The sequence below is a fragment of the Pelodiscus sinensis genome, chromosome 7, assembly GCF_052426305.1.
Source record: "Pelodiscus sinensis isolate ZL-2025 chromosome 7, ASM5242630v1, whole genome shotgun sequence".
In the NCBI taxonomy this organism is placed as follows: Eukaryota; Metazoa; Chordata; order Testudines; family Trionychidae; genus Pelodiscus; species Pelodiscus sinensis.
The window spans coordinates 54,290,000-54,400,454 of NC_143058.1; the positions used below are offsets into that span (position 1 = coordinate 54,290,000).

The 110,455-nt window shown below is 40.9% G+C and overlaps 1 protein-coding gene across 4 annotated transcripts; it reads right to left on the reverse strand.

The window, feature by feature from the left end:
• Window positions 1–3,791: 3,791 nt before the first annotated feature.
• CALCRL (calcitonin receptor like receptor) lies at window positions 3,792–101,953 on the reverse strand. Of its 4 annotated transcripts, none has more exons than XM_075933773.2 (15): window positions 101,686–101,953; window positions 49,669–49,810; window positions 48,305–48,394; window positions 46,814–46,907; window positions 46,362–46,506; window positions 44,870–44,980; window positions 43,790–43,902; window positions 41,054–41,145; window positions 29,343–29,469; window positions 26,436–26,589; window positions 24,528–24,588; window positions 24,352–24,418; window positions 11,845–12,063; window positions 11,476–11,517; window positions 3,792–7,201 (listed from the first exon to the last, which is right to left on the reverse strand). In XM_075933773.2, the coding sequence occupies exons 4-15, from the start codon at window positions 46,865–46,867 to the stop codon at window positions 6,980–6,982; spliced, it is 1,407 nt and encodes a 468-aa protein (XP_075789888.1). In that variant the 5' UTR covers window positions 46,868–46,907; window positions 48,305–48,394; window positions 49,669–49,810; window positions 101,686–101,953; the 3' UTR covers window positions 3,792–6,979. The 4 variants fall into 4 exon arrangements, with proteins under 4 accessions (XP_075789888.1, XP_075789887.1, XP_075789886.1 ...); XM_075933772.2 differs by lacking the exon at window positions 49,669–49,810 and adding an exon at window positions 62,847–63,095; XM_075933771.2 differs by lacking the exon at window positions 49,669–49,810 and adding an exon at window positions 91,022–91,073.
• Between the last annotated feature and the right edge of the window lie 8,502 nt (window positions 101,954–110,455).

Genomic DNA, 110,455 nt, shown 5'->3' on the forward strand with positions numbered 1-110,455 from the left:
TCTCTTCCGCCTCCTGCCTCTCTCTCTGTCTCTTTCTTTCTCTTCTCCACCTCCTGCCTCTCACTCTCCCTTTCGCTTCTCCTCCTCCTCCTGCCTCTCTCTCCCCTCTCTTTCCCCGCTTCCCTTCCCTCCCGCCGTGGTGCTTGGCTAAGTGCTGCCTGCTCAGCTGGGCTGCCGTGAGGGAGGGGGGAGGGGAGGTTATGTACATTGCCAGGGGGTGGGGCCGTGTATATCACCGCCCTTTTTTCCCCTCCCACCGCAGGGGAGCCCAAATGGCCCCTTGCACTGCTGGCTCCCCCGGCGGCCCTTCTGAGGGGCGCACCACTCAGCTGAGTGCCACACTGGGACGGGAAGGGGGTGGTGACATGCACGGCCCCACCCCTTAGCAGTGTATGTCACTGCTCCGCCCCCTTCCCCTCCCTCTGTGGTGGCTCAGCTGAGTGTTGCGTGCTAAACCAGGCTGCCACGGGGGAGGAGGGGTGGGGCGGTGATGTACATGGCCAGGGGGCAGGGCTGTCTATGTCACCGCCCCTCCCTCCCCTCTCCCACGGCGGCCTGGCTGAGGGGCGCACCACTGAGCGCCACGGCGGGAGGAGGAATGGGGGGGGCGGTGACGTACACGACTCCGCCCCCTGGCCATGTACATCACTGCCCCGCCCCCCTTCTTGTCCCAACCGGGCCCACCTGAGAGGCTCTCAGCTGGGCCCCCGTGGGGGAGCAAGCGGTGGTAAGCGGCCCTTTGGGGTTCGGCTGCGGCCAGTGGCTGCCCCCCTGGCCAGGTCTGCTTCCCGCCCCCCCTCTTCCCGTCCAGCCCCATGGCCCCTGATTCCCCCCCAGCTCTGCTTCCCACCCCCTCTTCCTGCTGGCCAGCCCCACAGCCCCCCGGACACCCCCCCCAGCAGCACTGCTTCACTCCCCCCTTCCTCCAGCCCCCCATCCTCCCCTACAGCCCCCGATCCTCCCCAGCTCTGCTTTCCACCCCCCTTCCGGCCAGCCCCACCCCCTTCCTCTCCCTGTGTGGCGCCCTACCCCCCCTTCCCTTCCCTTCCCCCTCCTCTGTGGCATGCTGCGCCGCACATTTGGGAGCAGCGCAGCACACCAGGCAGGGAGGGGAAGGGGGAAGGGCTGGCCAGAAGGGAGGGTGGAAAGCAGAGCTGGGGAGGGGGATTGGGAGCTGTGGGGCTGGAGGGTATGATGGGGGGGCCGGAGGAAGGGGGGAGGGAAGCAGCGCTGGCAGTGGAGGGTGTCCGGGGGGGGGAGCCCTGAGGCCGCTTGCCTCCACGGAGCAAGGGGAAGGGGGGGTGGGGCGCTGACGTACACAGCCAGGGGGCATGGCTGTGTACATCAGTGTTATAGACACACAGACACTGGGCTACTATATATATGATAAGTCAATTTTTTAAAGGTTTTGGTTAATTAACTGGTACCAAAGTAAACACATACATACTAGTTTATAATTCCCATGAACCTTGCTAGCATTTTACTCTCCAGCTCCCTGGTTCCACAGCTGATTTTAATGTGCCTATGAACCCTTTTATCCATTCAGTCTTTTTGTTCTTAAATTCCTTCAGAACTCTTGGATGGTCTTCATCTAGGCTAGGCAACTTGCCATTGTTTAATTTGCCAATTAAGTCCAGTGCCTGCTTTTTTTAAGGCCTGAATCTTTATTAGATGAAAAAGAGTAGCCATGTCTCAGATATTTTCTCATCAGCCTCGGTGCTGACAACTATTACAAAGAAATAATTTAGCTTCTTTGCAACATCCTTAGTCTAGCTCCTTTAATGGATCTCTTAGGATGGATGAATTAATCCACTGATTCTTTGGCTTACTCTCTTTTTACAACACATGCAAATAATAACTTGCTTTTTTTATTTTTGGTTAATTGTTCTTTCCCTTCCCATTAACCAATCTACTTTTCATTTTAGATTTTGCAAATAATTCCTGTTTCTTGCACTGAATCACATGATATTAAAAACCTATTCCAGGAAACAATTGTTGAAAATGTCAAGCAATTGCTTCTCTGATATTATAGTTGATTGCATTATATGAGGGTAGTTGAAGTTAACTACTATCACTGCTATAGGCTCCAATTTAGCAAGTATGGTAGTCTGGGCGGCTCTGGTACGACCATAGATGTTGCTGAACCAGAGATCCTCAGCAGCAGCGGTTACTGGTAGTTGGGAATGGAGCCAGCCAGTGAGGCATTAGAGCTTGAGGGTCCATGGGGCAGCAGAGCCCTCAGCTGGTGGGGCAGGGAAGCTGGCAGGAGTGCCAGAGGGCATGGCACTGCCAAGGCTGAGGAGCCCAGCAGGGAGGCTGGTGCCTTTTTCAAAGTCCTTGTCTGGGACTGGTCAAGTCCCAACAGTGCTGGACTAAGGAGGTCCAACCTGTACTAAACCATGTCAATAGTCACACTGGGACAGTGTCAGCTGGTGTAATTTGTCATAGCACCATTCAAGGACTTCCAGGGGACCAGCTGTGGAACTGCTTAATTTACTTCAAAGGACTATATTCATGTTTAAAGTTAACTACACGTGTCAGTACCCTGCTGAAGTGGAGTCTTTTTAGTTGCTTCTTTGATCACTCTTATCACTCTGTATTCACAAAGCCCTTTCCTAAAATTGTGGCTTAGATATGTTAACATAATCTTGCTGTGTTATAACCCACATGCCTCATCTTTGTCTAAAACAACACAGAATGCCTTAGCTTAGTTTATTTAACAAAAAAAGGGCATGGTCTTTGCTCTTCATCTGACAAAATTAAATGAGTTGTCCAAGGGAAACTATGTCCCATTAGCTCAGCAATGTCGCGCTGTCAGGAATCTCTTCAAACAGAAGCCAGATGTTCTTTAAAGTTCAAAGCCCATAATTTATCATAATTTATCATAATTAAAACATATCTGGGTTGTTATGTGATCATCAATCAAAGCTGCAAAACATTTCCCAGCTGCTTTTCTACTCATTGGCTTACAGAACGTGCTGCAAAATAATCCGGTATATTACAACAGTGAGGTTTGCTATTGCACTGTTAGTATAAAAGGAAAGTTGTTAGGCATATGCACAGATGACCCTGGACTCTGCTATGCATTATATTTAGGGAAGATGCTATGGCTTGATGTGAGGAAGCTTTCATCCCAATGGAATGAAATAGGATGAGTTTACTCCACCCCTTTCTTGCTTTCATATGTATCCTTGGAACATATATTCCAGTTGAATAATATTAGAAATTGACTATTTATATAATGCACTTACCCAAAGACAGATTAAAAAGTATGGGTGACAGGAAGACAGCCATGTACAGTGCAGCTGTAGGAAACTTGTGAATTTTGAAATCACTGAGAGTCTGTCACTCCACTGGAGTTCCATAGTGGAGGTCTGTCTGTATGGCATCAGAAGCATTAGGCGACCATAATGTGCTGAATATTAACAAAAATACTCTGGCATTATGTAACATTGCTAACCATTTTGTACCTGCAAATATAACAAGCAGTCCTTTGGCACCTTAAAAAATAACAGATTTATTGAAGCATAAGCTTTCGTGGGTAAACTGATGAAGTGGGTTTTTTTACCCCCAAAAGCTTATGCCCCAAAAAATCAGGCAGGGTTTAAAGTGCCAAAGGGGGTTCTTTTTTTTCTGCAGATGCAGTTTAACATGGCTACCCCTTTGAGATTTGTCATTTTGTACCTATTTCTCTAGATTCAGATTACTTTTCATACAAAGGAGTATAAAAGTCTAAGAATTTGCTCACTTTGATTATTATTGTAATAAATAGAAACCACGTGTAAAATATATAAGAACTAAATAAGCATAATGTTTTATTGATCAGAAAATTAATACTTAGTTTGCCAACAATTAAAATGAATGTTTCATAGGAACAGAGTGAAAATAAGACCAAAATAATTTCACATTTTTCATTTCATGTCATTCATTCTTGATAAGCAATAAATACACTGCTATAGCTTCCGTTAATCTTATTTACACAGTACAACAGATGAATGTTGTTTGATTTCCAGCATGACTGTTTTATGACATGAATTGGTAACATAAGAAGATGTGCTTTAACATGGGTTCTGCCAAATACGCTAACAGAACATTACCTTGAAAAAAAATGAATGACAAAACAATTAGTAAATTAACATTAAAAAAATGGAAACAACTCAGCAGCCAGCCGTGAGCATGACCTAACTTCTTTCATAACTGACAGCAGTAGCATAAAAGCAGACACAGATCCTCATTTGAAGTAACAAACACCCATAAATATATAAAACTAACATTTTGGTATTAGAGATACCAAATACAAAATGAACTCCTAAACATTCTTCCAACCCTCTTTGAGACTTCAAATCCTCACTGAGTAACATACTAACAGCAAACTATAGTTACAGATTAATACTTGCCTGGGAAAAAGGAACTCTTTAAAAACTCCCATAACTGTCCTTGGTTCAGACCAAAGATAGCAACTACACCAGCATTTGCCACAATCGCAGACCAAAGTATATAAGACAATGTGAGAAATCAGCATTAGGATTAGATTCAAATTTATTCTATTAAAGGCGCATTTATAACATGTTCTTGGCTGCCTGCATATGTGAGGGAGGTGTAAGAAGCGGGTGTAGGGAATTTATGCTCTGTACAACATCTGTAGGCACACAATGGCTACAAAGGATTGTTTCTCCCCTTTCCTAACAGTGTACTTGGACTACACTGGGCCAGTCCATTCTGAGCTGTTAGAATGGACCAATATGCCCCTCTGTTAAGAAGTACAAATCAACTACTTTTGAATTAAACATCTGCATAAAACTCTTTAACTCTGTAATGGCTACTTGGAGGACAAATGGACAATATGGGCCAATTCCCAAGCCAGTGAAATTCCCTTGATTTCAAGTGAACCACATGATTTACAGCCGCTCAGGCCTTGGTCCCATGCATGAAAGTCACATTGGAGCTGCTGCCAATGCACCATGTAAGTCTTCTGGGCAGTTTCAGCCAGAGTGATTTTTTTAAATTGTTCGATTGGTCAATAAACACATTGATAAGTAACCAGCATTCACAAAAGAACATGGTGACATTTGATTTCTGGCACTGGGGTAAGCACAACATCTGGCTGATGCTCAGACATTCTTTTGTCAAACTGTCATTATCAGCAGAGACTTCTTGATCTGGGCAAATGAGATTCTATCTTATTATGAGTAATATTAATCCACCAACTAATGATTTCCTTTTAAATTCAATCACCAGCCACTGGAAGTTTTAAAAACCAAAGTTGCAAACAACTGTGATTCAGACAAAAACTATTCACATTCTTATGAAATCTCAAACTGACAAGCCCTTTGATGGCTGGCTAATTAGCTGTCCACTGAAGTTATTAGAAGGGTAATGACATCAACCTGAAAGACTAAACTGATTTTTTTTCACATTCAGTAATAAGCCTTTAAAACTGAGGTGTTCTGGGAAAGTATTTTTAATCCCCTGGTGTTTGCTTTAATAAAGCAGAAATATTTTTGCGTGGCAATAATCTACCATCAGCAGCAGTACCTTTCTATCCATTTCTGTAAATTTCACTTTACTCATCCTTTAAAAAATACATCTGAATAAGACTTTCTGAGAACTGCTTATCAATCATCCCCCTTTTAGTTTTCTTCAGTTGTATTGAAAATACACTATTTGTATAAATCATAGCGTATTTATAAAAACACATAAAATGCTGTATTTAAAGACATAGTTCTCTTAAGACCTTACCAACCCTTTTATCAATTGTTTACTATGACCCCTGTTCTTGAACCCTTATTCACAATCCATAGAAAAGCCTAATCACTTGATGTGAGAAAGGAAAACTGATTCAAGCCTTGTTCACTCAAGCACTGCAAAATAATCCCGAATTTCCCAAGACAAGGAATCGTAGAAAGGCTCCAGAAGATGTTCAGAAGACAGAATTGGAAAAACCATTGGAAAATATCCCAAACCACCCTTTCTTATTATGCTAGGCCCAAGAAGCTGTCTCTAAGATAAAATTTACTTGAATGTCATGCAAGCTTGCTTGTCTTTCTGAGACAAACCTCCCACAGTATCAACAGGGTTTGTCCTGCCCGATTGATACCTAAGAAGCTAAGTATTGGCATGTGGCAAGGAAAATAATTTTCCTTACATGTATGCAATCTTGTTCCAGAAATCCTGCCCAACTTTTAATAAAGAGCTTAACCACTAGTTTAAATGTCATAAAAGTCAAATATAAGCATGGGCTTATCAGCTTTTTCAGATCAGGCCCTCACTGGTCCTGCTCCCATTAAAGTCAATAGGAAACTGCCCTTCATCAGTAGCAACGTTGGACTCTTTGAATAGTTATATAACCAAAAACCTCATGTAAAATTATACATTGCACAGCTGGAGTTTCATACCTCAGATTTGGGGAATTGGCATCTGGGCGCCTTTATAATATCGCTGGTTTAAAAGAGCCAGATAATTATCAACAGGTCAATCTCCATTATATTCAACTATCTTTCTTGACAGAGTTCGAGCTTACCCATTTACTGAGGTTGTGTGTACTGGCTGAATTTATAAAATGCATTATGATTAATACAGTATTTACAAGATCAGTTCTTGCAGGCAAATGAAATGGCCTTCAATACAATACAGTCTTTACACAAACTTACAAGAAATTAAGAAATCCTTCATTGATTCCCTTCATACAAAATAATTGCCAACTTGGTCTACACAGTAGAAACTGAAGAGGCACAGTCTGTAGCTTTATATATGTACTTATATCTATGTATGAACATATATATGTGTAGGTGTGCATACTGTAGCCACATGCACATATGCATATTTATATACACATGAGAAATACACTGTCTTAAGTTTGCATCATTCAGGAAAAAACACGTCCCAAGTCAGGTAAAAATCTTCTGGCCAAGAAGTCATTAAATCAAACTTCAAGTTCATGAACTATGAGGACTCGAATGCTGGCAACAGTCTTCTGACATCAACCGTACAACTTCTCAGTTTTTAAAACAACATGCTCCATGTCATGGTAGCTTTTCCCATTTAAATGTTCACTGGTGAAATCATGATTGTAGCTATAGCCCTGAACATCACTGATGGAGGATACCGTGTAGGAAGCTGTGCGTATAGTATCTGAGTGGGTAAAGCTGTGCTCAAACTGGATTTTGTACTGATTCCAGTGCCTTCTCAAAACAGCTTGGACCTATTCCATGAAAAGAATAAGGGAAAATAGATACATACATTACTAGGAAAAGTGCCTTATGTACTGGACTTAAAATTAGTATATAACATCAAAATCATGTCACTTGAGCTGTTATGGAAGAAATACAAATTAAATTAGACTAATTGCAAAATTACAAAACAGAGATACAAATTAAATCTGGACTAATATTTAACATTTTTAATACAGTCAGTGCCAAAGAAAGATTTTGGATTTATAGCTATGGGCTATTCTATACCATTGGCCACAAAAGTACAAGTTTCCACACACTGCTTCAACAATATGCCTTTTATCCTAATGTGGTTAACTAATGGTTCTCTCTGCTCATGATTAATATGGGTAGATTCTCACCAGTATCAGTTGATAGAGAGCTACTGAAATTCACACCAGATGAGGATCTAGGCCAAGTCTCCTTTCGTTTGTGATCAAGCACTCAGAAAACTAAGGGAAAGTTGGTTTCCCCAAACTGACTTCAGCACATGTTCTTAGACTAGTTAAAAATAAATTTAATAGAACAGCCAAAGACCTCAGCAGCCTCAGTTTGTTTACATGTTTCATTGTAAGGATGTTATGTTTTTTTCATTGGTTTCCTCTAATACAATATGGCAAAACACCTGTGCAACAGGAAGATTGGATTTACTACAGTGCTGTGTTAATGAAATTCACATGGAATTAGTTTTTAAGGGAAGGAGGCCAAGATAGGAGTGATCAGAATGCTGGAACAACTGCGTGTAAGAAAATTACATTTATGGAAAGGCTTATTTTCATTTTTGCTCAAACGTATGAATCAGGAATTATTCATTAGTCCTACCACTTAACTATATTATGGACCAAAGTGAACATACATGTAACTTCACTGAAATCAGTGGAGTTAGAGAAGGAATAAAATTTTAGCTTGACTTCCATCTCATCTACATCCTAGCTTCCTTTTTTGTACAGACAAAATACCAGGTGAATAAGTGCTAAATTGTGCCAGAGTAATTTTGAGTTGTTAATAATGGGAGTGCTAAAAGAGATACCACGTGTTACAGACCTGGTCTGCAATAGCTTAACTATTCATTTCTTGCTAGCTAAGTTTTTTCAATTATGGGTTTCCAACTTGTAATGAGCATGATTTTCATAAAATACTGAGGTGCAGTTGTCTTGTCACAGGCCATGCATGTCTCAAATTGGCACTCAAATCATGAGCCACATTGGAAAATCTCACCCTTTGTTTTTATTTTGTCAGATTTACTTGGAATATAACATACCATTTACAGATGGATCAATATCTGTTAACAAGAAAGTACTATTATGGGGCAACAACTTCTATTCAGTTTTCCTTATGTTTGGTTGGTTTACATTGTCGAACACAATAGCTTACTTTGTCCAGTTTGTCTCTGGCTTTAGTTATGATAAACAAATATAAATAGAAAAGCACAGACATAATATTTAGACTTCCTGCAGTCTGCTAGCCCCCTATGCTGGGAAAGAAAATAAATTTTGGGGAGTGGAGAATTATCAAAAGAATTAAGAAAGCAGAAAATATATATTACTTATTTACTGTTATTCCATAAACTACATAAACTACATATTCATGCTACCACTTCTTTCGGATGCTTCGCATTCTGTGAATTATAATGAGGTGTTGCTATGTCAAGTGATTTTAAAGGGACTTATTGAAGATAAGACATGTCAAATTAAAGTCCACTGTAACAGAAGTCTTTAACGATGGAAGATTATGAGTTATGCCTGCCACATTTCTGAGTTATGCCTGCCACAGTGTCATTTCTGTGACTGAATCTATTAAGAGACCAAAAGAACTCTTGATAGAGCAGATTTTTTGCATGATTGTTTAACTTTTTGCCATTATCCTCTTTGATCCATTATACCTTAAATACTATCCTTTTTTTGTAGTAAAATATAATGAAAAACCAGCTTAAAAAAGTAGACTATTGTCACTGGAAGATCTAAAGATGATGGGAGACAAAGTTTAAAACATAAGAATCTGCACAATGCACTGTAAATGGACAAAGATTGGCTAAGATTAAAGATTGTAGTCCAGACGGGTATGGCTCCTTTATGTGCTTCAAGTGATTCTAAAGAGCTGTAATCTGTCCACAAATGCCTAGCAGAAAATCACCTTGTTAAAAGGGGACTCCCTGCGTGTACATCTGCTTGTAGAGGGCAGGGCAGAGCTAAGCTTTGTTAAACTGATACGCCAACAATGTAAAGTCCATCAAAGATGCTAAATTAGTTGCATAACTGAGAGCTGTCTGACTCCCTGACACTCATTAAAGAGAGCTTTGGCTCAGGAGAGAATATAGCGAAAGAACAAATTGTATATTCATAGTATTGGAACCCAAATAGAAGAAATAATTGACTACAAATGCCAATAGAACAAGTTTTAAATTTAAAACCACGGGCAGGCTTGATTTTTGTTCATCGGTGGAAAGAAAATGTTGTTAAGAGATACCCATCAATGAAAAATAATTATAGCTGATCAAAGGATGGCAATTATATTTGAATCCATTTTGTGTTTGTTTCACAGTAGAACAAAACTAAAACCTTTCAGATGTTTGCACAGAATGGAATTCTGTCAAATTATGTTTTCAGATCAATCCCCAAGCATTTTGATTGAGGAGAGTGGTGAGGAAGGGATGGTGATTAGGGTATAGGAATGTGGGACAAGATTCAATTGGGTTCAGAATCATCTGGGATGAAAAACTCTGCTCTGTAACAGGGAGAGTAGGAGCCTGATAAGGGGTCTACTGCATACCAGAACAGAACATAAATTATTATAAGTGTGTCCTCTCATTCCCGAAGAGGAATTTCTTTCAAAACGGATATGAGTCTGCAAAATGTTTCAGATTCAGCAAAATAAATGTATTTTGTCATAACGTCATTGGGTCAAAAATGTTTTGACCCGCTCCAAAAATAATGGTGGAGAGAGGAACTTCTCCAAATGATAAGAAAGTTGCAGTTCAGGTTTTGGTTGTTTCGGATTTTCAGTGTGCATTTGAATCAGTTCTTCTCTATTAGTCAATTGATATACTTGTGTCTCATATGTTTTTAAAATGACTAATAAAAATAGCTAATGGCTCAGTCCTACTAACTCTTACTCCCACATATCTGCTTGCTTACATATACTGCAACTGAACTTGAATTATGTGTAGGAATAAGGAATTGTGTAGAAATAGGTGCGTCCTGGATCAGTAACTGTATTTGTGATAGAACTATGGGGAACGTACCAAATTATGCTCTAATTCGCTAGTAAAAACAAAACTGATGGCAAAGCTCCATGAACTTCTGTGATGTAGTGACAGGGCCTTAGTCAACTGACAATTTAGGGCACAGGCCTTTGAGTTCAGAAGGAGCATCTATGTTCCCCCCACTGTCACCTGAAGGGGAGGACTAGACTTCCAGAAGAACGGAGGTCCAACTGAAGCAAAGAAATCTTTTTGGTGGCCCAAATGTACAAAGGCTGAGCCTTGAGCACTTCTCACTTGTGCTGAAAAGGCCATTTGTAAAACATAAGCCCAGAATGCTGCCCCCCAAAATGAAAAATGTGAAATACCACCAAGAGTTGACCTATTCCTTCCATATCACATGGTGAAGTTAAGTGTTCATGAAAGGTACCATGTTAGCAGTCCTAGAGATGGATACCTCAACCTGATTACAGAGCAGTTATTCCTTAGAAAGCAACAGTACAATTTTCCCAGTCCTTTCCCATTAAATTGCCATGTTCCAGAACTGTAAGGATCAATTCAAGGCTTGTTGAGAGTAAGGCTGTTAGAGTGATGACATTTTTCTAGCTTCTCAGATGAGAATACACGCCCATAAGGAATTTATGTTTTTATTGTTCACTACTGAATTTGCTTTCATCATAGAATTGTTGATATTGTTATATATATACATACCAATCTGAAAAGTGCTGAGTACAGTTAATTACTTCTGAAGTCCAGGGAATTTTAGGCTGCTCAGTACTAATAGGTTTAAACCCTTAGGAATGTCATGAAATATTTTAGAGGGAAATCTCAAAACTAAACTGAGGTCTTGCTAGATAAGTTACTTTATCCGTAACATTTTTATTAATTTTAAAATGAAAGTAAAATGAATTAAATTAAATTAAATTAAAATTTCTATTTACAATTTTACATTTGTTATTGGGATCACAAATAGGGGGTAGTGGCGTTAAACCAAAAAAACTTTTTAAGCCTAAATGAACATTAAGAAAGTGACAAGAACAGGAAATAAATTGAAATCTGTAACTATACCTCTCCATTGAAAAAGCAGAAAATTGTAGCCACCAACAGACCCTGCAAAATAAAAGGTTTTCTTTTGAGTTTTTGCAATACATACAGATTTTTTTGAAATGCAAGAAAAAAAAATTAATTTAAAATCTAAACTCAGTGGATTATTAATATTACAGATGGTCCATTGGGCCAGCACTCTAGCATAACATTTAATTCAATTTAAATAATTAATACAAATGAAAAATATAAAGCATTAATAAGCAAAAATATTTATAAAGATCTAAAAGAAGTTTAGAAATTAATTAATTTTTCTTTGTCATTCATTTATTTGCAGTCATACTGCAAGTACTGTCTAGCTCAAGAAAATAAGTGCTACTTAAAGCATCCTACCTGGTAATGCATAAGGATATGCATCACATAGTCATATATTTCTTCAGCAATTAGGCCTTCTGGTCGCCATGGAATCAGCACAAATTCAATGCCAAGAAGCGGCACTAGAATGAGTGTAGCTCTCACAGCTTTCATATATAGATTGGATTCTGCCTGGTGTGTGACTTTGAGCTTCGTTATGAGAACTCGAACAATATTCAATAGGAAAAAGAGATTCACCTGTGAGAAAGAAAATTGCTTTTGTAACAGTCTGAAAAGAAAGACTACAATTATTTTGTACTGACTATGGAAAGTAAGAGAAACATTTACCTGTTACTACAGAAAACTCAGACTACATGTTATGTCATTATAGATCTATTCATAACAACAATAGATGGCATCTGAAACATCCTCTGTCTGGCTGAGATCTACACTCCGCATTTGAGAAGAATTAATCTCCATGACAACATCCTTCTTGTGATTCTATACCCATATTCACATGTTTAATACAAGCATCAGTCTTTGCAACTTGTACTGTCTAACAAGACAGGAACCCACCCCCAAAAGACTTGCAGTTTAGCAGTTTGATCCTACATGGCTTGCATATTCAAAATTCACATCAACATTGGTAGGCATTTTTGATGATCAGGAAATGCAGGATCGGGATGTTAATCTGAATGGGTGAAATTGTAGCCCTACTTGCCAATGGAAGTTTTACAATTGATTTCAAGGTGGCCAGTATTCCACCCAATGTTATTGGACCAATCTTGATGATGAAGAGAATATACTATAATAGTGTTTCTCAAAGTGTTCCATGAGCCCAATTTGGGAAAGCCGCTAGTGGGCCCAGGCCACTTAGTTTACATAAGGGGTCTGTAGCCATGAAGCCTTGTGGCTCCCATTGACTCCAGTTTACCTTTTCTAGCCCTGGGGAGATGTGGCAAGCAGGGTGGCATCAGAGTGGAGTTCCACCTAGCCAGCATTAGCGGGGCATCAGCAAGGCGGGGAGCCCCAACTAGAGGAGATGACAGCAGGGCATCCAGTGGAGGGTGGTATGGACCTCCCTCGGTCCAGCTAACTCTCTGGTCCAGGTCCCAAGGGTGCTGGACCAGGAAGGTCCAACCTGTATTACAGTTTAACTAAGATTCCATCCCTATTTTCTAGAGCAGATCAGAAGTTTTCCATCAAAACTTTTTTCAACATAAAATGGATGGAATTTTTCAAGAAAAAAAATCCATTTTCCTCAAACATTTTTAGGTTTTCATTGAGCACCCCCCAAAAATCTCCCCCCAGATTTCAGCTTGGACGTTTCAGCTTAGAAAAGAGGAGACTAAGGGGGGATATGATAGAGGGCTATAAGATCATGACAGGTATGGAGAAAGTGAATAAGGAAAAGTTATTTACTTCTCACCATAACATAAGAAGTTGGGGGTCACCAAATGAAATTAATAGGTAGCAGGTTTAAAACAAACAAAAGGAGGTTTTTCTTCATGCAACGCAGTCACCTGTGGAACTCCTTGCCAGAGGATGTGGTGAAGGCTAGGATTTTAACAGGGTTAGAAAAAGAGCTAGATAGATTCATTGAAGTTAGGTCCATCAATAGCTATTAGCCAGGATGGGTAGAAAGGGTGCCCCTAGCCTCTGTTTCTCTGCAGGTGGGTGACAGAGGAGGGATCATGTAAGGATTACCTGTTGTGTTCCCTCCCTCTGGGGCATCTGATATTGGCAACTGTTGGCAGACAGGATACTGGGCTGGATGGATTCTTGGTCTGACCCAGTATGGCTGTTCTTATGTCCTTATGTTGTTCATCAATTAAAAAAGTAAAAAACTAGGAGCAAATTCTGTTGTCAGTTGCAATTTTTCAATGTGTCTGCAAGATATTCCACAGTAGACCCATTGTAAATGCACTTGTAACTTTAAGGCACAGACAAAGTGGAAAATACTCAGATTGTTCAGTAATATTGCAAATAAAATGACATGTCCATTAGCTACAATGGTCTGATGGCACTCTCTCTGTTATGTTACCATAGAGCACAAGGTCGTTGAAAATCTGGTCCAAATTCCTGAAACATGCTTTTAAGGCATTTAGGTGCTTAACTCCCACAGATTTCCCATTGTCCTTTGAGGATCTAGGCCAGGGCTACACAACATGTGGCCCCCGGGCCACATGTGGCCCGCAGCCTGTTCGTTTATGTCCCATGGGTGGGAGCTAAAACAAAAGGAGTCAATATAATGGTCTTCCGTTGAGATGCATTTTAGTAGTTAAATTCCTCGACTGTTGTTGCTCATTAAAAGTGCTGACATATGGGTGGAAATTGGGTAAATATTGAATTTTATTAATATATGCAGAACTGACTTAAATGGGGCCTGTGTGTTGCATAGTCTTCCCTTAATCTTTGTATGCATGCCCATCAGCGTAAAAAGCTATTTGCATACATTTGCATATATATTTGCAGCCCTCAGCATGTGCTGTGAGTATCATCGTGGCCCTCGGAGCTTCCAACGTTAAGTAGCCCTGATCTAGGCTTTTGCTTCCTTGTTAGAGGGTGATCCCAAGTCAGCTCCTCTTTACCTCTCCCAGTAAAACACTTTGTTCCTAATATTCAGTAGGTTTCAGAGTGAATGAAACTACTTGTGGTCTAGTTCACAAGCATTTGCCCTAAATCTAATTAAAAACAATACGTGAGCTTCACAATAATAAACCACTAGAAGATGCAAGCACAACAAATATCTAGGTATTTATTGTTGTTTATTTATTTGCGGTAGTGTCACAGACATGCAGGAGGAGAAGTCACTTCCCTGAAGAGTTTACAGTGTAAGCACAGCCTGGTAGACAAGTAAAGAAGGTTGGGGGGAAGGTGATGAAATAGACCTAATTGCACTACATTTTCATGTATCATTGTACTGGTTGGACCTCCCTCATCTGGCACCCTCAGGATCTGACTGGTTCCAAATGAGGGGATTTTCTGGACCGGGGAGGTCCCTCCCATCATGTCCCATGCTGCCCTGTTACCCCCAGCTAGAGTTCCAGTCCAGCCCCATGGCTGCCTGCCTGGCCTTGGCTCCCCAGGCTGAAGCCCCCTAGCTACCACTGGGACTGGAGCTCTGTTGACAGGGCTGTAGCTCTATGGCTGGGGCCAGAGCTCTGTGGCTGCTGCTGCGACCCCCACTACCACGCGGCCACAGAGAACTCCCTGCTGCGCTGCCCACCCTCTGCGCTCCCCCTTCACCCCAACACAAGGCTCCCAGCTGCTGGACCACAGATATTGCTGGACCAGAGAGTCCTGGTTAAGGGAGGTACAACCTGTGTAATAGCTGCAGTTTAAGCTCAGACATGTTGTATGGAGCAAAGTTAATGACTCTGCTTCCAGCTTATGAGACCAGTACTTTTAAAGATAGCAGAGGGCACTTCCCTCCAAACAGTAATGTCACAGGCCAAGCCGTTGGTTAACTTTCCTTGTGTAAAAGTGTTTAGGGATGAAAGAAACTTTCCATTCTTAGTTCTCCAAATTGGTATTTTCATCCCTCAAAAGAGGCATCATATTAATCATCATCACCTAGGACTCATGGAGGATATCTGTAATGCAATCCCATGTCTCTGAACAAGAATGAGGCACAGACCGATGTAGCTTTAGAGTATAGGCTCCCATGTTTAAGAACTTGGTCTACATGTAGTTTTTAATGAGCATGGAGGAAGGTGGAAGATCTCCCAGCAGGTGGACAAATGCAAGGATTAGGGGAAGGAGCCAGTACGAGCAAATGGTCACCTTCCTAAAACAATCAGGACTTCCTCCTCTATGGCGTAGCTCTTTTCTGTCTCAACGTTCTGATCTGGTTAGTGACTTCTGTATACAACAGTATTTCTGTCACGTAAATTACTCATGATAAGAAGCTGTTCATGGTTCTAGACACATGAATTAAGTGGATGTACTATGTTACTTATATTCCACTTATGAGCTATTTAAAACAATTTAATAGGAAATTGCTTTACATAGGAAACTTCTGCATGAATTTCTGCTGGAAACTACCAACTAACTTTTAGCTTTGTTTAGACAATCAAGGTCTTCTGATTCTTTCCCAAAGGATTTATTTAAGTATCAGGCAGCCTAAAATCCCCATCTAACTTCCTATTACGCATTCCAATAATATGTCCTTCATTCACTGCTAATTTTAAGTTCTCTCACTTAGATCTATTACTTACTGGTCCTTAAACTTGTAGTTTACATATCTCTGAAGCTGTGGCAATCTGACTGAATTAGTACAAAATATTTTTAACACAGGTCTCAGCTCGAAGATTGATTAAACACCAAACTAACAAAGTTACACACAATTGGAAGGCTAATTGTAGTGGTACAAATGAATCAAAGTAGAGTGGAGACCTGAGGAAAGGAGCAGCAGAAATATGCAGCAATCTTTTTGGGCAGTAATAGAGACTTTTTCCAAAATGCTGAAGCACAGAGATTGTGATGGCCTGGTTTCTTACAAAATTAGCAAAATCGAGCCCTGATTTAGGAAATTACTTTAGCACGTACAAAACTTTAAGCATGGAATGTCACATTGTCTTCAATGGGACTGCTCAAGTTTGATTATTATATGTATTATGGTTAGTGACTACAAGACCCAACTGAGTTTGGAATCCCACTGTGCTAGATAGTACAAACATATAGGAATAGGTATCTCGGCCTCACAGAGCTTATTCAAGTCAAGTCAGATCAAGGTGGGCAGGGGAAATGGATGTACTTAGAGGGGAAATGACTTGCCCATGGTCATACAGCAGGTGAGGGGCAAAGGTTGAAACATAAGGTTGGTTTACCACATTTTAGTCCAGTGCCCTCTCGATTCCCCTATACTGCCTCTCATGATAAAGTTTTGTACCATGCTGAATCTACCTTGTAAAGTTTTGTGCCATGCTGAATCTACCTTGCCTTGTTAGCTATCTTGATGAATTGGTTCCTTGAAAAACTGCCAAGTAAAAAATATACTAAAGTACTGTAACATGAGGTTCCTACTTTTAGAACAGTAGAAATAATTTAAAAAAAAACCTTTATTTCAGTGGTAGAAATAAAAACATTACCATAGAAAAAATATTTTGTCAATATAGCTTAAGTCAAAACAGCTGTTATTTAAATTAAAAACAACTGCTTGTGGCAGGTTTGATTACAGGGACTGTCTCTGAATGTATGGAGATATACCTATCTCTTAGAACTGGAAGGGACCTTGAGACGTCATCGATTCTAGTCCTCTGCCCTCACAGCAGGACCAAGTGTGCTGATCACACCACTGAGACCACATACCTGACCTCTGGGACTCCTCACTCCCTCTGCCCTGCTGCACCATTAAACTCTGGTCTCTCATAGTCAAGCCACAAAGTTTGGGTAAAAGCCCCCCAGCAGAGCAATGCAGACACTGAACCAGCTCAGCTCTGGGAAGGTTCAGCTATCAGGCCATTGTTAGCACCCAGGAAGATAGCCCCAATGAGGTCCAGAACCCCAAATAAATCCATTTTACTTTGTATAAATGTTTTACACACAGCAAATGCTTATCGGTTCATCCTCTTATCAGTGAAAGAGAGATATGCACAGTGTTGCCCCCCTCCAACTAACAATTATTTACACTGAGCTTAATAATAAACAAAAGTACTTTTATTAAGTATAAAAAGTAAGATTTAAGTGATTGCCAGTGAAAACAGACAGATCAAAGTAAGTTACTAAGCCAAAATAAACAAACACACCAGCTAACCCTTATCCACTAGGACATTTATTACATGCACATTCTAATCCTAACTGTTGTTCTAATCATATCTTTCACAAGTTAAGCAGCTTCCTAGCTTGGGCCCAATCCTTCCCCTTGTTCGTTCTGAGAGGTTTCCTGATAAGTGGGGGTCTCCTAGTGTTTGACAACTCCCCCATTGTTTGGTTTCCCACTTTATATTCCTTTTGCCCAAGGTGGGAATTCTTTGTGTTCACTTTAAACTTTTTTCACCTTGAGTGGAAAAGTGCAAGATCCAAAATGGATACCAGCAGCAAGTGGCCTGGCCACATGTCTTTGTACTACCAACCACAGTTTGGGCTTACAGGAAAAAACAAACATATTTAAGGTGCATCTGCACAGTAGGGCTTAACTTGAAATAAGCTATGCAAATTGAGCTACATCAATTGCATAGCTTATTTCAAAAAAGCTTATTTCGAAATTGGGAGTGTCTACACCCAGCATTTATTTCAAAATAGAGCACTCTTCCTTCAACTTCCCTTACACCTCGTACTATTAGGGTTACAGGAGTCAGAATAAGAAGTCCTCCAGTTTGACAGTATTTCGACATCTGCTGTGTAGATATGGATGAAGTTATTTTGAAATAATGTTGCTGTGTAGCATACCCTTCCAGATCTTTTTCTTGAATGCCGGGCCATGATGTGTCTGAAATATAACTAATGGCCCTCATCAGCACACCTAGAATTATAAACCAATCCACACTTCATAACAAGAATGATACATGCACAGAAATAGGATATACATAATCAGTAGACTGTATTTTAAAAAATAGATCACATGATACAGTTTGTTTAAGATATATTTGAGTTATGCATAATTATATTCATAAGCATGGGGGTGACACTGATGTTCATTTTTTTCATTCTGATTAATGATTCACCTTAGCTAGAGATACTGACCTCAGCCATCATTTCCCCATTCCCCTGCAACTTCTTTATTCGTGATTCTTAAGACAATCATTTGCAACTCACTGGGCAGCTAGAGACAACTGAAGTTAAGATACAAATTACAGTTGCTCCTTTCTTGGGTCTATATCTGATCACAATTATATAATAACACATGTTTCTAAAAGTACCTTGTTTACTTCATGCAGGGTGGGACTTTGAAAGCACCTAGGGTAGTTAGGAACACAATTCTCATCGGCTTTAGTCAATTGCCATTGACGACTCCCCTGAAAAATCCCTGCAGTGGACTTTAAGATGCTGCTGCTACAAGGAGAAAAATTACTTTTCCCTAGTTATTTTGTTTATAGTTTAATATTGTTGCTTACGATTGTACTAAAGCAGGTCATTCTTATCAAAGTTTGGAACTTGGATTGGCAATCAGACTGCTTTAGCCATAAGGGTTCTGCTCACACAGCCAAATCAAATATAGTCTTCCATCTTTATCCCTGATTTGCCTTAAAAAAAATCAACCTATAACAGCTATGTTTCCCCTGGGCCTACTCAGCAAACATTCCTCAACAGCTAAGAGAATAGGCTGCAAAATGGGTTCAGAATTCCATCTTGGAAGTAGGGAAAAGAAATCCTAATTTCTTATTTTATTTGTCAGATAACTGAGATTAAATGTAGGCAGAGCAGGTAGTAATGTCTACAGGGCTTGATATAATTTCTGTTGACTTTGTGAGCATTGAATCAGGTCCACTCTTGGATCTGACATGTGGTTAAAGTGGAACCAACATTTCCATTCTAAGGGATAACTTTCAATTGTTTCTAATATTTTCAATCTTTTTCTTTCCTTGCTGAAATCCATTAGGTTTGTTCTTGATCTGGGAGAGAATGTTTTCTGGTATGTTAGAGTCAAAAAGGTTCAGTCATTTTCATGAACAAATTGCATTGTTCCAGGTTTAGGTTTTTTGCATCAGTCAATGACAGCTGGGCCAATTATCCTGGATACTAAGTTTATGTTCCATATTAGTGTCATAAAAGTAATTGTGATGTCATGCATTTGTGCAGCACCACCACTGAAGCCTGAATTCAGAGTGGCTGTAATGTCAGCACAAACAGCTTCACAACAGGCATCAAAAGGAGAGAGACTGTGATGCACGTTGAACTTCCCGCCACTTTGCATAAATATCTTTGATGATTAGCAAAAAAAGGAATAGACAAACAAACAATGCATGGAAAGTAAATGGATGAAGAGGGTGTGATTTCCAAACACACAGTCAGACTAGTGAAGTCAATGGCAAAACTCCCCTAAGCTTTGGCGGAAGCAGAGGTAGGCCAACTCTGAGGGATTTTTTTGTATTTATATACGCCAGATTTTTGTTAATTTTTCTTCCTGTATGAAAATCTCCACATTATAGAATTTGAATGAAAGTTGAACAAAAAGATCTTTGCCAATCCAGCTAACACCACAAAGAATAAGCTGACCATGATAAGCATGAATGATTCAGTCACTGGCATGCTTCATTAAGTTTATAAACTCCAACCGGCTGGAGATAACCAGTGGCCCACTAATACCACACATTGTATCTGCTGTACAAACATGACTTGCAAATAGAAGCAATTTTAGCCTCAAGGGCAACATTAAACTACCAAAATATTGTTCAATTTATTATTTTTTAAAGAAAACTGTTGTGTGCTATCTGGAAAGTGATATGAAACATTAAAGTTGGTCTGTTTTTACATGCTAATTTTGCTGAGTTCAGCCAGTCAGAGACTTCTGAAAATACAGGGAATCATTTTAATGTGTACAGTCATTGGCATATTCAGGCTAACTTATAAAATGCTATTACCTATGTGTAACAGTTTAGTTAAGTTAGATATACATTTACTTTTTTCATGGGCTAAATTCAGCTTTCATTCAAGTAGGGTACTGCATCTATTTACTTTAGAGGATTTTGTAACTATACCACAGCTTAATGTGCCTCCTGTTTATGAGCTAACAAACACTGAATTGTACACTCTGGAAGTAGGCTTTGCGCAGGTGAGTGTCAGTAGGAGTTAGAAGATAGAATCCTGTTCCCCCAGGCTGTGGACCACCAGTAGAACCAGTGGGTCCTACTGAAGAACATGAGCTACAGTATCCTTTGTGGGCAAAGCATACACCCTTACACATTGCAGGGAAAGGGGCTGGGTGATCGATCCACATACTCACAGGATTATTAGTCAGGCCCTGACTTATCTGTTTTTAACTCTGCTCATGTTGAGAAGGTGAGGTGGGCAGAAGCCCCTTATTTATAGCTGCTTGGGAATATTCTGGTGAAACAGTTCGTCCTGAAATGTTTCATGGGAACATCATGGCTACGTCTACACTGGCGCTCTTGTTGCACAAATACTTTTAACACAAGAGTTTTTGCGTTAAAGTATTTGTGCAAGAGCACATCTATATTGGTCTGGGAAACATCGTCAGAACGATGCGCTTTTGCACAAAAGAGCGTTTACATTGGCAGGACATTCTTGCGCAAAAGCAGAAGCCCGGAACCATTTTGAAAAGGGCAAAAGGGCACCGGCCCTTTCCGGGGGCAGGAGCTCCTTTGAGACACATGCTTAAAGGGCTCTCCCCGGACAGCCGTTTCTCTCCTGCTGTGTGCTTTAGGACCTCTTGCAGGGACTGACAGCTGTAGCAGTTTTTGTGGTTGCCCTCTGCCTTTTTGGACACCACTGCCTTCTGCCTTAGTGCCTTTGGCTGAATTTTTTTTTCATCCTACGCTCCTTTCTTGCGCCATGGAGCCAGGGGTGGCCTTGTGCCTGCTCTTGCCCCTTCCAGCCATGTTGGAGTGGCTGCAGCAGCTGCTCCATGCTGCTGCACTCCTCCTCCAGGACCTCGAGGCGGAGGTCGCTCTGGACTCCCTCACCAGGGAGGCCATGGCATCCCTGTGCCATCCACACCCCACTGTGGAGAAGGCCTTCTGGAGACTGGACACCAGTACCGACTGGTGGGACTGGCTGGTCCTGGGGCAATGGGATGACCAGCAATGGCTCCGGAACTTTCGCATGCGAAAGCGGATGTTCCTGGAGCTATGTGCTTGGCTCGCCCCTGCACTCCAGAGAACCACCACCCGGCTGCGGGAACCCATCCCCGTTGACAAGAGGGTCGCCATCGCGTTATGGAAGCTGGCCACCCCAGACAGCTACCGATCAGTGGCACACAAGTTCGGGGTGGGCAAATCCACCGTTGGAGCCATCGTTATGCAGGTAAGTTCCAGGAGGAGTGGGGGGGAGGGAGAAGGGGGAGAGTGCTGCACTCCATGCCCAGGAGCAGGCAAGATTCCAGGCAGGGTCAACCAGGGGTTTGGACCGTCCCTCCCTTGCACAGGCCTGCTAGGGGGGAGGGGCCCTGGTGTGTGTGGTGTGTGTGTGTGGACAGAGGGCATCACGGGGGGAGGGGCCCAAGGGAGCACGCATTCACCCTGCCTTATCTGATGTATTCCCCTGTGTTTCTCTGTAGGTCGTCCATGCCATCAATGACGTTCTGCTTCCGAGAGTCATCCGCCTGTGCAACGTGGACGCTACGGTGGCCAGCTTCACTGCCCTTGGGTTCCCCAACTGCGGGGGAGTCCTGGATGCAACCCACATCGCTGTTCATGCTCCAGACCATTGAGCGGCCCATTTCGTCAACAGAAAGGGGTACTTCTCAATTGTACTCCAGGCCCTCGTGGACCACCGTGGCCGCTTCACGACATTTATGCAGGCTGGTCCGGCAGGGCACACGACGCCCACATTCTAAGGAATTCTGGTATGTTTGTAAGGCTGGAGGCGGGCACTTTCTTCCCCCAGCGGGACTTTACTGTCGGGGACGTGCCAATGCCCACATTGTGGGGGACGCCTATCCCCTGCTGCCTATCCCCAGGCCTATCCCCTGCTGCCCTGGCTAATGCGGCCCTACACGGGGCAGCCGGACCACAACCAGGCCCAGTTCAACGACTGCCTCAACCATCCCCCCTTAATGTCCCCTTTTCTAAGCTGGAAAGTCTAAGTCATTTTAATCTCTCTTCATATGGCACCCATTCCAAACCCCTAATCATTTTTGTGGCATTTTTCTGAAGCTTTTCCAATGCCAATATATCTTTTTTGAGATGAGGTGACTACATCTGTATGCAGTATTCAAGATGTGGGTGTACCATGGATTTATATAGAGGCAATAAGATATTATCTGACCTATTCTCTGTTCCTTTTTGGGACACAACATGCGGTGTGTGGGTCACACAGGGAGCCTGGAAGCCCCAGCTGGATCCAGGGTTCTCATGACTTCTAAGCTTCCTGTTTAGCAAGAAGGTGTTGTTTAGTGCCAACATTTTTAGGTCTTGAACATTTGACGAATTTTTTCAGAAATGCCTAAGTAATTTAGGAGTAATTTTCAAAGGACATTTAGGTACCTAAGGGATTGAATCTCACTGTAAGTCAATGGGACTTGGGCCTGGTTTTCAAAGGTAATTAGAAACCTTGTATTTCAATGGGAGTTAGGTACTTATCCAGCTCAAGGGCTTCTGAAAATTCAGCATTGCACCTTTCTGCATCTTTTGGCCTTGAGTGTGGAAATCATTTTTGAAAATGGGACTTTTTTTGAAAATTTTGCCTTTTGGCTCTGAGGAACATTATATAGTGAAGGAGAACTTCTGATGTGCCTCTGAGTCTTGGTCTACGTGGGGCAGTTGCATTGGTTTTATTTCAATTGTTTTTAAATTGATAATGAATAAGTAGATGAGCTATAGTTTATCTTCAAGTTTGACACAATCAACTCTGGATTAAACAAAGGCTGTGAATGGCTTGCTAACTACAAAAGCAGCTTTTCCTCTCTTGGAATTCACACCTCCAGATCAGCTACTAGAAGTGGGCCTCATCCTCCTTGATTGGATCTACCTCGTCATCACCAGCCTGATTCTGGCCTGCATATTTATATCTGCCTCTGGAAATTTCCACTACAGGCATCTGACGAAGTGGGTCTTTGCCCACGAAAGCTTATGCTCCTACACTTCAGTTAGTCTATAAGGTGCCACAGGACTCCTCGACACTTTTATTCATTATGCTAGCACAAGTAATATCAATAACTACTACAAGTAAAATATTTGCCTTACCACAAGCATAGAAAAAGGGAGATTTATTTCCAGCTGTGAAATCATTTGATGGCAAACCTTAGCAAAACTTTGCCCAAGTTCCTCCCTGGCATGAATGCAACTACACTGACTACAGTGGAATTGAGCCTGCTTATGTGATGGTTGCAATCTTGGCTGACACGCCGGTCATTGAATCGGGGGCCTCGAGAACTAAAAGCATAAACTGCTGAAGTTTGAAAGATCTGTAGCTGATGCGGGGCTGGTGACAGACTTCTCCGGGCCCTTGGCAATGTGAAGGGAACTTGTCTCTGAGTCTTCTAGAAGGGATGGGGCTAAGGGCAGCCAGCCCTCAGTGTTGTCCGGGCCATGGTGCATCTTTCCAGCCAGCCCTCAGTGTCGCCTGGATTGTACCCTACGGTGGTGATTTAAATGGCCTGGGGCTCCAGCTGGTGCTGTTGCCACAACAGTTGTGGTGGTAGCTTGGAACTTTTAAGTTGTCTTGGCCTGGGGCAAATGTCTCTTTTGCTGCCTCTTCTGGCAGCCCTGAGCTGAGAATTGTAGCATATTCTGTCCACTGAGGTTTGAATACAGAAGGGGAGCCATAACATACATTCACTGCTGTGTTGCACTTAAACAAGTAGTGAATCTGTCCTCTTGTCTTCACATTTTGTTGTGGGAAATATTGACTCTACCAAATCTACCAAAGGAATAATCGGGAAACTGACAAGAAAAAACAAACGATTGTGCGAAAAACACTTACCAATAAAGCAGCACAAATAGGACCATGGATAATGTACAGAAGATGAGTTTCAGAACTGATCCAGCAGCTGTAGAGAACAGAAAAAAGAATAAGTGTTTTGGTTTTTTATTAATGGCCATCTCTCTTTGTAAGGAAAATGTTATAGGTTTAGGAATGGAAACTGAGATTTTACTTACTTGTCATTGAAATACAAACTTCTAGCTACTGCGTGTATGCAGGCAGGGACCAAAGGGAATCCTGAGAACAGCAAATAATGTGTTTGTTCATAAATCAGCCTAATTCAAAGATTAATTATTGTTTTATCAAAAAAGGGAACTGTTAAACTGGCAATGAGTACATTTTAAGCATAATTAATGAATACATGTAACAAATCTCATTTCATCCTGCATGCCTCACTCAGGTTAGGCCTGATGTAGCAAGCATCTGTATTGAAAAATCTAATCCTGAGTAGCAGCACAGCTCAATCCAGCAAAACACTAAAGCAAGAGAATCAACCCATTAACTTTGTAAAATGAAGCACATGCTTAAAGCTCTGCTGGATAAGGGCCTCGAGTGAGACAATAGATGGAAAATTTAAAATCAGACCGGGTAAGTTAAAGTAATGAAATTTTTCATCTATTGTTTGTGTTCTATTTGAAAATTAATGCTCACTTTTAGACATGTTTCCTTTTATTGGTGTAGTTCTGTGAAGAGGACTAGTCAACCCCCTTATAATTCATCAGGGTTTTTATACGTGCAGCAACATGAACAGCCATGCAATTATACTGGTTATGGCTTACTTGTTTTATGTGCGTTTTGCTGACTTCTAGTACAGTACATGGAAAGTAACAAGGCAACAAATATTTGCCTCATCTGTGGGAATCATATTTTTCACTTAAAGCATTTTACGTGCTGCCAAATTATATAGCAATATACACCAGAACATCATTTGCTCCAATGCTTGTTACATCATAGGGAAATGTAGCCCAGCATGTTGTACTATTAAGAAATTTGTAACTGTCTATTTGAACAGGACTTAGGTCAAATCATAAAACAAAAACATTTTAAAAAATTCCAACAGCACTGACATTTTCTGGACTGCGAGATATTTTAATGCTTAATGGGTTATAATTAAAAGTTCACAGTCTCAACAAGGTTAATTAACATGACTCTAGAATTATTTTAATTGAGCTAAGCATATATACTTGAGTATATAAAATAAATATACCTGAACACAGATTGAAAATATTTTACTGAATCCCTAAGACCCACATTTTGAAAAGTGGTTAGTGATTTTCTGTGCCCAACTTGAGACAACATAAAAGAGCCTGATTTTCAGAAACTGTTGAGCACCTATGGTCTCAAAATCAGGTCTCTTGAATGTATCTCAAGATGAACAACCAAAAATTGAAGAACACAATATCCCTAGTCACTTAAGGCATTTTTTCTTAAAAGCTTTGTGTAAATACAGTCAGAAGCCTGACTCCTAGCTTTTGTCAAAATGCTGTCCCACACTGCCTTAATCTGTCATGTTCAGGTTGTGGCCTTTGGTATTGTTTTTTTATGTAAGTTCTTTAAGTACAGTAGTTCTTTATTTGCTCTGTGAACAATTCAGGTCAAGCAGAGCTCCTGGAATAATAAATGCTTGACCTTTTCCAATTCAGTTTTGACCCTCCACACAAGGCATGGTGAGATGTCTCTGAAAATAAACATTCATTCCTGTATAAACATCTTCAAAGATGAGAAATAATGAATAATTACTTCTTCTTGTCCCATCATAATTAAACACACTATTCTCCCTGAAAAGGAGGAGCCACTTCCTGACTTCTCCTGTACATAATCTGTCTTTTAGCAAAGGCAGAAGGACACACAGAAAACTTTACTAAAGCAGTAAGGATACATTTACTTTCAGAGAAACAAAATTGATCCAATACACATTGCTGAAGTACTATCAGAAATAGTATGAGTATTACAGGTTTACTTAAAAATTATGGCTACTCTTATCCATTCCCCACCTCCAAAATCTTGATGCAGCAGTTGTTTGTTTGTTTGTTTATTTGTTTGTTTGTTTGTTTTTAAAGAGAACAACCAATGGAATTACATACCCCAGCCGAGAAGATAATACCACATCAAGTGTTGTTTCTCTGCAAAGACGGCTACCACAATGAGAGTATGCAAGTAAATGCCTTCACAGAGCATCCAGAAGTAATTGCAACCCATTAAATAAAGGTAAATGAATTGAGATATTTTGCAACTCACCTGTGAAAAAAACAGAGTACAGCTTGAATAATTAGGTTGCAATAGTTCCAGAGACATTCAGTGTCACTCTGCTTAATTAAAAATTTTACTTTGATATGTGTTAGTTATAATTCAATATTCATGGTGACATCTAGACAACCCCAAAGAGTAGACTGTAGTTTTTTAGCTGATTTGATTTTTTGGATGGATACTGAAGGCCTCCAGCACCAGGGAGATTATGGTGGACATAGGGACATCTTATAAAATGATGATGATGATTCCTCATATTACCAGCACTGATATGAATTCATTATTGCACATAAACAAAGATTCCTCAAAGCTTTTTTGAAGAGATGATGGTAAATAACATCTTTGGGAAGAAGATCCTTTAATTAGGTCACATTCTCCTCTTAGTTATACCAGCAGCACCTACATGCACTCTCCCCAGTGAAGAGATTTACCTCTTTAATAGCTCTTAGGATGTTTAGACTTTTGTCTCAGCCGTCCCTACAAAAGTTCACACTATAGTCCATAATGAAACACAGCCGGTTCAATAGGGTCTAATTTTCCTCACTTGGTTTTGCACAGGTTAAACTAAGTCATACCAATGGGCAGGGATCGACAAATAGTGCAATGTACTCACCCGGGGCAAGTAGACTGCAACCTGGAAGAGCTGGGTTTGGGCAATCTGCGCATGCGCAGATCACTGGACAGTGCGGCTGGCAAGCGGGGCTCGCCACGGTTCGGCGAGCCCTGCCAATGGATATGTCTAGACTACATGGCTCCATCGATGAAGCCATGTGGATTAGTTTACTCGACAAAGGGAAATGAAGCTTCAATTTAAATAATTTCTGCTTCATTTAAATCAAAATGGCCGCCAAGCTGTGTCGATCAGCTGTTTGTTGGCACAGCATGGCAGTCTTGATGGGGATCTGCTGACCCCAGAACCCTTTGTAGGCAGATCCTGTAAGCCTCATTCCACGAGGCATAAAGGATCTGACGACAAAGGGTTCTGGGGTCAGCAGATCCCCGTCTAGACTGCCGTGCTGTGCTGACAAACAGCTGATTGGCACAGCGTGGTGACCATTTTTATTTAAATAAAGCGGTGATTATTTAAATTGCAGCTTCATTTCCCTTTGTTGTCCTGCCTCATCTACATGGCTCCATCGATGAAGCATGTAGTCTAGATACACTCAATGTGAATGCTATAGAAAATCAGGCCCATGTACATTTATCCTGCTCTAACCTTACTTAGGTAAGTTCCCCAACACCAGTCTGAGGGTGCGTCTACACAGCAGTGTTATTTCAGAATAACAATGTGAGCATCTACACAGCAATTCCATTATTTCAAAATAAATTTCAAAATAACAAATGGCTTAATCCAACTTCTGTAAACCTCATTTCACGAGGAATAATGCCTATTCCAAAATAGCTATTTTGGAATAGCAGTTGTGTGGATGCTCCACTGCTGCTATTTTGAAATAGCTCCTCCCAGAGCTATTTAAAGTAATTACTCCCCTGTGACTGCTAGGGCTCTAAATCAAGGTAGCACATCCACATTAGGGAAGCCTGCCTCAGCCTAATGTTGAGGCTTCCCTGTGGTGTAGACGTGCTATTTTGAAATAAGCTGTTTCAGAGTATTTCTTCCAGAATAGTTTATTTCGAAATAAGTATGCAGTGTAGATGTACTCTGGATCTGGATCATTCCACTAAAGACATTGGAGTTTCCCAGTGCATGTGAGTGACAGGAAAGACAGTCACTATCTATGAAATTATTTTTATTTAGTTCTGGAGCATGACCTTAAATTCTTTTGACATAGTCAAGGCAAATTTCTAAATGTCTTAGTGACCATTACCTCTCCAGTCCACTAGAGGAAAATCCCTATCTAAGCTTGGATTTATGAGACTGATCAGAGTAATCATTCCCTTGAGAAGCTAAGCTGGCAGCAGCACATGACAAAACTATATTAGCCTTCAAGTTAATCCCAGAAATACTGTATCTAAAACCACCTAGCAGAAAAATGGTATCTACTATGTGCCAACCAGTAAATTATCTAATTGTTACTGCTAAGGCGTAAAATGCAAGGCTAAAAAATTATGTACTTATCTATATTTAAATGAAAATATTTTGGGTACTGAAAATAACCAGGACTTTTCATGTAAGTGTTCAAAAACAAACAAGTGCTCCACAGTCTAGTCCTCACTACATAAGCCTGGCTAATTGTCCTTCACTCCTCTGTGATTACGTTATTATCCAGTTTAGATAAGTGTCTAACTTTATCCAACTTTATAAAAAGGGATGCATGTGGGGGAATGAAAGCCACAAAGAAAGCAAACAACAGAGGTAAGTTTTGAACACAACTTCTTAACTCCCAACCCCAAAACAACTTAGTTCCTGGTACATCTTCATTTAAGTCATTCTTCCAGATCATACTTCTTTATTGAGATTGTTTTAGTATTGTGTAAGAATAAGAAAGAGCTATCTGCATGATACACAATACCAAACTGACACCAGAATTGTAGTTCAATACTATCTATTTAATAAAGGTCCTGGTGATTTTGAACTCCCCAGCCCTCACAAACCCTAGCTGGCTAAATTGACTGGACATATGTTGCATTATTAATAAAATGAATACGTTCTTACTGCAATTCAAAAATTGTAGCTGCAATAGACATCCTGTGATAAACTAATAATATTTAATGTATTAGTCTTTTCCATCACTAAATTTCTTTCCACACAAATCAACTGTGCAGCCAAATCCATTTTCACTTACTGGATTAGTTGCAACTAACGGCTGGTTGTTGGCAACCGCTGTCAGCCAAATTATTGTAGTGATGGAGTTACAAGTAAAAGAGAAAAACAGATTTTTGTGTAGGGTGATCCTTTGGCAACTCAAGCTCCTAGGAAAAAAAAGAGAAGAGCAAATTAATACATATGAGTCCTTAGCCTCATATTAACTCTTCTACCAATGCATTTTTAAAATAATGAATTCAATATGGTGAAAGATAAAGATTTTCTCTCTCCTTGATTTTATATTTCTGTGGTTATATAATGCAAATCAAGTGCAATAGATTTTATTATACTTATAAGAAAAGAACTTTGGAACAGTTAGCTAAAAAGGGTCTGGAAAATATGTTTACTTGTTATTGCAAGGTGATTTTTTTATTCCATGCCAAATTATTTTTAAAAGTGTACGGCCTCCAATTTTTTTCCTACACAGAAATATAACAGTCACTGAAGTATTAGTTTCTCTAATCCAGTATTCTTGTTCAAAGTCACAACAAATCCATCCTTTGGCACAGACAGGAACAGAACCTAGGCCTGCCTCTCTCTCTCTCTGTCTCTCAATCAGAACAAGGTGCTGTGTGAGGGTGAAAAGGGACAGAATCACCACAAGAAGAATCTGCACCCCTTGTACTTAGGATCTCTAATTTGAACTACCTACTCCATGCCGCGTGTAGCCACGGGCACGGAGTTTGGACTAAGGGAGATTTAAAAATGGCGGCGCCCGGGAAGATGCAAATGAAGCCCGGGATATTTAAATCCCAGGCTTCATTTGCTACTTCGAATGCCTACATTAGCTTCCCTAGTTCGAACTAGGGGGCTAGTATAGACATACCCCAAGTGTGGTAATAGAGTACAGCTGCTGCATGTTCAGTTAGCATGGGTACAAATAGCAGAGTAGACCACCGTGAGAATAATTTTTGATAAGGGGGCATTTCATGAATTCAGTGATTGCTCATAGGCCGCACTTATCTGGAATATTAATGGAGGGAGTGTGGGGTCTGAGGTGGAAGTTGGGTACAGAAGGGAGGTTGGGATAGGAGTTTGGAGTGCAGGACGGGGAGCCGTGTCTGGGAGGGCATTGGGTGTGGAAGGGGGTTGTGACCTAGGGCGGGGGTTTGATTGTGGGAGGGGATGGGTGAGGTGCCTGGTGCAGACTCTGGCAGGGAGGTACTTACCATGGGCAGCTCTGAGCTGGTTCCCTGTCTGCCATGGCCCCACAAGCTCCTCAAAGTGCCTGGTTGCTGTGGCCAGCATGTGTCTCCACGTGGCACATACCTCGGGAGAAGAGGGGACTGCCCCTGCAATTCCAATTGGCTGGTTTCTGGCCAATGGGAGTGGCAAAGTTTGTGCTGTGGGTGGAAGCTGCACATGACACCTGCCCCCCCAAGGGGTACGCTGCACAGAGGCGTAAATACTGGCCCCAGCAGTTGGCTGCTTTTAATGGCATGTGGGGCTGATGCAGACAGGGTACCTGCCCAAGGGTCCCACTGGGCCGCAACGGGCTGGATCCAGCCCATTGGCCGTATTTTGCAAATCCCTTCTGTAGACAGGGAGGCACAGTATAGGTGAATAAAATTGAGTAGAATGCCCTACATGCCTGACACCTGCGGTATATACATTACATGTCTCTCTATCATACCTCTATGTTCTATGCTGCTATTTTTAGCAGTGTAGTGGCTTGCTGCCAGGACCTTTCGCCACTGCAGGAAAAGGTTCCTTCAGTAGGAAAAGGCTCTAGGAAGGTAGAGGCAGCAGAGGAAGGCTCTGACATCTCCCTGCTGGAGGCTTTTATTACTCTCTGTGTGTTGCTACAGAGCACAGTGGGCATAGCCTGCTTTTCATTGTGGTGCGTACCTACATGCCACTTCAAGTGACCACAAAGTGTAAGTCATTAAGGACCACACCGTGGAGCCTTTGTTCAAGCTGACTACCACTGACTTCCACATGAAGTTTCAATGAAGGCAAACTGGAGGAGCAAGCAGCTAATTCACATGAGGAAGAAAGATAGAATCTGGGCCCAATGATTGTCAAACATTAATCATGTGGGGAAAAAAAGATACAACTCACAGAATGCAGTTATAAATATGAATTAAGGGGTGAATTATATTCAATTAGGCCTTGTCTAGATATAATTCTGTTTTTGTTCTGTGGTTTTAATTCATGCAGGTTTGACTATGGATGCACATAGAAATGATGCCAGACTAGTACTAATAGTTTTATGCAAAAATGAGTCATGAGCAACTCCGGGATTCTGTATCTGCTTATTGTCAAGACCTCAATGCACAGGCAAGGCAAAACACATACAACTTATGAGGCCATCTGTCAGGGTCATTCAACAGCTGTTCCTGCTGAATATTCAGCACGCCCACCCTCACATTCACTCCCACCCATGCATGAAAGGAACATAGGACAAGAAATAGGAAAGCAAGACTGATGACATTTAAAAAGGACTCTTCCAGCCATAAATAAGATTCCTTCATAGTACTCTACTCCTCCACACCCCTTCTCCACATTGCTTTGGTAACTAAATAATGGCCTTTTGCATTCCCTTTTAATAATTATTACCTAAGTGTCATTTAAGGGTTTGTTACTGAATTTGCCTTCATGAAAAAACTTAGCTCATGTTTATCTATCGCATTCCATGAAAATACATTTCCTTGATGTCTGTGGGTAAGAAACACAGGGTAACATTTTCAGAAGTCCCTACATGACATAGATTTTTAAAGGTACTTATATGCCCTAAAAAAAGCAGAAAGGTATCTCTTGAGATTATTAAAAGCATTTAAGTGAGTTGTGTGTCTAACTGCCTTTGCCTATCAAAGGGAATTGAGTGCCTATCTTCCTTAGGAGCATTTTTAAAATACCAGTAGAAATCTGAATTTTTAAGGTACCTAAATAAACTTGTAAATCTGGCCCTTTAGAGGCTAGGTTTCATTAACTTTCAGTGGGATTTATACTCTTATGCTTACAGCACCTTCCAAAATGGGTTTTAAGAATTTCTGAAATTTTACCCAAATATGCTATACAGGCAGTCCCCGGGTTACATACAAGATAGGGACTGTAGGTTTGTTCTTAAGTTGAATCTGTATGTAAGTTGGAACTGGCGTCAGCCGCTGCTGAAACTAATCAGTTTCAACCGCAGCTGAATCTGGATGCCAGTTCTGACTTACAAACAGATTCAACTTAAGAAACCCAGGCGTCCCCAAGTCAGCTGCTGCTGAAACTGATCAGCGGCTGATTCCAGGAAGCCTGGGGCAGAGCAACTCTGCCTCGGGCTTCCTGTAGTCAGCCGCTGGTCAGTTTCAGCAGCGGCTGACTTGGGGACGCCTGGGGCAGAGCAGCTGGGGTGCTGCTGGGTTGCTCCAGTAGCGCGGCTCCTCGGCGCTAATGGAGCAACCCAGCAGCACCCCAGCTGCTCTGCCCCAGGTGTCCTGATTCAGCCGCTGCTGAAACTGACCAGCAGCGGCTGAATCAGGACGCCTGGGGCAGAGCAGCTGGGGTGCTGCTGGGTTGGTCCAGAGCGGCGCTGCGGGACCAACTCGGCAGCCCCCAGCTGCTCTACCCCAGGGGTAGGCAAGAAAAGCCTGGTCTTCTGGGGGGGGCACTAGCTGTACCCCCCCAGCAGACCAGGGAGACGGGGGTGGCGGGACCGCCCAAGTCCTCCACAGCTTTGCTCTATCTCCCTGGTCTGCTGACCTGGAAGACGTGGAGCAAAGCCACAGAGCACTTGGGTGGGCGTGCTCCAAGGCTTTGCTCCTGTCCCCCTGGTCTGCTGGGGGGGTCCAGCAAAGCCGCTGGACCCCCCCAGCAGACCAGGGACACCCGAGCAAAGCTCAGGTGGCAGCTTTGCTCCCGGGCAAACGAACAAAGCCGCCCAGGCGGCGGCTTTGCTCTGGTGTCCCTAGTCTGCTGGGGGCGTCCAGCGGCTTTGCTGGACCCCCCCCCCCCCCCCCCGCAGACCAGGGAGACCGGGAGAAGCTCTTCTCGCCCCGGAGGACACGGGTGGCGACTAGCCGCCCATGAGCTCCGGGGCGAGAAAAGCCCCGTTCGTAAGTGCGGATCCGACTTATGTCGGATCCGCATAAGTCAGGGACTGCCTGTATACAGGATCAGAAAATATCTCTGAAAATAGTCTTCTTACCTCATGAAATAAGAACAAGTGGGCTTTCACTGAAATTGAAAGGTGTTAACTTCAAAGCTGATTTTAAAAAATACAATCAATAATATGGGCCTGGAAAAGTCATTGCCAAAAATTTAGCAAGAATCAAAAAGGGACTAGGCATTTATAAAGATAATAAGTCTATCCAGCGTTACAATGGCTAATACTGATTTCTTTTTGGAAGGGATGTAAACCATCTGCTTTAGGATTGAACTAATCCTTCACTAGGGGCAGATTATTCCAGATCTGACTACTGTGGGCACCTTCTGAAATATCCATTTCTGGCCACTGTTGGAGACATCATACTAGACATAAAGCACGTGTCTGTGCCAATACAGTAATTTGTATGTTTCTGTGCCTACCGGTAACTGTTTTTTTCTTTCTTGTTCCCTCCAAACCCTTTCCTTCCCCTCCCTGTGCCTGCTGGGTTTTAAAACTGTCACTTGCCCCATCCTCTTTCTGCCTTTTTATTTTAAATCTTTAAGAGCTGACTTATCAGGTAGTTTATATGATACACAAATAAGCTGTGTGTGGGTTATGTCAAGAGAATCAATGAACCCAAGCCCTCTGCTTTTCTGTCAGAGATCCGCTTCCAAAACTCCCCCAGCTGTGTGCAGCCAGTTCACAAAACACACAAATACAGTGTTGGTATGTCATCATCTTTTAGAGCCATGGGAGAACCAAAAAGTTGAACAAGTATAAGAAGTTGCAGTAGGTAGTCACAAATAGAACTTAAAATCACAAAGGGTCTAGATCAGTATTTAGAATCCAAAGTATTTCAGTAGATCTATCTATGCCATATCTTTTCATACAGAAAACAGAAAATACTTAGGGCTAGTCAAAACCTTGAAAACCATTGTTTCCCATATGATATCTGATGGATCAAAGTTCATTACAGTATTTGTAGTGCTGGTTAAGAAACACTTTTCTCCATGAAAAATGTAAGTTTTTTGTCAAAAGCTTAAAAATTGTTTTTGACAAAGTTTTTGCAGAAAGTTTCTGCTTTCTGCAAAAGGTTTGATTTTTCAGCTGAAACCCAAAAAAGCATTTTCCAATCAGCATTAAAATACTTCAATGAACTTGCAGTTCAGCAGATAATATATGGGAAACAATGTTTCAGCTCAAAGCATAAATACATAGGAAATGCAATATTCCAAACACGCTGCCAGAGAACAACAACAAAAAATCCAACTCTGCCATCTGTTAAAGCCATGAATGACCTTAATGCATATCAGCCAATACAAAACATATCCTAGAATTAGGCTAGATTTTCCAACACTTTTGTACTACTAAAAATACTATAACGGATCTACGCATGTATCCCACGAGAACATGTTGTAGAGGCCTTTCCTCAGCTCCCTTTAAATTTTGTAATTTCCTTTTTACCCCAGCAGAGCCGCAGTCTAGCAACTGTGATCTGTGGGTCTGGATTTTTTCTATGTAATTCTTTAAGAATATAGGATCTTTCTACCAGAGAAACCATTGTCTAAGAGAATTAGACTAATATAACAGTCTTACAATTTACTTCAATAGTAGCAATGCTTAGGCTGTAAACCGTGATAGTGTTGCAACAAGCTGAGATGAAAACTGACATGTATTTCATATTTTAAACAGGGAAAATCAAGCTTTAATATGACTGGGGTTTCAAATCACCTCCAAATTTGTTTAAAAATTCAACCCTAAAACATTTTTTGTGGCATTTGATTTTTAATCTGTTAAAGTACACTATGGCTTTATCTACACTGGCAGCTTCTTGTGCAAGAACTCTTTTGCGGAAGAGTTCTTGTGCAAAAACTCTTTCACAAGAGAGAGTCTACACTGCCATGTGCTTTTGCGCAAGAGATGTGCTTTTGTGCAAGAGCATCCATGGCAGTGTAGATGCTCTCTTCCGCAAGAAAGCTTTGATGGCCATTTTAACCATAGGGGCTTCTTGCACAAGAAATTCATGTTGCCTGTCTACATTGCCCTCTTCTGGAAGAGCTCTTGCACAAGAGGGATTATTCCTCCTGGGGAGAGGAATAACTCTTCCGGAAGAAGCCCTGTTTTACAACGTTATACTGTAAATTTACTTGTGGAAGAACGCTCATGCAGTGTAGACAGCTGGCAAGTTTTTGCAGAAGAACGGCTATTCTTCTGCAAGAAGCTGCCAGTGTGGACGTAGCCTATGAGTTTTGGAGCAGCAGTAAAATCCTGTCTGTGCAAAGTGAAACAACAGATAGACACTCACAGGTTCTTCACTGGTCTATTTTACTCAACAATGAACAATTTTTAAAAGTTCCAAAATATACATAGTCCTTACTGAAAAATTACAAGCCACACCTTGGTATAAATTCATAGTCTTCATGAGAAGTAGAAAAATATGGACACTGCAGTTTAAGATTTCCAAGTATCTAGTGGTTTTTGGAGCACAGCTTGAAACATCACACAAGGACCTACATTTTAAAAAGGTGCTGAACTACTACCCTCTGAAAATCATAATTTTTTATGGGAGGAGTGGGCAATAAGTAGCCTGCAGATTGTTTATTACTCATCCCCCTTTATAGTGTCTCAAATTTAGCTCACAAACATGGATGCACCCAAAACTAAGACATTTTGCAAATCTCAGTCTAAACTATGCACCTAAATTGGAGGTTTATTATATTCAATTGGACATACTTAAAAGACAGGATTGCATATAATTGCTAATCAGATACTCCCCTTATTGACCTAACCCAGACCAAATGAACTGAATAGAAGTCTTTTCAGTCCAGTGAACTGATCAGCATATTTAGGGATAAGATAATATACACCAAAAATTGAAAATATATATGGGGGGGGGGGGGTTAATCAGCCTGTTGATGTTTTGTATTTATCATTAAATAACAAATTAATAGGTGCAGTGTTTACTATCCTAATTAGCTCCATTGTCTTTGATATGTTTACTCACAGTAGGAAGTCTTTCAAGGTCTTGGAACAAATTTTGAAACAGAAAGTAGTTAAAGGTACAAAGGTAAACAATAATTGGGATAAATTACAACATAGTTTTACACAAGGTAGATTGAGCCAGAGCAATTTGATCTCCTTCATTGTGAAGTTTTAGATGAAGGAAATGCAGTAGATCCAATCTATCCATATTTCAGTGAGTCACTTGATACAGTCCCACATGGGAACTTATTAGTTACAAGTGGAGAAGATGGGTATTAATATGAGGAATGAAAAGTGGATAAGCAACTGTTTAAAGGGGAAATTACAACAGGTTATATTAAAATGTGAACTGTCAGGTTGAAAGGAGCATAGGTGCTAACTTTGTGAGGGAAAATGAGTGGGTGCAGAACAAAGCACCCACTGACGCCAAATTCCCCCTCTGCTTCTCTCTCCTCATGCCTCTTATATGTCAGCAGCCCCATGCTTAGCAACTCCTTCCCACCCTCCCAGAGCTTCTGGAGCAGCGCAACCAGCTGATTCATGACATTCAAGCTTTGAGAGGGAGGGAGAGGAATGGGCATGGGCAAATGCAAGGGAAAAGCTGGGGGAAAGGTGAGGACGGGGGTTTGGAGAAACAGGTGGAGTGGGTTTGGGTCTGGAGTAGAGGGGAGCAAGCACCCTCCATCAAGATGAGAAGTTAGCATCTATGGGAGGGAGGTTTCCTCAAAGACAAGTATTGAGACCTATCTTATGTAATATTTTTTAAATGATGTTGGCAGAAAAAGTGGGAATGTGTAATAAAAATCTGTGTACGGCACAAATTTGGGAGGTATTGCCCATATGGAAAAGAATCAGAATGTCATACAAGAAGCTCTGATGAAGGTCTTCAAAATCAGAATGGATAAAGGATAACATTTAATAGTGTGAAATGTAAGGTCATGCACTTAGGGAATAACAACAAAAAAATTTGCTATAAAATGTGGACTTATCAGTTGGATGCAACAGAAGAGAAGAAAGAAACGTGCATTTGTTGATCACAGAATCAGTATGAGCTACCAGTGATGTAGCTGTGAAAAAAAGGCTAATGGAATCCTAGGATGCATCTGTAGAGGCATTTATAATAAAAACAGAGAAGTGTTACTATTAATCAAGGCACTGGTGAGACCTCATCTGAAATACTGTGTGCAGTTCTGGTCTCAAACTGAAATTTAAACTGGAAGAGATGCAGAGAGAGGCTACTTGGATGATCCAAGGAATTGAAAATCTATCTTATGGGGGAAGATCAAAGAGCTTGGCTTGTTTAACCTAATCAAAACAAGGCTGAGAAGTGAAATGATTGTCTCTAAACGTAACTAATTTCATGTGTGAGATTGATACATTTATGCAAGGTATGACAACAATGGCAAGATGTAATCAGTCTGTGACTGCTAGTAGCAAGTATCTCCAGTGGCAGGTGATGGGGCATTTGTTGGGGAGGGCATGGAGTTACAATAGAAAATTATTTCCCAGGTGTCTAGCTTCATGGACCTTGCCATATTTGTGTTTGGGAGGAAATTTTCTTGTGGGTCATATTATCAGAAATGTGTGTGTGGGAGGGGAGGGGCGGTTGTTTTTTGTTTTTGTTTTTTTCCTTTCTCTGCAGCATGGGGCATTGGGTCACTTTCAGGTTTATATTATGGTTGTCAATTAATCACAGTTAATGCCAGTGATTAACTGAAAACAAAATCAACTCATTCATATTTTGTACATATTAATGGCATACGTTTGGGTGGGAAGGGAGCCATCATCTGCAGAGACCTGATAGTGTCTGGTTAGGAGGAGTAACCCGAGCCACATCCAGAGGGTAGGAAGAGAAGAGAAGAGAAGAGAAGAGAAGAGAAGAGAAGAGAAGAGAAGAGAAGAGAAGAGAAGAGAAGAGAAGAGAAGAGAAGAGAAGTAGCTCCCATCCCAGCTCCATCAGCAAGGTAGGGATCTTTATTCCACCATGCCTCAATGCCTCTGACTAGTCTGAGGAAGTGGGTCTGGCCCACGAAAGCTCATCATCTAATAAACCATCTTGTTAGTCTTTAAAGTGCTACATTGTCCTGCATTTTGCTTCAACTACCCCAGACTAACACGGCTACATTTCTATCACTATTCTGACTAGTCTCTCACTCTGGAGACTAGTCCCTCCTCACTGTGCTCTTGTTCCAGGGACCAATCCCCATCATGCTTTCCCCCAACACCCTCAGTCAGCTGGTATCGCATAGGGTATGTCTATACATCAAAATTAATCCAAAATAACAGCCGTTATTTCGAATTAACTTTACTAGTGTCTACATAGTCAAACAGCTATTTCAACATACATTCGAAATAGTGGAACACTTATTTCGAATTCGGTAAACCTCATTCTACGAGGAATAATGCCAAATTCAAAATAGCTAATTCGAAATAAGTGCTGTGAAGACACTTATTTCGAAATGGGGGGCCTCCAGCCTTTCCAGGGTGCCCTGGTGACCACTCCAGCCTCAAACAAGAACACTCGACTCTCTCTCCTCCCTCCCCAGAATCCTTAAAGAGGTTGACTCTGGCCACAGTGCCTGTGCCAGTTCCAAGCCTGCCAGCCCAGAGCCAGCAGTCACTGCCCCTGACCCAATGGCCCCAAAACATGAGCCAGCAAGCCACTGGCAGCCAGCCATCCACCGCTCCCCAGGAGCAGCCTGCCAGCTCCCTGGAGAAGGTAGGGTGGAGATCATGGAGCTTACTCAGGTTTGGGGGGGTGCCCCCAACATCCATGATCTCCACACTAGATGGAGGAACGTGGCAGGATAGCTGCCAGTCTGACCACCAAAGGCCATATGCAAACCCAGGAGCAGGTTCACATGAAAATCAAGTTGGTCCAAAAAGACCCCCAACCCTGAGTCCTGAGCTTCCCCTCCCACTTCTTCCCCTTGCTTCCCCCTTCCACCTCCCTCCTCCCATGTTTCTCTCTCCCACCCTCTTTCGTCCCCTCTCCCACCTTCTTTCTCCAGTCTCACCAGTTTCATCCTCCCCCCAAGTTTTGTTAAATAAAGAGAGTTTGTGTTCATGAAAATACATGTATTTTATTTGACATCAGGAAGGGGGGTTGGGAGGGTAAGTGGAACGATGTGGGGGAGGAATGAGGGCAGACCAGGGAGGCTCTTAGTGCTCCTCAGGGAGGAAGCTCTCCCGCAGGGCCTCCTGGATACTGACAGCCCCCCGATTGACCTCCTGGATGGCAGCCTGCAGAAAGTGCAGCCAGGCACACAGCAACGCGTTCACGAGAAGCACCAGAGTGCCCAGGGGCCACTCCGGCTCCATGTTGCAGCACGCTGTGTTGTTCCGAGTGAGAGTCACCAGAGCACACAAAGACACAAATGCTTTGCTGTCCCTCAGGGAGGTAGGCAAGCAAGCAGGGAAAGCTGAGAATCAGCTGCCCGGGGTGAGGGTCCCTTTAAGCATAAGCCTCAGATAGCAGCCACACATATAAACTCCTGACCTGATGCCCTGCTGGACATGGTTCCGGCCTTCAATGCAATTCAGTGTCCACTCAGTGTGGAAGCGCTATTTCAAAATAGCAAAATGCTATTTTGAAATGCATTTTGTGTGTAGATGTGCTATTTCAAAATAAGCTATTTCGAATTAACTATTTCGAAATAAGGTATTTCGAAATAACACTGTAGTGTAGACATATCCATAGAGAACAGTGCCTGGTAAGCTCAGCTCCCTGCACCGGATCTCCTCCTTGCCACAAGTGGAGTCACTAATGTAAAATCCACCTTCTCTTGCAAGCAAGGGCCTGCTCAGCTGCAAGAAGCACATCTAGCTCAGTAAAAGGAGTTTCACAGGAGTTTGAGGCTCTGCTTAAGAGACTATTAAAACCATTGTCCAGCCAGACACCATCTGAAACTTCACCATCTGAAAATCAGTGACACTTCTTCACTATAAATGATGACTGCAGCAAAAGTCAGGATGGGTGACAGGATATTTGATCTCCAAGGGGTGACTGGTAAGGGGAGACATGGGGAACCACTGGCCAAGTGACTCCTCCCAGCTTGGGGAAGGGCTAAGACAACTTCCTTCCACACCAGGCCCCATTGGCTGCTGGCCGGCACCCTGCCTCTCCCACCCATGGTATTTGGAGGCATGTGCCCCCTATGTGTCACTCCTGTGGTCCCCGATGGTAAACAAAAAATTCTGGCCAATTACTATTGATATAAATGTCATTCATAATGTTGTGTATACATTTCTATAATCAATGTCAAAAAGAAAAAGAAGGGGTAAGAATGCAGAAAATGGATTTTAAAGCCAGAGACAGGACAAATTTATTCTAGATAATTCAAAAGAATAATATCCTTAATTATTCACCGTAAATAGCTGTTGTTTCAGAAAACATTAATTAAATTATTTCTTCTTCCTGTTTATACCCTTTACCTTCTTAGGTTTCTGGGAAATTCCTATTATGATGTACCTTTGAATGCTAAGAGATTCAATTATCTAAACCCCTATATTCCAATAGGATCCCTTATTAAAACTGTAGGGTATCTGGTATTTCTAACTACCTGATTACCCAGGAGTATTGTAGCCAAAGGAATCTGGTGAAAGATTCAAAACAATTTTTTAAATATACTTACTTAAAATAAAAGAATATGCCAAGGGAAATCAAGAGTGATATAATCGAAAGACTGTGCCCAATGATGGCCAGATAGAACAAATTCACTGCGGTCTGCAATAAAGAAACAACATGTAAAAAACGCATTATGAGCAATACAAACATACCGTAGATAAAAGCACACCCCAGCAGACCTCTGTTACATAGAGAACAACTGTAAGGGTATGTCTACAATACCATCCTAGTTCGAATTAGGGTGGTAATGTAGGCAACCGGAGTTGCAAATGAAGCCCGGGATTTGAATTTTCCGTGCTTCATTTGCATCTCGCCGGGCACCGCCATTTTTAAATGTCCGCTAGTGCGGACTCCGTGCCGCACGGCTACACGCGGCACGGACTAGGTAGTTCGGACTAGGCTTCCTAGTCCGAACTACCGTTACTCCTCGTGAAGCCTAGTGAAGCACGGAGTCCACACTAGTGGACATTTAAAAATGGCGGCGCCCGGCTTTATGCAAATGAAGCCTGGGAAATTCAAATCCCGGGCTTCATTTGCAACTCCGGTTGCCTACATTACCACCCTAGTTCGAACTAGGGTGGTAGTGTAGACATACCCTAATGGATTAAAAAAATGAAAAATATTATAGATCAATTGTGAGTCAGCTCTAGAAGTCACTGTAAGAGGATTCCTTCTTCGTATAGCATGTAACATTAGTGGCAGTCATGTTTAATACTCATGTGTCAGGAATATCTATTAAAATGACATATTAACTACATCTTTTCTGTGTATTTAAGCAGTCCTAGTTATTTATGTTATTCTGCTAGGAACTTTCATGGCTAAAGGTTGATTAATCAAATAATGCTTCCCCTCCACAAAACAGAAATTAATGTGGTTTGGACATGTATTTATATAATCCTTTAATGTAGAACCCTGGTAGGAGTTGTGTTTATTTAGGCCCTTGAAAGAAATTTCCTTCTAAAACAGGCTACATTTGCCATGTTGAAACTTTAGCTTTCAATCAGTTTTTCAGGAAAAAGATGAAATAAGGAAAACTCAATAACAGCTAAGACTAAACTTGGGTCTTAAGGCTGTCTTCAGTAAGCTGAATTAAAGAACTTTGAAAAATTAGGCAGTGAGGAAAAACTCTGGGAAAACAAACAGTTATAAAGACCCTGGAAGGCAGTGGAGCAGCCTATCTTCTGTATATTTCCAGCCACATTTTACAGAGAATACAGTTATGACATTTGTTCCATTTATAATCTAAATTAGAAAAATTCAGTCTCATGATTTGAGGAAAAGCTAATGAAAGAAATGTGCTCATTAAAGCTTTTAGCTGTTCTTCAGTGTGAATGATTGTTCAGTGCCCTGAGATATGCTAGAGAGACAGATTGTTATTCTCACTTGCCTTCAATATTAGTACAAGCCACTACCAGTTTCAGCTGAGGGAATATTTTCCTTTATCTGTGATGTGGCTGTATAACACAGAATAGCGTAAATATAGAATCATAGAATCCTAAGGCTTGAAGAGACCTCAGGAGGTCATCGAGTCCAGTCCCCTGCCCAAAGAAGGACCAATCCCTACTAAATCATCCCAGCCAGGGCATTCTCAAGCCGAGCCTCAAAAAATATATGGAGAATAGATGGCATTTTAACAAGCTGTTTGTTGCTATTATTGTGTATACATATGTTGTGCTTCTCTTGTAAGATATCTAATTGACATCTCCAAATGCCTATGGATAGTCCATCTTTGAGACAAACACCGTTCAGTGTGGTCTAATTGTTCCTCCAGATCCACATATACAGATGAAGACTCCCATATACAGGTGTGGCCTTGCCTGTGTGAATAATTGAGAGATATTCATTGCTTGGACCCTGTAAATGACTCTCTGTGGGAAGAAGAACAAGTGCCTTGGGCACGGAAGGAGGTAACATGTGCCTTCCAAAGCCCCATAGTTTTGTGGGGAAGATGCACAGGAGTACAGCTCCTTCTAATTTTTCAATTTTTGAACATGTTTGATGAAAAATGGAAACTTTTTTTTTTTTTTTTTGGCTAAAACTAACCAGTTCTGCTGAGGAGTTAGTCTGAGAGGTGTACTAGCTATATGCATCTGCTGGTAGTGAAATTGTTGCAATTATGACTTCTTAGAATGGGCCAAATTATTGGCATATCCTTCTGAGATCTGCATAAATCTTGGAGATTTATAGGACCTTTTTACTTCCACAGGACCAATTCTGAAGAAATTCATAGCAAAGATTTGAAGAACATCTCTTCCAAGTTTTTGTCCCTCTTTGCACACATAATTGCACTAGCTCAAGTGGACACAATAGTGTATCCATGGTAACACAGAGAGTGGAGGCAAAGCGTAGCCATTCTAAGTATTCCCATGGTTCTGTTAGGTTTGAACTTGGCATGGCAAAGCAGTGTCTGCATTGCTTGTGACTACTCTTTGAACTTGTATTTATGTAGACCCCTAGCTTTTAGCAAAGTGATAGTCCAAGAGTAATTTAATGTACTTCAAGCTGATGTAAAATTGGTTAGGTCAGAATCCAGCCCTTTGAGTCTGATTAGCATGCATTCCTCTCTAGTTGCTTCTATAGCTTGCTGTCCTGTCCCTCTTTCTAAACACATTGTACAACAATCACAATTAAGAGGCAATGAAAAAATGAGTGCATTAATGACTGTCATATTTGCTGGGTTTTGAAGTTTCAAGACTGTTAAAAAGAAGCTTTCTACTCATGGTAACATGCATTCTTCTCCTACCTTTACTTTTTCATGCGTAAGGAGATTACACTGAGTGTAATTTGTCCACGTTCTGTTGCTTTCAGGGTGTCTAAACCAGTTTCCATTTTGGTCACAAATCTTTGTCGCTTTTTCTTTAGCCAGCCAAAATTGGAAAGAAAAAGCAAACCAACAAAATAATAGTCAATACTCAATGTCTGTTTCTCCATATCTAGTATTTTGTAGCTTATGAGAACTGGCAAAGGACAGAGATTTATTAGTGCAAAAAGAGAGCTTTCTTATATTAATGTGAATTTTGAGAACATGATGGCCATTGTGTTTGCTTGGCAATGACAAGCAAAGAAAAATATCTTTATATCCTGCAATCTAGTTATTCTAAAACTACATCATGCCAATTATTAGAAAACCAGATGGCATGTTAAGAAAATGTAAAGGTCTTATGTGACAATGAGAGATCTAAATTAAAATCTGACATTTCAGTTTCATAAATTAGATTTAGAGAGGAAAGAAAACATCACGAGAAAAATTGCTTATTATGCTGACAGTCACTGAAGGAATTTCAGTATCAGAATGCTTTCTGCCAATACTGGGCCAAACAGTAGTGAGCTAAATGCTCCCAGGCATGAAATAAAATTAGGAGACTCCAAAACACTCTGCTTGACCACATTGGCATGTTTCAATTAGGAAAATAGGTCAAGGTTGATAATTTTGGTGGGGGGAAGTAAATAACTATGAGGAGCTGAATTGAGGTAAAAATATTTTACCACATGTCTACACTAGGGAAACATTCTGGGTTAGCTAACACATGTTAATGAACCCTGAGCTTACCTCAATTTTTTATCATTTACACAGTCTCACAGGAGCATTTATCAATGTAGGAGGCACAGGAGTGAGTGTCCTGCCAGTGGATCTGTTGGATCTGGGCAAGGAGCTGGTGTCTAAACCTAGTGAGTGAGCAGTAGCTTGGGACCTTTGTTAGTATCTGGTGCTGAAGGCCTGAATCACTGATCTTTGCTTTGTGGTTAGGTCAAGAGGAAGAGTAAATCACCTGAACTACCATTTAGTTAAACAAACTGAACATACAAATTCATAGTCATTTACCTGATGGGTTAAAGTCCTGAAAGTAGTCAGGACAACGTTGTACTGATACAGATCCTGCTGCAATATCATTCCAACACAACCAACCGTCCCATGTTCTGTTGCAGTAAGAACCTACACACATGTGGACAAATCAGATGATAAAGTTTGGGTCCTGCATTCACAAAAACCTTAAAACAGTTAGATGTAAAATCTGCAAGAGAGAATTAAAACCATATAATTTCTCTATTCAGCCCAGGTCTCTTACTTGTAGCTTTAAAATCTTCAACACACGATGGAAGTATTTTATTCAAAAGCAATCTTCTGATTAAAAAACTTAAAGCAATGTTTTGGAATGAACTTTTAAAGGATAAAGTAAAATCTTAGCTAAAATGTGTTAATTAAAATTCTATCTAGTTGGATAAGAGGAAGAGAACTTTTATTTGTGCATACATTCATTTAATTAAGATGTATTTAAATTAAATCATCATAATTGTGACTACAAAGTTCAAATCTGCATATTATACATACTGCCAGGACTAGGAGTATGGCTATGCAGTGTTTTACCTAGTCACAGTCCCTAGACACAAGTGGTTGAACTAATCAGTTTAAATTAAAATAATCTTTGTCAGGGTAAAGAACAAACTTGTAAAGATATTGCTTTTATTTACTCAGCAGATCTATAAGATATGCACAGAGCCATGTTTGATAAGATCCTGGAAGACAGAAACTTGCAAGAGTTACTTTTATTTTTCAACTGCATAAATATCTGCCTTACCGATAGATGATGATTTAATCAGGAAAAAAACCTCACTCTTCTCCCACCTTCTAAGATGCATATGTTTTTTTAAAAGATTTAAACAAGTAAAGTGTATTGAACATTTTCACCAGTTCCTATAAGATGGTTGTGTCAAAAGTGGATTACTATTGAAAAGGTATAGAATATTTCTAAGACCCAGAAGTTAGAAGAAAGCAAGGATGCTCCAATATGTGAACATTTCCAATTAATTAAGTATACAATCTATTTAATATGATGAGACTTTCAATTTTCCTAGGAACATGCATCATCTGTTGTAAGGGGTAGGAGTATCTATAATAGCTATAAGAGAATAAACTTTCTTCATTTTTATCTGTGCTGGAATTTAATATTTTATTTATCAATATATATAAATAAAGCACTAAGTCTGTAGTTGGTGATGTTCAAGGCAGCTAACATTGCAGCACCTTTCCATAACAATGTTCTTCCTCATTGCTATAACAATCATACTTGTCTTCCTGAAAGTTACAGAAATGAAATTCATGTTATTGATTTAAAAAAGCTACTAAAAAGACAAGGAAGGAGGAAGTCTTTAAAGTTCCTTAGTTATACAATTCAAATCTACAGTCTAGTTCCTATATATATTGCTTCTTTCTTTCTTGTTCTGTGTTTGTACATCACCTAATATATTAGTCCCTAATCCATTAGTTGTAAGCATTATGGTAAATAGAGTAATAAATCAGAAGATAAATCATTTACCTTCTTTACTGTGAATAGGCTCTTGCATAATTTTCTGATAGCATTCATACTGTGCTGTCATTATTTTATTCCTAGTCACACTCAATTGAATGATGTCTTCTGTCACATTCCAAGACTTCTCCTTTGGTATAGCAACGGCAAAAAACTAGGAGGAAAAGGAGATTTATATATGTATTTCTGTAGTAGCTTTAGAAAAATGTACTGTGAAAATAATGGTAACTTCATATGTATATGTATATGTATATGTATATGTATATGTATATGTATATGTATGAAGTTACCATTATTTTCACAGTACTTTTTTTCTGTATCCACTACAGTGGATCTTAGATATTAGAGCAAGACAAGAATTTCTATTTTGTATTTCCATATTTACTGAGAAGTCAAGGTCTGTGCAGTGCCTCTGCAAACTGAAAGCAGAAATACATGCTAAGAAAAATGTCAAAACTCACCATAGTAACTGATAAGAGGAGCAGCAAATGTATGATCCAATTTCTCTCCATCATTAAAGCTGATGAAATATTTCAGTTCAGCAATCAGATCAAGCTGTAATGGAGAAGTTGTAAGAAAAACAAAAGTAATTAACATTATTCAAAATCTACTGAAAACTGATTAAAACAGGTGCCACTTCTCTTTATAATTCAGTATGATCAATATATCTAGATCCCAGCTGTGACCCCATTTCCATGGCTACAACTCCTGCCACACTGGTGGAGCAGAGGGGCTCTAATCCACAGCAAATCACTAGCAGACAATTCTCATGACATAGGGAAAACCCCATGCTGATGCATCTGTGTTGATCCTGCACCTCTGCCTCCACCTTCTCCCAGCATAGGGACTGTGTTGAGGTGGGGAAGAGGGTATGGCAGAGCTGTGATACATCAGGTGTGCACTGGGAGGATCTGTAAATGTCCTGACATCAATGGTGGAATTTAGATATGCCCAATAACAGCTCCATGTGGTATCCAGGATAGAGCTGGAGCTGGCTCCGTGATGGCCACACTCTGGCTAAGCAGAGCTCTGGTTCAGGAGAGAATCTGCCCTATTACACTATAGGTCATTAAACATGCAGTAAATTCTGGCTCCATGTCAGGGTTGAAACCCATATGTTAAGTAAAGCTGCAGTTCAATTTATATGAGCATTTAGCTGTCATGTTTAAAAAGGAAATTCCACTCCTTCCTTCCTTTTACTACTGCAACACAGATGGAAAAACTAATCCATAGGCACCAAGCTTAGGCTAAAGTAACAGCTTCCCAGGGATGATGGGAGTCAATGCAGAGATGAACTGTGAGCTGTAAAACAGCTTTCATATCTGCTAATAGTTGGGCAACCCCAAATATGGAAATATCTGGTCTTTGTGGAACGCCTGTAACATCTCCTCTGTAAACATAGTGATGTATTCCCATTACTCAGCAAGATAATGAATGAATAAATAATTTAATAAATTTTAAAAACCTGAGTTCTGCTCCTTGTCTGTCAGTGTAAACAGTGTGGGAACAGGATGCCACTTTACATGTAACAGATGCATTAAAAATGTATTTCTGAACACTTGTAAATTAAGTTCAGCTCTTCAAGAGGCACCTTTTTACATTGCAGTGCAGACTGCACTATGAATGAATCTTTGAACATTGAAGTACAGATCCATAAATGCCCCTAAAAAGGTACAAAATTGCTTTCAAACCACATAGACAGACATAATTGATCCTGCTATGGGAAACCCAGTGGAAACAGGTTGAAAGGACTAAATCTACAAAAAGTTCCCCCTGCAATGATTTAACTCCTTATTGTTCCATTGTAGTAGTAATCCACAGGACTGTAGAACTGAGCTTTAGGTTGTGGATAATACTACCAGAGCTTCTTTAGAACTACTTAAGCCACAAACATCATATTCCAGGTTTAACTGATGCTGATGGAATAACACTCTTGAGAGTCAATTACTTACATGCAAAACTGTGTCCAGATTCCAGCCACATTTTCCTTTAGGTAATACTCACTCTTGCCTTGGATATTTTCCTCATCCAGCAGTCATGCTCTATAAGAGATTGATAACAATAAGCAAACGATTGAGCATAGCTTAACCAAAGGGAGTCATGGCACACAAAATCCATTGCACACAAAATATTCTTATATACATAAGGATGATGGTAAACAAGCAGCCAATCATTTATATTTTTATACAATGCTGAGTACAATGGGTCCTTGAGCACTTGGAACTATTGTAATACAAATCATTCCTAAAAATTCTTACTGTGTGGGATGTAGTCTGTGTAATGTTTAGATTTTAATGAAGTCTTAAGGGGCCAAATCAGGCCAGGTATAATTTTATTCACTTATAGTTGTGCCTGTTCACATCAGACATCACCCTTTCTTTTTCCTCTTCTGCTGTTGGTATGTAACCCTCTAGCAACTCCTGCCAGAACTTGCCCTGGTAATATACTGAGATGTGGTTCAAAGATGGCTTCTTGAGAACTGTTAGACAAACAACAGACTGATTAATATGCATGGAATGCACCTGTAGTGTAGCAATGACAATTTCTGGGGGGAAACCCATATGTGAAAAGATAACTTGGTCTGCTTGCTTACTGCTCCACCAAATAATCTACAGAATGACAAATTTCTTTCTTTTTTATTAGTACAGTAGCAGCAATATTCTGTATTGCACATCATGGTAAAACACGACTTCTATGGAACTGTGTTTTAATAAAATATGGACTTGTCTTGTAATGGAAAAATCTTTCACCGCAACCACATACACAAAAGAAGCACCAAAAAGCTAATTGGTAGAAATGTGGTCACCCTTGTAGGTATACTCAGTCAGAAGGCTCCCAAGCCAGAAGCTTTATCAGATTCTTTGAATATCAACCTGATCCTGAATAAGTAATAAATATGTAATCGGCAGTATTTTAACATTTTATTGCAATTTTGCCTTAAAAGAAAGTTAAAATAAATTCTTTAAAGTGGGTCCCTGCAGTGACTTTTTTCTGACTAGGAAGAAATACAGGACTGTTGAGTTAGCTTCTAACCAGACTCTTTGTAAAAGAAGCATCTAAATAGTATCTGTGTATTGAGCAAATCATAATATGATCCTAATGATATGGCGAGTTTTGATCGTTAGAGTTGAAGAGCCAATTGCCTCTTAGGTTATACCTGTGTACCTCCATTTACTTCAGAGAAGTTGTACAGTGTAGATGAAGACAGAATTAGGCTATTCTGATTCAAGGTGAAAAACTATTGACATTTGTTAACATTGAACTCTATTAGCCACCCACTAGCCACATATTTTTTAGGTAATGCTTTTGTAAGCACCTCATATCAACTCTTCCAGTGGCCATGTTCAAACTTCAAGGTCTGAATTGCTTGAGGTAGACAAGAGATTAACTCACATCTACAATGCCGAGTGCTTCCTATCAGTGTCCCCGAAGTTGTTAATGTACACTCAAATTTATACCTAAGGAAAGAAAGTTTTTTCCTGGAGATGACTTCTTTTTGATATAATTACAAAATGTGCAGGCAAGGTTCTGGTACTATACATCTGGACTTCATTAAAGCATTTCCTATGTCATCTCATGAATTCATTAGCTCAAAGTTTATTCTATTTGGTTTGGATAGGAACACTGCTATATAGATTAAAAACTGGATGAAGGATAAATATCGGTACATAGAGTTAGGTGGCTGTTGAGATGAAATCAATGTTGAATCCTATAATCCTATTCTGTTTTAATGATCTGAAAGACATAAATGGAATTCAGAGATGATTCCAAGCTGGAAGGTGATCAAACAGAAGTAAAGAAAAAAATACTAGAGTATCTGTGGAGAGAACATTTAACTTGAGAAGGAGTCAGGTTAATACACTCAGGGGAATATAACCAAATACAAAGGTATTTGATGACAAGGAAAAACAGAAAGCATTAATGATGAAAGAAAACTATGAATAACAGCTTAAAAAATATTCCCATGGTGGAAGTCTAACTCTACAGTAAAATTGCAAACAATTAAGGATGTTCATATAGGCAGCTACTCAGCAATGTAAACTTGGCTGTTTTAGGGGGATAAGGTTTGTATTTTTTTTAAATAAATATTCTCTATTTACAGATCTAGGATAGCAACATTCCAGAGATACTTACATACTTTAAGGATATGTCTACACTACAGCATTAATTCAAACTAACTTAATTCGAATTAGTTAATTCAAAATAAGCTAATTCAAATTAGTGAATCTAGACCTAAAAACTAAAACATTTTGCTAATTCGAAATAGCATGTCCACATTGAGTAGACCCTGAACCGAAGTTAAGGCTGGCCGGAAGCAGTGCTGGTAGGGCATCAGGTTAGGACTTAGAGTGTGGAGCTGCTGCCTTAGGCTAGCCGAGGGCTGTGCTTAAAGGGACCCGACCCCCACCCCGGACAGACAGTTCTCAGGGTTCCCTGTTTGTTTGTGTCAAGGGGTACGCCCCCGTCCAGGGGCTCGGCCCCCTCCGACCGGGCCTATACGGTACTCCAGAGTCCCTAGGCCCAGGCCCCGGCCCTTCTATTAGGGTATGCACGGTAGCAGAGTCTCAACACGAAAGTCTCGGCCCTTCTATTAGGGTATGCACGGTAGCAGAGTCTCAACACAAAAGTCTCGGCCCTTCTATCAGGGCATATATGGTAGCAAAGTCCCACCACAAAAGTCTCGGCCCTTCTATCAGGGCATATACGGTAGCAAAGTCCCACCACAAAAGTCTCGGCCCTTCTATCAGGGCATATACGGTAGCAAAGGCCTAGTTGCTCTGCGAAGCCTCCCCTGGCCCGGGGTTTGTTTGTCCAGGGAAGGGGAAAACGGGTGGTAGGGGGACCCGGGCCCTCCCTCTCCACCGGGTCCCAGCCCAGGGCCCTTTAGGCTTGGCGGGGGATCCGGCCGATACACGCCGAGCCAAACTTTGTATCCCTTGCCCTGGGCTGCTTCCTACCACGTCCTGGTTCCCCCCGGGCCCCTTCGCCTCTCAGGCAGTACCTGTCGGGGTTGAGGGCGCGCTCCTGCCACTCTGGGCCGGCGGCTGCTTTCTCCGTGTCCCGGTTCAGCGCGGGCGACGACTCTGGACCCAGCAACTGCAAGAACTCCGGTCCGGCCTGGTCTCCTCCTTCTCCCTGGGGCCTCCCCGCCTGCTGGGCTCCTCCTGCCTTTATACCCGGCCGCTGTTGGGAGCATGCCCAGCAGGGTCGGAGGGGCGGGGCCTTCTCTGCCAGCTGGGCCTGAGCTATCTCCTGCTCGTTAGTGCGGGGCCTGTCCGCCCCGTCACAGTTTGTCTAACTCGATGAGGGACAACAAAGCAGTCCTGTCTTGGAGTGCCCTGAGTGCCCACACTAGGCACATCACAGCACTCAGCCATCATCTTGGCTGCACTTGCCGCAGGCTGCCATCCGGGGAGGGGGTCAATCGGGGGGCTGTCAGGATCCAGGAGGCCCTGCAGGAGAGCTTCCACCCTGAGGAGCCCACAGAGCCACCCCAGTCCTCCCTATCGGAGGCTCGTGCCCCATTCCTCCCTCACCTCCTTCCACTTACCCCTTCCTAGTCCCCCTTCCTGATGTAAAAAATAAAGGACATGTGTGTTCAAAAATAGAAACTCTCTTTATTTAACAAAACTGGGGGGGGGTTAACCTCTGGGGAGACTGGGAAAAGGAGGTGGGAGAGGGGAAGAGAAAGGGTGGGAGAGGGGAGGGGGAAACTTGGGAGGAGGGAGCTGGAAGGGGGAAGGCAGGGGAAGAAGGAGGAGGAGAAGTATAAAACTATGGTACTCCATTTCTTCAGTACTGTGTACAGATGTGGTCTCCTCACCTCACAAAAATATTTTGGCCTTGGAAAGGGTTCTGAAAAGGGAAACTACAATGATTAGGGGTTTGGAACAGGTCCCATATGAAGAGAGGCTAAAGAGACTGGGACTTTTCAGCTTAGAAAAGAGGAGACTGATGGGGGATATGATAGAGAAAATCATGAGATGTGTGGAGAGAGTGAATAAAGAAAAGTTCTTCATTAGTTCCCATAATATAAGGACTAGAGGATACCAAACAAAATGAATGGACAGCAGGTTTAAAATTAATAAGCGAAAGTTCTTCACACAGCACATAGTCAACCTGTGGAACTCCTTGCCACAGGAGGCTATGAAGGCTAGAATTATAACAGAGTTTAAAGAGAAGTTAGATAAATTCATGGAGGTTGGGTCCATGGAGTGCTATTAGCCAGGGGATAGGAATGGTATCCCTAGCCTCTGTTTGTGGAAGGCTGGAGATGGATGGCACGAGACAAATGGCTTGGTGATTGTCTTCGGTCCATCCCCTCCAGGGTACGTGGTGCTGGCCACTGTTGGCAGACAGGCTAGTAGGCTAGATGGACCTTTGGTCTGACCCAGTATGGCCATTCTTATGTTCTTATGTTCTGAGCTCAGGGCTCAGGGTCGGGGGTCTCACTGGACCAACTTGATTTTCATGCAAACCTGATCCTGGGTTCGCATGTGGCCTTTGATGGCCAGGTTGGGAGCCATGCGGCTGTAGACGGCCGCGTTCCTGTGCCTAGTGCAGAGATCATGGACGTTGGAGGCCTCCCCCCAAACCTCGATGAGGTCCACGATCTCCGCACTAGACCAGGCGGGTGCCCACCTCTTGAGGCCCTGGGCAGGCTCATGGGAGTTGCCAGCCTGGTCCTGGGAAGAGGTGGAGGGCTGGGTGGCAGCAGGTGGCTGGCTCATGCCGTGCCAGGTTTAGGGTCTGCTGGCAGGGTGCTGGAGGCTTGCAACTGGCACAAGCACTGTAGCCAGACCGTACCCCTTTAAGGGCTCTGGGCCTGGGAAGGGGAGCAGAAGAGTTTCTCTGGTTTGGCCCAGAGTGGCCACCAGGGCAACCTGGGAAGGGCTAGCCTCCAACTAGTTCGAATTAAGTGGCTACACAGCCCTTAATTCGAACTACTTAATTCGAACTAGGCGTTACTCCTCGTAGAATGAGGTTTAACTAGTTTGAATTAAGTGCTCCGCTAGTTCGATTTAAATTCGAACTAGCGGTTTGTATGTGTAGCCCCTATTAAAGTTAATTTGAACTAACAGCTGTTAGTTCAAATTAACTTTGTAGTATAGACATACCCTCAGAGATTTGAAGGCGAATAGTCTTAAAATAAATTTAAAAGAGTTTATTCCAGGCCAGAGGGCACCACTGAGATCCTCTAGTCTAATCTAACCCAAGCTATAGAACTTCCCCCAAATAATTCCCAGAGCACATCTTTTACAAGAAAAATCCAATCTTAGCTTAAAAATTGCTAATGATGGAGAATCCTTGGTTAATGATTAATTGATTAATTACACTCACAATTACACTTATTTCTAGTCTGTATTTGTCTAGCTTCAATTTTCAACCATTGGATCATGTCAGGCCTGCCGACAAGTGGGAAACAAGGGAACAGTTGCTCCAGGGCCTGGCGATGCAAAGAAGCCGGGGCTCCTGGCCACCAACAGTGCTACTGCAGGACTGAAGTGGCGTGTCATACTCCTGATGGCTTTAATGACTGGGGAGAGAGTGTGCGGCATGGCAGGCTCTGGGCAATGTGGATGGTTGGCTGACCCAGGCCCTATCCCTTACAGGAGTGAGGCACGGCACTTGCCCAGGGGTTAGTGGAGCCTTTCGGCATCCCTGGATCATGTTGTAAGTTTCTCTGCTAGACAAAAGGGTCCACTGTGAAATATCTGTTCCCCATATATGTACTTATAGACTGTGATCAGCCCATGTTTAAAGATCTTTTCGTCAAGTTAAATAAAAGGATCTGCAGCTGGACCTCATCTTGCATGAAGTGTTAAAGCCAGGTAACAACCCAGATGCACCACATCCCTTCATCAAGAAGGAAGACCTGAATGTATTATGTGAGAAAAGGTCCAACCATGGAGTCTATAGATAGAGGAGAGGGGAGTGTGAAATACCTAAACTACTTCTCCCACCAAATGGCATTTCAGAATTGAAATATTTTGGTTTTAGACCAAACTATATTGTTTTTTTCATTCTTTGCTGAAAACTGAAAATTTTCCTTGGACCTAAACCCCACTTTCTGACTTGTTGGAGTTATCACTCAATTAAGATTAAGTGGGAGACAACACACCTACATGGCTGCTACTGAATCATCTGTCTACTGGCTGTAATTGACAACTCCATAACGAAAGAGAAAGAGTATTACTTCAGGGGTTCAGCTAGGATGAGCATTTTAAAAATAAATCCATCAAAAATGCAGCTTGAAAGAAACATGGTGGAAGCTGAGGACCGGGATGAGGTCTCGTGGTGGGTAGAGGAAGCGCTACAGCGATATCCTTAAGAACACCTTGGTAAAATGCAGTATTCATGCTGACACTTGGGAGAGGCAGGTGAAGGATCTGGTAACCTCAAAGACCACCATCAAGAATGGTCCCTGACATGCTGAGATCAAGCAATGTCTCCATGAAGAAGATCAGGGAGCCCAACGTAAGGAGCGTGCCCAGGCCCGCTTCGACGTCACTGGTGTCGGTGCTGACGGAGATAGAGACCTTATGTGCATCCACTGCCAGCGAGTGTTCCTTGCCATAATTGGCTTAATTTCTCATCTACATTCTCATCAGATATAGGCACCCAAGGGGAAATATCGCTCGATCCAAGGGATCCCAGAGAGAGAGAGAGAGAGAGAGAGAGAGAGATGGAAGCTCAGACACTGAGTCCCTTCTCTTCCCTCAGACCATTAGGTGCTGGTAACAGATTCAACAATAGGGCTTCAGTGCACACTTTAGATAGGGTAGCTAAGTGTGATTTAATGTATTAATTGATATGCAGTAACAGTTCTTTCTGGCTTAAGTATGCTCTAAAATAAAGTCATTAAAATTACCATGGAGAATTTCAATAGTAAATCAGTTCTTCAAATATCACCCTTGTATTTTACTTTTATTGCCTATTGTATAGAATATGGGAAAAGTTAATCATCTGAACTGTACTTTTCTTCTCTTTACTATCTTCCTCTTAGCCAAATTATTTCAATTTTTTATTATTTTTTCTATTATTTCCATTGCCTTTGTAGCATCTGTCATTGTTAGCAGTAACATCTACTGCAGAAGGCAGAGCTCCACAACTGTAGAATGACCTGAGCCAAAAAAGTCACTCGTAAAGCTTTAACAGATGTTTGTATTCCTTCCCCTTCCTGCTTTCTCCACAAAGCCATTTTGCCTGCACCAACAGCTATTCTACTTTTACTCTTTTCCCTTCCTCTCCAGAGTAAATGCTATCCTGCTTGAACTCCAGAAAGGTGTCATTTTAGCACCAGAGCAAAGGGAGAACATAGCCAGAAATATCAGTGCCTGAACTTGTATCCTCTGGACCGGGGTGGGCAAGACAGTCTCTGGGGGCTGAATCTGACCTGCCAAGTTGGTTGATCTGGCCCATGGCTGCCCTACCGCTTTCCTGCCCCCAGGCCAGTTGAGACCTGAAGACAGGGGAGCATGCAAAGTCTCCTCCCCTTGCAAGGGGTGCATGACACCAGAGGGAACCGCCAGCTGTTCAGAACAGTGGGTGGTTCCCTCTAGGCACCGTGCATCCCTGGCAGGATGAGGGACAATGGGCAAGAGACTTTGTATGCTCTCACAATCCCAGGCCCTGATTCTTTTCCCACTGCTAGGGGCAAAGTCTCCCATTGTTGGCAGGGACGCATGGTGCCTAGAGTGAACTGACAGCTGTTTAAAACAGCTGGCAGTTCTCTCTAGCCACCGAAGGGGTGGGGGGTAAAGACTTCATGTGATCCCCTGCCCTCAGGCCAATCAGGGCTTGTGGATGGGGGAGCACAGGAAGTCTCCTGTCCCCACATCTTCCACCCGAGGCCCTGCCCCTCCTGGGGCAGCCCAGGACCACTTCAGAAATTTGTGAAGTAGCCCCACTTCAGAAATTATTGCCTATGCTTGCTCTGGACAAAAGAGGAAGCAAGCCTGGAACCTTGACATTATTTAGGCCCTAGTCTGAGAAATGCTACACGCTTTTTTGTGTTACAGACCTGGGTATCTATTATTTAAGCATTTTTACATAAATATATACTCTTTCTTTCTCTCTCTCTCACCCCCACTCACCCTCCCACAATGGCTATGTGCTACACAGCAACTTTTGATTAGATTGCAAAAGGAGAGATTTTGTAGAATGAATGATGTAAGCTCCATTTAGTGTTGGAACCATCAGGAAAATCAGCAGCACTGGATTTACAGCTGTATATTCAACCTCTTTGGTTGAGAAATTGGAGTGGATGTTTTATGACAACACTCTGTCAAAGAGAGAGAAAGAGGGGGATAAAGAGAGAGAGAGTACTTCCTGATTTTGAGTGGTTGGAATTACCCTGAGAATCACTGTTCTCACAGTATTTTGTTATTTTTGTTCCCGTTTAGAATCAGAGAGTGAGGAGGCATTTCAAACCTCAGGCAAGTGTATAGTTTGGTTCGGCTGAAGATATGGGCAAAGGACCAAGCTGGAAATTATCCAGAGTGTTTCATGTATCCCTAATTCAAATTGCCTGCTAGGATATTCTGACAGTTTCGAGGAAGTCTCAAATCAAAATCATATTCCAAAGGGAACAGCACATACCATCCCATACTTGCAAGTGCTAATCACTCTCATTTACTATCAACTTCTGGGGGGCTCTGCATCTTACAAGATGGGGAGGTCATTAATAACTCCTAATTAAACAGCTTCATTAGCAGTGGTATTAAATACATCTCAGTTTAATTGACAATGCTGAAGGTGGACTGCAAAGTGTTCAGGGCTACTGCAGAGCCAGGCAATGCATTTTGGAAATATACTTAATTTGATAAATGCCTTTTCAGACTTGGAGGGATTGGTTCTCCCTTTGCAGAGTTTGAGCAAAGGACAGCCAGATCCAATTTCAATAGCACTAACCCATCAACCAAAGGAGGTTAGCTGACAACAGTTTTCAACTGTCTGTTAGCCAGACCTCTAACAATCAAAGGGAAACCCCATTATAGCAAGCTGATAACTAATGTGTTACATCCAAAGAGCACAATTCTAGGTCACTAAAATCCCCTTTTCAACACTGCTTTGAATTAAATCATAGACAACAGCACTGTGAGAGTCCCAAGACAAGTGAGGCATTTTGCCAGCCACATCATACAACCATCTTTGCAACCCCCCTAGAACTGCTCTGATTGCACTTGTGCAGTGGCAGCGAAGCGTTAGCTTCTCATGAGCCTCAAACGCTTCCTTGCTGCATGCACTTTCTCTGGAGAAAGCAGGACATGTTACTTGGTGGGCTATGTTGCATCTCGTTATAGTTCTTGAGTGAATTGATATGAATATGTTGGATCCTCATGGTAAACATTAAGTCAGGCAATGGTTAGATTTTTTTGTACTGCACCAAATTAATCACTAGTGCAACTTAATTGGGATTTCAATGGGATTGTTGCATTCAGCATACTCATTTTACGGGTTGAACTCTCTAGTCCAGCATCCTTGGTACCTGACTGGTGCCAAACCAGAAAATATTTGCCAAACCATGGGAGATCAATATTGTCTAGCAGCATTACCAACACTTCTTCTGCTTACTGGGCTCTTAGAAGACATTTAGGGGTAAATCAGGGCTAAATAACACACAGAACACTGAGAGCCAGGACCAGCAGCTGTAAGCAAACTTTATGAAAACTTGGCCACACCCATGTTGAGTGAACATATGGCTAACTAAAATCATGCCAGGACACAGATGTTGCTGGACCAGAGAGTGCTGAACTAGAGAGATTTAAATAGCAGTTAACCTTTTCTGTTCTGCTGCGTAACTATTATCTCCCACATCTGAACAAAGCAGAAGAGAAGGAATTAAGTCACTTGGAACATATACTATTTTTCAAGTAATACTCTTAAAATCATTGGATATATTTATGGCTGGTTCTGAGGGTGTGCTAGTGGTGGGAGAGGCTCACAGAGCCATTCCCACTGCATGGCAAAAGAGGCAGCTATATTTTGATTGCTGTGGACCAGAGGAGGACAAGGCCAGAGGGCACATCCAGCAGCACTCTGAACCCTAGAAGAGTGGGATTTAGGGTTGGAGAGAGGGCCTTCCCTGGTATCTCAGTTGGTAAATACAGAGCAACATTGGAAAAGCATATTAAATAGATGAGGAATAGGAGCAGAAAGCATTGCTGGAATTACACTGATGTTAGCCACCCTGGAAGTGTTATGATACCTGCTCCTGGTTTCTGCAGGGATAATGATTTCAGAGGTCTTCACACAGCTTAGTTCTGTTTCCTCAGACTCACTGAGACTCAGCATATACCTTTGCAAATTATCTAACATAAAAACTTAAAGCTGTTCTGCCTGCAGAACCTCCAGAACCTTCAGCAAGAGTTCTACATATGAAGAGGCTGCAGCATGAGGCCTGGTGTGCTCTTCAGGGAAGCACGTGAGAAAATAAAGTACAGGTTGAACCTCTCTAGTCTGTCACACTCTGGTTCAGCAACATCTTTGATCCGGCATGATTTTAGTTAGCTGAATGTCCACTTATCATGAATGTGGCCAAATTTCCCATGGTCCTATAAAGTTTGGCTACATCTACACTGGCATCATTTTCCGAAAATGCTTTTAACGGAAAAGTTTTCCATTAAAAGCATTTTTGGAAAAGCACGTCTAGATTGGCAGGATGCTTTTCCGCAAAAGCACTTTTTGCAGAAAAGCGTCCGTGGTCAATCTAGAAGCGGTTTTCCACAAAAACGCCCCGATCGCCATTTTCGCGATTGGGGCTTTTTTGCGGAAAACAGTACTGTGCTGTTTACACTGGCCCTCTTGAACAAATAATTTGCGCAAGAGGGCTTTTGCCAGAACGGGAGCAGCACAGTATTTCCGCAAGAACACTGACGATCTTACATGAGATCATCAGTGTTCTTGCGGAAATTCAAATGGCCAGTGTAGACAGCTGGCAAGTTTTTCCGCAAAATCAAATGATTTTGCGGAAAAACTTGCCAGTCTAGAGACAGCCTTTGTGTACAGCCACCAGTCTTGGCTCTCCATGTTCTGTGCTGTTATTTAGCTCTAAGAGTCCAGGAAACGGTAGAAGTACTGGTAATGCTGCTAGACAATATTGACTCCTGTGCTTTGGCAAATTCTTTGGTTCAGCAATGGTCAGGTTCTAAGGGTGCCGAACTAGAGAGTGAGTGTACAGATTGTTTGCCAGAGTGAGTGTACAGATTACAGAACACCCGGTGGATAAGATTACAATACACTGGCTTGTGCACTTTCCCCCATTAATAGATTTTGGCTACCATCCAATTACATTTCTTTCCCATGTCCAGCAGATATTATAAGCAGTAATCAGCAATGTTCTTGGCTGTTGGCAACAATATTGTAGATCTTAAGAGAGGAATCAAGATATGCTGGTAGCACTATTTTTAAATTTTTCCCCCTCTTAGTAACACTGTCTTTTGTTTTCAGTTCCAAAGTGTAATTAGGTTGTAAATTGTTATTATGAGAGCTCATAGGACTGTCGCTCCAGGAGTAGGATTAAGAGAAAGAAATCTCTACAAGCTTCTTCTTGAAGAACTTTCTCAACAGTTGCTGCATTTGGGGCAAGGTTTTCCCTTTTCATTCAGGATAGCCCAATGTGCATACCCACAAAGGTTGTGGATCCTTCAAGATCAATGGGAGGCGAGGGCTATTCCAGTTTTCATGGTTATGGGCCACTGCATCAACTCTGTCTCAAGCAGAGCTACACTGAGGATCTACAGGTGCTTCCCCAATGTGCATATGGGAGGTTGAGGAAAGGAGGAATTGTGAAAGTCTTATATAGGTTGAGGCATGACTGACTGTGTCATTAAGGAATTTGTGGGGGGAGGGATGATGTGCTTTTTCTTTGTCCTGACTCATCTTTCTCTCTCCTAGACTAGTCTCTACTCTTTCCACCCATTATGAGGATACCCTGTAGTGAGCCTTCTCTAGACTATGGAGACAAAAGGGGGTCAGAGATGTGAGATGTAGCCTATAAAATGGGGGCAGAAGATTAATGTATAATCCTGCTGTATTTTATCATGTATCTATAAAATATCTACTGGTGCTAGATAAATAAAACCTTAATAATCATCATTATTTTTCAGAAAAGGCACTTAAGTCATTCAGAGCAGAGACAAAAAGCTACTGAGTCACTTGAAAACATTTTATAGTTCATAATATTTCCTGTCAACAGTGCTAGCTATTTTGCCTTCTAGAGGGAAGAAACAATCACAGTCGCATGGCATTGTACCATTACACCATCATTTCTACCTTAAACAAAGCAACAAAAGCTGCTAGCATTCATAAAACCACTTTCGCTGGGAGAACTGGTAAGAGATTTATGCCTATTTTGTTAAAAAATGGTTGATATCAATATAAATTAGATTTAGCTTTTAAAAACAACTGCACTTTGTACTGCTCTTGGCTTTAGACTAAAATTAAAATTAAAACGTTTCCCTTTTTGAAGGACTTCTGAATAAAACCACCAGTATGTTTAGCCACACACACATTTGTAAACAGACTGATACTGCTGCCATGCCAAAACTCCTTGCTCTGTTCATTAGGACATTATTCAAAGAAGTGAGATTTAATGTACTCTTAGTAACACTTCTGGATTACACATGAAGTTTCTCCATTTGTTGAGGAACTTGTTCCACCCAGTACTCACTATAGGTTGCACCTCTATAAACCTCTATAAGTCGGCAGGTCAACGGATAATCTAGGATCAGAAAGTCCTGGCACACTGTGGAGAGGATGGAGGAAGGGGGTGGCCCAGCATGATGCAGGGGTGGGGACGGGAGCTCAGTGCAATGCTAGGGGGAGGGGCAGGAGCCCAGCATGATGCAAGGTGTGTGTGTGTGGGGGGGGAAGGGACAGGAGCCCGGCAGTTGGGCTGTGGCTCTGCTGGGCTGGGAGGAGGAAGGCCATCATGCAGCTCAGCTGGAGTAGGTGGGGGATGTCAGAGGGACGGACAGGAAGCCTTGAGCATGACTCAACTGTGCTACCGGAGGAGCTAGGAAGCCTGGTGGGGCAGCAGGGGAGCAGTTGGGGCTGGCAGCAGGGGGGCCAGAAATGACCTTCCCTGATCTGGAAAACCTCTCATGTAGGGCCAATCAAGTCTCAAGGATGCTGTACCAGGGAAGTCCAACCTGTACAAATATTGTACTAGACGATTTACCCAGCATTCCTCAGGTCCTTAACTCAATTCTCCTTAACTCAATTCATTTTTGTTTTTCTTCACTTAAATCATTGCTCTGGGGTGGGACTGCGGAAGAGGGGTTCAGTATGTAGGCTAGCCCACTCTTCTCATACCGTAGAAGCTTGGGATCCAGTCAGAAGAGCCTCTCCATGTCCATTGCACAGCCAGAGGGGACTGGCTATGGCAAGTCCAGGTTTCTCTGCCCCCTGCACTTCCCAGGCTGAGTGAGGAATGCAACAAACTGTGCATTTTCCCCTCACTCCCTGATGAAGAGGAAAAGCCAGCGATGTTCCTGTATGAATTGAGAGGAAAAGGAATTTCAGCCTTCCGCACCCTCTCTAAAGAGGTGAGAGGCTCAAGGCTCCCTCCTTGGATGGGGAGGGAGGGGCACCCCCGGCCAGCCCCTTTTACCTGCCTGAAGATTCTATCTCTTTTTGATTTTCTGAGATGCAATCCTATACATTGCTTTGTGTTATGACAAGAGACAGCTAAATACCAAATTTGGCGGTCCTACCATTACCATTTAGGAGGTGTTCTGGAACAAACAGTCCCACAGACAGATGGACAAATTCTCTCAAATATATAGTAGATTTCAGAGAGCAGCCAACAAATTTTCTGGTTTGAACTTTAAAATGCATTTTCCAGTGTAAAAGAAATTGCACAGGCAAAAGCTCCTGGTTGCTTTGTATGGTGCTTGCATGGTGCTTTATATTGAGAATTGCTACATTAGGCCATCACATTCCCCCTAAAAAAAGGTGGCAAAGCTATTTAGTGATGCTAGCATTTGCAGAGTGCTATTATCAACCTAACTGTGTTTTTTCCTGTTTTACAAACATATTCTCAATAGACATTTAAAATAACTTTCTTTCCTGAAAAGCCTTTGTGCCAAGAGCTCCACTCACCCCCACCCTCCCTCCGCCCAGTTCTACCAACCATGTAAAATAAAGATTTGTGAAAAAAAGAAATGCACAGTCATGCTTGGCATGTTTAATGCATCATTAAAAAAAAATTCCCAAAGATACCTTATGTTCATGGATTGAAAATAACAAAAGTGGCAGCTTTCCAAATGGCCACCATTTTGTCACCAGCCCTTCTTGTTAAAAGTTTTTTTTCTATTAAAAAAGTCAGTTCCTAGCAAGGCACCAACTTTAAGAATACTTTTAAAAAATGGAAATCATAGTTATTATTTCACTCAGGCATAATTTTAAAAAGTGTTAACATCAAAACAAATAATATGTTGCATTTTTATAGAATATCCAGAAAACTTTAAAGTCTTGACAAACACCAACCAGGGAAGCTCCAAAACATCCAGGTGGATAGGATGGTTATGGATGGGTAAGGTGATGCAATGGGAGGCTAAGTCATTTTCCTAAAACAGAACAAGGATATGGTTCAGCCAGGCATAGAAGAACCAAGGACTTTTGATTTTTTTTTTCTGACACACTTCTTGATTCCTCACAATCCACAGTCTTCTTTTTTAGCATTGTGTTAGCAACAAGGAGGCTCCAATTATACACCAGGTCATATTGTGCTTGGAGCTGTACAAACAGAACAAAAAAATTGTAAGCAAGTTGGGGTAGGGACTATCTAATGTAATATCTAATTATGTGAAATTCTACATCTTTCCTGTTTAAAAACTATGTTGGGGAAAAAAAAGCACAAAAAATATGTAAAGTCCAAGAGCCTGTTCTCTTTTAAACAATTATGAACAATCCAATTAGATGCAACGACAATGATTATGATTTAGCAGAGAGCATTGATCAGGGCAAACCATTTCCAATGTCATGTCCACTGACTATTTAAAGGCTGAGGCATCTAGATTTAATCATGGGTTTTGCACATGATACTGAACATGATTTACCTTCATCCACACTGGATGCTAAGTTAAGGTTAGTGCTATGGTGTCTAGCTCCGTTGTTCACAGTCATGCTCAAGCACAATTATGTCCCAACCCAAACAGAGTACGTACTCCTCAGTCAGTCAGACACAGCATAAGATAGGAAAATGGACACTCAGTAACTTTTTTTAGAATAACGATAGATGAAACAGTACCAGGCTGCTGCGTACTTTTCAGTCTCTCTCTTTCTCTCTTGTACAATGGAGACATGAACCTTCTATAAAAGTCTGGAGAAATGACGACTTCTCTAATGGTTTGCAAAGAAATTATTTTACGTTACTTCTAGTTCTTAGGGCTCCACTACTCTTTTCTTGGTGTGACTGTGTACGCCAATGGCCTGTGCACTCTCCTAGGAGCTCCCAGGAACCACATACTGGTATAGTCTCATCCAGAAATGTTCCCAACAGTTCTCACACCACCGCTGCCTTTTTGAACCCTATGCCAACATGTACTATGCCTTTAAAAGCCATTCAGCTACAGAAAGATGACCACAAATCAGACCCATTCCAGACTGTGGCAGAAACCACTGGGACTGAGAGTGTGTTATTGGATTTACTGGGTCCCCCTGCCTGTGACCAGCCTCTGTTGTTTCCCACCCGCATATTCAGAATACTAAATGTCAATGGGATGCTTCAATTCTCTGGAAATTTCTTGTGTCATTTTGTTCCTTTAAAAACAATGTGCCCAGAGCTCTAGGATGTACTGATGCCCACCCAGCCACCCTGCCTGCCTGCCTGCCTGCCTTAATAGGGACAGGTTCACAAGTTGGAGTAAGTCATGTGAGAGTGGGAGCACAAAGCAGCTCCAGGTCAAGAGGGCCCAAAGGTGGCTTACAGCTACACTTCTGTCCCTCTCCCCATCTACAAATTCTGCACTGTGCCTCTGAGAGTGTAGCACAGAATTTTACCACAGACTTTACTTTCCAGCTTAAAGCAACACAAAAGAAAAATACTCTCCACCCTATCGGCTCATTTGCATATAAAATGCATATGCTAGCACATCCAAAAATAAAATTAATGAAGAACATGTTCCCCTTCACACTAAATCATTATTATGCTGAATTAAAACAACAGCTGGTATAAACTCATGAATGCATGAAACAGACTACATAGCACTTTCATACACATCCATAGATGTTTGATATTAATTTTTTTTCCAGAGGCTTTATCCAAGGCTGCTCAGAGAAAACTGTGCTTCTCTTTGTGTGCCTTCTCAGTTCGTGTTTTTTATTTGAATGACTCTATTTGATACTGTTTACAAAATAATGACAGGAAAAAGATCCAAGGGTTTCTCTGAGAAAATGTTTACAGCATGAAGTCATTTTCTCTACTGGCCTAGTTTTAAAAGTTTTTGTTTTTGCTTCATTGACATATGTTAATTTTACATGAACAATACAACCACGGTGCAAGACTTTCTCAGGGTCAGAGGCAAGGCAGTGTAAACGAGAGTCTTTGTTAACCAAAATACATCGGTTTCTTGTTCTTTCAGGTCTTACTGCCTTTCAGACATCTTCTGCAAGGCTCTTAATGAGATTCGTTTTCCATTTGGCTGTAGGGCACTCAAAGGATTTAAATCAGTACTTCTCCTAAATCAACACCATACTTTAGAAACATGAACACTTAATAAATGAAATGGTTACAAAAATAGAAGATATCTTGGCTAACAATGAGCAGACCTGTTTGGATCAGAGCACACACTCCAACAGCTTCAAATTTTTAAAAAATTAGTTAACTATGTCTGAGGCCTGGAAACACCGATACCTCAATCCTCAAAGGTATTTAGACACTTAATTCCATTTGAAATCAATGGGCTTTGGGCTTAACTCTCATATATGCTAAGGTCAGTTTGGCAGTGTAAAGTGGTTTTAAAATTTGGTTTAAGCTGCATTTGTTATGTATATTATTTTAAGGTCTCTTTGCACTCTCAGGCTACATCTACACTGCACAGTTATTTTGGAATAAGCTATTCTGGAATAGTTATTCAAAAGTAGCTTATATTGAAATAACACATCTACACTGCAGGGAAGACTCAAAATTAGTCCAAGGCAGGCTTCCTGAATGTAGATGTGCTACCTCGATTTAGAGCCCCAGGAGGAACAAATTAGAATGGCCCTAGTGAGGGGCTATTTCGAAATAGCAGAAGTGGAGCATCTACACATGCCTTATTTCAATATAGCTATTTCAGAATAGCCGTTATTCTTCATAGAATGAAGTTTACAGATTTCAGAAGAAGCCGTCTGTTATAATAATTTCAAAATAACGGAATGGCTGTGTAGACACTCGCATAGTTATTTTGGAATAACGGCCGTTACTCTGAAATAACTTTGCTGAGTAGACATACCCTCAGACGCAAAGTAGCTTTAATGTACAGTAGATGTGTTTGTCCTATAGGGGGCAAAGCTCAGTTCCCAGACTCTTCCAGTGTATGTGATACTATGCTATATGGAGCTTGCCATTTTGAGCCCTCGCAGCACCCAGGAGAAAGAAGCAGCTGATTCTCTGCAGGCTGGACTTGCCTTTCAGGGGGCCCCTCACTGCTTCAGGGCCCCCTGTGACTGCATGGATTACAAGCACCTACTCTGCAGCTGAATGTAAATGAGAATCAGTCTTCTAATTAACGTTCTCAGTTTTACACACTGATTTGATTGGCACTAGTCAAGAAAATAAAGATAAGCATGTGCGTAAATGTCTGTGGCTTTAATTGGCTTTAAATGGCTTTAATTACACTGCTATTTTCATTTCCTGCTTCCAAGTAAAACTAGAAGCCCAAGAAACAAAATACCCCCAGAGAAATGTCCTTGAAATGCTAGTATTTCTGGAGTGATTGGAAGTGGATGTCCAGAAATGTTGGCAGTGATACCTGTTCTCACAAGAGATTTCTAACTAGATTTACTATTGCAAAGAAGTGCGAGTATAGAGAAGCTTAAAAGAGGCAATTTTTTATGTTAATTTGAACTGAACCCCCAACTACATCTGAAGTTTTCCATTTCTTTCCAAATAGCCATATATCTCAGAAATCTAAATATTTCCTTTATAAACCTAATATTCACTGAAAAGGCAAGATCCAGTACACTTCGCCCTTTTTGTATTAGGATTTTCAAACTCATTTAAACCTAAGTATCAAAATTTCAAATCACAGCTGCAGCAGCAGCCAAAATCAACCTTTGGAATCCAACCATGTCTGAAGCTAGTGTCTGTTTCACAAAGAATGCATCATATATACCTGCCAGAATGGTGAATGGTGTAAACTTCATTTTTTGAGGAGTAAGGGTTCTTGAGCAAAAGTTTTTTTGTATGCAAAACGGACCTGTCGACGCTACTTTTTTGTGTGCAAAAACCTCTTTCACAAAAACTATTGCAAGAGACTATGCAAATGAACTGCGAGAAGTTGCTAATGAGCGCTTTGTTTGCATTGCCTCTTCTGCAAAAAAGAGGCAGCATAGATGTGCCCTCTGTTACTCATCACTTACATGTGTAATGATGTCTGTGTTTCTTGGAAAAAAGAAAAAAACAAAGCAATTTAGTTAAAATGCTCTTTGTTTAAAGTCTCTGGGGGTATGTCTACACTACCCTCCTAGTTCAAACTAGGAGGGTAATGTAGGCATACCGCACTTGCAAATGAAGCCCGGGATTTGAATTTCCCGGGCTTCATTTGCATAAGCGGGGAGCCTCGAGGTGTACCAGTAGTTCGGAATAGGAATCCTAGTCCGAACTACCTAGTTCGAGCCCCATGTAGCTGCGCTGCATGGGGTTCGAACCAGCAGGGTTTTAAAAATGGCGGCTCCCCGCTTATGCAAATGAAGCCCGGGAAATTCAAATCCCGGGCTTCATTTGCAAGTGCGGTATGCCTACATTACCCCCCTAGTTCGAACTAGCAGGGTAGTGTAGACATACCCTGGGTCCTTCTGGAACTGAGCATAGAAGATGTGAAGTATTTTTTTTTCGCAACAGTCAGATTAGCTGGAGTGACATGTTTTAAAAAGGGAATACTTCCAGGAAGAGTAAAGACCATTTTCTTTAAATTGTGCTTCAGGGCATAAGTCATTTCCCTTATTCCTTTCTCTTTCTTTTCAGGCATCTGGTACTGGTCACTGTTGGAACAGGATAGTAGACTAGAGCAGTGGTCACCAACCAGTAGATCAGGATCTACCAGTAGAACTTGGAGCCTCTGACCGGTGATCCTGACTGGTTTGGCCAAGAGGCTATCAAGTGCTGGCTCTTCAGATGCCCCAACCCTCTCCCCTCATGAAAGGGAGAGAGGATGGAGTGATCAGGGGTGGGGCCTCAGAGAAGAGACATAAAGGAGGCCGGGCAAGTGTACCTGGGTTTGAGGTAAATCCTGGATTGCATCTACATTCAAAATGTGATCTTGTGCTTCGAAAGGTTGGAGACCCCTGGACTAGAGGCACCCTATGGCTGGTTTAATACCGATTTCCTATGACTCGATTTCATATGTTGCTGTATTTTACTATGGATTACTCTACAGTTCTACACATGTCATTAGAATGGAGCTGTACTGTCATTCTCAGAAGTGCTATTATTTATGAAGATTGTAATTCCTGGGAAGGATATTAAAAAAGTGGAAGAATGCAAAAACAGTTGGGTAGATAACGGTCCATATGCAGTCTACAGGCATCTTATTTTGCCTTAGGGTACATCGAAACTAGCCCCCTAGTTTGATTAGCATATTCCCGGCCGGTCGTCATTTTGGAAACTGACTACTTAAAGTAACTGCCGGCACCTATACACGGCAGAGAAGTGGGATTCCGAGATAAATCCCTTAGTTTGAATTAACTGTTAAACCTCATTCCACGAGGAGTAACAGTTAATTCGAACTAAGGGGTTTATCTTAGAATCCCGCTTCTCTGCCGCGTATAGACGCGGGCAGTTACTTCAGGCTAGCCAGTTTCCAAAATGGCGACTGGCCGGGAATATGCTAATCAAGCGTGGGATATTTAAATCCTGTGCTTCATTAGCAATTTCAGTTGCCCTCATTAGCCTCCCTAGTTCGAACTAGGGGGCTAGTTTCGATGTACCCTTACAGTAACACTAGAATATTTACCTGGCATTGTTGAAGTTCTTACCTCAATTAATTTTGTTTTTGGAAAATAAAATGAAAATGTGCATTCTGCATTTGGATCATTGTTCTGGGTTGGGATTGCAGATGAGAGATTCAGTATGCAGGCTGCCCTAGGGAGAGATTAACCCAACCCTCTCTTTCTGCAGCAGCTTGTGGCCAGGTGAGAAGCACCCCCCAAAGGCTGCTGCAACTCCAGCAAGCACAGTGGGAAAGGGGTGCATCTCCCCCCGTTCTGGGGCAGGTCCAGGTCCATTCTCTCCCTGTATTCCCCAGCCAGAGTAAGAAATGCAGCAAATTCTGCACTTTCCCGTAGCTCCCTGACAAAAGGGAGAGCCAGCAATGTTCACATGCAAATCAGGGGTTAGGGGAAGGGTCACCCCCATCCTCCCTAATGGACACATGGTGATAGGCTCAGGGCTGGGACAGTCCTGGATGGGGATGTGCCTCCATCCAGCCCTTTTCATCTGTTTGGTCTCTTTTCTGTATGGCTACATCTACACTGGCATGATTTTCCAGAAATGCTTTTAACGGAAAAGTTTTCCATTAAAAGAGTTTTTGGAAAAGAGCGTCTAGATTGGCATGGATGCTTTTCCACAAAAGCACTTTTTGCGGAAAAGTGTCCGTGGCCAATCTAGATGCGCTTTTGCGTAAAAAAGCCCCTATCGCCATTTTTACGATTGGGGCTTTTTTGTGCAAAACAAATCTGAGATGTCTACACTGGCCCTTTTGCGCAAAAGTTTTGCCTGAACGGGAGCAGCACAGTATTTCTGCAAAAAGCACTGATTTCTTACAGTAGGAAGTCAGTGCTTTTGCAGAAATTCAAGCGGCCAGTGTAGACAGCTGGCAAGTTTTTCCGGAAAAGCGGCTGATTTTCCGGAAAAACTGGCCAGTCTAGATGCAGCCTATGGGTTTATGAGAAGGAATCCTATTCCAGGCATATCCTATTTTCCCAGCACAACCAACCCCTTACTTTCTTTAAAGTTATGATAAGAAGACGCTGTATACCAAATTTGCTCATCCTAGGTCTTACCATATAGGAGGAATTCTTGAACATCAGAGAGACAAACTCTCTCAAATATATAGTTGATTGAGGAAGAATACAACATATTGGTACATATTATTGTGTAAAATCCTTTGCTCTCTGAAGAGCACAGGAGATTTTACAGACAGTGCCAGCTGCAATCTGTAGGAAGCAGTCTGACGGTTTCCATGAATTCAATTAAAGATCATCTGCTCAGGGTGGGGCCGTGGGAAAGGTTGGTATATTTTACACTCAGCCCCTGAAGCTTAATTAGCACGCCTTTAAGTACAAACAGATTTTTCCATATCCCTCTGCACTGCTCCGCCCTGTTTTACCTGAATGTGAATCAACTTTAGCAATGCTTCACAGATCCACACAAAAATGCCACAACCTTGATAATCTATACTCTCATTTAGACAAGGGGTACTTTAAATGTAAATTAAACTCTATGTGGAACAGTAGGACAATACGAGCATTATATTAATTGTAGGACAAACCACTGATGGCTATGTTATTTCAGAAAGAATACCTGGAGAAATACAATTTTTAGTTTTGTGTGTAATATGTATACTCCTTTCAATCATTAACAAAACATCTAGGGCAAAGAAACTGGAAAGCAAACTAGAAACTTTCAGGCTTGATGATTAAGATATAAACCACTAAAAGGATTATAGTGGGAAGTACTAGGCAAGCTTAAGTATATATACACACATACACTCCTCTGGTATTTATCTTTTAGTTGAGCAATGTAGCAGTATTATCACAGTGTGTTCTTCTGTTCTACCACCTACCGCTTATGCAAGTGATGTGAGTGGACTGGGATGGTAAATTCTGAAACATGTAACAGCTACACAAGTAATGCTGAAATATATCAGGATAGCAATCCCTCAGAGTTAGCTCCGGGGCACTATCCATCAAGCAGGATCTCAGTAGATCTGTAGTGCTTGTACTTGGCTAGAACTGACACACTAACATTTTCCGTGGTCTGGGACAAAATGTAATGTGAGTGACCTCTAACTTGGAGAAGCCTGAGGGTGTTCAGACTTGAATAGAGTATCTGACCAAGAGTGCAGGACTGCTGGGGAATGACAATCACCCTACAATGGGATATTTGTGCTAACTGAAGGTTAGAATCTAGGGCCTGAGGGGCAGAGTACAGATCCAGAGAAATCTAAGCATTCAAATGGATTTTTCATTCGCGTTTGGTTCAGGGAAATAACTGAAGGATACAAAGTTCTTAAGAGCCAGTTGACTTATTCCTGGGAATATAGTCTGTCTGAAGGTGTCTCTGAAGGGTTCAGTGATGGAGCATGAAATACTAGAAAACCCAATTCTTTGACCTGGTTAATAACATATTTAAACAGTGAGACAAAGAAAAATCAAAACAAAGCTCCTTCTCTGCAGATCACATGAAAAAAAGACAGAAAAAGATGGAGGTTTGTATGCATTTTATCCATTTGAGAGGCACTACTAGAATTACAATGACAGCCATACAGGAACACAGATGGACAGAAACTTTTCACATGGAAAAAAATCACATTTCCTTCTCTATATTCACCTACCTAATTATTGCAACCAGCGAACAATGGGCAAGATTTTCAAATGTAATTTGGGGTGATTAAATTTTTGGGCACCGCTTGGAGGCACTATACAGGGGACTGGTTTTCAGAAGGTGCTGAGCTCCCAGGCTTTGAAAATTAGGCAGATATAAAGGTGTGCCAATTTGGGCACCCAAAATACTAGCCATGTGACCCAGGTTCTTCCCATTTTCCTTCTGCCCCTTAGATTTTACATGTCTTTCTCTAAAAGCTAAACCGTAAAACACAGCCATATTAAAGATCTGCTTTGATTTGAGGGTCTGGATCTGTGCCCCTTAACAGCCACTCTGCTGAGAGCTGTGTTCATGTGTCCCGTTAGCGTGTGAAATTTAAAATTCTTTTTGTTGACAAATTTATTCACAGCTGCTAGCTTGGCAGGGAATTTTGATTCCTTTTTTTCCTTTTTTTTTTTAATGAGACAATATTCCAAGCAACAGAGAAACTTTACCCCAATACTTTCATCATCTATGGCTTTGACACTGTTAAAGCCAATAGAAACAACATCACCCAAATCTTATCCCATGTGCATAAAAACTTCAACAATCCCTCCCAGAATTATTACTAGTGGGGAGCCAAACTTCCTTTGGTGAAGTGAGATTTTCTTCCATTAGCTCCTTTACTTTCTTCATACAACAGAGTATTCACTAAAGCCCAGAAGGAAATGAATTTGATGTTTCTGAATTAATCAGTGTATAAGCAGGGAAATAATATTATTTATCCGAGACAGCAACAGTGGCTATCTCAAAGATTCATTCAGATCTTCCTCCCTGCCCCCTCAACTAGGCTACCCAGTTCTTTACAGCAAAGGACATAACAGAGATAGTATCACAGATACAAAGATTCACTAGGCCTGATCCACCGGATGTAAACCTGGAAGGTGAGAGAATTACACAGGTGTGGATCTGGTTTAAATGCTACTTGCTCTAATAATGTCATAAAAGTACACTAAAAAGATTTACTCTTATGGTTGGCAGATGAATTTTAATGTTGATAAATGCAAAGTAATGCATATTGGAAAATATAATCCCAACAAAAACATAATCCTGATGATACAATAAAATGATGGAGGCTATATTAGCTATTTATTTTAGGATGGGCAGGGATGGTGTCCCTAGCCTCTGTTTCTCAGAAGCTGGGAATGCGTGTCAGGAGAAGAATCACTGGCTGATTACCTGTTCTGTTAATTTCCTCTTGGGCATCTGGCATTGGCCACTGTCAGAAGACAGATACTGGGCTAGATGGAACTTTGGTCTGACCCAGTATGGAGGTTCTTATGTTCTTATTTCCTTTTTGCACATGAATTCAGTGCTACAGGTAGGTGGGAACAATTAAATTGCCTCTCAGCTATGGTTTATTGTTTGACCTATAACACTGATGTTTTAACAGAGTTGGTGCAGTTCTTATGGAACAGGATTTTTTAGTGGCAATATAAACTTTTCACAAAGAAATTGGTTATTAGGGCTGTAGAAGTGGTCAGTCTGCAGAAACAAGAGAACATGTGAACATCTATATTAAAATATCATTTTAAAAACAGACTTCTACAGCAATCATCCTTAAAATACTGAACTAGTGTTGCTTTTCAAAGTACAGGCATAGTCTGCTTGAAGGGTTGTCACCATCTATCTGGAGTAAACCCACTGACATCAGGGACTCTGAGCTGCTCCTGATGTAACTATGATCAAAATTTGGCATATTTGTGTTTTGTGGGATACTATAGAACTATTTCATTAGAAAACTGTAGTGCATTAGAACCTCAGAGTTACAAATACTGACTGCACATCTCATTTGGAAATGGAAGTATGCAATCAGGCTGCAGCAGAGACAAAAAACAAAAACAAAACAACAACAAAAACTCACACCCACAGTACAGTACTATATTACATGGAAATTATTTTAAAAAAAGGAAAAGCAGCATTTTTTTCTGCACAGTAAAATTTCAAAGCCATATATGAGTCAATGCAAGCTTTGAAAAGAACAATATCAAAGTGTTCATAACTCTGAGGTTTTACTGCATATCTTGAAGAGGAAGTGTGTGTTATATATATTACAATTATATTAGAATAATGTAATTATTTATAAAGCCTGGCTACCAATAAGATTATTAAATAACTTTGAAAAAGAAACCTAATGCAAACTATTCACTATCGAATACAGAATGTAATGTGATCATTTCATTAATTACTTTTTACACAGAAATAAAAAATGACTGGTTATTGCTCCAGGTCTCAGATGTGTCAGCATGCATAAATTGTATTTGGCTAAACTACCTGTTCCCACACTGGATAACATGTTAATGTTCTCATTTCAACATGAGCATTCATATTACTTCTCAGAATATTTATAAAGTGTAAGACACTAGCATGTGCTATAGGTGCTCCAGTGTCATAGTGATGAGCAAAACAGGGAGAGAATAACATCAGTTACCAGTGATGGTCTAGAATAGATGGTGCTTGGTCCTGCCAGAAATTCAGGGGACTTCTAGAGGTTCTTTCCCATTCTATTATTCTATGATTCTATTTAAGAAGTTATTAGATTACTTGCAATGAACATAATGAATTTCTGTGGTGGTCTTGTTTACCTAGATGACCCCTCCCAACTCACAAAATTCGGTCTACCCTCTGCTATTCCTTGAGCACATCACCTGCTGTTTCAGAATACTTAGTCTGTATCATTAAAAGTTGCTGCAGGTTACCCCCAAGGTGGCTACATTTTAACTATGATTGAAGGAATTCCTCAATACCATATCAGTTTGTATACTGGTTAGTAAAGTATTTTGTGGTCTTTCTAGTTGAAAGCTGTAATGTGCATTAGAGATATGCTTAAAATTTGGATCTGGATCCTGCTTTTAAATGAGCACCTTAATGTGTCTGTTTTGTACACACTGGAGTAACAGATACAAATCTGACCTATTACTTAGCCCACCATGCAACAATTGCTTCAGACACTCTGAAACAAACACTTGCTTTGCCCAACAGATTTCATGTGTGTTAAGTACAATTTAATAGTTTTCTTAAAAATAGATTTTGTCATTTATTTTGCAGCTATTTATGGGTGAGGAGAAAAAAAAGCATTAAAATTGGGTGGTGCCTTCACATGAAACTAAGAAGATGTTAGGAATATTTAAAGGTAGCCTGAAAACAGTATTGTCCAGAATCATCATCAATATTCACAACTCATGATCTCAGTTCCTTAATATATCTCTTAGAGAAGACGGTGACTAAAAATTATTTTGCTAAAAAGCATATTAAAGGACTTAAAATGAGAAGGGGAGGTGATATGCTTTGGGCGGTACAGAAGGGCTAGATGGAGGAATCTAGCCTTCAGCCATGCCCCTTCCACCTGAGGCCCTGCCCCTTCCAGGAGTTCAGAATCCCCCATGGACCTGGCAAACGTTAGCCTTCCCAATCCCCAGAAATATTAAGTCTTAAAGGATAGCTAAGAAAAACTCTATATCCGAGGGATTAGGGTCTGCTAAATGACACTGGGATCTTGAGGAAAGAGGGTCTCTTTAGCCCTTGTATATTGGCGTATGACACAGCAGCATAATTTTCACATCTTACTACTAGACGCAGCCAAATGAGTTTTCTTCATCAACAACAAAGGGGCACTGGACTAGACAAGGCATAATTTGCCAAAGCTCCTGATCAGAATAATCCTGATGTTCAAAATGCTTTTCCATACAATTTAACTCATCTTTCTAGAAGCCCTTGCATGGTTCTAAAGGCATAAACATTGTTTGTGGTGACCTACTATGACCAGTTCTAAATGCCTCTCTGACAGATTATTCCTATTTCCCAGCTGATACCCATTCTGAAGATTAACCCTGAAGATCACAGAACTGCAGCCAGGCAAACAACCTAGAAAACATGTATATTATCTTGAAAATGTCCTACAAGTAAAGAATCCTTTATCACAGCCATCAAATTCATGACATATTTTTTTCTCTGCTATCTATCAATAACTTTTTTGTTGCAAAACAGTACAAGAAAACCTCAAAAAATGACACAACCAATTTTAAAAGAGTAACCCATACACATATTATTATTCACTGCCAATTCATAAGGCAGACTTTTTTCAATCTGGCTCAATAAATTGTATTTTTCCTCTCCCCACAGTTCTGCTTATTAAACACCTTGGCTGTGTCTAGACTGGCCAGTTTTTCTGGAAAATCAGCTGCTTTTCTGGAAAATCTTGCCAGCTGTCTACATTGGCCGCTTGAATTTCCACAAAAGCACTGACTTCCTACTGTAAGAAATCAGTGCTTCTTGCGGAAATACTATTCTGCTCCCATTCAAGCAAAAGTCCCTTTTGCACAAAAGGGCCAGTGTAGACATCTCAGATTTGTTTTCCACAAAAAAGCGCTGATCGCGAAAATGGTGATCGGGGCTTTTTTGCGCAAAAGCGCGTCTAGATTGGCATGGACGCTTTTCCGCAAAAAGTGCTTTTGCGGAAAAGCATCCATGCCAATCTAGATGCTCTTTTCCAAAAATGCTTTTAATGGAAAACTTTTCCATTAAAAGCATTTCCGGAAAATCATGCCAATCTAGACGCAGCCCTTTATTACAAAAAATATGCAAAGCAATGACAGCCATAAAGGACTTGTTCTTCTTTACTCTTTCAGGGACCAACATTTCTGAAAGTGGGTGCCCCAAGTAATCACCTGTAAGTGCCCTTTAGGCCTCTAAGCAGTACACTGAGGTGACCCTGCTAATGGGCTCTTTGTGCAGTAGCACAGTTCCAACGTCATTGCTGCAACACAGGACCTGTGCCTGCTCCATCAATATCTCCTCTGACTAAGCAAGCAGAAAGAGAATGATAAATGATAACAAAGACACAAGCCTGGTTTGTGTTAGGGAAACTTGTTTTATTTATATGCAATAGGTGTGCAGGACAACACATGATATAAAAGGAGAAGTCCAGTTCCATCCAATCCAATTCTTGAGTAATATCAGCCAGGATTAGATTATCTGTGTGGTGGGCTCTCTCGGGCGCTCCACTGAAATTTCATGCAATGCTAACTGGTCTCTTTGTGTTTGTTTGCTAACCTGAACCCTCTTGGGAGAGACCTACTGGAATAATATGAAGTGTTGTTGTGTAGTGAAGCACACAACAATGCTTTTGTGTAGCAAAGCACAACACACAACAGTTCATATTATTGGGTCTATTTCAGGAGTGGAGAACCTCTGGCCTGTGGGACACATGTAGTTCATCATGGCATGCCATGAGATGATTTGTTTACCTCAGCGTTCACAGGCCACTCACAGCTGCTAGTGACTGCGGTTCACTGTTCCTGGCTAATGGGACTGTGGGAAGGGGGTTCCCCACACCTGGGGTAGGTACTGGCCACTTCGCCTGGTGATAGTCACAAAAAAGAGACAAGGAAGTCTGTTTCCTAGATTAATTATAGTTGACCTTCAGAAGTCAGTGATATAATGAAATGGAGGACTTGCAAACGCAGTCCCCTCCAGCCTGTAACTATCTGCTAGCATTATTAGTTTGTGTTGTGAATAAAGCCACACTTTGACTGTTCTCTTATTGGCAGCATACTATCAGCAGCATCTGCTGAGTCATTTTGTATTCTTTATGTTTCTGTATATCATTATTTCTGACACAGGTCAGAGAAAAATAGAAGACGTTGAGCCTTACATCTCTTTATGTAAATGAGTGCCCTTCTATTCTCCTTTCAATATCTGAATTTTCCTTCCATCTATTTTAATTTATTTCTGACTGATGCCAGACAAATGGGCTGTGTTGTACTTTCCACCCTGAATAGGTAGATATAAATATGTATAGTTCAGCAATTAAATAAATTTAATTCAGGGGCTGTCAGCTGTAAATCTGTATGAATGTTACCTGACTCCTATAAAATACCAATCAACACTAAGGATGCATCTACACTGCAGGGTTTAACTCGAAATAAGCTACACAAATTGAGCTACATCAATTGCATAACTTATTTCAATATAGGGAGCGTCTACCTAGCACTTATTTAAAAATAGAGCACTCTTCCTCCGACTTCCCTTACTCCTCATACAATGAGGGTTACAGGAGTTGGAGTAAGAAGTCCTCCAGCTTGACAGTATTTTGACACTATTTCAAAATAGCTACCTGCTGTGTAGGCACGGACTAAGTTATTTTGGAATAGCTCTAGTTATTTTGAAATAGTTGCAGTGTAGATGTACCCTAAGTATGACAATAGTTCTACGTGTGACAGGCACTGCTACCAAACAAAATTCACTTATTGAAAACAAATGTACTTCTTCTACATACCCTCTATGCAGAAGTTTAAATAGAGGAGTTTTACACCATGTCCGGAAAATCAATAGGCTCAGCCTATGTTAAGCCAATGGGAGAAGTGAACTCCAGACTCAAATGGTATTTTAAAGAATGGCCTCTGCCACTGACCCACAAATGTTAAAATCAATTGACCACAATTATTACTTTAAGTTATGTGGATTTTTAGATTGGTGGGACCCACACTACAAAGGGCCTTAAAAACACCATTAATGTTTGAATTGCACTTTGAAGTAATCACACTGTCTGTTTCATCAGACAGTTTAAGCATGGCATCCCTAATGTATGAGGCTCCCTTTAATCGGCCCTGTTAAGCAAACAGAAATTCTCATTCTGTATTAGCTGTCGTTTCCAGTTAGTATTTCACCATGACTCCCCCATTTGTACAATACCCATGTAGTGAATCTGCAATGTGCCGGAGTCTATCAAGCTGATATAGCTACAGTGATCTGCTATTAACCATGTTGCAAATTCTTGAGATTTTATCCTGATTCTGACAATATCTATGGATTTACTAAAAACCCTGGCTCTTAGAAACATACAATCACATTAGACCCTCAGCTTTCATTTAAATAAATATATCCAAGTCCTTATGGCTTTGGAAAGAAGTTTGATAATGTGATCCAAATGCACCCTTAAGGTACAAACACAGAAGAAAATAAAGAGAACCCTCTGAAAGATCTAAATGGTTTAAAACCAATGCCTGAAGGCATTTGAATGATTTTTGAATGCTGAAGGTTGGGAGTATTGTGTCAACTAGAATTAGAGCCATAATCTAAATAGATGCATTGTCTCTAATTCACATAACAGTTGGGTGTCCGTGTTACTCCAGGAAAGATCCTCAGATTATTCTTTCAGGGTATGTCTCTACTAGCCCCCTATTTCGAAGTAGGGAGGCAAATGAAGCATATCGAAGTTGCAAATCAAGCGCGGGATTTAAATATCCCGCTCTTGATTGGCAAGATCCCGGCCGGTCGCCATTTTAGAAATTCACTAGCCCGAAGTAATTGCCCGTGTCTACACGCGGCAGTGAAATGGGAGTCGGATTTAAAGCCCTAACTAGAATTAGCTGTTATTCCTCCTTCAATGAGGTTTACCAGCTAATTCGAAGTAGAGGCTTTATATCGGACTCCCGTTTCACTGCCGCTTGTAGACGCGGGCAGTTAGTGAATTTTTAAAATGGCGACCGGCCAGGAACATGCAAATCAAGTGTGGGATATTTAAATCCCGGGCTTGATTTGCAACTTTGGTGTGCTTCATTTGCCTCCCTATTTCAAAGTAGGGGGCTAGCGTTGACATACCCTCATAGATATCTACAACTAGTGACCATCCAATTCTTAATCCCTGCCAACTGCATTTTAAAGTCTTCCTTTACATTTTAAAATATTCTCTGAATCAAATTGTCCAGGCCCTTTTTCTGGTTAGGGTGAAATGTTATTGTCCCAATGCACTGAGGATTTGTTAAACCTCTGTAGCCAGAATAAAACAATAGTACTGAGAGGGATGTGAACTTCAGATCCTAATTATAGCTCTTTAAATTATAGCCATTTCCAGCTTCACTGCCCAAACAATACACCAGAGAAATCTACCAAAGATGGTGGTTCAATGGAAAAGGGCCTACCTGCCATATTCTGATAATTCTTTCATTTGAAAGCATTTTATTACAATAATAAATCTCCACTATGACACACAAGCTTTTGAAAGCATTTAAAACTAATACACTTTGATTTTGAAAGAGCTCTTGCAAAATATAGAGTCTTAGGAAGCAGCTATGTTGATTCATACACACGAGTGGGTCTCAAAGGGTGGGCCACAGCCCACTAGAAGTCCATGGCCCTCAAGGCTCAGTCTCCCTCCCCCCATTCACCACACAGAAGGGAGCCTTGCATTAGTGCTACAGCCCTGCTTCACCCCCCAGCAAGGCTGAAACTCAAGTGCTGGCTTCCCTCTGCAAGGAGGAACCCTGAACTCCACTGGCTGGATCTGGTTTACGGGGGGAGCAAGCAGCTCTGTGCACAGCTGTTCCCCTCCCCCCAGCTGGGGGAATGGCAGCACATGGAAGTACTGCCTGGAGGCTTTCCACACTGCTTCCATTGGCCGTAATCACAGCCAGTGGGAGCAGCATAAGGTGGTACCTGGGATGGAGTGCCTGGAAGCAGCAGGGGTGTGAAGCGAGACCCCATCTTCATGCCCAGACCCTCATTCACTCCCCCTGCTGAGACCCCACACTCCCAGCTTGCTCCTGCATCCTCCCTCCTGCCGAGACTCCCCACCCCCAGCCTTCTCCTGCTTCCAGTGGGGCTGACATCTACGCTGGCCCCAGAGCAAGTTGGGGGGGCAGCTCTTCTCCCCCAGAGTTGTGAGCCTGAGGACAGTCAGTCCTTAGTGCCACCCAGACTGCTGGGTCTCCCCAACCCTTAAAATCATGCAGAGTGGCACTTGGGTGCTCCTGTGGCAGTTCAAATGAGCTCTGGGCCCCTTTGAATGGCCGGGCCATCCCCCCCATTGATAGGTCTGCCTACATCCTACATCCTACGCCACTACCCCCCTCATGCACTCATTTTGTCACTATGGTTGGTTGTCTGCAGAAAGGTTTATGTTGAGTGGCATGGGCTGCGGGCCAAAAAATTGAGAACCACTGATAAAAACCAGGGAGCCATTCTACACTTACCCTCGAGTAAGTTTATGTGTGTATGTTGTCAATGGACTGCTCACATGTACAAGTGTTTGCATGATTTGAGTGTACCTGCTTGAATTTTAAATTTACAAACCCTTCCTGCCTTGAGTGGTTCTATGAACCCATTTTACTGAAGCACTAATGCGGCCACACTAGAGATTACAGCTGACCTTCATGTGTTTGTCAAAATGAAATTTTTGATGAAGAAAAAATATTTCCACACAATTTTTTTATTTTATGGTTGGTTTTACTAAAGGAAGTAGAAGATCATGAAGCATAAAGAGGAGAATTTAAACAAGATGGAGTAGAAATGGAGACAAAAAGAAGGGAAAAAAATCTCATCATTGCTGTTCGAATCACAGAAAGGACCATAACATTGGAAGTTGGAACAGAGAAAGGACAAAGAAGCATGTGCAGATTTTCAGAGAAGCATCAAGGAATGCCAGAAAAAAAATTATGAAAATCCTGAGCCCAGTAAAAAGGCTGCAACAACATCACTGGGGGATTGTCAGAGCTCAGAAGACAGCTGGGAAAGCACTGGAAACATAAGTCATGTCGATTTCCAGCAACTGTAACCTATTAAAACAATTGTTAGGTCTGCATTTAATTTGTCCCATTTATAATTTTTATCATCATGTACCAAAGCCATTGTCAAATGCTAAATTAATATAGAATTATTGTGTAAAAAATAACAACGAGTGCAGCTATCTAGTGTGTAAATGACCAATCAATCCAAATTGCCATCAGCTACAGAAAAAAAGGAGGAGGACAGCATGACATCCTTTTGCAACGTACATTAGTTTTTTGCCAGAAGTATCAACTTCCCTTGAGCTTCTTGTTTGCTGCTAGGATTGCAATTGACACTGCTTGGCTTTAGCAGAGTGTCCTAAAAATAGCAGCTCTGAAATTATAATCTTGCACACTCTTCTCACCCCCACAAAAGCTTGCAAAGAGATATGCCTCCATAGATACATAATTTTACCTGCTACAAAAAAACAACAAATGTACTTTGTTGAGCTAAGCAGAAAATCAGGGTGAAATTCCAGACTAGTGCCTACACAGTTGAAGGTGCAAAACAAAAGTTGTCTAAAATAAAATGTTTCTCTTTACATAAGAATGTAAAGTGAAGGGACCAAAGGCAGACCCAGCATAAGAGAATGCATCTTCATTACTAGCCTAGGTCTAGCTCTGACCCAAGGTCTCCTCTATGTACCTCTGGTGAATGCTAAAAGTGCCAAACTAGGAAACTAGGACAAATAAAGGATGAATAGAGGCAACACGGGAATGCAGGGGCAAGATTAGAAAGGCAAAGGCACAAATTGAGATCAAACTAGCTACAGGCATAAAGGGAAACAAGAAGACCTTTTATAAATACATTAAAAGCAAGAGGAAGACCAAGGAGAGGGTAGGCCCACTGCTCAGTGAGGAGGGAGAAGCAGTAACAGGAAACTTGGAAATGGCGGAGATGCTCAATGACTTCTTTGTTTCGGTCTTCACCGAGAAGTCTGGAGGTGTGCCTAATGTAGTGAATACAAGCAGAGAGAGGGTAAGTTTAGAAGATAGGATACACAAAGAACAAGTTAAAAATCACTTGGGAAAGTTAGATGTCAGCAAGTCACCAGGTCCTGATGAAATGCATCCCAGGATACTCAAGGAGCTGATAGAAGAGGTATCTGAGTCTTTAGCTATGAACTTTGAAAAATCATGGAAGACGGGGAGATTCCAGAAGACTGGAAAAGGGCAAATATTGTGCCCATCTATAAAAAGGGGAATAAGAACAACCCAGGAAACTACAGACCGGTGAAGATAATGGAGCAGGTAATTAAGGAAATCATATGCAAACACTTGGAAGGTAATAAAGTGTATGCAAACACTTGGAAGGTAATAAAGTGATAGGGAATAGCCAGCATGGGTTTGTGAAGAACAAGTCATGCCAAGCTAATCTGATAGCTTTCTTTGATAGGATAACGAGCCTTGTGGTTAAGGGAGAAGCGGTGGATGTCATATACCTAGACTTTAGTAAGGCATTTGATACGGTCTCGCATGATATTCTTATTGATAAACTAGGCAAATTTAACTTAGATAGGGCCACGATAAGGTGGGTGCATAATTGGCTGGATAACCGTAGTCAGAGAGTTGTTGTTAACGGTGCTAAATCCTGCTGGAAAGGGATAACAAGTGGAGTTCCGCAAGGGTCTGTTTTGGAACCCGTACTGTTCAATATCTTCATCAATGATGTAGATATTGGGATAGAGAGTACGCTTATTAAGTTTGCAGATGATACCAAACTGGGTGGGGTTGCAACTTCTTTGGAGGATAGGGACATAATTCAAAATGACCTTAGCAAGTTAGAGAAATGGTCAGAGGTAAACAGGATGAAGTTTAATAAAGAGAAATGCAAAGTGCTCCACTTAGGAAGGAACAATCAGTTCCATACATACAAGATGGGAAGCGACTGACTTGGAAGGAGCATGGCGGAAAGGGATCTAGGGGTCATAGTGGACCACAAGTTGAATATGAGTCAACAGTGTGATGCTGTTGCAAAAAAAGCAAATATGATTCTAGGTTGTATCAACAGGTGTGTTGTAAGCAAAACTCGTGAAGTCATTCTGCCACTCTACTCTGCACTAGTTAGGCCTCAGCTGGAGTACTGTGTCCAGTTCTAGGCGCCACATTTCAAGAAAGATGTGGAGAAATTGGAAAGGGTACAAAGAGCGACAAGGATGATTAAAGGTCTAGAGACATGACCTATGAAGCCAGGCTTCATGAACTGGGCTTGTTTAGTTTGGAAAAAAGAAGATTAAGGGGGGACATGATAGCGGTTTTCAAATATCTAAAAGGGTGTCACAAGGAGGAAGGAGAAAATTTGTTCCTCTTGGTTTCTGAGGACAGGACAAGGAGCAATGGGCTTAAAGTGCAGCAAGGGAGGTTTAGATTGGACATTAGGAAAAAATTCCTAACTGTCAGGGTGGTCAAATATTGGAATAAATTGCCAAGGGTGATGGTGGAATCTCCCTCTCTGGAGATATTTAAGAACAGGTTAGATAGACATCTGTCAGGGATGGTGTAGACGGAGCTTGGTCCTGCCTTGAGGGCGGGGGGCTGGACTCGATGACCTCTCGAGGTCCCTTCCAGTTCTATGATTCTATGATTCTATATAAGTACTTAGCAGTAAATATCATGTCTCTGCTAAAAAATCAGAAACATTTGTTTCCATGGATTAGATTAAGCGGGTTCATGAAGCAATTTGATATGGACCCAAGATTTTTTTTTTAAAGATTAGCATGTTTTTGGGATGCCAGCCTCCATGTGCCTAAATCAGGTTCAGAAATTTGGTTTATTAGAATCTTGGGATATTTGGCTATTTTACAGTTTTACTATTTTAATATGGTATGACTGTTAGAAAACATATATAGCTTCATTGTCTTATAATGGTACAGACCAGAACTGACAGGAGACTTTAGGTACTTAAAAAAAAAAGACAAGAATATGAAGATTGTATGTTCATTGGAAGGAATTCTTTTTTAAAAATAAAATACATCAAATTATAAAAATTTAAATAGTAAATGTTTATTTTGTTATTTTGAATTCAATTCTCATTTTTAGAATGTTTACACAAATTTGTCCTTACTTTTGTACTTTACTTCTTCCTTCACAGTGCAAACGAGGATGCAGCACTTAATTGCTCATGGAAAAAACCCATTAACAAGAAGCAACCCACATCCAGTATTCATGGAATATAGGCTGCAAAGCCACTATACTACATCTACCTGGTAACCAGAATGAGGCCTACATTCCCAGTCCTGTACTGTAATAACCATGTGGGTAGACTAGTGAACTCATGTGGATCATAATGGGAGATCAGAGCCTAAGAGGGAAACACATAGTTAAGCCAATGTCTCCTCAGACATTATTTTTTCAAAAAATTACAATTGCAAGAGTGCAAGGAGTTGAAATGCATGTCTAATTCAGTATGCAAGAGTACAGGTTGCACTTAACACTGCTTATACCTTATGCTTAAGCACTGTCCACGCTGGTGCTTAGGTCAGAATAAGTTAAATTTGCATGGGGTATGGATTATTCACAGGGTTGTCCTTAAGATTTTTGGTACCCTACACAACCCAAGAACCTGCATCACCATCCCTTTTGGGGTGCAGCCGCTCCATGGGGTGGGTTGTGCTCAGAATTGTGGGGGAAGGCACTGTGGGAGGGCAAGAGGAGGGTAGGGAGACTGGTGGGGGTAGACTGGAAAATTGTGGCAGTGAGACCTGGGGTTGGGGAATTGACTCATGTGGGGCTGGGAGTTGAAGCAGGAGACAGGGCGCTGGGGGATTGGAGCTGCTGGAACTGGGGCTGCCCATGGCTGGTGGTGGCCCAAGGCATATGTAGCATAGGGCATTACTTAATTTGGAGCACCACCAATGCCCCAAATTTAATGGTGCTCTACACATTTGTGTATGTTTAAGGAAAGCCCAGATTTTTCACCCTCAAACTATGCAAGTTATACCTAGGTAATTTATAATGTAGACATACCATTACTAAAGTAAGAAAATGGGTAGTAGCCCTTTAAATTGTTTAGGAGATCCTCTATTGGGCCCTATTGTCTTCCATTGTTATGGTCATTAGAACCTTGCCAAAGCAGCAGCGTAAAATGGGAGTTAGGCCTTGAATATTGGTACACAGTTAATAAACACAATGATTTTGAATCCCACCATCCATGTGTGAGTTCTCCATATATTTGTATATAGGCCTTGTATATTTGTATATAGTTGATAAACAGTTATATGGAATCCCACTATGCATTTATGGATTCTCCGTATTGCTGTTGTGTACAGAGAAAGGATAGGACTGCTTACCTCATGATAATGTTTGCAAAGCTAAACTCATTAAAGTTTGCAAAGCATTTCAGAGGGAAGGTGCTATAAAAGTATTATTAATATTTGCAGATTCTGGAAAGATGAACATATATTCCACTCAGGACGTCAAAAACAGTTTTCACAGTATGAATGCTATGGTCATTAATCTCATTATTTGACAAAGAAATTTGCACACTACCTCTGTACACAACTTCAGATGCCAACTTTTGCACAATTGAAATATAATTCTATTGTTCCCTGTATAACAGTGTGACCAAATTATGTTAAAATATGAAAATGTAAACCAAATGAGATATTTTATATGGAAATATATGTAGATTAGCTAATTTTCTTTCTCTCTCTCTCTCCACACATAGTCCCTTTCCCCCTATCTCCGGATCATTTTAAAAGTTGTATTCACTCATTCATTCACCATCTCTAAATTCCATTTTATCCTGAGAAGCTAAGAAAAACATTTTGTTAATGAGAGAGATTAAGTTGAAAATCTAATATAACACAAGAGAGGTATAGAAGCACTATGTAAAGAAAAAGAAGGAGGAGGATGCATAATGGGCTAGAGTCTGATCTAATTTATACTGGTGTAAACCAAAGTAATATGGTTGAAGTAAATGGATTTACAATGGATTTAGACCAGTGGGAATTAACAATTAGGACCTGCATGCTTAATCTTGATCCTACTGAAATTAATGGTCAAGATTCTGTGTACTTGGAGCAAGGTTCTATTTGAGCAAGATCATGCTCTCTCACTACTCTTCTTTAAGTAACGAAGGTACTTATTAATGAACACTGACAAGATTGAGCTGGAAACCACATCTATTGTCCTTATTGCCACCACTCTTTGCTATTCAGTCATTTTTCTGCTTTTTTAGTCTTATTAATATTTCTGTGCTTCTAGGATAATTCTTAACATATTAAATTGCATACCTCAAATCCATCCAATATTCGGTAGCAACCAGAATTTGAAAGAATAACATGGCACAGACTCATTATTATTATTTACCATTTGTGTAACCATAGCACCCAGGAGGAGCCACACTCATGGACCAGAATATCACTGTATCAGACATGGTACAAACACAAAACAACAAGAGGAGTCCAACTCTAAAGAACTTATAGTCCATTATTAATTGACCAGAAATTATCCAGAGAAAAAGAATACATTCAATACAGTCTCCTAACCTCCACTTGTATAAATTCAAGATTTATTATTTCTAATTAGAGCCAAAAACTATTCTTATATTTCAGATAGAATGGTATTCCTGCATTAAGGATGTTGCTGTTTTATTCTTGTTTACTGTGGCCCTGATCCTGCAGTGAACTCTGTGCAGGTGACACTCAAAACCCGCACAATCTGCATGAGGGGGAAAAAGGCACTGCATTTTCACAACTGTTCTATTAAAAGGATAAGAGGCAGGAGCTAAGGAATATGAAAATGGAGACTTGGTTCAAAATGCCTGATATGGAAAGTGATTAGAGGAACATGGTTTATTGATTCTGCTGGGTTTGGATTAAATAACGTGTTTTTCAGGAGCTGTTCCAGATTTTTTTGGTCAGGAAATTGGGATGGAACTCTCACAATAGGTGGCTTTTTGGACACTTCCAGGTTAGAAGTATGCCAAGCAGAATGCAAGAGCTTTTCCAGTGTATTTTGGTACCTTAATTTCTAATCCCTAATTGATCATAAGAAATGTGGCAGCATGTAAGCATTTTAAAAGGAAGATGAGTAAGCGAACCTTTTCCAGTTGGCACAGGTTCTGTTTGAATTGTGAGTGACAGAGGGCGGGCTTTGATTTTATTCCAAACAAGTCACCCAAATCAACTTAAAAACCATTATCTACTGATTTGTTAAAGAAAAACTTGGCAGGAGCCAGAGTTGCATTAGGCTTATTACCGAATGGTTTTCTAACAGAGTCAAGCTCATTCTCTGTCCCTGATTAGATACTGATGCAAGGTGCAGGCAAAAACAAAACAAAAAGATTAATCTAGTTTTCAGGGTGAACTGTAACAAAAATAGTCTATTTGCACATGGTTCCCTCCTTCCTCAGAGGAAAAACAACAAAATAACTTACCAACATTGACAAAGAGGCCCTTTTACCAAATGACGAACATAATAGGCTTGACTAATGCTTGTATAGGCAGTCCCCAGGGTTACATGGATCCGACTTACATCAGATCCCTACTTACAAACGGGGTGAGGCAACCCCGCACTAGCTGCTTCCCCCCAGCAGTCAAGGGAGACGCGAAGCTAGCGTCCCCCTCCCCCCACCTGGCAGACCAGGGAGACGCAGAGCGGCTTTTCTCAGCAGACACCTCAGCTTGAGAATAAAGGACTGAGGGAAGTGAGTGTGGGAGAATAAAACTGAGCTCTGGAGAAATGTTTGGCTAGAGTTTCCCCTACAATATGTACCAGTTCCGACTTACATACAAATTCAACTTAAGAACAAACCTACAGTCCCTATCTTGTACGTAACCCGGGGACTGCCTGTACTGTTTTGAAGAAGACAGTTCCAGTTTTTCATTTGTTGTCCCTCGATACTGAACACATAAGAGAAGGTTCTGTTCTTGAAGTTAAATTGCAGAACCAATTTCTTCTTCAGAGTTACAGAGAAGTAGGAATTCAACTCCTAAAGAGCCATTAGGGATATGGCCAGCTATGGAAAGGAGGTGATAGAAATCCCATAGTCTACTGGGAGACTCAGAGACAGACCCTGGTGTACATTGGATGCTCCATTGAAGTCATGCCCATTTACACCACTAAGGAATCTGGCCACAGAATAAAGTTGGACATAAAGGATATGAGAACGAGGAAAAAACACGAGTTCTATAGTTTCTAGCTGAATATATCAAGCAAAAATAAGGTCTAGGTGCCAGCAGATACATTACAGATACATTGTTTTCCCTTTCCCTGTCTGTTCATCTGACAGCCGGGCAGGAAAGGCAGTTGAATGTCTTCAAATAACACACAGCAGTTGCTTGATAACTCCATGACCTTCCTGTTAAGTGGAAGGGCTGCAAACACACAGAATCCCTATGACCTATGACACCTTCAAAACTGGAAGTTGTTGACCAACTGTCCAGTGTCAGGAAACAACTGTCTGACTGTGACAAGCTGAATTTATCCCACCCTATGCCTTGTGGGTGCTCATTTATTAGAACTCTGCTATCTACAGGGATGTGCTTTAAATCACATACACCCCAGTTTTGTAAGTTAGCTGTGCTAGTAGATGTACCAATCATTCCTGGATTACATAAGAGGCCTACTTCTCTTTCTCTTGATAATATGAAATTAGCCTCCAAAATTAGAATTGGATTTCAGAATGGCAGTCTCAGAAATCCTTTCAATCATTCTTTGAGGTCTTAAGATGTTTCATATAGGAATGGCAACATTTTAAAAATCATTGGGCCTAATTCTCTGTGAAGATAAACATTGAATATCTATGTTGAACCCATCACGCTCCACAAGTTACATGGTCTTGTTAGCAATATTTGAGCCATGAACAGAATAAGGGTATGTCTACACTACCACCCTAGTTCGAACTAGGGTGGTAATGTAGGCAACCAGAGTTGCAAATTAAGCCTGGGATTTCAATTTCCCGGGCTTCATTTGCATCTCGCTGGGCGCCGCCATTTTTAAACGTCCGCTAGTGCGGACTCCGTGCCGCGCAGCTACACGCGGCACGGACTAGGTAGTTTGGACTAGGACTAGGAAGCCTAGTCCGAACTACAGTTACTCCTCGTGAACTACCGTTACTCCTCTTCTAACCTGAAATGAGGAGTAATGGTAGTTTGGACTAGGAAGCCTAGTCTGAACTACCTAGTCCGTGCCGCGTGTAGCCGCGTGGCAGAGTCCGCACTAGCGGACATTTAAAAATGGCGGCACCTGGCAAGATGCAAATGAAGCCCGGGAAATTCAAATCCCGGGCTTCATTTGCAACTCCGGTTACCTACATTACCACCCTAGTTCGAACTAGGGTGGTAGTGCAGACATACCCCCAGACACATAAGCAAATGCTATGAGCTCTTTCAGCCAATTGCTTTCTAAGGAAACCTATTTAATTTAAAACAAAACATCCACTTTTACCCATAGTGTGTAATATAATCTTTGCTAGGTTATATTTTGTTCTTACTTTTTTTTTCCAAATGTGCTTTTTACTCAATAAAGGACAAAATTGCTTCTTCAAAATACAGCTTGAATCATTTTTAATGTTCAGCATATAATTGCTTGCCTAGCTGCATTTCAAGATTGACATGGAAGGAATGCATAATGAGCATGCAGTGACAGAAATGTTACTGACAGCTATGAATTAGCTACTTTATTTTTAAAATTAAGTAACATTTCACTCTCCTTCTGCCACCTTCCAGTATTGTTATATTCTTTACTAAATGGATACCAAGTAACTTTGTTCTTAGTACATAAAAACTAAATTGCCCAAGTCTCATCACTTGAAATGAAACAAAAAGTGTGGCTCCATTGGTAAATGGACACACCTGGTTTCCATATATACTTTAATACTGGCTAGTTTTCTTCTCACATCCCCACAAGCTCCTTTTTTCCACCATCAAGTTCCTCTGAATTGTTGCTGATTTTGCAAGCATACTTCTGACATGTAGTGTTTAATCATGCAAGTAGCTGCACTGAAGAACATGGGATGGCTTGTTTTAGTAAACTCTATGTGCATCTTCAAAAGTTTTGCAAAATCAGACTTAAAGGTCTGATGAGGGAGATCTAGAGGGGAAAAATGTTGCTGGCACTGCCCATTCCAATAACAGACCCATGCCAAACCTTATTATAGTTAACCATTTGGAAAAGCTTTCAGTGTATGAAATTCACTCACAACTGTTTCACTGGAACTTGCCACCAGTTTAGATTTTAGTTGTCTTACTCTATAACACCCTTTAAGAAGTGGATCTACATGGATATCGTTCACTGAAAAAATTTTAAACCTCTGGATTTTTCTCTTTTTCTCTTAGATGAAGGAATAGCAACAGTGGATTCTGCAAGTTATCCAGTAAGATAAGTAAATATTAGAGAAGTGTCTCCTCACATCTCCGTTGACTTCACTTATGATATGCAACATCCTTAATTTTCCAGTCCTTGCAATCTATTACACAGAGACTACCAAGAATTCTATATTACGCTGTTTTTGTTATATAGATAAATTACCCTGTAGGGATAAGAACAAGATCACCATAATCATTTTCACATGTTAATTAAGAAGATAAATAATTTGTGCATTTCAGTGCTCACCAGCACCCAAAGTCTCACATACATGGTAATTCCCGAAATTTATCCCATAATGAAAGAGCCTGGGAATTCCAACCTGAAGAACTACCAGATACCCCCTTACTTCCACAATGTTGCCTGACTTCTTCATTTCCCATGAGCCCATAGTCAAACAGTTCTGGAAGGAATCAACGATGGCTGTCTTTGGTTCTCTCTCATGGAGAAGGAAGCTGCTCAATGCACAGAGCCCATAATTCAAATGCTAGAAGCAGCATATGGCTTCTATAGACCCTATAGTGGTTGTGAACTGGTGACTCCAACTTCTCATCTACTTCCTTTTCATTCCCAATCCTGCACCACCGATATCAACTGAAAAACTCCCATAGACTTTAGTGATGTAGGATCTATTCCGTGTGGAGCTGATGTCCAATAGAGGTCTCAATGTAAGAAGGAGAAGCATGCTACAACTATGGCAGTCCCTCTTTCTGTGCCCATTGATGCCAACTTGGATCCTTCAACAGATGATGCCCTCTAACCATGAAAGGCTGGGGAGCTTGAGACACTTTATTAAAACCTTAAGTTTTAATGACAATCTCTACTACAAATATTCATCTTTAACATCTAAGTATCCATGAGCATGAATTTGGACCAGGCCTACGGTTGCCAGGTCTCTGGTTTTCTACCAGAGCACATGGTCAAAAAGGGATGCTGGCAGCAACAATTGGTACTGCCAACTGAGTCTCTAGAAGTCCATTAGGCAGCTCAGCAAGGGGCTGGGGCTGAGACAAGCTCCTTACCTTAATTGGCTTTGCATGGCTCCTGGAAGCAGCTGCCAGGTTCTTGCGGCCCCTAGGCACAGAGAGGCTTCATTTATATGCTGCCTTCATGCTCACATGTGCCCCTCCCATAACTCCCAGTGGTCATGGTTCCTAGAAAACCTGCCTGCAGGTACAAGAGCAGCATGAAGATGGTGCCTCCGTGCACCTACAGTGCCATGTACAACTACAGAATTTTCTGCATCATTTTATTCATGTGTGCATGTACAGAAGTGGCAGCAGCTTATGAAGGGTTAGGGAGCACTTGGATCAACCAAGTGGACAGATGGCCCAAACTATATGAGCAGAGCAGAGGGTCCCTTCAAAGATTTAAACTTGTGGAGGCCAGAGACTTTCCTTTCCATTATATTGTCCTGGGAACTTTCTGCTCTTCTATGAAGACCATATTTTGAGCCTCAGATCTGTAGGTACTCCCATCACTCCATTAGTCATTATAATTTGTTTTTATCCCTCTAATTATTGATATTTTTATAAGGTGTGGTGCAGATCTCATGATTTTATTCCGAGTCTCCTGATGTTCTCACATATTCAGTGTTTTAATTAAAGACCCAGGTTCTGTAGATCCTTGAAAAAATCTTAACTTACACACAAAAAATGTTTCTAAGCCCACATAGTTGGGAAGAAAAGTTGAACAGGTAAACTCTAATGATTTAAAATGAGAGTAAATGTAGAAAACGTTTATTTTAAAATGTCATGATTTTTAAAATAATCTCATGATTTTTGGGAGCCTGACTGAGGATTTTGAAGGCATGAACAAGAGAGAGGGAGGGTTAGGAATATAGCATCCTATCCTGACAAAGTAAAGGTATGAAAGCAAATTCACCCTCCAGCTGCTGCCTATCATACTGCATTATCTTTCTGGGGTGATAGTGTTCTTAGCCTACTGTGATAAAATTAATTGGAAATGGGACCTAAAATTATTTCCTGAATCTAGAACCTCTATCTGCTAACTCCACAGCACCAGTAAAATTGCCTTCAAAATATTCAAGTCCCCGCCTCTCCCCCACAAACACACACACTGGAGTGCCTGCCAACCACAGAGAGTGCCATGTCCTTCACTGTGTTGTAATGTGACTCCTGGAAAAGCTTAGCATGCCACCAGATTGGTGTTATCTCTGTATCACTAAATTAAATGTGCCCTGCTGAACTTGATAGGCCAAATCCTGCCCTTGAATGTGTACAAACAGCTCTCATTGAGCTCTTCTTTGTTGTATGTATTTATAGTGCCTAGGAAATAATTTTAGAAAAACAAAGGGTCAGGAAGCTGACCCAGGAGCTAATGCTACAAAGTGAGAGATTCAGGGTTGCTCCTGATCAGACAGAATCTGGCAGTGTTGTAGAGGTGATCCATTCAGCATCTGGGGGAGGGAAAGAACTCCCACTACATACTGCAGTGGCCTCCTAGCCAATATAGGAATGACACTGCTGAAATTTGAAGACAGCCCTATCCACTTCTTTGGGCCAGAACTTAGGTTGTTCCAATGGGAAAAAAAGTGATAGAGTCCCGAGAGAATCCTCAGACCCTAAATGGCAGTAGGACAGCCTGTTGGAAAAACACATGAATAAATAAAAGGAGAGCCTGCTCCCAAGGCCTCTTTATTTGGCCTCCCACCTCAACAGTTTTGTGTTACTTCTATAGACAGTTTTATTTCTTTTGAAAACAATGGAACAGGGATTCTCTAAGACCATTTTGCAGCATTTCTATTTTGTGGAATGACATCTCATTTTAATATCAATATTAATCAGGCAGTTCTGATTTAGGAGACACGATAACATGCTCTTTAAGGTAAAAGAAAGAGAACCTTTCATATCTTCATTAGCAGTAAGTAATAGATGAGAAAGCATTATGCAACACCTGGGGAGAATCAGAGCACTCATACTACATTAAGCACATGGTTTTTGTCTGATTGACATCAATGGGTGTTAAGTATATACTTAAATGCAGTGCTGTATCAGGCCAATACGAAGTAAGATGGTACAATAAAGACCACATTTAAAAAAAAACAGAAATAATAATAATAACCAAGTGGAACATAATCCCCCCCCCCCAAAAAAAAATTGAAGGAGGAATCTTAGCTTTAAAATCTCCTGATCTTACTTGTTATAAACATTCAACCATAATAGCAAACGAATAGCGTCTCCATGAAATATTAAATTAACTAATGAATCTTAGTTGCCAAAAATAATTCCCGTTATAATAGAGAAGTCGGTTCTTAAGAAAGGCTTTTCAAGGATGATGCAATGGGTGTTATTTTCTCCTCCTCATTGTACATTCATTTGCAGAAAAGGTTCTCCTATCCCAGCCCACAGCTAGATGTGAGTTAAGAGCAGACACTTATCTTTTATTTAAAAGAAGAATACAGCAGGCTAGTTTCATGTATATGAGCCAGCATAGGCTAAGCTTTTGGAAGTGTTGTCAAGCTGCCTTGTTAATGCCTGGCAAAATGACTCACTTGAAATCATCACAGCAAAGGAAATGGAACATAATAAAAACGGAACAGGATGGGGGCTGAAAGAGGAAAAAGAGTAGGGAGAGAAAGGAAACAGGACTGTTTAACGCAGCCTGAGGTTACAAGTTCTGTGGTTGTGAAAGATCATTTATATTTAACAGCTTGTAATGGGTTTTGAGGTACCCAGGATTTTGAGTCCCCTTGTCTGCCCCTGTTTCTAGAGAGAGGGCCCTTGCCATGCTGGCTGGGTTTTAATTCCTTAACCTCTCTCTATCTGTTAGCCATTCAAACACTTTCCTTTGGGTTATCCAGCCAGCCCTGTCTTTACCTGGCAGGTGAACAATGGGTCCACCCCAGTTCTTGAATCCTGTTGAAGCATTCCTCTGAGATATCCAGCCCTTGACCCTGGGTCACAATGGTGCACAGTTTACTAGTTCCACTTTAAATCACTGCTCTTGTATAACACACAGCACTTGCAATAAAACTAAAGATGGCGTATTTCAGAAAAGGTAGAGATTCTACTAGATACAAGTTCTGAAATAGTTACAATACAAACCAAAATCACAAAACACTTTATTGGGTCTTAACTTATTAACAGTTACTTTTCCTATCTCATGGAATAGGTTTTCCCTCCAAACTTCTGCTGCAGAGCTAGTTGGCCTTACTGAAATCCTTATACATCTTCCACAGGAACACCTCTTCTCCTCAAGAAGTCTTCTCCCTAAAAGGATACAGAGTGCTTTTGCCCTGTAGGTAGGTTGAGTCTCTGTCTGCTGTAATGTTCCTTGTTTGCAGGTCTTTGTGATGGTTTTCCTCTGAAAGTCTTGAGATGAAGCAAGGATAAGCAGTAGAGCCTTGAATTATACTACCAGTGAACCAGAGTGGACAAGCTAAGATGGAGTATCACTGAAACATATTATCCCCTGGTCATTAGCTTTTACTCCAAGTCCATAAAGCATATTTTCAGTATAGTTATATTATTCCTTAACTATTACCCATACATAAATCTTACAAAGATTATTAATCTTGCAGACTCTCTAGTGCTACTGTACATGCTATTCTTTATAGATAAATACCCTGAAAGACAAGTATTTGGTGAAGCAAATTTGTCAGGTCTGAGGATATGCATAAACTACACTTACATCAACACTGCAACTGTGTTCTTTCAACAGAAAGTAGAAAGAACGCAGGGTTTTTTTCTGACAGTGGTAAAACTCTTTCTCCGAGGAAGAAGCCTTTTTCCGAAAGAGCTCTTTTGGAAAAAGCCATGTGTGGATGAGGAAGAGAGGGATTTTTTTTTTGAAAGAAAAGGCCTCCAGAAAAAGCACAGGTTCCCTGGTGGCCACTTGGTCCACAGCAATCAGAACTTAAATGCGAGATGGCATCCAATGAATGTGGACTCTGTCTTTCGAAAAAGCACATTGCTTTTTCATTGTGTTTTTGCAGTGTAGAGTCTCTCTTTCGAAAGAAGTTTTTCCAGAAAATCTCTTCCAGAGAAGCTTCTTCTGAAAGAAGCCTGCACTCTAGACATAGCCCGAGTTGAGAGTTGTTCATACAAAAGAGTGGTCTCTTTGCCCTGTGCACAACACAGCTACAGACTTCTATTGTCAATTGTTCTTAGAACTTTACAACTATCAGCATAACCTTGAGACTCATCAGTCTCTCCTTTAATAATAGCATGTGCACTCTAGTTTCACTTATATGTAGACCAACACATCACAGCATTTGATGGATAGGTTTCTAAAGAAGGCTAGTGAGGCATTCTATTCAGTGTGTACCCTTACATGATCACCTGAGTATAACTTTTCCATCTATCTATGTTCACGTACTATTAACGAGATGATCTGTAGCCTCCTCCATAAAAGAAAGAAACAGCTGCAAAGTGAAGCTTCATCATTTAGATGGGCGGGGAGTTAAAATGTTCAGGAAAATATATTTATTCCGTACAGGAGCAGTAGACATAAAAGAATTCTTTCTGGCAATGCACTGATTGAGAACAACTGTTCTTCTGCCCATTACAATATAAATCTCTGTATAAGCTAAAACCCATCAGAATATAATGAACATATCATATACGGCCCTCAGTAAAACTTTCTCAGCATGACCCTTCTGCCTGCAAAAACATTAAGCTGCCTTTTTTGTTCTAATGAATTGGTGGAATGTTCCTCTATTCAAAATATTTTTACAATGAAACAGCCATAACTATACAAGCTATTATGTCCTTTTGAGCAAAAATTGAATAGAAAACAATGTATAAATTGTCTCTGTGAACATGTTCTCATGATGACCTACAGTAAAGAATCTCATTGGTCCCAGAGGAACTGCAAATGTGTCATTTGTGACACCAACATTTCCATGACTAAAATGAAAATTTGGATTTGTGAGGAAGACTTCTGGAACTTATTGTAAAACTAGTACAAACAATACAGCCTCACGGAAGCTATTTGTTTCTAATAGCTTCCCTGACTCAAACCTGAATTTTGGAGTTGAAATTTCTCATCCTGAACCAGATGTAGATGCATGGGCTTATTTTATCATCATTTGATATTCTGAAGAGGTCATAAGCACTGGCAAGATGGGTATGTAGCAAAAAAATTAATAAAAATCACTTAAGAAACAAAACGGAATGCTCAAGAAATCATTTTGGAAAATGTCTGATAAAGGGAACATTGTTTAATTGTACAGTCTTCTCCCAAATCTCAGCTATTATGCTAGTTTCTAAAATATTTTACACTTTTAGACCCCAGAGTGACACCTGCTGGAGTCAATGAACAGAAAGGTAGATTCTCTCAGTATGCAGAAGGCTGCATGATCATCTCTGAACAGGCATGTTTGTATAGTAAAGTAAGATAGTATAATTTCCTTTCTGTGTATATCAGGTATCCACTGAAATATTCAATCCCATTAATGACAAAACAGGCTAAGGGACTCACTCTTACGAAAGTCATTGAAATACATCAAATGAGAATTATTGGACACAAGATGTTGGAAACACATGACATTTTTTCTGTTATCAGAGACAGATGGGAATAAATATAGTTTCTAAACAAATCAGTCTCTGTAAGAATCTAACTGCAAATGAGATCCCAGTACAATATTTTCATTGGTGTTATGTTATCCCTTTTATACCACCAAAGTATACTGATTAACTAATCATGTAATGAACTCAAATAAATTACTACCTACATTTTCCATAGCAACCATCATCATTATATACACAAAGGAGACAAAAACATAAAAAGTAATTCTAGTTTAAACAATTTCATATTACTACAATTCCTGCAGTTTTCATATGTGGAATTACGACATTTAAGTTCCCTAGATAATGCTGAAAGAAGTGTTTTAATTATTATGGTATCCATGAGACTATTAAGAGTAAAAACAAAGTATTAAATACTAAAGAGATGATTGCTTTACAAATAAAAATGAACATTCTTTAGGGAAAAACGTTTCATCATCACTGTGTTTAATTCATAGTAGTTGGTATTCCAGTGTGAGCCTCACTAAAACAAGCTATATTCTGTAGTCCTTATTCAGACAAAATTCTCCTTAAACTCAGGGGGAATTTGCTTGACTAAGACCTATAGGCTCTAACCATGTATTAATTTATATGTAATAACATTCCATTAGGTGAGTAATTGTCGGTTATGGTTTAATGATGCCCCATGCAATCTGAACTTCTTGGACCAAATCTTCAACTGGTATAAAATGGGACAGTTCCTTTGAGTTCAGTAGAGATATGCTGATTTACACCATCTGAGGTTCATTAAAAGCCTTGATTAGTTTAAGTCAAGGCATTTTTAATTTGGTTCATTTTTCAAAATAATGAATTTCAGCTCTATCTTATCCTTAGGAAGCTACTTTAAATTAATCACTTTAGTCCTACTGGACAATATACGCTATAGCAATGATTACCAAGTGTTTGTATAGAGGTAGGGCAGCAAAAGGAATAGCTTTTCTGGGAAAATGTAAACACCCGTAAACAAGTCAAAGAAACCAAAGGCAGATATGCATGAGAAATAATTGGGAAAACAAGCCTGACTGAAAATGCAGAAGTTAACTCTTCCAAGTCTGCCTCTTTTTCAAGAATAGGCCAAAGAAAATGCTGCAAAAAGCAAAGATATTTGATGAAAACTAATTTAATTAATGATTATAATTCTAGATTGTTTTGATTTTTCTAAACAAAAATTAGATAAGGAATGTCTAATTCCTGCTTCTCTCTGTGTAATGTGTATCTATTATATTGAGAATAGCTGACTAGAAAATAAGATAATGTAGAGAATTTTAATTGATGTTACCAACTAAATACAATTTAAAGAGAAAGGGGTTTGAACATTAATGGAACAAATTCTCCATATTTACCTGGTTTATTAGTATAAACAACCAAAAACAGCACAGTATTCAATTTCAAATATCGATACTTGTGCCTTTTCTGAAGAATACAGGAATGGAATGGACGAACAGAATTCAAACAAATTTGCATGACACCCTTTTAAAACAGAATTTCTTTGATTATTTCAGAAAGCATTAATCCGATCATAAATGAAAAACAGTATGATACAGACAACAATGTGGGTGACGGGAGGGATCACGTGAGGATTACCTGTTGTGATCTCTCCCTCTGGGGCATCTGGTATTGGCCACTGTTGGCAGACAGGATACTGGGCTAGATGGACCTTTGGCCTGACCCAGTATGGCCGTTCTTATGTTCTTATGAAACAAAAAACGTATCAGGTTTTGTTCATTTGAAAAATATTTTCCTCATAAAATCAAGTGCATTCTGGCTGTAGAATTATTCACTTGTTCCTAAGCTCAATGTTATGGTACAATAAATTTCAAAATTCTGGCACATTATATATTTAAGTCTTAAGCATTTCCTTTCCTAAGCCTAAGTCAGGTGTTTTCAGTTCACATACTTATTAAGCAAGTACACTTTTTGATTTAAGGTTGCTAAAACACCAATGACAAGTTACTGTACAAGCTTTTACAGCACAGGTGAGTCTGGGCTCTGAATTTTTTCCAATATTCTGCATAAATTCATCTGACAACTAAACAGTATGCATAAAAGGGATTTTTCTATGAGAAACAAGAAAACTGTAACCAAATGCAGAGAAGAGAACAACTCCCTTGAGAAAGCTTAAATTAAATAGCTCATGAAGTAGCACAAGGTTATTTAATAGTTACTATCACACTTTTGAAATATATGTTAAATATCCCTGCATATACTTAATACTCATTCTTTACTATTGAAAACAGACTAGGCTCAGTATTTCTTAGGGGATGTTATTGAAAAATTCAAATAAGTTTGGCCTTATGTGATTTATGAAAGCTTTGTGAACCCAACTGTATAGAAACCTTACACACATGAGAAGTTCTACTGTAGGCAACAGAACAAAAATGTGTTAAGGGAAATAGCCTTCCATCTGTGCTGCAGTTAATTCCTCAGCACAACAGATCTATAACTATAACATGCGTACCTTTGGTGAAATGCTGGTCAGTGGAAGAACACTCGTGGACTTCAATAGGGCCAGGATTTTCTCTATTGTACCAAATCAGAAAAGACAAATCTTGCCTTTCTAAAAATTGAGCAGAACTTCCACTGAAGTCAACCCTTAACTTGAAATAAGCTATGAAATGTGTGCTACTCAAATTGCATAGCTTGTTTTGATGTTATTTCAAAATTAAGTGCTATTCTGAAATGTTCCTTATACCTCGGGCAATGAGGTTTACAGGGACGTTGGAATAGTGAGCCCATTGTATTTTGATATAACGGGCTTGCTTTTAAGATGTGGAAAAGCTATTTCAGGATACCGGAGGAATCTTGAAATAGCTCCACTGTGTAGAAGTAGCCAGAGTGTGTTTGGGTTGAATCACAGAACAAAGTTTCATTTGGTTTGAAGAATATGGATGTTGAGCCCCATAGGTTTGGGTCTGTATTTGGTTCTGCCCATGGTTCATAGTCAGGTAGACTTAATACTTTTCTTTTGTACCTCAAGTCTTTTGAGTCAAACTGCTCTGCATGACTGTTTGGTTATTGCCTATAAAATACGCTAATCGTTTTAGATTACGTCCCTGCTCCTGCAAACACTTATACCCGTGCTCAAAGATGCACATGTGAGTAGTCCCACTGAAATCTCTGGTACTATGCACTTGTGCAAAGTTAAGCTGGTGAAGGATTGGAGCCTCAACCATTATCTGAAACAGTTGCTGAATCCAATTATTTCTAGTATTCAGTTAATTAAAACATTGGCACTTGTCTATTTTTTATTGTTTGATTTTATAAACGCTACATGGCTTTTGTCCCACATCTACTGCCAAAGCAAGATCAAGAATTTGGGATTCATCCTGGAACCACTGAGAGTATGACCTCATTGGAAGCAGAATCTTGTGATTAAATACAGTAACAGCCTAAAACACGATGCCTAGAGTAGATAGTATTAACATGGCTGAACTGCTACATACATTGCACGTGCAAAATATATGAAGTAATATGTAACATACAGCTGACCACATCCTTCCCATTGCTGCTGGTTTCTCTGTGTTATTTTCTTTAAAGCAGTGGTTTTCAACTGGGGTTTGCAGACAATGTCTAAAGGGTCAGAAAGAGACTAATACTAAAAACAAACTGAACAGAATTCTACTATGTGTGCAGGCAATAGATTTCTGAAGAGGTACGCAGCTCCAAAGATTTTAGGGGTCTGAAAATGAAAAAAGGTTGAAAATCATGGCTTTAAAGAAAGATACAACCACTAAAGCCAACTATCAGTCATTCTGATCTAGATTAGTGTAACTCCTCTCATTTCAATGGATTTACTCTAGATTTAGAGACAGTGTAGCTGAGAGCATGACTGAGCCATTTAAAAAGCATCATGCTTAATTGTTAAATCCCCCACAGTTGCAAATGTGTGACTAGGTTCCCTGACATACGTAGATAATCTACTGCAAATGAGATCGGAGACTGATGCCAGGTATTAAACATAAATTTAATAAAGGTAAAAAATAGTAACAAGACAGTTACTTCTATGACTTTCCTGTATTAATACCCTCCAAATGTGACCAGGGGACTAACTGAATTGCAGGGAAATGTCTCATTATATCTTAGATGAACACTGCTGCTGATATTATTTCTGCACATAGACCTCCAGTACTAGCATACATGTTCATGCAGGTTTTACCTCTAATGATCCATGACTTCATCTCCCCCCATCATACTTACACACACATGCAGCAGCTGACTAACAAAGGTAACTATCATAGGAATGTTGCTTCATGGATACAGACAGGAAATACTAGTCTAAATTAGAAAGTTTAATCCTCTCTTAAGGCAAACAAGATAGATAATGTCGGTGTAATCCTTTATACTAAAACGCTCACACTCCTATCATACATTTCCAGTCTGCTATAATGCAATGGCTTAATAAGTGGGGGGGGGGGGAGAGGGGGAAGCACTTTTTAAACAGATCAACATGGGAGGAAAAACAAAAATAACACTCCCTCCCTCCAAACAAACACATTTGGTGTGGAAAGGAAACCTTGGGGGAAAAAAAGAAGAAAAAAAGCTCATGAAAACCTGATTGACAAACACCAAGTTTTTGCTTAAAAATAACAAAATTCTTTTAAATTCTGTTATAAAGCAACAAGGAGTCATTCTGGCCCATAATCTCTTTCTCCTGTACAATAACTATGATAGTGGTACTAGAAGAAAATCCAATTTAGAAAACTGCTCTGCATTTATCACTGAATTCTTCCTCTCTTGGAAGAACCCCAGTTGTCCTGATTAGTCTTAAGGACAATTTCCCAACCAGTAAAGCCCTAATCCTCTCCAGATGCAAACACTGAAATCTGATCAGCTAATATCAGAGTTTCTAAAAGAATCCTGTAAGTGCTGACTTGCATGTCTTATTTGTATCATCCTTTTTACTAGTCCAACTTTTGATTACTATTTCAACAATATCAGTTATAAAATCAGCTCAGCATATGTGCACCGATAACAAAAGCATAGACCTTTTTTTTCTCATAGCTCTGTCTCTGCAGATTACCAACATGCTGAGAATAAAAACCAAGCAGTTTCTCCCTATAATATTAATAATATCTCTTTTAACAATTACATTCAGATGCCTCAGGAATATCATTCATCTTTAATAATACAGTAAATCTCTTTTAATATGTACTCACCACACACAATTCCTTTGGAAAAAAATCAAATAAATTCTTGGATTGCAACTGGATATTCCCCTTCCAATTTATTAAAGAGTGTGATTTCACCTTTCCCTGCCCACAGTAAGGTGGAGAATGGTAAAAGAACTACAATCTAATCCTGCGAGCTGGGTATAATCCAGTTTATCTGAGCTTGATGTTTTTAAAGGGGTTACTCTGGTCTTCTGTGGAGAGAGGAATTGCTCTGAGGAAAACTGGAAGGGTTGTCAGATTGTAAGTGATCAGCAGTAGAAGGGAAACATCAGAGCTTCCTGTTACATCACTCTGACCCCGCCTGCATTTAGTATTAAATTACTTTCTTTCTCAAATAGCACATCCCCAGAAAGCAGTGCTCCTCTAATATTTCAAGACAAGAACAGGAGGTAGCCTGAACACTGACATGTTTCATGTGGTATCCAAAATGCATTGTTCCTGGTGAAAGCTATTTTACTTTCACCTTCACTGAGATTTGCTGAAACTTGCCATCCAGATTAACTAGTGTCTGAAGCCGAATGTGAAATTGTTCATTCTGTTCCCAAACCAGGGCTGAATTAATTGTCTTTTCACATATCCACTCAGTAGGGCATGCCCAGCTTAAAACTAGTTCCAGATAAATAAACCAACCTAAATCTTTACTCATAAACAAAGAATATAGAACAATAGATGCATTCCTCCTTACAAACTCATTGACCTGTCTCTGACAGGATCCTTTCTACAGAGGACAGCACTGTATATTGCTTTATATGCACTTGACTGTTAAATGCTGAGAGATATAACCAGAACTAATTACATATTTGAAGACTAAAATTATGTTAAAGATCAGAATCAAATCTCCACATTCAGACAAATATTAAATTAAAACTACCAGATTGTTCCTGTCTCAGCCATTTTTTTAGAAGAAAAAAAATTGCCCAAAAGAGAAAATATTAAGGTAAAATAAAATAAGTGGTTGTGTGGATAACTGCTTTCTTTAAAAAAAAGCCCTGTTTGCGTTCAAGAACATAAAACTTTAAGAGTCTCAAATCAACCAACATTTTGAAAATGTAAATATCAGTGAGGTAATACAAAACAAATGGGAGTTTAGACTCTTAGGCTCCAATCTTACTCTCTCACACAAATAATCTCATTGAATTCAATGAAACACACACCTGTGTAAAGATGTCATGAGGTAAGTATTTGCAGGATTGTGACTTTAACAGCCGTCTAACTCATTTGCACCTATGTGTCACAGAGGTTTTAAATCCATTTGAGAATTGTTCAAGAATAAAGTAGCATCAATGTATGTCTTTTGAAACAAAAACACAGTCAGACAAAGAATTGATATGCTAAAATTCTGTCCAATTCAGCCAGAAATAAAGATGATACTGGGTGTGATTCTGAACTCTCAAGATGTAAATAAAAAATAATTTCACTCAGAAAAATAATGTTGCCTTATATTTTTAAAAGGAAGTGGTATCATGAAAATATGGAAGCTCCTAGACCCACTTCTCTAGCAGGACTGCTCTGGGCTAGAAGGAACTAGAAAATAAGGAGAAGCAATTTATATCTGAAACTTTGTATGGACCCAACATTCTGGTCATCTGAAGAAGTGGGCTATGCCCATGAAAGCGCATGATACCATCTACATGTTTTGTTAGTCTTTAAAGTGCTACCAGACTATTCCTTTTTAAAGTTTATATATATATATATATATATATATATATATATATATATAGTAACTTCATTACAACAGTTTTGTGCGCCAAAGTTTTCATACATTTCTGCCAAAACATACCAAGTAACACTATTTGAATCAACCAAGCATTAGAGACAAGACACAAAATAGTTCTTATAGTATGATAAAAGCTATGAACTATACTAGAAAAACCTTTTTAAACAGGTGCAGGGGAAACATTCTAGCTATCTATTAGACTGTGTTATGTGTAGTGTAAAGCTGCCATCTAGTGTTCAGCATTCACCCATACATATTACATTAGTCATGAGCAGAAATATGAAGACAAAACACATGCTGTTCATATTTTATTTTCCTTCTGATTAAAAATATGAACTACCTACAGACCAATGAAAGATTATTTTGATAGATTTCCAATTTGTTTTGCTCTACTTTAGGTTTACTAAATGCTCTGCTGTAGGTTCAGAAAAATAATGCTACAACATTGGTGCTTTTTAAAAAAAAAACCTCCAAACTCGAAGTTGACTGATCTCTAAAATGTGCACAGTTTTATAGAAAAAAAGCCTGAGAATTTTCATTAATTATTTCCTGAAATCTTTCTATATTTCATTTTATTTTAAATGAATCCAATTGTAAAATAAAAATAACAACTTAAGGAAATAGCTGTAAAGAGCAAACTTTACTTACAAGTAAAGTTAATAAACAGGAACACCCTGAATCTGTAAGGGCAGAGATCTTATTTAAATAAATGTACTGGTTCTTATAGTAGGTGTAATGATTGTGGAAAAAGGAATGGATGGAACAGAGGGAAAAAGCTGGAGGGAGAAGAGGATGAAAAGAAAAATACATAGAATGGAGGAAAGGGAATACAGATGATAAAAGTAGTAAAAGTGATGAGGTGAATATGTTAAGAGAATTTAGAGTATGTTAAGATAATGGTTATTTTGAAATAGTGTGGATGTTCAGCTGCTGTTATTTCGAAATAATTGGCCTCCAAAGGCCTCTCACAGCTGCACTTGTGGCCACTCTGGCCACACCCTGACAACTCTACTGCTCCTCTTCTCCTGCAGAATTTAAAGCCACAGGCAGAAGGGAAAGGGTTTGTGGCACCAGGCAAGCCCTGCTAGCCGAGTCTCTCTCAGCACCCTGCATTAGAGGAGCCATGGCATATCCCAGCGCTCCCTGTGCACCTCATGTAGCTGCCAGCATGTCTGCAGCATCCTTTGATGCCACTGGCCAGGGGCAAAAGAAGGCACCAGCCTGGACTGGTGTGGAGATCCTGGATCTCATCGATCTCTGGGGTGAGGAGACCAAAATCCAGCATCTCCACACCAAGAGGTGCAATGGAAACATCTATAGTTGGACAACCACCAGCCTTATGGACAAAGGGCACACCAGAACCCAGGACCAGGTCTGAATGAAAATTAAGGCGCTCTCCCAGGCCTCCTGGCCACAAAGGCCAGGAAGCAAAGTTCCCACTCTGGGGCAGCACAGCACACCTGCCACTTTTATGAGCAGCTGGATGCCATCCTTGGAGGTGGGCCAGTCACCCCACCTCATCATCACTTATTTCAGTCAGGACATGCCCGGCATCAGCCTCCATGAGGCGGAGTTGTGGAGGAGGAGGAAAAAAAGGAGGAGGAGCAAGCTAGCCAGGACACCATGCCCGCCATCCAAGAAGTCATCATCAACTTGGAACCAGTCCACCACTCCTAGGATGCTTCCCAGAGCTCAGATGAACCTGGGGAAGGAACTTCAGGTGAGTTCTATTGCTTTCCATGAGGGGGCAGGCAGTGGAATGGGAGGAATTGCACACTCCTCACTTGGCCTTCTCAGCCTGGGGTGCGCACAACAGCCTGTGCACATGGAGTACCAGTCTGGAGCACTCAACCCCATGATGCTCTCACATAAGAACCCCTAACTCCTTCTCATAAGGTTCCCGTACTGGCCTGCCGTACTCTGGACTCCGTGACCGGACACCTTCCAACAACAAGCTACCACTAATGAGGCTGGGAAAACACAGAAGTACAGAACAGAACACAAGCTCATGCCTGCACTCGGTCAGAATGTGTTCCATGTCAAGTGCGGTAGGATGGCATTGATGGTCTTGACGACTTATAGAATCATACATACATAAAATCATACGGTTGGAAGAGACCTCATCAAGTCCAAACCCCTGGTCAAAGCAAGACTAATCCAAACTAAATCATCCCAGCCAGAGCTTTGTCAAGCTTTGTCACCAACTGTGGATTGCCCCAGGCCAAACTGGTTCTCCATGGATTGGTAGCTGTTCGGTATGGCAAACTTCCATAGGGTGATGGTGACATGCTTCTGGAGGGGATGGAAGGTGTCCTGTTATTTGAGGGATGGGGCAAGACATTCACAGACCTCCAGGAAGGTGGCTTTCTGTATGCAGAAGTTCTGAAGATGGTCTTCCCATCGCTGCGGGATGATGGGGTCCCACACGTCAGAACTGGCCTCCCTCCACCAGAAGTGGCATTCCATAGTGTGCATTGGATTATGGATTATTTGGTGCATTAGGAGCACCAGGGCCTTGGTAAAGAGATCCTGTGGTCCAGGCTGGTTGTTTTGGTCCTGAATCACCATGTGGGCTATGTGGATCAGCTGTATCATGAGGTGCAGCACAAGGCCGGTGAGCCTAGCACTGCTTTGCAGTAGCTTTGGCTCCGCTTTGGAAATGCTGTGGCATCTTGCAAGGGCAAGCAGAGCCTGTGGTGTGAGTTTGGTGTCCCACGAGGGGGTAGGCAGTGGAGAAGTGGCACATGAGATGCGGCTGTAAAGAGGAGCCCCTTTAAGCATGAGTCTCAGCTAGCCTCAGCAAGCAGCTACAGGAAGTGATTGCTTTCCTGGTGCCCTCTGAGAAGTGCTTCTGGAGGCTTTAAATGCAATGCAGGTTCCAGTAACTCTGGAGACACTATTTCAAAATAATTCTGAACTATTTTGATGGTGCCTTGTGGTATGGATGCACTATTTTGAAATAGGTATTTTGGGAGTTATTTCAAAATAACTTATTTTGAAATTTTGTACTGTAGACATGTCCTTAGATACTTGAGGAATACATAGGGGAAACTGAGGCACCCGCTGTATTCAGACAAAACACTAGGAACATTCCCACTTCATCACAGTTGCTTCCTCTGAGTTTAGTTGTTCTGAAGGTATCACACCAAGTGGAGGAAGAGTTGACATGTGAATGGGAGAGGAGAATAAAAGGAAGATCTGTAATGTAAATTATATTAGGACACAAGGAGACCATAGTGGCTTTTCTTTAGAAAGATAAATAGCCAATAAGGAATTACTTTATGAGGACATGAATACCATAAGTTACATTGGACGTTAGGAAAGAATTCCTTACGGCTTATGGAAACAGGGTAAGTGGAGGTAAACTGTAGTAACACTTCCTCTCTGCCTGCTGTGTACCGAAATCCTACACATCCAAAGACAGAAGATGGTTCATGGCCCTATTGAAATCAAGGGGAGTTTTGCCACTGACTTCTATGAGGCCAGGATTTTACTCCAGCTGTGAATTCCTGTCTGTCTGAGAATGCCCAGCTCCTTCTTCCAGATGGAAACACAGGATACTGCAGAGTCACTTAACACTATTGATCCTACTCTTCGATTAATTTATTCCTCTTGTTTCTAATGGAGTCAGATTCTCCAGGCTGCTGTAATTTATGCCGAGCATGGGATCAACCCTGAGTGACTGTGGAAGAACACACTGAGCTTCACACCCTCTCTGCACCCTCTCTCCCTGTGGTGCAAAGGGTTGCTTTGATACATAGCCCTTATTTTGCATACTTACTGCAATGTTCTCATACTTATTGCTTATAAAGCAGTAACTGGTCCTCTTCAGGCTGAAAGAAGCATGATAAATGTGTAATACCAATCTTATTATTAATACAATTATAAGAACAATGGGCCAAGATAATGTCCTAAAAGCTCCTATGTAGTCTCTGCAAGCTGTGTGCGTGGCAGGCATTGTTGATCAGCACATGGTAGGGCTGATATGAAAGCAAAGGTGGGGTTAGGAAAGAAATGAGTGAACGTCTTCTCCCATCAATACAGCAGAGCTCAAGGCAGAAATGAAAAAGAGTCTTCGCTTCTCCTCCCCTCCTCCAATAGAGGGAATGTCCCTTTAAGCAAGCTTTGAAGGACAGTCAGCAGCTGGAGAAACCTAATTGCTCAAATTCCTAAGGGTAGTGTGGGAAGAGAATGAAGTGATTTTGTTTCAAACAGGGAAATAGATCCTACAGGGGCTCCATGAGCAGTGTTCCCTGTAAGCTGTGCTCTTGTGTAGTTGTACAGCAGAGATTCCAATGCCACCCATCTGATTAGCAGAGCACCCACAGCTAAGTTTGTGTTTCTCTAGGTGTTGCACATTTGCTTGCTTCTTAATGCACATAACAAAACTTATTCTGCACATGGATAGGAAAAATCTATGCATGGATGGAAAAAATTAGAGGGAACACTGTCTCTAGGGTCAGCTAATCAGAAAATAGCATCAGTTTTGTATATTACAAATATTTCATCTTTTGAAATATATCATTCTAAGCATTTGGGGATTTTTACTACGTACTGGCCAACTCTGCAAGCACTCACTACTGCGCATAGTGTTTGCTATGAGTTGGTGCATCATGTAGGAAGCGGTGTTGGCTTTAACTTCCCAGAGAGAGCACAACGCTCCAAACCCTTGTGAGAATGAGTGGAAAGGCCAGACACAAAGGGAGATAGGGTGTTGAGAATACTTCAAGACCATCCATTCCTTCCTTGGGCTGCCTGAACTCTGTCAACTGCCCATTCTCTTAACTGCAAGCTGATCCATATAGATCTTTTCATTAGGGCTACTCACAGTAATAAGCACTGTGCAATCCAGGAATGGATCCATTCTCTGGATCACTTTCCCAAGTGAATAGCTGCCCTCCTTATTAGGCAGTAGAGGGAAAAGATTCAAAAACAGACAATTCCTTCATTGGCTCGTTAGTGGTGTGAATTCATCAAACTGATGTTCTGCCAAACAAAGTGAGCCATTTAATTATGAAGCTTTTAAAATAGTATTTCACATTATAACAAAATATCCCCGTTAACTCTTCCATTTACTACTATGTTAAAAATTCCAGATGACCACACAAAGATAAAAGAAAGAAGAGAACAAGGTATCAGGAAAACTCATGGTTATTTTATTTTTAAAAGACAACAGGGCTAGTAACATTGCAAACAAAGTTAGCAGATTTGCACGTTTATAAAAACTATACAGTAATGATAGAGATTCAGATAAAGTGAAAGTTTGATTTCGGTTCAAAGTATTGCTGTGAAAGTGAAAGTTTGATTTCTGTTTTGGACTGAAGAAGCATAAACATTTAATCCACTTGTAATATATTTTCTTAGTACATGATGGGGCTCCTGGCACTGGCCACTGTGGGAAGACAGGATAGATAGACCTTTGGTCTGACCAAGAGTGTTCATTATGTAAATACAGGCAGTCCCCGGGTTACGTACAAGATAGGGTCTGTAGGTTTGTTCTTAAGTTGAATTTGTATGTAAGTCGGAACTGGTACATAATGTAGGCGAAACTCTAGCCAAACATTTCTCCAGAGCTCAGTTTTATTCTCCCACACCTCACTTCCCTCAGTCCTTTATTCTCAAGCTGAGGTGTCTGCTGAGAAAAGCCGCTCCGCGTCTCCCTGGTTTGCTGGAGGGGGCGCTAGCTTCACGTCTCCCTGGTCTGCTGGGGGGAAGCAGCTAGTGCGGGGTTGCCTCACCCCATTTGTAAGTAGGGATCTGATGTAAGTCGGATCCATGTAACCCGGGGACTGCCTGTAATAGGTAAAACCAACATTTGGCTGATTTACATGCTACTGAAAGTTTTATTGGTTTAAGCTTCTTTACTGTCTCAGCACTGAAAATGGTGACAATCCTGGGGTCCAGTAGCAGCCTGGAAGGAGGGCAACTCCTGAAATGCAAAATCCCTTTGTGCAGACTTGATGAAAAAGAAAGTATTGTCCCTAAGAAACCTAAGTGTGGACAACGCAAATCCAGCTTAAAGCTGCTGGTAGTTTGAGAACTGTCCTCTTACCACTAAAAAACTGGGGTCTGATGTTCATATACACTAAGGCTACATCTACAATGTGCATTGTTGAGCAAGAAGATATGCAAATGAGGTGAGGTGATGAATACTGCCGCACCTCGTTTTCATACCTAATGAACTGCCATTTTTGTGGAAGGGGCTTTTGTGTAAGGAGGAGCTGTCTACACTGCTCCTTCTTGCGCAAAAAAACCCTCTTGCGCAGGAGCTGTTTTTCCTGAAAATAAGCAGCAGAACGGTTCCTGCACAAGAGGGGTTTTTTGCACTAGAAGGAGCAGTGTAGACAGCTCCTTCTTGCGCAAAAGCCCCTTCTGCAAAAATGGCAGCTCATTAGGTATGCAAATGAGGCACGACAATATTTATTGCCGTGCCTCATTTGCATATCTTCTTGTGCAACAATTCACAGTGTAGACATAGTCTTAAGGGTCCCTTAATACTGCTCTGGCAATGTAATTGTGTCTTAAAGGGAGTATACATTATATTGGCTAAGTGGTATAATGGCCTACAGCAGGGGTCTCCAAACTACGGCCCGCGGGCCGGATGCGGCCCGCGAGGCCCTCTCATCCGGCCCATGGAGACCTTTTTGTCTACGGAAAAAAAATTACGGAAATTTACATTCAAAATAGGACTGGTGGGTTTTTACCAGTTTTTGCCCAAGGAAGACTTTCCTAATGTCAAAACTTTTGCATCAAGGTACCTTTCAATCTTTGGTCCGATGATAATCTCAGGTCACTGTTGATGTTAGGGACAACAAATCTAAAGCCAGAAATGTCTGCTATTTTGGCATCCAGGAAACAATTTCACCATTCACACTAATACAGGTGTTCATGTGTAGTGTATCAATGTATTATTAAATAATAACTGAATAAAATATTATTAAATAAATAATTAAAAACAACATCCATGTTTTGATTGTTTTTTATTTGGACCTCAAGTGTGTAGTCGGCCCCCGAACTGCTGTTTGATAGTTAATGCGG

Bases quoted from the DNA above. Each gene is read 5' to 3' on its own strand.
- CALCRL (XM_006114813.5), bottom strand. From the start codon at position 46,867: ATGATGGAGAGAAATTGGATCATACATTTGCTGCTCCTCTTATCAGTT. The intron at 26,590-29,342 runs GTAAGTGAAAAT...TTTTTTTCACAG, and splicing joins CGTTAGTTGCAACTAATCCA to GTGAGTTGCAAAATATCTCA. The intron at 11,518-11,844 runs GTAGGATGCTTT...TTTATTTTGCAG, and splicing joins ATATCCTTATGCATTACCAG to GGTCTGTTGGTGGCTACAAT.